At 47.5% G+C, this 141,636-nt stretch overlaps 1 protein-coding gene across 5 annotated transcripts; it reads left to right on the top strand.

Annotated features, from left to right (window-relative positions):
* Positions 1–53,363: 53,363 nt before the first annotated feature.
* Positions 53,364–119,121, top strand: PCGF5 (polycomb group ring finger 5). Of its 5 annotated transcripts, XM_063163526.1 has the most exons (12): positions 53,364–53,439; positions 63,249–63,347; positions 68,311–68,382; positions 85,349–85,658; positions 95,420–95,516; positions 99,940–99,995; positions 100,115–100,174; positions 103,298–103,446; positions 104,556–104,654; positions 105,687–105,776; positions 107,603–107,662; positions 109,813–119,121. In XM_063163526.1, the coding sequence occupies exons 4-12, from the start codon at positions 85,547–85,549 to the stop codon at positions 109,858–109,860; spliced, it is 771 nt and encodes a 256-aa protein (XP_063019596.1). In that variant the 5' UTR covers positions 53,364–53,439; positions 63,249–63,347; positions 68,311–68,382; positions 85,349–85,546; the 3' UTR covers positions 109,861–119,121. The 5 variants fall into 5 exon arrangements, with proteins under 5 accessions (XP_063019596.1, XP_063019599.1, XP_063019601.1 ...); XM_063163529.1 differs by lacking the exon at positions 68,311–68,382; XM_063163531.1 differs by lacking the exon at positions 107,603–107,662.
* Positions 119,122–141,636: the final 22,515 nt, after the last annotated feature.

Here is a 141,636-nt window from a genome sequence, read left to right as displayed (position 1 = left end):
CTGCTTCGGGCTGGCGCCACGTGGCTGGCGGCCTCGGAGAGGAGGCTCCCGGGGCTCTGCAGACGGCTGTGTTGCCGTGCTGCGCTGCGGCCGGGCTCCGGCCTGTCCCTGAGTGGGGCGCAGGCCAGAGCCTGTGCTCCGTATGCTTGCTGGGGGGTGCCGGGCAGCAGGGGGCGGCCCCGTAAGTGGGGTTGGGTGCGTCCCCTGGCCTCGGCGGGCGGTTGGAGGGACCCCCTGTAATCAGGCGGGTGTCCCTGGCCCCGGTCTTTCAGAGGCGTGGGGCCAGGAGTCATGGGGCCGGGCGTGTGCCCTCCCTGTCCTCGGGGCTGGGCTGGTGGCCCCTCGGCTTTAGGCCGTGAGCTCGACTGCCTGACTCTAGAGTCAGGTTCCTGTTGCCTTGGGGGAAGGCCGAGCTCTGTGGCTCCCTGGGTGTGGACCGGCCTGTAAGCAGGCTGCGGGTCTGGGAGCCTTTGTGCTCCCTTCAGCTGGCAGCCTGTGTGGGGCGCCCGCCCCGTTAGCGGGGAGCGCCCCGGAACTGGAGAGAAGGAGCCTCCAGAGGCCTTGGGGACCAGAGCCGCCCTGTAAGCGGTGGCCAGTGCTCTGGAGTCCCGGGCACTTTTTAGTCCGGGCAGCGGCTTGAGCCCCCTGTAAGCAGGGGTGCAGCCTCTTGGCCGCTGCCTTGCGTGCCCGGCTTCATTTGCCCAGAGGGCCCGGCTCCCAGCACGGCGTGGGACTGCGCCGGACGTCGCGACGGTGAGTCAAGCTGAAGTTGGAGGTTTTTGGGCAGCTGCGGGGCTGCGTGGGTGGTGGCATGAGGATCTGGCTGTGGGGCTGTTGGGTGGCGGTTCCCTTTGGCAGCGGGAGCTCCTCAGGCCTCATTGTGTCCTCGTCGACGTTTGCAGAAGCCGTGGGACGGCGAGGCAAGAGCGAGCCGCAGGAGCGGCCCCTTCGGGCTCAAGAGTGGAACGGCGAGGCAAGAGCGAGCTTCAGCATCGGTGGCTTGGAGCCCAGGAGTGGAGCCGCAAGGTAAGAGCAGCAGCTTGGAGCTGATGTGTGAGGCTTTTGGGCAGCCAAAAGGATCTGTGGGTGGCTGGTTGGGGATGTCCCTGTGGGGCTGTTGGGTGGCGGTTCCCCGCAGGCACAGGGTCTGGAGCTTCTCAGGCCTGAGTGTTTCGTCGTGCGTTGGCAGAAGCCGTGGGACGACGAGGCCAGAGCGGCAGGGTCTTCGAGCTCAAGAGTGGAACGGCGAGGCAAGAGCAAGCTTGGAGCTGAAGAGGGACACGAGGGGCCCTCTGGGCAAAGGGCTTTTCCAGGCCAGGGCACCTTCAGGGTGCCGCGGCTGTCTTTGCGCTGGGCGACCTCCCTGTGTGCAGGGCTGGTCTTTGCTGTGGTTGGGCCTTTTGCCCTTGTGCTCCTTTGGCTGCCCGGAGAGAGGGGCAACCCTGTAAAGGAGGGTGAGAGCCCCTGTCTCCGCACCGCAGGGGGGAAACGGAGCTCTCCCGGCCCCCAGCCCAGCTACCCTGTAAGCAGGGCAGGGCTTTTCCCCAGCCCCGGCAGCTTTCTGCCTGCGGCTGACCCCTGGCCAGCGTGACCCCCTGTACTCGGGGTGTGTCACAGCCCGTGTCCCCGGTGCCAGTCCTGAAGGGCTTCAGCGCGTCGAGGCCCCTGTGGCCTCCTCTCAGTGCGCGGGCAGGTCTGATGCTTTCCTCTCCCGCTCAGCATTAGCAATGGCTCCCTAGGGTAGGCTGGCTGCACAGAACTTGCTCCCTCTTCTGGGACTGTCTCCCCCTCCCCTGCCTCCCCCTCCCCTGTCTTCCCCTTAGCTGGTGTGAGTGAGGAAGTGTGTTTGTACTTTAGAAACAGTGCAGTGTAGCTTAGACTTCCCAGGAGGGAAAGAGGAGCTCTGTGCAGCCGCAGGCGGGTGCCCAAAATGCACGGGTGGAGAAAGCATCCGGCCTTGCCCCTGCTTCCTGAGGACGGCGCAAAGCCGCTTAGCGGCAGCGTGGGCAGCATGACCCGCCTGTAGCCAGGGCCAGGGCGTGCACCTATGCTGCCGGTGGTGCTGGTGAGCTGCCAGCGTGCGGGCCCTGTACTCGGGGCACGTGTCAGGACTTTGGCGGCACCCTTTGTCCCCAGGAGCAGCCCCACCCAGGTCCCTGTAAGCAGGGCTGGGGAGGCTCCTTTAGCCAGGCAACAGGAACGAGCGCTCCCGGGCCCTTGCCAGGGGGCGGCTTGCAGACGTGCCGTGCCGCAGGGCACGCTCCCGCCTTTGGCCCTGCTTCGGGCTGGCGCCACGTGGCTGGCGGCCTCGGAGAGGAGGCTCCCGGGGCTCTGCAGACGGCTGTGTTGCCGTGCTGCGCTGCGGCCGGGCTCCGGCCTGTCCCTGAGTGGGGCGCAGGCCAGAGCCTGTGCTCCGTATGCTTGCTGGGGGGTGCCGGGCAGCAGGGGGCGGCCCCGTAAGTGGGGTTGGGTGCGTCCCCTGGCCTCGGCGGGCGGTTGGAGGGACCCCCTGTAATCAGGCGGGTGTCCCTGGCCCCGGTCTTTCAGAGGCGTGGGGCCAGGAGTCATGGGGCCGGGCGTGTGCCCTCCCTGTCCTCGGGGCTGGGCTGGTGGCCCCTCGGCTTTAGGCCGTGAGCTAGACTGCCTGACTGTAGAGTCAGGTTCCTGTTGCCTTGGGGGAAGGCCGAGCTCTGTGGCTCCCTGGGTGTGGACCGGCCTGTAAGCAGGCTGCGGGTCTGGGAGCCTTTGTGCTCCCTTCAGCTGGCAGCCTGTGTGGGGCGCCCGCCCCGTTAGCGGGGAGCACCCCGGAACTGGAGAGAAGGAGCCTCCAGAGGCCTTGGGGACCAGAGCCGCCCTGTAAGCGGTGGCCAGTGCTCTGGAGTCCCGGGCACTTTTTAGTCCGGGCAGCGGCTTGAGCCCCCTGTAAGCAGGGGTGCAGCCTCTTGGCCGCTGCCTTGCGTGCCCGGCTTCATTTGCCCAGAGGGCCCGGCTCCCAGCACGGCGTGGGACTGCGCCGGACGTCGCGACGGTGAGTCAAGCTGAAGTTGGAGGTTTTTGGGCAGCTGCGGGGCTGCGTGGGTGGTGGCACGAGGATCTGGCTGTGGGGCTGTTGGGTGGCGGTTCCCTTTGGCAGCGGGAGCTCCTCAGGCCTCATTGTGTCCTCGTCGACGTTTGCAGAAGCCGTGGGACGGCGAGGCAAGAGCGAGCCGCAGGAGCGGCCCCTTCGGGCTCAAGAGTGGAACGGCGAGGCAAGAGCGAGCTTCAGCATCGGTGGCTTGGAGCCCAGGAGTGGAGCCGCAAGGTAAGAGCAGCAGCTTGGAGCTGATGTGTGAGGCTTTTGGGCAGCCAAAAGGATCTGTGGGTGGCTGGTTGGGGATGTCCCTGTGGGGCTGTTGGGTGGCGGTTCCCCGCAGGCACAGGGTCTGGAGCTTCTCAGGCCTGAGTGTTTCGTCGTGCGTTGGCAGAAGCCGTGGGACGACGAGGCCAGAGCGGCAGGGTCTTCGAGCTCAAGAGTGGAACGGCGAGGCAAGAGCAAGCTTGGAGCTGAAGAGGGACACGAGGGGCCCTCTGGGCAAAGGGCTTTTCCAGGCCAGGGCACCTTCAGGGTGCCGCGGCTGTCTTTGCGCTGGGCGACCTCCCTGTGTGCAGGGCTGGTCTTTGCTGTGGTTGGGCCTTTTGCCCTTGTGCTCCTTTGGCTGCCCGGAGAGAGGGGCAACCCTGTAAAGGAGGGTGAGAGCCCCTGTCTCCGCACCGCAGGGGGGAAACGGAGCTCTCCCGGCCCCCAGCCCAGCTACCCTGTAAGCAGGGCAGGGCTTTTCCCCAGCCCCGGCAGCTTTCTGCCTGCGGCTGACCCCTGGCCAGCGTGACCCCCTGTACTCGGGGTGTGTCACAGCCCGTGTCCCCGGTGCCAGTCCTGAAGGGCTTCAGCGCGTCGAGGCCCCTGTGGCCTCCTCTCAGTGCGCGGGCAGGTCTGATGCTTTCCTCTCCCGCTCAGCATTAGCAATGGCTCCCTAGGGTAGGCTGGCTGCACAGAACTTGCTCCCTCTTCTGGGACTGTCTCCCCCTCCCCTGCCTCCCCCTCCCCTGTCTTCCCCTTAGCTGGTGTGAGTGAGGAAGTGTGTTTGTACTTTAGAAACAGTGCAGTGTAGCTTAGACTTCCCAGGAGGGAAAGAGGAGCTCTGTGCAGCCGCAGGCGGGTGCCCAAAATGCACGGGTGGAGAAAGCATCCGGCCTTGCCCCTGCTTCCTGAGGACGGCGCAAAGCCGCTTAGCGGCAGCGTGGGCAGCATGACCCGCCTGTAGCCAGGGCCAGGGCGTGCACCTATGCTGCCGGTGGTGCTGGTGAGCTGCCAGCGTGCGGGCCCTGTACTCGGGGCACGTGTCAGGACTTTGGCGGCACCCTTTGTCCCCAGGAGCAGCCCCACCCAGGTCCCTGTAAGCAGGGCTGGGGAGGCTCCTTTAGCCAGGCAACAGGAACGAGCGCTCCCGGGCCCTTGCCAGGGGGCGGCTTGCAGACGTGCCGTGCCGCAGGGCACGCTCCCGCCTTTGGCCCTGCTTCGGGCTGGCGCCACGTGGCTGGCGGCCTCGGAGAGGAGGCTCCCGGGGCTCTGCAGACGGCTGTGTTGCCGTGCTGCGCTGCGGCCGGGCTCCGGCCTGTCCCTGAGTGGGGCGCAGGCCAGAGCCTGTGCTCCGTATGCTTGCTGGGGGGTGCCGGGCAGCAGGGGGCGGCCCCGTAAGTGGGGTTGGGTGCGTCCCCTGGCCTCGGCGGGCGGTTGGAGGGACCCCCTGTAATCAGGCGGGTGTCCCTGGCCCCGGTCTTTCAGAGGCGTGGGGCCAGGAGTCATGGGGCCGGGCGTGTGCCCTCCCTGTCCTCGGGGCTGGGCTGGTGGCCCCTCGGCTTTAGGCCGTGAGCTCGACTGCCTGACTCTAGAGTCAGGTTCCTGTTGCCTTGGGGGAAGGCCGAGCTCTGTGGCTCCCTGGGTGTGGACCGGCCTGTAAGCAGGCTGCGGGTCTGGGAGCCTTTGTGCTCCCTTCAGCTGGCAGCCTGTGTGGGGCGCCCGCCCCGTTAGCGGGGAGCGCCCCGGAACTGGAGAGAAGGAGCCTCCAGAGGCCTTGGGGACCAGAGCCGCCCTGTAAGCGGTGGCCAGTGCTCTGGAGTCCCGGGCACTTTTTAGTCCGGGCAGCGGCTTGAGCCCCCTGTAAGCAGGGGTGCAGCCTCTTGGCCGCTGCCTTGCGTGCCCGGCTTCATTTGCCCAGAGGGCCCGGCTCCCAGCACGGCGTGGGACTGCGCCGGACGTCGCGACGGTGAGTCAAGCTGAAGTTGGAGGTTTTTGGGCAGCTGCGGGGCTGCGTGGGTGGTGGCATGAGGATCTGGCTGTGGGGCTGTTGGGTGGCGGTTCCCTTTGGCAGCGGGAGCTCCTCAGGCCTCATTGTGTCCTCGTCGACGTTTGCAGAAGCCGTGGGACGGCGAGGCAAGAGCGAGCCGCAGGAGCGGCCCCTTCGGGCTCAAGAGTGGAACGGCGAGGCAAGAGCGAGCTTCAGCATCGGTGGCTTGGAGCCCAGGAGTGGAGCCGCAAGGTAAGAGCAGCAGCTTGGAGCTGATGTGTGAGGCTTTTGGGCAGCCAAAAGGATCTGTGGGTGGCTGGTTGGGGATGTCCCTGTGGGGCTGTTGGGTGGCGGTTCCCCGCAGGCACAGGGTCTGGAGCTTCTCAGGCCTGAGTGTTTCGTCGTGCGTTGGCAGAAGCCGTGGGACGACGAGGCCAGAGCGGCAGGGTCTTCGAGCTCAAGAGTGGAACGGCGAGGCAAGAGCAAGCTTGGAGCTGAAGAGGGACACGAGGGGCCCTCTGGGCAAAGGGCTTTTCCAGGCCAGGGCACCTTCAGGGTGCCGCGGCTGTCTTTGCGCTGGGCGACCTCCCTGTGTGCAGGGCTGGTCTTTGCTGTGGTTGGGCCTTTTGCCCTTGTGCTCCTTTGGCTGCCCGGAGAGAGGGGCAACCCTGTAAAGGAGGGTGAGAGCCCCTGTCTCCGCACCGCAGGGGGGAAACGGAGCTCTCCCGGCCCCCAGCCCAGCTACCCTGTAAGCAGGGCAGGGCTTTTCCCCAGCCCCGGCAGCTTTCTGCCTGCGGCTGACCCCTGGCCAGCGTGACCCCCTGTACTCGGGGTGTGTCACAGCCCGTGTCCCCGGTGCCAGTCCTGAAGGGCTTCAGCGCGTCGAGGCCCCTGTGGCCTCCTCTCAGTGCGCGGGCAGGTCTGATGCTTTCCTCTCCCGCTCAGCATTAGCAATGGCTCCCTAGGGTAGGCTGGCTGCACAGAACTTGCTCCCTCTTCTGGGACTGTCTCCCCCTCCCCTGCCTCCCCCTCCCCTGTCTTCCCCTTAGCTGGTGTGAGTGAGGAAGTGTGTTTGTACTTTAGAAACAGTGCAGTGTAGCTTAGACTTCCCAGGAGGGAAAGAGGAGCTCTGTGCAGCCGCAGGCGGGTGCCCAAAATGCACGGGTGGAGAAAGCATCCGGCCTTGCCCCTGCTTCCTGAGGACGGCGCAAAGCCGCTTAGCGGCAGCGTGGGCAGCATGACCCGCCTGTAGCCAGGGCCAGGGCGTGCACCTATGCTGCCGGTGGTGCTGGTGAGCTGCCAGCGTGCGGGCCCTGTACTCGGGGCACGTGTCAGGACTTTGGCGGCACCCTTTGTCCCCAGGAGCAGCCCCACCCAGGTCCCTGTAAGCAGGGCTGGGGAGGCTCCTTTAGCCAGGCAACAGGAACGAGCGCTCCCGGGCCCTTGCCAGGGGGCGGCTTGCAGACGTGCCGTGCCGCAGGGCACGCTCCCGCCTTTGGCCCTGCTTCGGGCTGGCGCCACGTGGCTGGCGGCCTCGGAGAGGAGGCTCCCGGGGCTCTGCAGACGGCTGTGTTGCCGTGCTGCGCTGCGGCCGGGCTCCGGCCTGTCCCTGAGTGGGGCGCAGGCCAGAGCCTGTGCTCCGTATGCTTGCTGGGGGGTGCCGGGCAGCAGGGGGCGGCCCCGTAAGTGGGGTTGGGTGCGTCCCCTGGCCTCGGCGGGCGGTTGGAGGGACCCCCTGTAATCAGGCGGGTGTCCCTGGCCCCGGTCTTTCAGAGGCGTGGGGCCAGGAGTCATGGGGCCGGGCGTGTGCCCTCCCTGTCCTCGGGGCTGGGCTGGTGGCCCCTCGGCTTTAGGCCGTGAGCTCGACTGCCTGACTCTAGAGTCAGGTTCCTGTTGCCTTGGGGGAAGGCCGAGCTCTGTGGCTCCCTGGGTGTGGACCGGCCTGTAAGCAGGCTGCGGGTCTGGGAGCCTTTGTGCTCCCTTCAGCTGGCAGCCTGTGTGGGGCGCCCGCCCCGTTAGCGGGGAGCGCCCCGGAACTGGAGAGAAGGAGCCTCCAGAGGCCTTGGGGACCAGAGCCGCCCTGTAAGCGGTGGCCAGTGCTCTGGAGTCCCGGGCACTTTTTAGTCCGGGCAGCGGCTTGAGCCCCCTGTAAGCAGGGGTGCAGCCTCTTGGCCGCTGCCTCGCGTGCCCGGCTTCATTTGCCCAGAGGGCCCGGCTCCCAGCACGGCGTGGGACTGCGCCGGACGTCGCGACGGTGAGTCAAGCTGAAGTTGGAGGTTTTTGGGCAGCTGCGGGGCTGCGTGGGTGGTGGCACGAGGATCTGGCTGTGGGGCTGTTGGGTGGCGGTTCCCTTTGGCAGCGGGAGCTCCTCAGGCCTCATTGTGTCCTCGTCGACGTTTGCAGAAGCCGTGGGACGGCGAGGCAAGAGCGAGCCGCAGGAGCGGCCCCTTCGGGCTCAAGAGTGGAACGGCGAGGCAAGAGCGAGCTTCAGCATCGGTGGCTTGGAGCCCAGGAGTGGAGCCGCAAGGTAAGAGCAGCAGCTTGGAGCTGATGTGTGAGGCTTTTGGGCAGCCAAAAGGATCTGTGGGTGGCTGGTTGGGGATGTCCCTGTGGGGCTGTTGGGTGGCGGTTCCCCGCAGGCACAGGGTCTGGAGCTTCTCAGGCCTGAGTGTTTCGTCGTGCGTTGGCAGAAGCCGTGGGACGACGAGGCCAGAGCGGCAGGGTCTTCGAGCTCAAGAGTGGAACGGCGAGGCAAGAGCAAGCTTGGAGCTGAAGAGGGACACGAGGGGCCCTCTGGGCAAAGGGCTTTTCCAGGCCAGGGCACCTTCAGGGTGCCGCGGCTGTCTTTGCGCTGGGCGACCTCCCTGTGTGCAGGGCTGGTCTTTGCTGTGGTTGGGCCTTTTGCCCTTGTGCTCCTTTGGCTGCCCGGAGAGAGGGGCAACCCTGTAAAGGAGGGTGAGAGCCCCTGTCTCCGCACCGCAGGGGGGAAACGGAGCTCTCCCGGCCCCCAGCCCAGCTACCCTGTAAGCAGGGCAGGGCTTTTCCCCAGCCCCGGCAGCTTTCTGCCTGCGGCTGACCCCTGGCCAGCGTGACCCCCTGTACTCGGGGTGTGTCACAGCCCGTGTCCCCGGTGCCAGTCCTGAAGGGCTTCAGCGCGTCGAGGCCCCTGTGGCCTCCTCTCAGTGCGCGGGCAGGTCTGATGCTTTCCTCTCCCGCTCAGCATTAGCAATGGCTCCCTAGGGTAGGCTGGCTGCACAGAACTTGCTCCCTCTTCTGGGACTGTCTCCCCCTCCCCTGCCTCCCCCTCCCCTGTCTTCCCCTTAGCTGGTGTGAGTGAGGAAGTGTGTTTGTACTTTAGAAACAGTGCAGTGTAGCTTAGACTTCCCAGGAGGGAAAGAGGAGCTCTGTGCAGCCGCAGGCGGGTGCCCAAAATGCACGGGTGGAGAAAGCATCCGGCCTTGCCCCTGCTTCCTGAGGACGGCGCAAAGCCGCTTAGCGGCAGCGTGGGCAGCATGACCCGCCTGTAGCCAGGGCCAGGGCGTGCACCTATGCTGCCGGTGGTGCTGGTGAGCTGCCAGCGTGCGGGCCCTGTACTCGGGGCACGTGTCAGGACTTTGGCGGCACCCTTTGTCCCCAGGAGCAGCCCCACCCAGGTCCCTGTAAGCAGGGCTGGGGAGGCTCCTTTAGCCAGGCAACAGGAACGAGCGCTCCCGGGCCCTTGCCAGGGGGCGGCTTGCAGACGTGCCGTGCCGCAGGGCACGCTCCCGCCTTTGGCCCTGCTTCGGGCTGGCGCCACGTGGCTGGCGGCCTCGGAGAGGAGGCTCCCGGGGCTCTGCAGACGGCTGTGTTGCCGTGCTGCGCTGCGGCCGGGCTCCGGCCTGTCCCTGAGTGGGGCGCAGGCCAGAGCCTGTGCTCCGTATGCTTGCTGGGGGGTGCCGGGCAGCAGGGGGCGGCCCCGTAAGTGGGGTTGGGTGCGTCCCCTGGCCTCGGCGGGCGGTTGGAGGGACCCCCTGTAATCAGGCGGGTGTCCCTGGCCCCGGTCTTTCAGAGGCGTGGGGCCAGGAGTCATGGGGCCGGGCGTGTGCCCTCCCTGTCCTCGGGGCTGGGCTGGTGGCCCCTCGGCTTTAGGCCGTGAGCTCGACTGCCTGACTCTAGAGTCAGGTTCCTGTTGCCTTGGGGGAAGGCCGAGCTCTGTGGCTCCCTGGGTGTGGACCGGCCTGTAAGCAGGCTGCGGGTCTGGGAGCCTTTGTGCTCCCTTCAGCTGGCAGGCTGTGTGGGGCGCCCGCCCCGTTAGCGGGGAGCGCCCCGGAACTGGAGAGAAGGAGCCTCCAGAGGCCTTGGGGACCAGAGCCGCCCTGTAAGCGGTGGCCAGTGCTCTGGAGTCCCGGGCACTTTTTAGTCCGGGCAGCGGCTTGAGCCCCCTGTAAGCAGGGGTGCAGCCTCTTGGCCGCTGCCTTGCGTGCCCGGCTTCATTTGCCCAGAGGGCCCGGCTCCCAGCACGGCGTGGGACTGCGCCGGACGTCGCGACGGTGAGTCAAGCTGAAGTTGGAGGTTTTTGGGCAGCTGCGGGGCTGCGTGGGTGGTGGCACGAGGATCTGGCTGTGGGGCTGTTGGGTGGCGGTTCCCTTTGGCAGCGGGAGCTCCTCAGGCCTCATTGTGTCCTCGTCGACGTTTGCAGAAGCCGTGGGACGGCGAGGCAAGAGCGAGCCGCAGGAGCGGCCCCTTCGGGCTCAAGAGTGGAACGGCGAGGCAAGAGCGAGCTTCAGCATCGGTGGCTTGGAGCCCAGGAGTGGAGCCGCAAGGTAAGAGCAGCAGCTTGGAGCTGATGTGTGAGGCTTTTGGGCAGCCAAAAGGATCTGTGGGTGGCTGGTTGGGGATGTCCCTGTGGGGCTGTTGGGTGGCGGTTCCCCGCAGGCACAGGGTCTGGAGCTTCTCAGGCCTGAGTGTTTCGTCGTGCGTTGGCAGAAGCCGTGGGACGACGAGGCCAGAGCGGCAGGGTCTTCGAGCTCAAGAGTGGAACGGCGAGGCAAGAGCAAGCTTGGAGCTGAAGAGGGACACGAGGGGCCCTCTGGGCAAAGGGCTTTTCCAGGCCAGGGCACCTTCAGGGTGCCGCGGCTGTCTTTGCGCTGGGCGACCTCCCTGTGTGCAGGGCTGGTCTTTGCTGTGGTTGGGCCTTTTGCCCTTGTGCTCCTTTGGCTGCCCGGAGAGAGGGGCAACCCTGTAAAGGAGGGTGAGAGCCCCTGTCTCCGCACCGCAGGGGGGAAACGGAGCTCTCCCGGCCCCCAGCCCAGCTACCCTGTAAGCAGGGCAGGGCTTTTCCCCAGCCCCGGCAGCTTTCTGCCTGCGGCTGACCCCTGGCCAGCGTGACCCCCTGTACTCGGGGTGTGTCACAGCCCGTGTCCCCGGTGCCAGTCCTGAAGGGCTTCAGCGCGTCGAGGCCCCTGTGGCCTCCTCTCAGTGCGCGGGCAGGTCTGATGCTTTCCTCTCCCGCTCAGCATTAGCAATGGCTCCCTAGGGTAGGCTGGCTGCACAGAACTTGCTCCCTCTTCTGGGACTGTCTCCCCCTCCCCTGCCTCCCCCTCCCCTGTCTTCCCCTTAGCTGGTGTGAGTGAGGAAGTGTGTTTGTACTTTAGAAACAGTGCAGTGTAGCTTAGACTTCCCAGGAGGGAAAGAGGAGCTCTGTGCAGCCGCAGGCGGGTGCCCAAAATGCACGGGTGGAGAAAGCATCCGGCCTTGCCCCTGCTTCCTGAGGACGGCGCAAAGCCGCTTAGCGGCAGCGTGGGCAGCATGACCCGCCTGTAGCCAGGGCCAGGGCGTGCACCTATGCTGCCGGTGGTGCTGGTGAGCTGCCAGCGTGCGGGCCCTGTACTCGGGGCACGTGTCAGGACTTTGGCGGCACCCTTTGTCCCCAGGAGCAGCCCCACCCAGGTCCCTGTAAGCAGGGCTGGGGAGGCTCCTTTAGCCAGGCAACAGGAACGAGCGCTCCCGGGCCCTTGCCAGGGGGCGGCTTGCAGACGTGCCGTGCCGCAGGGCACGCTCCCGCCTTTGGCCCTGCTTCGGGCTGGCGCCACGTGGCTGGCGGCCTCGGAGAGGAGGCTCCCGGGGCTCTGCAGACGGCTGTGTTGCCGTGCTGCGCTGCGGCCGGGCTCCGGCCTGTCCCTGAGTGGGGCGCAGGCCAGAGCCTGTGCTCCGTATGCTTGCTGGGGGGTGCCGGGCAGCAGGGGGCGGCCCCGTAAGTGGGGTTGGGTGCGTCCCCTGGCCTCGGCGGGCGGTTGGAGGGACCCCCTGTAATCAGGCGGGTGTCCCTGGCCCCGGTCTTTCAGAGGCGTGGGGCCAGGAGTCATGGGGCCGGGCGTGTGCCCTCCCTGTCCTCGGGGCTGGGCTGGTGGCCCCTCGGCTTTAGGCCGTGAGCTCGACTGCCTGACTGTAGAGTCAGGTTCCTGTTGCCTTGGGGGAAGGCCGAGCTCTGTGGCTCCCTGGGTGTGGACCGGCCTGTAAGCAGGCTGCGGGTCTGGGAGCCTTTGTGCTCCCTTCAGCTGGCAGCCTGTGTGGGGCGCCCGCCCCGTTAGCGGGGAGCGCCCCGGAACTGGAGAGAAGGAGCCTCCAGAGGCCTTGGGGACCAGAGCCGCCCTGTAAGCGGTGGCCAGTGCTCTGGAGTCCCGGGCACTTTTTAGTCCGGGCAGCGGCTTGAGCCCCCTGTAAGCAGGGGTGCAGCCTCTTGGCCGCTGCCTTGCGTGCCCGGCTTCATTTGCCCAGAGGGCCCGGCTCCCAGCACGGCGTGGGACTGCGCCGGACGTCGCGACGGTGAGTCAAGCTGAAGTTGGAGGTTTTTGGGCAGCTGCGGGGCTGCGTGGGTGGTGGCATGAGGATCTGGCTGTGGGGCTGTTGGGTGGCGGTTCCCTTTGGCAGCGGGAGCTCCTCAGGCCTCATTGTGTCCTCGTCGACGTTTGCAGAAGCCGTGGGACGGCGAGGCAAGAGCGAGCCGCAGGAGCGGCCCCTTCGGGCTCAAGAGTGGAACGGCGAGGCAAGAGCGAGCTTCAGCATCGGTGGCTTGGAGCCCAGGAGTGGAGCCGCAAGGTAAGAGCAGCAGCTTGGAGCTGATGTGTGAGGCTTTTGGGCAGCCAAAAGGATCTGTGGGTGGCTGGTTGGGGATGTCCCTGTGGGGCTGTTGGGTGGCGGTTCCCCGCAGGCACAGGGTCTGGAGCTTCTCAGGCCTGAGTGTTTCGTCGTGCGTTGGCAGAAGCCGTGGGACGACGAGGCCAGAGCGGCAGGGTCTTCGAGCTCAAGAGTGGAACGGCGAGGCAAGAGCAAGCTTGGAGCTGAAGAGGGACACGAGGGGCCCTCTGGGCAAAGGGCTTTTCCAGGCCAGGGCACCTTCAGGGTGCCGCGGCTGTCTTTGCGCTGGGCGACCTCCCTGTGTGCAGGGCTGGTCTTTGCTGTGGTTGGGCCTTTTGCCCTTGTGCTCCTTTGGCTGCCCGGAGAGAGGGGCAACCCTGTAAAGGAGGGTGAGAGCCCCTGTCTCCGCACCGCAGGGGGGAAACGGAGCTCTCCCGGCCCCCAGCCCAGCTACCCTGTAAGCAGGGCAGGGCTTTTCCCCAGCCCCGGCAGCTTTCTGCCTGCGGCTGACCCCTGGCCAGCGTGACCCCCTGTACTCGGGGTGTGTCACAGCCCGTGTCCCCGGTGCCAGTCCTGAAGGGCTTCAGCGCGTCGAGGCCCCTGTGGCCTCCTCTCAGTGCGCGGGCAGGTCTGATGCTTTCCTCTCCCGCTCAGCATTAGCAATGGCTCCCTAGGGTAGGCTGGCTGCACAGAACTTGCTCCCTCTTCTGGGACTGTCTCCCCCTCCCCTGCCTCCCCCTCCCCTGTCTTCCCCTTAGCTGGTGTGAGTGAGGAAGTGTGTTTGTACTTTAGAAACAGTGCAGTGTAGCTTAGACTTCCCAGGAGGGAAAGAGGAGCTCTGTGCAGCCGCAGGCGGGTGCCCAAAATGCACGGGTGGAGAAAGCATCCGGCCTTGCCCCTGCTTCCTGAGGACGGCGCAAAGCCGCTTAGCGGCAGCGTGGGCAGCATGACCCGCCTGTAGCCAGGGCCAGGGCGTGCACCTATGCTGCCGGTGGTGCTGGTGAGCTGCCAGCGTGCGGGCCCTGTACTCGGGGCACGTGTCAGGACTTTGGCGGCACCCTTTGTCCCCAGGAGCAGCCCCACCCAGGTCCCTGTAAGCAGGGCTGGGGAGGCTCCTTTAGCCAGGCAACAGGAACGAGCGCTCCCGGGCCCTTGCCAGGGGGCGGCTTGCAGACGTGCCGTGCCGCAGGGCACGCTCCCGCCTTTGGCCCTGCTTCGGGCTGGCGCCACGTGGCTGGCGGCCTCGGAGAGGAGGCTCCCGGGGCTCTGCAGACGGCTGTGTTGCCGTGCTGCGCTGCGGCCGGGCTCCGGCCTGTCCCTGAGTGGGGCGCAGGCCAGAGCCTGTGCTCCGTATGCTTGCTGGGGGGTGCCGGGCAGCAGGGGGCGGCCCCGTAAGTGGGGTTGGGTGCGTCCCCTGGCCTCGGCGGGCGGTTGGAGGGACCCCCTGTAATCAGGCGGGTGTCCCTGGCCCCGGTCTTTCAGAGGCGTGGGGCCAGGAGTCATGGGGCCGGGCGTGTGCCCTCCCTGTCCTCGGGGCTGGGCTGGTGGCCCCTCGGCTTTAGGCCGTGAGCTCGACTGCCTGACTGTAGAGTCAGGTTCCTGTTGCCTTGGGGGAAGGCCGAGCTCTGTGGCTCCCTGGGTGTGGACCGGCCTGTAAGCAGGCTGCGGGTCTGGGAGCCTTTGTGCTCCCTTCAGCTGGCAGCCTGTGTGGGGCGCCCGCCCCGTTAGCGGGGAGCGCCCCGGAACTGGAGAGAAGGAGCCTCCAGAGGCCTTGGGGACCAGAGCCGCCCTGTAAGCGGTGGCCAGTGCTCTGGAGTCCCGGGCACTTTTTAGTCCGGGCAGCGGCTTGAGCCCCCTGTAAGCAGGGGTGCAGCCTCTTGGCCGCTGCCTTGCGTGCCCGGCTTCATTTGCCCAGAGGGCCCGGCTCCCAGCACGGCGTGGGACTGCGCCGGACGTCGCGACGGTGAGTCAAGCTGAAGTTGGAGGTTTTTGGGCAGCTGCGGGGCTGCGTGGGTGGTGGCATGAGGATCTGGCTGTGGGGCTGTTGGGTGGCGGTTCCCTTTGGCAGCGGGAGCTCCTCAGGCCTCATTGTGTCCTCGTCGACGTTTGCAGAAGCCGTGGGACGGCGAGGCGAGAGCGAGCCGCAGGAGCGGCCCCTTCGGGCTCAAGAGTGGAACGGCGAGGCAAGAGCGAGCTTCAGCATCGGTGGCTTGGAGCCCAGGAGTGGAGCCGCAAGGTAAGAGCAGCAGCTTGGAGCTGATGTGTGAGGCTTTTGGGCAGCCAAAAGGATCTGTGGGTGGCTGGTTGGGGATGTCCCTGTGGGGCTGTTGGGTGGCGGTTCCCCGCAGGCACAGGGTCTGGAGCTTCTCAGGCCTGAGTGTTTCGTCGTGCGTTGGCAGAAGCCGTGGGACGACGAGGCCAGAGCGGCAGGGTCTTCGAGCTCAAGAGTGGAACGGCGAGGCAAGAGCAAGCTTGGAGCTGAAGAGGGACACGAGGGGCCCTCTGGGCAAAGGGCTTTTCCAGGCCAGGGCACCTTCAGGGTGCCGCGGCTGTCTTTGCGCTGGGCGACCTCCCTGTGTGCAGGGCTGGTCTTTGCTGTGGTTGGGCCTTTTGCCCTTGTGCTCCTTTGGCTGCCCGGAGAGAGGGGCAACCCTGTAAAGGAGGGTGAGAGCCCCTGTCTCCGCACCGCAGGGGGGAAACGGAGCTCTCCCGGCCCCCAGCCCAGCTACCCTGTAAGCAGGGCAGGGCTTTTCCCCAGCCCCGGCAGCTTTCTGCCTGCGGCTGACCCCTGGCCAGCGTGACCCCCTGTACTCGGGGTGTGTCACAGCCCGTGTCCCCGGTGCCAGTCCTGAAGGGCTTCAGCGCGTCGAGGCCCCTGTGGCCTCCTCTCAGTGCGCGGGCAGGTCTGATGCTTTCCTCTCCCGCTCAGCATTAGCAATGGCTCCCTAGGGTAGGCTGGCTGCACAGAACTTGCTCCCTCTTCTGGGACTGTCTCCCCCTCCCCTGCCTCCCCCTCCCCTGTCTTCCCCTTAGCTGGTGTGAGTGAGGAAGTGTGTTTGTACTTTAGAAACAGTGCAGTGTAGCTTAGACTTCCCAGGAGGGAAAGAGGAGCTCTGTGCAGCCGCAGGCGGGTGCCCAAAATGCACGGGTGGAGAAAGCATCCGGCCTTGCCCCTGCTTCCTGAGGACGGCGCAAAGCCGCTTAGCGGCAGCGTGGGCAGCATGACCCGCCTGTAGCCAGGGCCAGGGCGTGCACCTATGCTGCCGGTGGTGCTGGTGAGCTGCCAGCGTGCGGGCCCTGTACTCGGGGCACGTGTCAGGACTTTGGCGGCACCCTTTGTCCCCAGGAGCAGCCCCACCCAGGTCCCTGTAAGCAGGGCTGGGGAGGCTCCTTTAGCCAGGCAACAGGAACGAGCGCTCCCGGGCCCTTGCCAGGGGGCGGCTTGCAGACGTGCCGTGCCGCAGGGCACGCTCCCGCCTTTGGCCCTGCTTCGGGCTGGCGCCACGTGGCTGGCGGCCTCGGAGAGGAGGCTCCCGGGGCTCTGCAGACGGCTGTGTTGCCGTGCTGCGCTGCGGCCGGGCTCCGGCCTGTCCCTGAGTGGGGCGCAGGCCAGAGCCTGTGCTCCGTATGCTTGCTGGGGGGTGCCGGGCAGCAGGGGGCGGCCCCGTAAGTGGGGTTGGGTGCGTCCCCTGGCCTCGGCGGGCGGTTGGAGGGACCCCCTGTAATCAGGCGGGTGTCCCTGGCCCCGGTCTTTCAGAGGCGTGGGGCCAGGAGTCATGGGGCCGGGCGTGTGCCCTCCCTGTCCTCGGGGCTGGGCTGGTGGCCCCTCGGCTTTAGGCCGTGAGCTCGACTGCCTGACTCTAGAGTCAGGTTCCTGTTGCCTTGGGGGAAGGCCGAGCTCTGTGGCTCCCTGGGTGTGGACCGGCCTGTAAGCAGGCTGCGGGTCTGGGAGCCTTTGTGCTCCCTTCAGCTGGCAGGCTGTGTGGGGCGCCCGCCCCGTTAGCGGGGAGCGCCCCGGAACTGGAGAGAAGGAGCCTCCAGAGGCCTTGGGGACCAGAGCCGCCCTGTAAGCGGTGGCCAGTGCTCTGGAGTCCCGGGCACTTTTTAGTCCGGGCAGCGGCTTGAGCCCCCTGTAAGCAGGGGTGCAGCCTCTTGGCCGCTGCCTTGCGTGCCCGGCTTCATTTGCCCAGAGGGCCCGGCTCCCAGCACGGCGTGGGACTGCGCCGGACGTCGCGACGGTGAGTCAAGCTGAAGTTGGAGGTTTTTGGGCAGCTGCGGGGCTGCGTGGGTGGTGGCACGAGGATCTGGCTGTGGGGCTGTTGGGTGGCGGTTCCCTTTGGCAGCGGGAGCTCCTCAGGCCTCATTGTGTCCTCGTCGACGTTTGCAGAAGCCGTGGGACGGCGAGGCGAGAGCGAGCCGCAGGAGCGGCCCCTTCGGGCTCAAGAGTGGAACGGCGAGGCAAGAGCGAGCTTCAGCATCGGTGGCTTGGAGCCCAGGAGTGGAGCCGCAAGGTAAGAGCAGCAGCTTGGAGCTGATGTGTGAGGCTTTTGGGCAGCCAAAAGGATCTGTGGGTGGCTGGTTGGGGATGTCCCTGTGGGGCTGTTGGGTGGCGGTTCCCCGCAGGCACAGGGTCTGGAGCTTCTCAGGCCTGAGTGTTTCGTCGTGCGTTGGCAGAAGCCGTGAGACGACGAGGCCAGAGCGGCAGGGTCTTCGAGCTCAAGAGTGGAACGGCGAGGCAAGAGCAAGCTTGGAGCTGAAGAGGGACACAAGGGGCCCTCTGGGCAAAGGGCTTTTCCAGGCCAGGGCACCTTCAGGGTGCCGCGGCTGTCTTTGCGCTGGGCGACCTCCCTGTGTGCAGGGCTGGTCTTTGCTGTGGTTGGGCCTTTTGCCCTTGTGCTCCTTTGGCTGCCCGGAGAGAGGGGCAACCCTGTAAAGGAGGGTGAGAGCCCCTGTCTCTGCACCGCAGGGGGGAAACGGAGCTCTCCCGGCCCCCAGCCCAGCTACCCTGTAAGCAGGGCAGGGCTTTTCCCCAGCCCCGGCAGCTTTCTGCCTGCGGCTGACCCCTGGCCAGCGTGACCCCCTGTACTCGGGGTGTGTCACAGCCCGTGTCCCCGGTGCCAGTCCTGAAGGGCTTCAGCGCGTCGAGGCCCCTGTGGCCTCCTCTCAGTGCGCGGGCAGGTCTGATGCTTTCCTCTCCCGCTCAGCATTAGCAATGGCTCCCTAGGGTAGGCTGGCTGCACAGAACTTGCTCCCTCTTCTGGGACTGTCTCCCCCTCCCCTGCCTCCCCCTCCCCTGTCTTCCCCTTAGCTGGTGTGAGTGAGGAAGTGTGTTTGTACTTTAGAAACAGTGCAGTGTAGCTTAGACTTCCCAGGAGGGAAAGAGGAGCTCTGTGCAGCCGCAGGCGGGTGCCCAAAATGCACGGGTGGAGAAAGCATCCGGCCTTGCCCCTGCTTCCTGAGGACGGCGCAAAGCCGCTTAGCGGCAGCGTGGGCAGCATGACCCGCCTGTAGCCAGGGCCAGGGCGTGCACCTATGCTGCCGGTGGTGCTGGTGAGCTGCCAGCGTGCGGGCCCTGTACTCGGGGCACGTGTCAGGACTTTGGCGGCACCCTTTGTCCCCAGGAGCAGCCCCACCCAGGTCCCTGTAAGCAGGGCTGGGGAGGCTCCTTTAGCCAGGCAACAGGAACGAGCGCTCCCGGGCCCTTGCCAGGGGGCGGCTTGCAGACGTGCCGTGCCGCAGGGCACGCTCCCGCCTTTGGCCCTGCTTCGGGCTGGCGCCACGTGGCTGGCGGCCTCGGAGAGGAGGCTCCCGGGGCTCTGCAGACGGCTGTGTTGCCGTGCTGCGCTGCGGCCGGGCTCCGGCCTGTCCCTGAGTGGGGCGCAGGCCAGAGCCTGTGCTCCGTATGCTTGCTGGGGGGTGCCGGGCAGCAGGGGGCGGCCCCGTAAGTGGGGTTGGGTGCGTCCCCTGGCCTCGGCGGGCGGTTGGAGGGACCCCCTGTAATCAGGCGGGTGTCCCTGGCCCCGGTCTTTCAGAGGCGTGGGGCCAGGAGTCATGGGGCCGGGCGTGTGCCCTCCCTGTCCTCGGGGCTGGGCTGGTGGCCTCTCGGCTTTAGGCCGTGAGCTCGACTGCCTGGCTGTAGAGTCAGGTTCCTGTTGCCTTGGGGGAAGGCCGAGCTCTGTGGCTCCCTGGGTGTGGACCGGCCTGTAAGCAGGCTGCGGGTCTGGGAGCCTTTGTGCTCCCTTCAGCTGGCAGCCTGTGTGGGGCGCCCGCCCCGTTAGCGGGGAGCGCCCCGGAACTGGAGAGAAGGAGCCTCCAGAGGCCTTGGGGACCAGAGCCGCCCTGTAAGCGGTGGCCAGTGCTCTGGAGTCCCGGGCACTTTTTAGTCCGGGCAGCGGCTTGAGCCCCCTGTAAGCAGGGGTGCAGCCTCTTGGCCGCTGCCTTGCGTGCCCGGCTTCATTTGCCCAGAGGGCCCGGCTCCCAGCACGGCGTGGGACTGCGCCGGACGTCGCGACGGTGAGTCAAGCTGAAGTTGGAGGTTTTTGGGCAGCTGCGGGGCTGCGTGGGTGGTGGCACGAGGATCTGGCTGTGGGGCTGTTGGGTGGCGGTTCCCTTTGGCAGCGGGAGCTCCTCAGGCCTCATTGTGTCCTCGTCGACGTTTGCAGAAGCCGTGGGACGGCGAGGCGAGAGCGAGCCGCAGGAGCGGCCCCTTCGGGCTCAAGAGTGGAACGGCGAGGCAAGAGCGAGCTTCAGCATCGGTGGCTTGGAGCCCAGGAGTGGAGCCGCAAGGTAAGAGCAGCAGCTTGGAGCTGATGTGTGAGGCTTTTGGGCAGCCAAAAGGATCTGTGGGTGGCTGGTTGGGGATGTCCCTGTGGGGCTGTTGGGTGGCGGTTCCCCGCAGGCACAGGGTCTGGAGCTTCTCAGGCCTGAGTGTTTCGTCGTGCGTTGGCAGAAGCCGTGGGACGACGAGGCCAGAGCGGCAGGGTCTTCGAGCTCAAGAGTGGAACGGCGAGGCAAGAGCAAGCTTGGAGCTGAAGAGGGACATGAGGGGCCCTCTGGGCAAAGGGCTTTTCCAGGCCAGGGCACCTTCAGGGTGCCGCGGCTGTCTTTGCGCTGGGCGACCTCCCTGTGTGCAGGGCTGGTCTTTGCTGTGGTTGGGCCTTTTGCCCTTGTGCTCCTTTGGCTGCCCGGAGAGAGGGGCAACCCTGTAAAGGAGGGTGAGAGCCCCTGTCTCCGCACCGCAGGGGGGAAACGGAGCTCTCCCGGCCCCCAGCCCAGCTACCCTGTAAGCAGGGCAGGGCTTTTCCCCAGCCCCGGCAGCTTTCTGCCTGCGGCTGACCCCTGGCCAGCGTGACCCCCTGTACTCGGGGTGTGTCACAGCCCGTGTCCCCGGTGCCAGTCCTGAAGGGCTTCAGCGCGTCGAGGCCCCTGTGGCCTCCTCTCAGTGCGCGGGCAGGTCTGATGCTTTCCTCTCCCGCTCAGCATTAGCAATGGCTCCCTAGGGTAGGCTGGCTGCACAGAACTTGCTCCCTCTTCTGGGACTGTCTCCCCCTCCCCTGCCTCCCCCTCCCCTGTCTTCCCCTTAGCTGGTGTGAGTGAGGAAGTGTGTTTGTACTTTAGAAACAGTGCAGTGTAGCTTAGACTTCCCAGGAGGGAAAGAGGAGCTCTGTGCAGCCGCAGGCGGGTGCCCAAAATGCACGGGTGGAGAAAGCATCCGGCCTTGCCCCTGCTTCCTGAGGACGGCGCAAAGCCGCTTAGCGGCAGCGTGGGCAGCATGACCCGCCTGTAGCCAGGGCCAGGGCGTGCACCTATGCTGCCGGTGGTGCTGGTGAGCTGCCAGCGTGCGGGCCCTGTACTCGGGGCACGTGTCAGGACTTTGGCGGCACCCTTTGTCCCCAGGAGCAGCCCCACCCAGGTCCCTGTAAGCAGGGCTGGGGAGGCTCCTTTAGCCAGGCAACAGGAACGAGCGCTCCCGGGCCCTTGCCAGGGGGCGGCTTGCAGACGTGCCGTGCCGCAGGGCACGCTCCCGCCTTTGGCCCTGCTTCGGGCTGGCGCCACGTGGCTGGCGGCCTCGGAGAGGAGGCTCCCGGGGCTCTGCAGACGGCTGTGTTGCCGTGCTGCGCTGCGGCCGGGCTCCGGCCTGTCCCTGAGTGGGGCGCAGGCCAGAGCCTGTGCTCCGTATGCTTGCTGGGGGGTGCCGGGCAGCAGGGGGCGGCCCCGTAAGTGGGGTTGGGTGCGTCCCCTGGCCTCGGCGGGCGGTTGGAGGGACCCCCTGTAATCAGGCGGGTGTCCCTGGCCCCGGTCTTTCAGAGGCGTGGGGCCAGGAGTCATGGGGCCGGGCGTGTGCCCTCCCTGTCCTCGGGGCTGGGCTGGTGGCCCCTCGGCTTTAGGCCGTGAGCTCGACTGCCTGACTCTAGAGTCAGGTTCCTGTTGCCTTGGGGGAAGGCCGAGCTCTGTGGCTCCCTGGGTGTGGACCGGCCTGTAAGCAGGCTGCGGGTCTGGGAGCCTTTGTGCTCCCTTCAGCTGGCAGGCTGTGTGGGGCGCCCGCCCCGTTAGCGGGGAGCGCCCCGGAACTGGAGAGAAGGAGCCTCCAGAGGCCTTGGGGACCAGAGCCGCCCTGTAAGCGGTGGCCAGTGCTCTGGAGTCCCGGGCACTTTTTAGTCCGGGCAGCGGCTTGAGCCCCCTGTAAGCAGGGGTGCAGCCTCTTGGCCGCTGCCTTGCGTGCCCGGCTTCATTTGCCCAGAGGGCCCGGCTCCCAGCACGGCGTGGGACTGCGCCGGACGTCGCGACGGTGAGTCAAGCTGAAGTTGGAGGTTTTTGGGCAGCTGCGGGGCTGCGTGGGTGGTGGCATGAGGATCTGGCTGTGGGGCTGTTGGGTGGCGGTTCCCTTTGGCAGCGGGAGCTCCTCAGGCCTCATTGTGTCCTCGTCGACGTTTGCAGAAGCCGTGGGACGGCGAGGCGAGAGCGAGCCGCAGGAGCGGCCCCTTCGGGTTCAAGAGTGGAACGGCGAGGCAAGAGCGAGCTTCAGCATCGGTGGCTTGGAGCCCAGGAGTGGAGCCGCAAGGTAAGAGCAGCAGCTTGGAGCTGATGTGTGAGGCTTTTGGGCAGCCAAAAGGATCTGTGGGTGGCTGGTTGGGGATGTCCCTGTGGGGCTGTTGGGTGGCGGTTCCCCGCAGGCACAGGGTCTGGAGCTTCTCAGGCCTGAGTGTTTCGTCGTGCGTTGGCAGAAGCCGTGGGACGACGAGGCCAGAGCGGCAGGGTCTTCGAGCTCAAGAGTGGAACGGCGAGGCAAGAGCAAGCTTGGAGCTGAAGAGGGACACGAGGGGCCCTCTGGGCAAAGGGCTTTTCCAGGCCAGGGCACCTTCAGGGTGCCGCGGCTGTCTTTGCGCTGGGCGACCTCCCTGTGTGCAGGGCTGGTCTTTGCTGTGGTTGGGCCTTTTGCCCTTGTGCTCCTTTGGCTGCCCGGAGAGAGGGGCAACCCTGTAAAGGAGGGTGAGAGCCCCTGTCTCCGCACCGCAGGGGGGAAACGGAGCTCTCCCGGCCCCCAGCCCAGCTACCCTGTAAGCAGGGCAGGGCTTTTCCCCAGCCCCGGCAGCTTTCTGCCTGCGGCTGACCCCTGGCCAGCGTGACCCCCTGTACTCGGGGTGTGTCACAGCCCGTGTCCCCGGTGCCAGTCCTGAAGGGCTTCAGCGCGTCGAGGCCCCTGTGGCCTCCTCTCAGTGCGCGGGCAGGTCTGATGCTTTCCTCTCCCGCTCAGCATTAGCAATGGCTCCCTAGGGTAGGCTGGCTGCACAGAACTTGCTCCCTCTTCTGGGACTGTCTCCCCCTCCCCTGCCTCCCCCTCCCCTGTCTTCCCCTTAGCTGGTGTGAGTGAGGAAGTGTGTTTGTACTTTAGAAACAGTGCAGTGTAGCTTAGACTTCCCAGGAGGGAAAGAGGAGCTCTGTGCAGCCGCAGGCGGGTGCCCAAAATGCACGGGTGGAGAAAGCATCCGGCCTTGCCCCTGCTTCCTGAGGACGGCGCAAAGCCGCTTAGCGGCAGCGTGGGCAGCATGACCCGCCTGTAGCCAGGGCCAGGGCGTGCACCTATGCTGCCGGTGGTGCTGGTGAGCTGCCAGCGTGCGGGCCCTGTACTCGGGGCACGTGTCAGGACTTTGGCGGCACCCTTTGTCCCCAGGAGCAGCCCCACCCAGGTCCCTGTAAGCAGGGCTGGGGAGGCTCCTTTAGCCAGGCAACAGGAACGAGCGCTCCCGGGCCCTTGCCAGGGGGCGGCTTGCAGACGTGCCGTGCCGCAGGGCACGCTCCCGCCTTTGGCCCTGCTTCGGGCTGGCGCCACGTGGCTGGCGGCCTCGGAGAGGAGGCTCCCGGGGCTCTGCAGACGGCTGTGTTGCCGTGCTGCGCTGCGGCCGGGCTCCGGCCTGTCCCTGAGTGGGGCGCAGGCCAGAGCCTGTGCTCCGTATGCTTGCTGGGGGGTGCCGGGCAGCAGGGGGCGGCCCCGTAAGTGGGGTTGGGTGCGTCCCCTGGCCTCGGCGGGCGGTTGGAGGGACCCCCTGTAATCAGGCGGGTGTCCCTGGCCCCGGTCTTTCAGAGGCGTGGGGCCAGGAGTCATGGGGCCGGGCGTGTGCCCTCCCTGTCCTCGGGGCTGGGCTGGTGGCCCCTCGGCTTTAGGCCGTGAGCTCGACTGCCTGACTCTAGAGTCAGGTTCCTGTTGCCTTGGGGGAAGGCCGAGCTCTGTGGCTCCCTGGGTGTGGACCGGCCTGTAAGCAGGCTGCGGGTCTGGGAGCCTTTGTGCTCCCTTCAGCTGGCAGGCTGTGTGGGGCGCCCGCCCCGTTAGCGGGGAGCGCCCCGGAACTGGAGAGAAGGAGCCTCCAGAGGCCTTGGGGACCAGAGCCGCCCTGTAAGCGGTGGCCAGTGCTCTGGAGTCCCGGGCACTTTTTAGTCCGGGCAGCGGCTTGAGCCCCCTGTAAGCAGGGGTGCAGCCTCTTGGCCGCTGCCTTGCGTGCCCGGCTTCATTTGCCCAGAGGGCCCGGCTCCCAGCACGGCGTGGGACTGCGCCGGACGTCGCGACGGTGAGTCAAGCTGAAGTTGGAGGTTTTTGGGCAGCTGCGGGGCTGCGTGGGTGGTGGCATGAGGATCTGGCTGTGGGGCTGTTGGGTGGCGGTTCCCTTTGGCAGCGGGAGCTCCTCAGGCCTCATTGTGTCCTCGTCGACGTTTGCAGAAGCCGTGGGACGGCGAGGCGAGAGCGAGCCGCAGGAGCGGCCCCTTCGGGTTCAAGAGTGGAACGGCGAGGCAAGAGCGAGCTTCAGCATCGGTGGCTTGGAGCCCAGGAGTGGAGCCGCAAGGTAAGAGCAGCAGCTTGGAGCTGATGTGTGAGGCTTTTGGGCAGCCAAAAGGATCTGTGGGTGGCTGGTTGGGGATGTCCCTGTGGGGCTGTTGGGTGGCGGTTCCCCGCAGGCACAGGGTCTGGAGCTTCTCAGGCCTGAGTGTTTCGTCGTGCGTTGGCAGAAGCCGTGGGACGACGAGGCCAGAGCGGCAGGGTCTTCGAGCTCAAGAGTGGAACGGCGAGGCAAGAGCAAGCTTGGAGCTGAAGAGGGACACGAGGGGCCCTCTGGGCAAAGGGCTTTTCCAGGCCAGGGCACCTTCAGGGTGCCGCGGCTGTCTTTGCGCTGGGCGACCTCCCTGTGTGCAGGGCTGGTCTTTGCTGTGGTTGGGCCTTTTGCCCTTGTGCTCCTTTGGCTGCCCGGAGAGAGGGGCAACCCTGTAAAGGAGGGTGAGAGCCCCTGTCTCCGCACCGCAGGGGGGAAACGGAGCTCTCCCGGCCCCCAGCCCAGCTACCCTGTAAGCAGGGCAGGGCTTTTCCCCAGCCCCGGCAGCTTTCTGCCTGCGGCTGACCCCTGGCCAGCGTGACCCCCTGTACTCGGGGTGTGTCACAGCCCGTGTCCCCGGTGCCAGTCCTGAAGGGCTTCAGCGCGTCGAGGCCCCTGTGGCCTCCTCTCAGTGCGCGGGCAGGTCTGATGCTTTCCTCTCCCGCTCAGCATTAGCAATGGCTCCCTAGGGTAGGCTGGCTGCACAGAACTTGCTCCCTCTTCTGGGACTGTCTCCCCCTCCCCTGCCTCCCCCTCCCCTGTCTTCCCCTTAGCTGGTGTGAGTGAGGAAGTGTGTTTGTACTTTAGAAACAGTGCAGTGTAGCTTAGACTTCCCAGGAGGGAAAGAGGAGCTCTGTGCAGCCGCAGGCGGGTGCCCAAAATGCACGGGTGGAGAAAGCATCCGGCCTTGCCCCTGCTTCCTGAGGACGGCGCAAAGCCGCTTAGCGGCAGCGTGGGCAGCATGACCCGCCTGTAGCCAGGGCCAGGGCGTGCACCTATGCTGCCGGTGGTGCTGGTGAGCTGCCAGCGTGCGGGCCCTGTACTCGGGGCACGTGTCAGGACTTTGGCGGCACCCTTTGTCCCCAGGAGCAGCCCCACCCAGGTCCCTGTAAGCAGGGCTGGGGAGGCTCCTTTAGCCAGGCAACAGGAACGAGCGCTCCCGGGCCCTTGCCAGGGGGCGGCTTGCAGACGTGCCGTGCCGCAGGGCACGCTCCCGCCTTTGGCCCTGCTTCGGGCTGGCGCCACGTGGCTGGCGGCCTCGGAGAGGAGGCTCCCGGGGCTCTGCAGACGGCTGTGTTGCCGTGCTGCGCTGCGGCCGGGCTCCGGCCTGTCCCTGAGTGGGGCGCAGGCCAGAGCCTGTGCTCCGTATGCTTGCTGGGGGGTGCCGGGCAGCAGGGGGCGGCCCCGTAAGTGGGGTTGGGTGCGTCCCCTGGCCTCGGCGGGCGGTTGGAGGGACCCCCTGTAATCAGGCGGGTGTCCCTGGCCCCGGTCTTTCAGAGGCGTGGGGCCAGGAGTCATGGGGCCGGGCGTGTGCCCTCCCTGTCCTCGGGGCTGGGCTGGTGGCCCCTCGGCTTTAGGCCGTGAGCTCGACTGCCTGACTCTAGAGTCAGGTTCCTGTTGCCTTGGGGGAAGGCCGAGCTCTGTGGCTCCCTGGGTGTGGACCGGCCTGTAAGCAGGCTGCGGGTCTGGGAGCCTTTGTGCTCCCTTCAGCTGGCAGGCTGTGTGGGGCGCCCGCCCCGTTAGCGGGGAGCGCCCCGGAACTGGAGAGAAGGAGCCTCCAGAGGCCTTGGGGACCAGAGCCGCCCTGTAAGCGGTGGCCAGTGCTCTGGAGTCCCGGGCACTTTTTAGTCCGGGCAGCGGCTTGAGCCCCCTGTAAGCAGGGGTGCAGCCTCTTGGCCGCTGCCTTGCGTGCCCGGCTTCATTTGCCCAGAGGGCCCGGCTCCCAGCACGGCGTGGGACTGCGCCGGACGTCGCGACGGTGAGTCAAGCTGAAGTTGGAGGTTTTTGGGCAGCTGCGGGGCTGCGTGGGTGGTGGCATGAGGATCTGGCTGTGGGGCTGTTGGGTGGCGGTTCCCTTTGGCAGCGGGAGCTCCTCAGGCCTCATTGTGTCCTCGTCGACGTTTGCAGAAGCCGTGGGACGGCGAGGCGAGAGCGAGCCGCAGGAGCGGCCCCTTCGGGCTCAAGAGTGGAACGGCGAGGCAAGAGCGAGCTTCAGCATCGGTGGCTTGGAGCCCAGGAGTGGAGCCGCAAGGTAAGAGCAGCAGCTTGGAGCTGATGTGTGAGGCTTTTGGGCAGCCAAAAGGATCTGTGGGTGGCTGGTTGGGGATGTCCCTGTGGGGCTGTTGGGTGGCGGTTCCCCGCAGGCACAGGGTCTGGAGCTTCTCAGGCCTGAGTGTTTCGTCGTGCGTTGGCAGAAGCCGTGGGACGACGAGGCCAGAGCGGCAGGGTCTTCGAGCTCAAGAGTGGAATGGCGAGGCAAGAGCAAGCTTGGAGCTGAAGAGGGACACGAGGGGCCCTCTGGGCAAAGGGCTTTTCCAGGCCAGGGCACCTTCAGGGTGCCGCGGCTGTCTTTGCGCTGGGCGACCTCCCTGTGTGCAGGGCTGGTCTTTGCTGTGGTTGGGCCTTTTGCCCTTGTGCTCCTTTGGCTGCCCGGAGAGAGGGGCAACCCTGTAAAGGAGGGTGAGAGCCCCTGTCTCCGCACCGCAGGGGGGAAACGGAGCTCTCCCGGCCCCCAGCCCAGCTACCCTGTAAGCAGGGCAGGGCTTTTCCCCAGCCCCGGCAGCTTTCTGCCTGCGGCTGACCCCTGGCCAGCGTGACCCCCTGTACTCGGGGTGTGTCACAGCCCGTGTCCCCGGTGCCAGTCCTGAAGGGCTTCAGCGCGTCGAGGCCCCTGTGGCCTCCTCTCAGTGCGCGGGCAGGTCTGATGCTTTCCTCTCCCGCTCAGCATTAGCAATGGCTCCCTAGGGTAGGCTGGCTGCACAGAACTTGCTCCCTCTTCTGGGACTGTCTCCCCCTCCCCTGCCTCCCCCTCCCCTGTCTTCCCCTTAGCTGGTGTGAGTGAGGAAGTGTGTTTGTACTTTAGAAACAGTGCAGTGTAGCTTAGACTTCCCAGGAGGGAAAGAGGAGCTCTGTGCAGCCGCAGGCGGGTGCCCAAAATGCACGGGTGGAGAAAGCATCCGGCCTTGCCCCTGCTTCCTGAGGACGGCGCAAAGCCGCTTAGCGGCAGCGTGGGCAGCATGACCCGCCTGTAGCCAGGGCCAGGGCGTGCACCTATGCTGCCGGTGGTGCTGGTGAGCTGCCAGCGTGCGGGCCCTGTACTCGGGGCACGTGTCAGGACTTTGGCGGCACCCTTTGTCCCCAGGAGCAGCCCCACCCAGGTCCCTGTAAGCAGGGCTGGGGAGGCTCCTTTAGCCAGGCAACAGGAACGAGCGCTCCCGGGCCCTTGCCAGGGGGCGGCTTGCAGACGTGCCGTGCCGCAGGGCACGCTCCCGCCTTTGGCCCTGCTTCGGGCTGGCGCCACGTGGCTGGCGGCCTCGGAGAGGAGGCTCCCGGGGCTCTGCAGACGGCTGTTGCCGTGCAGACGGTCTGTTGCCGTGCTGCGCTGCGGCCGGGCTCCGGCCTGTCCCTGAGTGGGGCGCAGGCCAGAGCCTGTGCTCCGTATGCTTGCTGGGGGGTGCCGGGCAGCAGGGGGCGGCCCCGTAAGTGGGGTTGGGTGCGTCCCCTGGCCTCGGCGGGCGGTTGGAGGGACCCCCTGTAATCAGGCGGGTGTCCCTGGCCCCGGTCTTTCAGAGGCGTGGGGCCAGGAGTCATGGGGCCGGGCGTGTGCCCTCCCTGTCCTCGGGGCTGGGCTGGTGGCCCCTCGGCTTTAGGCCGTGAGCTCGACTGCCTGACTCTAGAGTCAGGTTCCTGTTGCCTTGGGGGAAGGCCGAGCTCTGTGGCTCCCTGGGTGTGGACCGGCCTGTAAGCAGGCTGCGGGTCTGGGAGCCTTTGTGCTCCCTTCAGCTGGCAGCCTGTGTGGGGCGCCCGCCCCGTTAGCGGGGAGCGCCCCGGAACTGGAGAGAAGGAGCCTCCAGAGGCCTTGGGGACCAGAGCCGCCCTGTAAGCGGTGGCCAGTGCTCTGGAGTCCCGGGCACTTTTTAGTCCGGGCAGCGGCTTGAGCCCCCTGTAAGCAGGAGTGCAGCCTCTTGGCTGCTGCCTTGCGTGCCCGGCTTCATTTGCCCAGAGGGCCCGGCTCCCAGCACGGCGTGGGACTGCGCCGGACGTCGCGACGGTGAGTCAAGCTGAAGTTGGAGGTTTTTGGGCAGCTGCGGGGCTGCGTGGGTGGTGGCATGAGGATCTGGCTGTGGGGCTGTTGGGTGGCGGTTCCCTTTGGCAGCGGGAGCTCCTCAGGCCTCATTGTGTCCTCGTCGACGTTTGCAGAAGCCGTGGGACGGCGAGGCGAGAGCGAGCCGCAGGAGCGGCCCCTTCGGGCTCAAGAGTGGAACGGCGAGGCAAGAGCGAGCTTCAGCATCGGTGGCTTGGAGCCCAGGAGTGGAGCCGCAAGGTAAGAGCAGCAGCTTGGAGCTGATGTGTGAGGCTTTTGGGCAGCCAAAAGGATCTGTGGGTGGCTGGTTGGGGATGTCCCTATGGGGCTGTTGGGTGGCGGTTCCCCGCAGGCACAGGGTCTGGAGCTTCTCAGGCCTGAGTGTTTCGTCGTGCGTTGGCAGAAGCCGTGGGACGACGAGGCCAGAGCGGCAGGGTCTTCGAGCTCAAGAGTGGAACGGCGAGGCAAGAGCAAGCTTGGAGCTGAAGAGGGACACGAGGGGCCCTCTGGGCAAAGGGCTTTTCCAGGCCAGGGCACCTTCAGGGTGCCGCGGCTGTCTTTGCGCTGGGCGACCTCCCTGTGTGCAGGGCTGGTCTTTGCTGTGGTTGGGCCTTTTGCCCTTGTGCTCCTTTGGCTGCCCGGAGAGAGGGGCAACCCTGTAAAGGAGGGTGAGAGCCCCTGTCTCCACACCGCAGGGGGGAAACGGAGCTCTCCCGGCCCCCAGCCCAGCTACCCTGTAAGCAGGGCAGGGCTTTTCCCCAGCCCTGGCAGCTTTCTGCCTGCGGCTGACCCCTGGCCAGCGTGACCCCCTGTACTCGGGGTGTGTCACAGCCCGTGTCCCCGGTGCCAGTCCTGAAGGGCTTCAGCGCGTCGAGGCCCCTGTGGCCTCCTCTCAGTGCGCGGGCAGGTCTGATGCTTTCCTCTCCCGCTCAGCATTAGCAATGGCTCCCTAGGGTAGGCTGGCTGCACAGAACTTGCTCCCTCTTCTGGGACTGTCTCCCCCTCCCCTGCCTCCCCCTCCCCTGTCTTCCCCTTAGCTGGTGTGAGTGAGGAAGTGTGTTTGTACTTTAGAAACAGTGCAGTGTAGCTTAGACTTCCCAGGAGGGAAAGAGGAGCTCTGTGCAGCCGCAGGCGGGTGCCCAAAATGCACGGGTGGAGAAAGCATCCGGCCTTGCCCCTGCTTCCTGAGGACGGCGCAAAGCCGCTTAGCGGCAGCGTGGGCAGCATGACCCGCCTGTAGCCAGGGCCAGGGCGTGCACCTATGCTGCCGGTGGTGCTGGTGAGCTGCCAGCGTGCGGGCCCTGTACTCGGGGCACGTGTCAGGACTTTGGCGGCACCCTTTGTCCCCAGGAGCAGCCCCACCCAGGTCCCTGTAAGCAGGGCTGGGGAGGCTCCTTTAGCCAGGCAACAGGAACGAGCGCTCCCGGGCCCTTGCCAGGGGGCGGCTTGCAGACGTGCCGTGCCGCAGGGCACGCTCCCGCCTTTGGCCCTGCTTCGGGCTGGCGCCACGTGGCTGGCGGCCTCGGAGAGGAGGCTCCCGGGGCTCTGCAGACGGCTGTTGCCGTGCAGACGGTCTGTTGCCGTGCTGCGCTGCGGCCGGGCTCCGGCCTGTCCCTGAGTGGGGCGCAGGCCAGAGCCTGTGCTCCGTATGCTTGCTGGGGGGTGCCGGGCAGCAGGGGGCGGCCCCGTAAGTGGGGTTGGGTGCGTCCCCTGGCCTCGGCGGGCGGTTGGAGGGACCCCCTGTAATCAGGCGGGTGTCCCTGGCCCCGGTCTTTCAGAGGCGTGGGGCCAGGAGTCATGGGGCCGGGCGTGTGCCCTCCCTGTCCTCGGGGCTGGGCTGGTGGCCCCTCGGCTTTAGGCCGTGAGCTCGACTGCCTGACTCTAGAGTCAGGTTCCTGTTGCCTTGGGGGAAGGCCGAGCTCTGTGGCTCCCTGGGTGTGGACCGGCCTGTAAGCAGGCTGCGGGTCTGGGAGCCTTTGTGCTCCCTTCAGCTGGCAGCCTGTGTGGGGCGCCCGCCCCGTTAGCGGGGAGCGCCCCGGAACTGGAGAGAAGGAGCCTCCAGAGGCCTTGGGGACCAGAGCCGCCCTGTAAGCGGTGGCCAGTGCTCTGGAGTCCCGGGCACTTTTTAGTCCGGGCAGCGGCTTGAGCCCCCTGTAGGCAGGAGTGCAGCCTCTTGGCTGCTGCCTTGCGTGCCCGGCTTCATTTGCCCAGAGGGCCCGGCTCCCAGCACGGCGTGGGACTGCGCCGGACGTCGCGACGGTGAGTCAAGCTGAAGTTGGAGGTTTTTGGGCAGCTGTGGGGCTGCGTGGGTGGTGGCATGAGGATCTGGCTGTGGGGCTGTTGGGTGGCGGTTCCCTTTGGCAGCGGGAGCTCCTCAGGCCTCATTGTGTCCTCGTCGACGTTTGCAGAAGCCGTGGGACGGCGAGGCGAGAGCGAGCCGCAGGAGCGGCCCCTTCGGGCTCAAGAGTGGAACGGCGAGGCAAGAGCGAGCTTCAGCATCGGTGGCTTGGAGCCCAGGAGTGGAGCCGCAAGGTAAGAGCAGCAGCTTGGAGCTGATGTGTGAGGCTTTTGGGCAGCCAAAAGGATCTGTGGGTGGCTGGTTGGGGATGTCCCTATGGGGCTGTTGGGTGGCGGTTCCCCGCAGGCACAGGGTCTGGAGCTTCTCAGGCCTGAGTGTTTCGTCGTGCGTTGGCAGAAGCCGTGGGACGACGAGGCCAGAGCGGCAGGGTCTTCGAGCTCAAGAGTGGAACGGCGAGGCAAGAGCAAGCTTGGAGCTGAAGAGGGACACGAGGGGCCCTCTGGGCAAAGGGCTTTTCCAGGCCAGGGCACCTTCAGGGTGCCGCGGCTGTCTTTGCGCTGGGCGACCTCCCTGTGTGCAGGGCTGGTCTTTGCTGTGGTTGGGCCTTTTGCCCTTGTGCTCCTTTGGCTGCCCGGAGAGAGGGGCAACCCTGTAAAGGAGGGTGAGAGCCCCTGTCTCCGCACCGCAGGGGGGAAACGGAGCTCTCCCGGCCCCCAGCCCAGCTACCCTGTAAGCAGGGCAGGGCTTTTCCCCAGCCCCGGCAGCTTTCTGCCTGCGGCTGACCCCTGGCCAGCGTGACCCCCTGTACTCGGGGTGTGTCACAGCCCGTGTCCCCGGTGCCAGTCCTGAAGGGCTTCAGCGCGTCGAGGCCCCTGTGGCCTCCTCTCAGTGCGCGGGCAGGTCTGATGCTTTCCTCTCCCGCTCAGCATTAGCAATGGCTTCCTAGGGTAGGCTGGCTGCACAGAACTTGCTCCCTCTTCTGGGACTGTCTCCCCCTCCCCTGCCTCCCCCTCCCCTGTCTTCCCCTTAGCTGGTGTGAGTGAGGAAGTGTGTTTGTACTTTAGAAACAGTGCAGTGTAGCTTAGACTTCCCAGGAGGGAAAGAGGAGCTCTGTGCAGCCGCAGGCGGGTGCCCAAAATGCACGGGTGGAGAAAGCATCCGGCCTTGCCCCTGCTTCCTGAGGACGGCGCAAAGCCGCTTAGCGGCAGCGTGGGCAGCATGACCCGCCTGTAGCCAGGGCCAGGGCGTGCACCTATGCTGCCGGTGGTGCTGGTGAGCTGCCAGCGTGCGGGCCCTGTACTCGGGGCACGTGTCAGGACTTTGGCGGCACCCTTTGTCCCCAGGAGCAGCCCCACCCAGGTCCCTGTAAGCAGGGCTGGGGAGGCTCCTTTAGCCAGGCAACAGGAACGAGCGCTCCCGGGCCCTTGCCAGGGGGCGGCTTGCAGACGTGCCGTGCCGCAGGGCACGCTCCCGCCTTTGGCCCTGCTTCGGGCTGGCGCCACGTGGCTGGCGGCCTCGGAGAGGAGGCTCCCGGGGCTCTGCAGATGGCTGTGTTGCCGTGCTGCGCTGCGGCCGGGCTCCGGCCTGTCCCTGAGTGGGGCGCAGGCCAGAGCCTGTGCTCCGTATGCTTGCTGGGGGGTGCCGGGCAGCAGGGGGCGGCCCCGTAAGTGGGGTTGGGTGCGTCCCCTGGCCTCGGCGGGCGGTTGGAGGGACCCCCTGTAATCAGGCGGGTGTCCCTGGCCCCGGTCTTTCAGAGGCGTGGGGCCAGGAGTCATGGGGCCGGGCGTGTGCCCTCCCTGTCCTCGGGGCTGGGCTGGTGGCCCCTCGGCTTTAGGCCGTGAGCTCGACTGCCTGACTCTAGAGTCAGGTTCCTGTTGCCTTGGGGGAAGGCCGAGCTCTGTGGCTCCCTGGGTGTGGACCGGCCTGTAAGCAGGCTGCGGGTCTGGGAGCCTTTGTGCTCCCTTCAGCTGGCAGCCTGTGTGGGGCGCCCGCCCCGTTAGCGGGGAGCGCCCCGGAACTGGAGAGAAGGAGCCTCCAGAGGCCTTGGGGACCAGAGCCGCCCTGTAAGCGGTGGCCAGTGCTCTGGAGTCCCGGGCACTTTTTAGTCCGGGCAGCGGCTTGAGCCCCCTGTAAGCAGGGGTGCAGCCTCTTGGCCGCTGCCTTGCGTGCCCGGCTTCATTTGCCCAGAGGGCCCGGCTCCCAGCACGGCGTGGGACTGCGCCGGACGTCGCGACGGTGAGTCAAGCTGAAGTTGGAGGTTTTTGGGCAGCTGCGGGGCTGCGTGGGTGGTGGCATGAGGATCTGGCTGTGGGGCTGTTGGGTGGCGGTTCCCTTTGGCAGCGGGAGCTCCTCAGGCCTCATTGTGTCCTCGTCGACGTTTGCAGAAGCCGTGGGACGGCGAGGCGAGAGCGAGCCGCAGGAGCGGCCCCTTCGGGCTCAAGAGTGGAACGGCGAGGCAAGAGCGAGCTTCAGCATCGGTGGCTTGGAGCCCAGGAGTGGAGCCGCAAGGTAAGAGCAGCAGCTTGGAGCTGATGTGTGAGGCTTTTGGGCAGCCAAAAGGATCTGTGGGTGGCTGGTTGGGGATGTCCCTGTGGGGCTGTTGGGTGGCGGTTCCCCGCAGGCACAGGGTCTGGAGCTTCTCAGGCCTGAGTGTTTCGTCGTGCGTTGGCAGAAGCCGTGGGACGACGAGGCCAGAGCGGCAGGGTCTTCGAGCTCAAGAGTGGAACGGCGAGGCAAGAGCAAGCTTGGAGCTGAAGAGGGACACGAGGGGCCCTCTGGGCAAAGGGCTTTTCCAGGCCAGGGCACCTTCAGGGTGCCGCGGCTGTCTTTGCGCTGGGCGACCTCCCTGTGTGCAGGGCTGGTCTTTGCTGTGGTTGGGCCTTTTGCCCTTGTGCTCCTTTGGCTGCCCGGAGAGAGGGGCAACCCTGTAAAGGAGGGTGAGAGCCCCTGTCTCCGCACCGCAGGGGGGAAACGGAGCTCTCCCGGCCCCCAGCCCAGCTACCCTGTAAGCAGGGCAGGGCTTTTCCCCAGCCCCGGCAGCTTTCTGCCTGCGGCTGACCCCTGGCCAGCGTGACCCCCTGTACTCGGGGTGTGTCACAGCCCGTGTCCCCGGTGCCAGTCCTGAAGGGCTTCAGCGCGTCGAGGCCCCTGTGGCCTCCTCTCAGTGCGCGGGCAGGTCTGATGCTTTCCTCTCCCGCTCAGCATTAGCAATGGCTCCCTAGGGTAGGCTGGCTGCACAGAACTTGCTCCCTCTTCTGGGACTGTCTCCCCCTCCCCTGCCTCCCCCTCCCCTGTCTTCCCCTTAGCTGGTGTGAGTGAGGAAGTGTGTTTGTACTTTAGAAACAGTGCAGTGTAGCTTAGACTTCCCAGGAGGGAAAGAGGAGCTCTGTGCAGCCGCAGGCGGGTGCCCAAAATGCACAGGTGGAGAAAGCATCCGGCCTTGCCCCTGCTTCCTGAGGACGGCGCAAAGCCGCTTAGCGGCAGCGTGGGCAGCATGACCCGCCTGTAGCCAGGGCCAGGGCGTGCACCTATGCTGCCGGTGGTGCTGGTGAGCTGCCAGCGTGCGGGCCCTGTACTCGGGGCACGTGTCAGGACTTTGGCGGCACCCTTTGTCCCCAGGAGCAGCCCCACCCAGGTCCCTGTAAGCAGGGCTGGGGAGGCTCCTTTAGCCAGGCAACAGGAACGAGCGCTCCCGGGCCCTTGCCAGGGGGCGGCTTGCAGACGTGCCGTGCCGCAGGGCACGCTCCCGCCTTTGGCCCTGCTTCGGGCTGGCGCCACGTGGCTGGCGGCCTCGGAGAGGAGGCTCCCGGGGCTCTGCAGACGGCTGTGTTGCCGTGCTGCGCTGCGGCCGGGCTCCGGCCTGTCCCTGAGTGGGGCGCAGGCCAGAGCCTGTGCTCCGTATGCTTGCTGGGGGGTGCCGGGCAGCAGGGGGCGGCCCCGTAAGTGGGGTTGGGTGCGTCCCCTGGCCTCGGCGGGCGGTTGGAGGGACCCCCTGTAATCAGGCGGGTGTCCCTGGCCCCGGTCTTTCAGAGGCGTGGGGCCAGGAGTCATGGGGCCGGGCGTGTGCCCTCCCTGTCCTCGGGGCTGGGCTGGTGGCCCCTCGGCTTTAGGCCGTGAGCTCGACTGCCTGACTCTAGAGTCAGGTTCCTGTTGCCTTGGGGGAAGGCCGAGCTCTGTGGCTCCCTGGGTGTGGACCGGCCTGTAAGCAGGCTGCGGGTCTGGGAGCCTTTGTGCTCCCTTCAGCTGGCAGCCTGTGTGGGGCGCCCGCCCCGTTAGCGGGGAGCGCCCCGGAACTGGAGAGAAGGAGCCTCCAGAGGCCTTGGGGACCAGAGCCGCCCTGTAAGCGGTGGCCAGTGCTCTGGAGTCCCGGGCACTTTTTAGTCCGGGCAGCGGCTTGAGCCCCCTGTAAGCAGGGGTGCAGCCTCTTGGCCGCTGCCTTGCGTGCCCGGCTTCATTTGCCCAGAGGGCCCGGCTCCCAGCACGGCGTGGGACTGGGCCGGACGTCGCGACGGTGAGTCAAGCTGAAGTTGGAGGTTTTTGGGCAGCTGCGGGGCTGCGTGGGTGGTGGCATGAGGATCTGGCTGAGGATCTGGCTGTGGGGCTGTTGGGTGGCGGTTCCCTTTGGCAGCGGGAGCTCCTCAGGCCTCATTGTGTCCCCGTCGACGTTTGCAGAAGCCGTGGGACGGCGAGGCAAGAGCGAGCCGCAGGAGCGGCCCCTTCGGGCTCAAGAGTGGAACGGCGAGGCAAGAGCGAGCTTCAGCATCGGTGGCTTGGAGCCCAGGAGTGGAGCCGCAAGGTAAGAGCAGCAGCTTGGAGCTGATGTGTGAGGCTTTTGGGCAGCCAAAAGGATCTGTGGGTGGCTGGTTGGGGATGTCCCTGTGGGGCTGTTGGGTGGCGGTTCCCTGCAGGCACAGGGTCTGGAGCTTCTCAGGCCTGAGTGTTTCGTCGTGCGTTGGCAGAAGCCGTGGGACGACGAGGCCAGAGCGGCAGGGTCTTCGAGCTCAAGAGTGGAACGGCGAGGCAAGAGCAAGCTTGGAGCTGAAGAGGGACACGAGGGGCCCTCTGGGCAAAGGGCTTTTCCAGGCCAGGGCACCTTCAGGGTGCCGCGGCTGTCTTTGCGCTGGGCGACCTCCCTGTGTGCAGGGCTGGTCTTTGCTGTGGTTGGGCCTTTTGCCCTTGTGCTCCTTTGGCTGCCCGGAGAGAGGGGCAACCCTGTAAAGGAGGGTGAGAGCCCCTGTCTCCGCACCGCAGGGGGGAAACGGAGCTCTCCCGGCCCCCAGCCCAGCTACCCTGTAAGCAGGGCAGGGCTTTTCCCCAGCCCCAGCAGCTTTCTGCCTGCGGCTGACCCCTGGCCAGCGTGACCCCCTGTACTCGGGGTGTGTCACAGCCCGTGTCCCCGGTGCCAGTCCTGAAGGGCTTCAGCGCGTCGAGGCCCCTGTGGCCTCCTCTCAGTGCGCGGGCAGGTCTGATGCTTTCCTCTCCCGCTCAGCATTAGCAATGGCTTCCTAGGGTAGGCTGGCTGCACAGAACTTGCTCCCTCTTCTGGGACTGTCTCCCCCTCCCCTGCCTCCCCCTCCCCTGTCTTCCCCTTAGCTGGTGTGAGTGAGGAAGTGTGTTTGTACTTTAGAAACAGTGCAGTGTAGCTTAGACTTCCCAGGAGGGAAAGAGGAGCTCTGTGCAGCCGCAGGCGGGTGCCCAAAATGCACGGGTGGAGAAAGCATCCGGCCTTGCCCCTGCTTCCTGAGGACGGCGCAAAGCCGCTTAGCGGCAGCGTGGGCAGCATGACCCGCCTGTAGCCAGGGCCAGGGCGTGCACCTATGCTGCCGGTGGTGCTGGTGAGCTGCCAGCGTGCGGGCCCTGTACTCGGGGCACGTGTCAGGACTTTGGCGGCACCCTTTGTCCCCAGGAGCAGCCCCACCCAGGTCCCTGTAAGCAGGGCTGGGGAGGCTCCTTTAGCCAGGCAACAGGAACGAGCGCTCCCGGGCCCTTGCCAGGGGGCGGCTTGCAGACGTGCTGTGCCGCAGGGCACGCTCCCGCCTTTGGCCCTGCTTCGGGCTGGCGCCACGTGGCTGGCGGCCTCGGAGAGGAGGCTCCCGGGGCTCTGCAGACGGCTGTGTTGCCGTGCTGCGCTGCGGCCGGGCTCCGGCCTGTCCCTGAGTGGGGCGCAGGCCAGAGCCTGTGCTCCGTATGCTTGCTGGGGGGTGCCGGGCAGCAGGGGGCGGCCCCGTAAGTGGGGTTGGGTGCGTCCCCTGGCCTCGGCGGGCGGTTGGAGGGACCCCCTGTAATCAGGCGGGTGTCCCTGGCCCCGGTCTTTCAGAGGCGTGGGGCCAGGAGTCATGGGGCCGGGCGTGTGCCCTCCCTGTCCTCGGGGCTGGGCTGGTGGCCCCTCGGCTTTAGGCCGTGAGCTCGACTGCCTGACTCTAGAGTCAGGTTCCTGTTGCCTTGGGGGAAGGCCGAGCTCTGTGGCTCCCTGGGTGTGGACCGGCCTGTAAGCAGGCTGCGGGTCTGGGAGCCTTTGTGCTCCCTTCAGCTGGCAGCCTGTGTGGGGCGCCCGCCCCGTTAGCGGGGAGCGCCCCGGAACTGGAGAGAAGGAGCCTCCAGAGGCCTTGGGGACCAGAGCCGCCCTGTAAGCGGTGGCCAGTGCTCTGGAGTCCCGGGCACTTTTTAGTCCGGGCAGCGGCTTGAGCCCCCTGTAAGCAGGAGTGCAGCCTCTTGGCTGCTGCCTTGCGTGCCCGGCTTCATTTGCCCAGAGGGCCCGGCTCCCAGCACGGCGTGGGACTGCGCCGGACGTCGCGACGGTGAGTCAAGCTGAAGTTGGAGGTTTTTGGGCAGCTGCGGGGCTGCGTGGGTGGTGGCATGAGGATCTGGCTGAGGATCTGGCTGTGGGGCTGTTGGGTGGCGGTTCCCTTTGGCAGTGGGAGCTCCTCAGGCCTCATTGTGTCCTCGTCGACGTTTGCAGAAGCCGTGGGACGGCGAGGCAAGAGCGAGCCGCAGGAGCGGCCCCTTCGGGCTCAAGAGTGGAACGGCGAGGCAAGAGCGAGCTTCAGCATCGGTGGCTTGGAGCCCAGGAGTGGAGCCGCAAGGTAAGAGCAGCAGCTTGGAGCTGATGTGTGAGGCTTTTGGGCAGCCAAAAGGATCTGTGGGTGGCTGGTTGGGGATGTCCCTGTGGGGCTGTTGGGTGGCGGTTCCCCGCAGGCACAGGGTCTGGAGCTTCTCAGGCCTGAGTGTTTCGTTGTGCGTTGGCAGAAGCCGTGGGACGACGAGGCCAGAGCGGCAGGGTCTTCGAGCTCAAGAGTGGAACGGCGAGGCAAGAGCAAGCTTGGAGCTGAAGAGGGACACGAGGGGCCCTCTGAGCAAAGGGCTTTTCCAGGCCAGGGCACCTTCAGGGTGCCGCGGCTGTCTTTGCGCTGGGCGACCTCCCTGTGTGCAGGGCTGGTCTTTGCTGTGGTTGGGCCTTTTGCCCTTGTGCTCCTTTGGCTGCCCGGAGAGAGGGGCAACCCTGTAAAGGAGGGTGAGAGCCCCTGTCTCCGCACCGCAGGGGGGAAACGGAGCTCTCCCGGCCCCCAGCCCAGCTACCCTGTAAGCAGGGCAGGGCTTTTCCCCAGCCCCGGCATCTTTCTGCCTGCGGCTGACCCCAGGCCAGCGTGACCCCCTGTACTCGGGGTGTGTCACAGCCCGTGTCCCCGGTGCCAGTCCTGAAGGGCTTCAGCGCGTCGAGGCCCCTGTGGCCTCCTCTTAGTGCGCGGGCAGGTCTGATGCTTTCCTCTCCCGCTCAGCATTAGCGATGGCTTCCTAGGGTGGGCTGGCTGCACAGAACTTGCTCCCTCTTCTGGGACTGTCTCCCCCTCCCCTGCCTCCCCCTCCCCTGTCTTCCCCTTAGCTGGTGTGAGTGAGGAAGTGTGTTTGTACTTTAGAAACAGTGCAGTGTAGCTTAGACTTCCCAGGAGGGAAAGAGGAGCTCTGTGCAGCCGCAGGCGGGTGCCCAAAATGCACGGGTGGAGAAAGCATCCGGCCTTGCCCCTGCTTCCTGAGGACGGCGCAAAGCCGCTTAGCGGCAGCGTGGGCAGCATGACCCGCCTGTAGCCAGGGCCAGGGCGTGCACCTATGCTGCCGGTGGTGCTGGTGAGCTGCCAGCGTGCGGGCCCTGTACTCGGGGCACGTGTCAGGACTTTGGCGGCACCCTTTGTCCCCAGGAGCAGCCCCACCCAGGTCCCTGTAAGCAGGGCTGGGGAGGCTCCTTTAGCCAGGCAACAGGAACGAGCGCTCCCGGGCCCTTGCCAGGGGGCGGCTTGCAGACGTGCCGTGCCGCAGGGCACGCTCCCGCCTTTGGCCCTGCTTCGGGCTGGCGCCACGTGGCTGGCGGCCTCGGAGAGGAGGCTCCCAGGGCTCTGCAGACGGCTGTGTTGCCGTGCTGCGCTGCGGCCGGGCTCCGGCCTGTCCCTGAGTGGGGCGCAGGCCAGAGCCTGTGCTCCGTATGCTTGCTGGGGGGTGCCGGGCAGCAGGGGGCGGCCCCGTAAGTGGGGTTGGGTGCGTCCCCTGGCCTCGGCGGGCGGTTGGAGGGACCCCCTGTAATCAGGCGGGTGTCCCTGGCCCCGGTCTTTCAGAGGCGTGGGGCCAGGAGTCATGGGGCCGGGCGTGTGCCCTCCCTGTCCTCGGGGCTGGGCTGGTGGCCCCTCGGCTTTAGGCCGTGAGCTCGACTGCCTGACTCTAGAGTCAGGTTCCTGTTGCCTTGGGGGAAGGCCGAGCTCTGTGGCTCCCTGGGTGTGGACCGGCCTGTAAGCAGGCTGCGGGTCTGGGAGCCTATGTGCTCCCTTCAGCTGGCAGCCTGTGTGGGGCGCCCGCCCCGTTAGCGGGGAGCGCCCCGGAACTGGAGAGAAGGAGCCTCCAGAGGCCTTGGGGACCAGAGCCGCCCTGTAAGCGGTGGCCAGTGCTCTGGAGTCCCGGGCACTTTTTAGTCCGGGCAGCGGCTTGAGCCCCCTGTAAGCAGGGGTGCAGCCTCTTGGCCGCTGCCTTGCGTGCCCGGCTTCATTTGCCCAGAGGGCCCGGCTCCCAGCACGGTGTGGGACTGCGCCGGACGTCGCGACGGTGAGTCAAGCTGAAGTTGGAGGTTTTTGGGCAGCTGCGGGGCTGCGTGGGTGGTGGCATGAGGATCTGGCTGAGGATCTGGCTGTGGGGCTGTTGGGTGGCGGTTCCCTTTGGCAGCGGGAGCTCCTCAGGCCTCATTGTGTCCTCGTCGACGTTTGCAGAAGCCGTGGGACGGCGAGGCAAGAGCGAGCCGCAGGAGCGGCCCCTTCGGGCTCAAGAGTGGAACGGCGAGGCAAGAGCGAGCTTCAGCATCGGTGGCTTGGAGCCCAGGAGTGGAGCCGCAAGGTAAGAGCAGCAGCTTGGAGCTGATGTGTGAGGCTTTTGGGCAGCCAAAAGGATCTGTGGGTGGCTGGTTGGGGATGTCCCTGTGGGGCTGTTGGGTGGCGGTTCCCTGCAGGCACAGGGTCTGGAGCTTCTCAGGCCTGAGTGTTTCGTTGTGCGTTGGCAGAAGCCGTGGGACGACGAGGCCAGAGCGGCAGGGTCTTCGAGCTCAAGAGTGGAACGGCGAGGCAAGAGCAAGCTTGGAGCTGAAGAGGGACACGAGGGGCCCTCTGGGCAAAGGGCTTTTCCAGGCCAGGGCACCTTCAGGGTGCCGCGGCTGTCTTTGCGCTGGGCGACCTCCCTGTGTGCAGGGCTGGTCTTTGCTGTGGTTGGGCCTTTTGCCCTTGTGCTCCTTTGGCTGCCCGGAGAGAGGGGCAACCCTGTAAAGGAGGGTGAGAGCCCCTGTCTCCGCACCGCAGGGGGGAAACGGAGCTCTCCCGGCCCCCAGCCCAGCTACCCTGTAAGCAGGGCAGGGCTTTTCCCCAGCCCCGGCAGCTTTCTGCCTGCGGCTGACCCCTGGCCAGCGTGACCCCCTGTACTCGGGGTGTGTCACAGCCCGTGTCCCCGGTGCCAGTCCTGAAGGGCTTCAGCGCGTCGAGGCCCCTGTGGCCTCCTCTCAGTGCGCGGGCAGGTCTGATGCTTTCCTCTCCCGCTCAGCATTAGCAATGGCTCCCTAGGGTAGGCTGGCTGCACAGAACTTGCTCCCTCTTCTGGGACTGTCTCCCCCTCCCCTGCCTCCCCCTCCCCTGTCTTCCCCTTAGCTGGTGTGAGTGAGGAAGTGTGTTTGTACTTTAGAAACAGTGCAGTGTAGCTTAGACTTCCCAGGAGGGAAAGAGGAGCTCTGTGCAGCCGCAGGCGGGTGCCCAAAATGCACAGGTGGAGAAAGCATCCGGCCTTGCCCCTGCTTCCTGAGGACGGCGCAAAGCCGCTTAGCGGCAGCGTGGGCAGCATGACCCGCCTGTAGCCAGGGCCAGGGCGTGCACCTATGCTGCCGGTGGTGCTGGTGAGCTGCCAGCGTGCGGGCCCTGTACTCGGGGCACGTGTCAGGACTTTGGCGGCACCCTTTGTCCCCAGGAGCAGCCCCACCCAGGTCCCTGTAAGCAGGGCTGGGGAGGCTCCTTTAGCCAGGCAACAGGAACGAGCGCTCCCGGGCCCTTGCCAGGGGGCGGCTTGCAGACGTGCCGTGCCGCAGGGCACGCTCCCGCCTTTGGCCCTGCTTCGGGCTGGCGCCACGTGGCTGGCGGCCTCGGAGAGGAGGCTCCCGGGGCTCTGCAGACGGCTGTGTTGCCGTGCTGCGCTGCGGCCGGGCTCCGGCCTGTCCCTGAGTGGGGCGCAGGCCAGAGCCTGTGCTCCGTATGCTTGCTGGGGGGTGCCGGGCAGCAGGGGGCGGCCCCGTAAGTGGGGTTGGGTGCGTCCCCTGGCCTCGGCGGGCGGTTGGAGGGACCCCCTGTAATCAGGCGGGTGTCCCTGGCCCCGGTCTTTCAGAGGCGTGGGGCCAGGAGTCATGGGGCCGGGCGTGTGCCCTCCCTGTCCTCGGGGCTGGGCTGGTGGCCCCTCGGCTTTAGGCCGTGAGCTCGACTGCCTGACTGTAGAGTCAGGTTCCTGTTGCCTTGGGGGAAGGCCGAGCTCTGTGGCCCCCTGGGTGTGGACCGGCCTGTAAGCAGGCTGCGGGTCTGGGAGCCTTTGTGCTCCCTTCAGCTGGCAGCCTGTGTGGGGCGCCCGCCCCGTTAGCGGGGAGCGCCCCGGAACTGGAGAGAAGGAGCCTCCAGAGGCCTTGGGGACCAGAGCCACCCTGTAAGCGGTGGCCAGTGCTCTGGAGTCCCGGGCACTTTTTAGTCCGGGCAGCGGCTTGAGCCCCCTGTAAGCAGGGGTGCAGCCTCTTGGCCGCTGCCTTGCGTGCCCAGCTTCATTTGCCCAGAGGGCCCGGCTCCCAGCACGGCGTGGGACTGCGCCGGACGTCGCGACGGTGAGTCAAGCTGAAGTTGGAGGTTTTTGGGCAGCTGCGGGGCTGCGTGGGTGGTGGCATGAGGATCTGGCTGAGGATCTGGCTGTGGGGCTGTTGGGTGGCGGTTCCCTTTGGCAGCGGGAGCTCCTCAGGCCTCATTGTGTCCTCGTCGACGTTTGCAGAAGACGTGGGACGGCGAGGCAAGAGCGAGCCGCAGGAGCGGCCCCTTCGGGCTCAAGAGTGGAACGGCGAGGCAAGAGCGAGCTTCAGCATCGGTGGCTTGGAGCCCAGGAGTGGAGCCGCAAGGTAAGAGCAGCAGCTTGGAGCTGATGTGTGAGGCTTTTGGGCAGCCAAAAGGATCTGTGGGTGGCTGGTTGGGGATGTCCCTGTGGGGCTGTTGGGTGGCGGTTCCCTGCAGGCACAGGGTCTGGAGCTTCTCAGGCCTGAGTGTTTCGTTGTGCGTTGGCAGAAGCCGTGGGACGACGAGGCCAGAGCGGCAGGGTCTTCGAGCTCAAGAGTGGAACGGCGAGGCAAGAGCAAGCTTGGAGCTGAAGAGGGACACGAGGGGCCCTCTGGGCAAAGGGCTTTTCCAGGCCAGGGCACCTTCAGGGTGCCGCGGCTGTCTTTGCGCTGGGCGACCTCCCTGTGTGCAGGGCTGGTCTTTGCTGTGGTTGGGCCTTTTGCCCTTGTGCTCCTTTGGCTGCCCGGAGAGAGGGGCAACCCTGTAAAGGAGGGTGAGAGCCCCTGTCTCCGCACCGCAGGGGGGAAACGGAGCTCTCCCGGCCCCCAGCCCAGCTACCCTGTAAGCAGGGCAGGGCTTTTCCCCAGCCCCGGCAGCTTTCTGCCTGCGGCTGACCCCTGGCCAGCGTGACCTCTTGTACTTAAACAGCACTTAAGACTTTTCCATTAGGTAGAAACACATATTCAACAGAGAAACATATCATTATTGATTGAATTTGCTGTGATGCTTTTGGTATCTTCAAAAATTTCTTACTGATTTCTTGGAGAACACGGAACATGAAGTGCTCCTCTGAGGTTAGTGGGATATTTCCATTATTGACCCCTCCTCTCAAAATATCTGGAATATATGTTCATAGTAGTTTGTAAAGGATTCTACTCAAAATCCCAAAGTGTCTTAAAAATACATCAGTACTACTTTACATAAAGCCACACATCTCTGGAAATCTAGCTGCAGAGTGAACCATCACATTAGTACAAAGCCAAATAGCTTTAAATACAAAATGCTGAATTTCCAAAAGCTGCTCGCAGTAGCCTCTCTGTTTTATGCGCTATTAAGCTGGTGTGCAACAGGCTGTCACTGAACATTTGTTCCACATTCTGCTGAATGAAGAATGAATGCAAGGCAGCTGAGGTACCTTCCCTGCAGAGAGCAAAGATGAACAAATCGGAAGCTGCTGCAGGGGTGGAAAAGGAGAGGTGTGGGCTACCAGCAGTGATTCCTATTCAGAGATTGTGAGAGAAGGAAGATGCTGCAGTTTACCAAAATTGCTGGAGCTATTATATAAGCCATTAAAACAAAAAAGGGAAAAAACACCCACAACCAAAAAAAAGCCCTGAAAAACACAACGCAAAAAAAACCCCAAACCACCAACCCTCGAAAAACAACTCTAAGCTATATGGCATTTTACAGCTAAATGAAAAAAAAGTCCTTATTTGGTGCCTCACAACTGGAAAATCTTTGGCAGTGGATAAATGTTCTCAGCAGACAAATCTGTAACAACTACTAGGAGTTACTACTGGCCTCAAGTCTGGCTAAGCATTATGAACACGTGAACTGCATTACCTAATTCTGAAGCTGAGTAATTTAACTTTAATAATTTAACCTTTAATCTAGGGCTTGCATAAAATCTATTGGGTAAAGGAATGTGACCTCTTGCTAACAATTCCTCACCCTTCACACCCTTAGGAACCCTGTGGTAAAAGTTCTTGGGAAAAGATGGGTGAAATTTTCTGAAAAGAAAGATGGCATTAAAGTAGGCATGCTGTCAGCAGGATTAAACTTGGGCTGATGAAATGTGTCTAGAATCTGTTCTGAAGACAGAAGTTTTCTATCTATCAGGCAGGTTTAGCACAGCTAATGCCAGTGTAAGTGGCTCCTGTCCCACCAGCGTGCTTCTTCCTCCAGCTCAGTGAGTGAGGCACATCTGATAATGCACAGGGACACTCCAGCTCCACTTGGCCCTCTTCAGTGGCTTTGCTGTCCAGCCAACCTCCTGAGTCCAAGTGATGATAAACAGAAGTCAGCACTTGTTTTTTATAAAGGAGAAGGTCTATTTTGCATTGAAAGTCTCCCAGGTTCTCCCAGCCCCTCTTGTGGCGGGGCTGGGGCCACACTGGAGGTGTCTGTGTATCATTGAGGGGCTCATCCATGCTGAGAGAAGAGAGACTCCATCTGATGGTTTAGGAACTCTTGTTCCAAATGAAATAAGTAACAGGGGTCTTGGGCTAGCCTTACTCAGGTTTCTGAGGCTTAAGGGACATTGAAACACTGAAGATTATCACTGCCAGGGTGTGCTGTCATTTAGACAGATAATATTTCACTATTTGTTTCACTGTCTCACAAATACTGTGACTCATTTTTGAGCCTGGTACTTGACAACTGAAAGAATTAATCTCCAACAGAAACTAAAATTTACCTGCATCACACAGGATTTTCATTTAGAATGCCCAGCTAGTTATATCTGGTCTTTTAAGACCCAAAGTTCAAAGTCCTGCAGTCACAGCAAAATTAAATATAATCAGCTCTGTCTGTCAAAGTGTGTCTTAAAATATTTGTAAAACTATGTGAAAGTGAAAATAGTTCACTATTTAATAGAAACACTCAAATATCCATGTTTTGACATTTATTTTTAAAAAGATGGGGGGTTTTATTGTTTTTATTTTTGCATTTGCACAGATGGAGTTGATAAAGCTTTTATTGTGCGTCAGTTACTAAAGTAGGTCTGACCAGCTTATTTTGTGTGGTGGAACAGGATTATTAAAATTATTTCATTCCAAGTAGGAAATAAATTCCGTCAGGAACCAGACACTTATCTTAGACCTAATGTGTGAGGACTTTTAAAATAAGTTTCAAGGGTATTTACTAACTTCTCTTTGATTTTAAGAAAATACCTAGATGTAACATAGTGTTTTAAAGAAGGAATGCCTTTTGTGAATTATGATTTATACTTGACTGGTGCCACTGGTGCCCTTCCTTCTTGCCTTTCCTAAATGCATCCTTGAATCACAGCATCACAACAGTGATATGAGATTGTAAATGAGGACATCATCCCAGGTAGACAAAATCCATCCATATTTGTGTGATTCACCAGCTGGTTGTGCATCCATGTTTTTATTTGCTCTTCCACTATAATATCTATATCTAAGCAATTGTGGAATCTTGTCTTCCCCTTTGGTTGGCCTACACAAGTCTCTAATGCATTTACTTAGTACATTTAAAATTAGTGACTTCTATCAGTAGCTAAGGATATGTGGGGCTGAGCAGGTTGTAGCTGAGAAAATATAAGCTGAACACTGAGGGAGGAAGAACAAAATTGCAGTGGTTTCAGCCATCCAGCCTGGTAAGCCATTAACATCATTGGCATATTTCAGTCACCTGATCCTGTGGGCAATGAGATGGGAAAAAGTGGCATTGCCTCTTTACTTCCCCTGCAGATTGTGTGAATGAAAACCCCAATGGGGGTGCAAAAGCCTGACACTGCTATGGTCCCTGCAGTTAACCCTCTGGTGGGCAGAGCAGCTTACACAGACACCTGAGTGAAACCTCTTTCTGTGGCTTTTATTTTTCCAGTCTGTTTCCTCATGTTCTGCTGTTCTTCCTCATTTCATCTCTTCAACTATAAATCAGTCTTTATCAAATATGCTATATGCCAGTAAAGAAGTAACACCTTAAATTCAAAATTCAAATTAACTCTATAGCAGTGCATATGGATCCTGAATTTGGCAGGAATTTAGATGAGATATTGGAAGTTTCATTACATAAAATTTGAGGGCGTAAATTTTTTTTAGTATCACCAATTCATCGTGTAGATTTTTCCTATTTACAGCTTTAACTGTGTGAAAACAGATTAAATGTTAAGCTTAGATGTCCACCTGCTTCTACTTATTTGTCACTAAGGATGTCTGTAAATTTGGTTGCTTAAAGCTCTTTCTCACAACCTTGACTTTCAACTATATCCACCACTATGTTTACCATCAGCTTACCGAAAACATAGTTTGGACTTTTAACCAGTGTTATAGGAAACTAATTAGTATTAAGTTTCTGAAGTCCAGATCTAACATGAGTTCAGCTGGGTTTTGGAAGGAAGGATAATCCATAGTCCTACAGTTTGTCCATCTTGTGGCTTCCCTTCCCTAATAATGCTCAGCTTACCGACAAGTCCCAGCTGGATTTTAAGAGAGATACTTGGAGCTCCTGGAAGAGTACAGTGTAATTTACAGTGAGGCATTAAACCTGCCTGTTCTATCTGTGGGTGCTGGGTATTTTTAATCAGGATCAGGGGTGGTAGATGCTTCAAAGCAAATCCTCATGTGTGCAGGTTTGGGTAAAACGCATCTTCCACATGGGGTCGTTTTAGGGCTGTATTAGGACCTCAAAATATCTGTCCACACACTTGGTACAAAGCCATGTGTCACAAGCTTCCGTTTGTACCCTAGAAGGTGAATTGTTTGTGTTTTGGTCTTTGTTTACTACCAGCCCTTCTGGGACATAAGCAAATGGATTTCTGCTTTCTGTTTCATCCTTCTTTGTGTTCGGTGCAAGGGTTTGTCCCACTAGAGTTCTACTGCCTGAAGAATTGGAACATCATGCAGGATCATTGTGTTATCATCTGTTATTCTTCCTGGCCTTAGTCATGGCTGCACATACCTAAGATAAAATCCAGAGTCAGTGTGTTTTCCTCTAAGATTTGGACACCATAAAAATTGAGGAGAGAGGGGATTTTCAGTGATTTGCTCATTAACAAATGGGCAATCTGAAGAGAGGGAGGAGCCAGAAAGGAATAATCAGGCCCTGTGACCTGAATCAGTGGGAGCATGGTTGGCACATGGACAGACACAGGAAGGGGTCACAGGCAGTATTGGCATACCCATGCATAAAATTAGCACTATGAAAAATCAAATTATAAAAGCACTATATTTCTTCTGCATGGATTTGCAGCTATAGACTTTTGATGTTTTATTAAAAAATTCTCACATTGTTAGAGAATTTTCATGCATTGGATAAACAAAAATATCTTGGTAACTGTTCTGATTAGAAGTATAAAGAACAGTCTGTCAAATTCTCTGTTCTTATCCCTTGGTTCAAAATCTTTTCTATGTTTGCCAAGAAAATATACTACTACACAAACACCTGATAAGTAAATCATTCACTGGCTCAATTTCAAAATAAATATCTATGTATATGTATTGCCTGATGATAATTTAAGGTCTCAATAGCCATTCAGACTGCTCACGTGTGCTTTTACAGTAGTTTTACAAATAATCCAGCATTAAAAACTGCTAGATCACTGCTGTCTGCAAGGAAGTTTATAAGGAGGATTACTGTGTTCTCAGGGATGGTACCATCAGGTACAGGCAGAGGGGATAAAAAATGTATAAAACATGTTAATGCTATGGGGCAGGAAAAAACCCTGAATTTATACTGTGCATTTTACGAAGTGCTAAAAATAGAATTTTTGTAAATACATGTATGCTGTGTCATCCTAAGTATTTGGTAGTGGACAGGCTGATCTTTGAAGACTAGAAAAGCTCCCTCTTACATAGGAACACTTCAATCCATCAGTGCTCTATTGTGTCTTGTCTGCTTCTTTTTAAAGAAATTCAAGGAAGATCTCTGAACTGTGAAATGGATTTGCCACACAAATCTTTCTCTTCCCTCTTCTCTGTGTACTGTTGCATCCCATTGTAAAGAAAAATATCCAGTATCCATAGCTCTATTATCTACATCCAGACCTCAGCCACGTTGCCCCAAATGTATAAACCCCTTAAAAATTTTCTTTTCAACAACCAGAGACTAGACTGAAAAGAAATACTGTGTAAGAGGAACTTTTTTTCCTTTCCACCTTTTGAAAATCTTTACTTGTATGTTCTAGTTGACATGCAAATAAAAACCTAGAAAAAACTTTAAAACACCTTTAAGTACAAAGGTGTTCAGGTGGCCCAGCAAGGACTATGACAAAGTACCAGATGAAACCCTTGTCACCTAAAGGACTCTGAATTCTAATTTAGAAATTGGTGTAATACAAGAACTCGACTGGGTTATAATTATTCTATTTGTTCAAGTTGCGAGGAAGAACTACTGCAGGTGTTTTAGTTGAAACACTAGAAACTTGTAAAACCCCTGATTTCTAGGGATCTTTTAAAAAAGAGGTGTCATTCTACTTTCTTTCACTTCAACAGTGGCTCAAATCAACATTAACAAAAGGAAATAGATTCAATTCAGGAAATATTTTCCTTTAGGATGATCTAAAAATGCTTACATGGCAGGGTATACATAGAATCTAAATTTAGATATCTAGGTTCACCTCCTCCTCATGAGCAGCTACTTCTCTCAATTGCCTAGTGAGCTGTTTTGCACAGGCAGGGGCAGTGCAGAAGACTAGTCATGTCCTCATCTATAAACAAAGAGCAAAAGTCTCCCTGGAGACTTTGCTATTCCATCCTGCTTTCCTGCATTCATTCCATTTGGCAGTGTAAAAGTGATTGTCTAGTGTGTTCTTTGGGCTGTGAAAGGACACCATTCAGTAATTATGCTCTCAATTCCTTGGTAAGGGATTGTTTCCTCACTGGCAGGAGGGAGACTTTCTCAGAAAGAGCTGCTGTGATTACTGAGCCCAGGTATCAGCCTTGTCCTGCCATCCCTCTCAAATGGTGTTAATGGTTAGTCTGTTAAAATGGACTTGCAATTCTCTATGAGCAGAACTCCCCAATGTGAAATAGAGCTCATTGCTATGAGACCACCTCTCTGTGCCCTTCTCCATTTTGGAGGAAAACTCCCCATAGTCATTGACAGATATTTTAGCCTGCCTGTGAAATGATATCTTGTAATGGTTTCTTATGTAGTGTAATTATACCTTCGTTCATATTCCATAAAAGGATGAAAATCAAACTGGGAAACACCTTTCTCTGATATAACCAAAATGCTTCACAATAATACTGCAATATAGAGTGTGGTTGAGTTAAAAAGTAGTGAAATGGAAGGAAGTAGAGAAATTTTCTGGAATAGCACAAGTGGAGATGAGGTATGACCTACCTTAAAGCATGGGAGCAGATCTGTGGAGACTCCTGATGCCTTTGCAGGAGTAGAGAATTCCCTGCTGAGGGTCTAACCGTGATGTTGCTGTAGCTGTGCTCCAACATAGAAGTTATTTTTCTTTTATGTGCATATTTATAATGCACCAATAAAGGATTAAATGTGCTGTTTACCCAAGGAGCTCAACAGCCTCTGTCGTGAGGAGAAAGTAAACTCTTAAATTTTCTTGTGGTAGTCTCCATACCAAATTTGTAAATTGATAAATTTACTGGAATAGCTTTGTAAAACTATTGCAGCTGACAGTAGATATTTGACAATTCTTACTCCTGCTGGAGCTGAAGCCAGGCTGAGCAGGTGTTTTACAGCTCTTCCCCTCTGCAACTGAAAGAAAATTCCCAGTCCAGTCCAAAGGCAAGAGAGCACTCTCTTCTGCTTCGTAATTCATATGTCAGGGTGTTTCAGTATTTATAGAACAGACATAAAACAATGCTCAAGTTGAAAATACCTACCAAAAAGCAGAATTCAGAATTTAGTCTCACTGTTGGTATGAGATACTCTGTAATTATAGCAATACTAAGCTGTGCTCAGTAAAACCCAAGAGTGTTTTGCTGACCAGTAAACAACTGATAACCTTGCTTGGAGACCAAGTTAATTAGTAACACAAACAGAATGAAAAATCATAATGTAAAATAGGGTTTAAAATAGCATCATGATTATAAATAGGGATTTAGGAGTGATTTTTCTATACCCTCTTTTCAAATGGAAGTAGTTTTAGAGTGCCCTAGTACTCTGCTAAAGTAGTCAAATTCTGGATGAAAGGGAGAGAGGAATTTATCACTCACTGGCAAGAAGTAATAAGAAAGCTGCATAATTTATGCTAGACATTTTAAAGCCATAATTTTCAATTTCTATGTAATCTTTGGAAAAGGAAAATTGTACCTTGGCAATATTTCTGAGAAGGTAGGGAGGGCACCCACTGAGACTTATTAGGTCAGAAATCAAGAGCCAGGGATCCTAAAGATCCCTGATATACCAAAAGGTTGTGGCTTGCCCTTCACTGGAAATTTTGTGAGCTTATTTGACAGGCAAATTCTACTAATGAATTGAAAGTTAACCCACAACCTACATGTGGCAACTACTGAAAACCAATTAAACAAATATAATTTTGCTTATTTTTAGTTTTAGAAAATATTTCTCAACCACATATTTTACACTCGGGTACAATTTTCATGCCAGTTCTCCAAAGATGCATTAGCAGAAGAGGAATTCCAGATGTGGCTGTTGCTCTAATCACAATTAACTGACAGCTTATAAAAGCCATCATCTTAAGGGAACATGCACATTTTACAAAGCTTGGGATCAAGGAGGAAGCCCCAGGGAGCAGTTTAAGGCTTCTCACTCTACTAGAAATAAAATCAGCAGAGGAAGTGAAAGAAAGATAATTAGAGAACTGAGTCTTGAACCAGGCAAACCATTTTCTCCTGTATGCAAAATCTACCATGAAACTGCAAAATCTGTTTACACTAAAAATTCAGTATTGTGTAAGATATAAAATAAAATAGAATCTATAGTTCAGGTTTTGCTACACACAAAATGAGTAGTGCCAACTCTTGTGCTTCAATTATTAGTCTGTTGCTATTTGGTGTCAAGAAAACAAGTGAGAAGTTGATAAACTTTCATCCAAAGTTACAGTTACATATTTATGTACTTATATTTAAATAGATGGCCCTCTTGGCTGTGAAGAAACCCTTGAAAAGGGAAATCTGTATCTATAATTTAGGTAGACTCAGAGCATTTGGTGAGAGTACTGTCAGTACTGAAGTATGTTTTGCATTGGGGGCTTTATGTGCCTTCTTGCTCTCTTAGTAAACAAAGTTAATCTGCTCTGAGCTCTGTCCTGCCATGTCTAGACCATCACTGGTAGCTGCATTTCCACCTGGTAATAATACCTTGAATAATTTTATCTTCTGGTATGTTTTTTTCTGTGACTTTAGTGTCAGCATCAATTGTTCCAGTAAAATCAATGAGTGCTCAAGTACTTTGATGTGCAGGAAGGAATTTGTGCGCTTTCTGACCTTTCTTTTCAGATAAAGAACTACTGTCTCTCTCTGAAACTGTTCTTTCATGATTCAGAATTTCTCTTCTTTTTCAGTTTTTTTGTTTGTTTGTTTGGTTGGTTTTTTTTGGTTTTTTTTTACAAATAAAAATTTATAATTGAACCGCCCAAAACAAAACCCTAAAAAGTCCCCAAAACTTTTAATGATAGGACCCAGGTCTCAGTTTTCAGTGAGCTTGATATGATTGTCTGAAGTATAGGCAGTCTAGTTTCTTTTCAGTGAAGATTCTTTTAATCTCTAAAAATACTCTACATTGTGTGACACCCATTGACTATAAACTCTATGGAGTTAAATGCATTGCTCTGATAAAACCAATCTAGCTTATTATCAAAAATACAATTATAATCAACAGCTGACATGACAGTCAAGATCGACACTAGTCTGATCAGGAAAGTCTCAGAATATATACTTACTGACAGGGTTCACTACTGTCTAAATGAATGTGGTAACGTGACCTGATTCAGATTATGTTAAAGCATCTTTAATTCAGATCTCCTGGTAATTTGTCCCAGGAAGCGACTAAAAGGGAGAAGTTCTAAATAACCAGGCACAAGAGAACTCTTCTCTAGATTTTTATTTTTTTAATGCAATACTGCTTGGAAAGCATCATGGATATATTAAAATTAGTCTTTTGAAACTGCACTCCTACTTTTCATCTAAGAATGAAAGTTGAAGTCAGGAAAGCTGCTAACTTGCAGGTTTAGCGCTAAGTTAGTAGCAGCAGCCCTGACTGCTTGCTGACCGCTCTAGTGCTTGCAAGGAAATGGTTCTAGCCAGGGCCCTTATCCCAAACTTTGTGCAAGAGGCAACACAGAACAGGTTACAGGGACTATTGATTCTGTTCTCAGGATGAGGAAGTTGAAAACTTTACCATGAAATGCCAGGAAAACTTGATTGAAAAGCTTACTCATCTGAAAATGAGTCAGGGAAGTTCCCGTGGTGTGTACTGAGATGCATAGTGGGGATTCCTATTGCAAAGAGCTCTCATGGCTTATATTTTCCTATTACATTTATTGTCATTTGCTGACTGTGGGATGGGAGTAGAAGGAGCATTAAGGAGCTGCTTATTTATAGATAAGGAGTATATGAGTAATGTCGTACAATTGTGTTATGTTCTGATTATTTCCTTGGTTTAAAACTGTTTATTTCAATGGAATTTACCAAGGATATGACTCGTGCCCACCCCAGCAGAAATAAATCACGGAGAAAATACCCATTGCTGGGTGGCCTTTTGCCTACACCGAGGGAAGAGCGCGGTGTTTCTGAGCAGCGCTGCCCACACACAGCAGCTCTCGCTGCCTGCGGCTCTTCGCTCCGCACCGACGCGCGGACACCGCGTACTGCCCAAACTTTGAAGTTTTCGGGATGGGATGCGCTAAGAGCGGGCGAAGGAGAAGGGTCTGACTGTAGATTTGCTCTTGCTTGTCCCCCCGCCCCGGGATGGGGCCGCACCTGTCCGGGGAAGAGGCAGAAAAGGACAGCGGCCGCTGCCGCTACTCGGCTGGGCCCGTCCCTGGGGCGGAGGGAGCACATCCAGCTCCCCGCTCGGGAAACGCAGCCACGGGAGCACCGAGCGGCAGCCCCTCCTCCCGAGGCGCTGCCGCTGACAGGGGCGGTGGCGCGGGGTCGCCAGAGACAGCCCCCGGTTACATAACCAGCGCCTGCGGGGGCGGCTCCGCCGGTCCCGCCACCGCCCCGCCGAGGACAACGCGAAGCGCCCCGGCCGTGCTCCCGCTGGCACCGGCCGGGCAGCGGCTCCGCGCCGGCCCCTCCGCCTCAGCGGGCACGCGCAGGACGCATGCGCGTCCCGGGCCCGCCGGCGCGCCGGGCATGCGCGGGGGCGGCGGCCGGGCAGCGTCCGAGGGCGGGCGGCGGGAGCCGGCGGAGCCCGCGGGGCACTGGCGGCTCCGAGCCCCGCAGCCCGGCGGGGGCTCCACCGGCGGGCGAGCGGCGCCGGGGGCCCCCGGGGCGGCAGCGCCCGAGCCGGGCTGTGCCCCAGTTTGTGTCCAATCAGAGAGTGCAGCGCCTGCACCGGGCGGGCGGCAATGCGTAAACAAGCCCCGGGAACTCCTCCGCCCCCCGCGCTCCCCTCCGCGCCGCTCCCCGCGCCGCCCCGCAGCCGCCCCCGCCCGCTGACAAGTCCGGCGAGGCGCGTTCCCGCCGCTCCGCCGCCTTCCCCTCCCCCGCCCGCCCGCCCCGCCGGCGCCGCCCGCGCTGCCCAGCCGGCGCCGCCCGCGCTGCCACACGCACCCACTCCCGCACACGCCCGCGGGTGCCCGTGGCCTCTACAGGGGAAGGTAAGGGGCCCGCCGGGGGCCGCCGGGCAGGCGGCGGCGAGGTGCGGATGCGAGCGGGGGGGGATCATGTGTCATAACAAGTTGTTGAACGTGACATTGCTCTTGAACTGCGGCGGCGGCGGACGCCGGGCCGCCGCCGAGTAACTTTCTCCTCCAATTCGGCGCTGAGGAGGGAGCCGGCGGCGGCCGGGCAGGGCGACGGGGCTGGAGCCGGCGGGGCTGGGAGCGCTCGGCAGGGGCTGATGCCGCTCGCGGTGCTGGCGGCTTCCTGGGGAGACGGCGCGCGGCGCGGCGGGGGACGAGCGAGGGCTCCGCGTCTGGCGCCTGCTGCGGGAGCCGCTGCCGCCCCGGCGAGGATTTTTCTAGCAAGGCGCCGGGGCGGGCGGTGAGCGAGGAGCGGGTGCCCGTCCGAGCATCTCCTCTCGCGGGTAGCTATCCCCGCTGATGCTCCGTGGCGGTTTGGCTCGCTTCCGGCGTGATTAGCTCGGCTTATTATGTAAGATGTCACCGGAGGAGGAGAGGCACAAGCCGTCGGTGTGGCGGAGGGGGGAACGCACCGGTCCGCCGCGCCTTGCCCGCTCCAGGTACCGGAGCAGAGCGAGCAGCCCCAGCCCGAAGGGGACGGGAGCTCCCCTCCGCTCGCAGTCCGCCGCTGGAATACGGCTGCTCGCTTTACACGTGGGTTGGGTGTGTTCCCCAAACCTTGCCTTTGAGCAGAAACGTAACCTGTCCTGCTTCGTCTCCCATGTTTAATTGCCTCTATTCTCTCTCAAAGAAAAAAATAAACATGCGAGCATAAAAAAAGTTTAAGAACTTGATTTTTGCTTCCTTTATGTGCATATTTAGTAGATTAATATGATCTGGAGACGATTGAATGAATCATCAGTTCCCTGAAATAAAAGCAAGTGAATCATCTCGCATACACAACTGAGGGAGCATGGTTGGTACCGTAGATAGTGAAAGGTTGGTGTCAGTTTCTGTCGCTCGATGGGATGTCAGAAGTAGACAATGCTCAGAAACCCAGCAGTTTCCTGCGGCTGGTTTGTGAACTGTGAAAGTTTTGCACCATTCAAATGCAGTTTTTCTGGCTCAGTGGTTAAATGGTAACCTTTTTCTGTTAGCAACTTGTTATCCATAATTTTAGCCAATAGTTAAAAGGGGGGTGTAAATGGTAAGAAGTAAGTTACTGTGTTATTCAAAGTGTATTAATTTAAAATAAAATTTAAACAATAATACCTAAAAGTAGCATCACAGTATGTCTATACCCTGAAGCCAGAGACAGATCCCAGATGCTTTTAATCTGGGTTTTGTTTTCCTTAGGTCTTTTTTTAAGCAAAAATAGTCTCTGTTGAAGTAAAAAAACACATAAATATGTATTTTTAAAAGCTAAGCCAGTTGATTTAATAAACATGTTGGAGTTGTACCTAGATAGACTTGTGTTCCTGGTCCTCTTGCCTGTTGGTGTTTAAAATGGGATAGAGTCTGGATCCTATATATAGTTGTCCTTTCAACTGCAGCTTGCTTCCGAAGTGGATTTTTCATCCTCTAGTTTTGGGACACATTCTTCTCTTCTTGTACAGAGGCAGAACTATGAATTTTACAAGATTAATTTTTCTTTTTTACTGAGCATACCTGCCACTGTGAAGAAGCAAAGTCACTGTTTCTGGTGGGGAGGTAGTGCTTCACACATCCAACCACCTGGATTTACAGTATAACTGTGTGAAAGTCTTTGTATGTCCTGCTAGTGAACGATTCTGTTTCCTGTGGCATCAGGTGTCCCTTATCACACTGCCTGTGTTTTGTACCTCCTGCCATTCTCCACGTGGGAACAGAAAGGATTGCTTTGGTGTTTGTCACTGCTGGGGCAAAAGGACATGTTATCATTTTTGTTTCTCTAGAACTATGCACTGGCACCTCATAGTATTAATTAGAGGATTAGAGCAGTAAAGTGTGGGAAAATTGTATTACTTCAGGGTTCATTGTGTGGATTTTAACATCTCCCTATCAGAAATTCCAAAGTGTTAACCAAGTTAAGACTGCACATGACAGTGAAAGCACTGTAATAGCGAATCTCGTAGGTATGCTGGGTGGTCAAGTTAACAAACAGGAAAAATACTGCTTTAGTTGTGCATTTCATTCAATGATTGAATAGCATTCATCTTTATTTATTCAATTTTCCTTAAAAAGAAGATAAAAACATACAATGTGTGGGGCATTCTATGTGCCCAGACCTCAGTTGAAAGCAGTAAAGGAGATAATACTGAAAGTGGACTTAACACTCTGCTCAGCTGGTTTTCCTTGCTCTATGGACACTCTAGGATTTAAAGTGGAAATGAAAAACTCTAGGTTTCACTTGTAAGTCTGCAGAATATGCAAAATAAAGTGAGATAAAATGTATTGGTTTAAAGTTGCTCCTGTGCAGCTCCATTTTTAGGACTGATAAGCAAGTTACTGTGGGATGCACAGAAGGGAAAAGTGGAGGGCAGTGCAGATAAAAGTGAAGTGTCTGAACTTTGTATCTTGATTTTTGCCAAGTTGGCGATACATAGGAATTGTTCTTATCATGACCTTTTGAAAGAGTGGTGCCAACAGCATCTTTATATGTTCTTCCTGCTATCTGAATTAGAACATCCCAGTGAGAAAAAAAAAAACAACAACCCAAATGATTAGTTCCTTTTTGCAGTTTTGGCTGTCAAGACCCCTTTTAAACAAGTACAATAGTCCCAGGCAAAGTTTTGATCATTTTCTGTAGAAGGACATACTGCTGGTGTTGAAAAGGGGAATCCTTTCTTCAACTATTGGAAACTTTGCACCAAGTACGCCTTAGCTTGGGGTTGTTTAACAAATCCTCAGTTAAAAAACATTTGTTGCAGTTGTCTGGGAAAAAGTTTTATTTCTATTATTAGACTAAATATTTGAAAGATAAAGAAAACAAAGTTGATTCTGTATCAGTGTTGTAGCTATCTCTTTTGAGTGATGGTGGGTAATGCCTTTGAGTGATGGTGGGTAGTGCATTTCTTACAATGAAGCATATTTTCCTGATTATTGTGGTTTCATCTTTAAACTTTTCCAATAGATGTAGTGCCATGAAAAGTAACAGCTTGACAGTCTCAAAGCCTGAAGCCTGTAATGAGCAGAGCAGGTGTAGCACTGGCAGCCAGCTCCATCAGGCTGTGACAAGTCAGTGTCTGTCTCAATGTGTGTCCATGGGAAATAGAAGTGTTGCTGTCCTTATCAGGATTCCTGCTTATAAACCAGAAATTGCTCACTGTCAAGTGTGGGCCACTTCTGGAATGAAAGTGTTACTTAAGCACTATGGTCTCAATAGCTGTCACTATTAGTTCTTACTTGTGAAACAAGTAATTTTGACTGCTTACCTAAAACTGAAACCATTTATTAAATTATTAATAGTGAAATTCATGCATATGTCAGTAGCTTTCCTAACAGCTAACCAAACTCTTGATTTACTGCTGTGCATTGGTCATTTTTTTCCTGTAATAGATTAATTTTGTTTGCCATTGGTTTATGTATGTTTTGAGATTTGAAAGGAATTAAGAAAGTAGCCTGCTGATTTGCCATAATATTCCTATTTTCATGAAAGATCTAACCAGGAAAAGACAAATAAACTTACTTTCTCAGAAGAGGTCAAAGATGAGAATAACAGTTATTGGGAGGATCTTCACTTCCTTGAGATGCTGTTGTGTCAGTGACTGGTGCATCACAGAGAACTTTAAGTTGCTGCAGTCTGTAGTGGTTCAAGATTTGCCTTCCCACACCGAGTCTTCACTGGTACTTGAGTCGGTGCTCATTGTTTTAGAGAGGCACATGTGGAGATGGAGCAGAGTGCTGGAGAACAGGTATCCACCCTGCAAACAGGGGATGCCTTTCCTGGCTCCTTTGCTCAGCTTCAGCATAGCTTCTTCCACAAGGAGGAAAACCACTTTATGTTCCACAGCAATTCTTATCAGAAAGAACCCTTCCCACACACAGCATACCAGTGGAGATGTAGCAAGAATAGCAGTGAGACCTAAACGGTGAGCAGTGATATTTTCCTGATTCATGGCTGTGATTCTCATTACATGCATGATATTGATGCAAGTGTTACAGAATTACTGTCTGTCAGCTGAAGCTGTGAGTACAATCTGATAGCAGCAGGGAGAGCCCCAGTTTGTAATTGTGTAAAATCACTCACATCCGGTTTGTTATTCCCATCTTTCAAACTCTACCCTACACACTTGTTTTGCTCACCTGTTGTTGCAGCTTAGTTTTTGAAATACAAGCTCTTGGGGAACCCCTTGTAATTCAGTCTGACTTTTTGCATTGTGTTACATCTATTAAAGTCTTTGTGTACAAACAAAATACCCCTAAGTAAGGGAATCCACATTTTAAGTATTCTCTAGATAGATTTCAGTGCTGGTTACCACTAATCAGATCAGACAGAGAGAGAAATTCTCTCTGCCACAAAAAAAAGTAGTAGATCTTAAGATAAAAGTCTTGAATGATTCTTAGAGAAGTGTCACCACTGATTAAAGCAAATGTAATTATATTTATTTCCTTCCTTAAGAAGAAGAATGGAATATGTAAGAAACCAGACTCTTGATTAATTTCATAGTGAAAACACAGTTCTTCTTTCAGATGAAAGATCGTCTCTTAAATAGCCAATATGTGTATTGAATGAAGTTAACGATGTTTCTTTCTTTCATAGTTTTATAAAATTGTTGTTTACTTTTTTTAAGAATCATCAGTACTAGCGGCAGAGACAAAAGATCCTTTATATGATATAAATGATATTTTGAGTAAGTATTCTTGATTGATTCTGGCTGTAGAATTTCCCTGCATACAAAGTGATTTTGAAGAGCTGCTTAATCAAACCAATATTTTTCAGCTTTCTGTCTTAACTCCTTTGATAGATCATAGATAAAGTAAATTTTAATGCTTTCATCCCAAATACATATTTACTAAAAGTACAAGTGGGGTTTTTTTGTGTGGATAGTGATCAGAGAATGCTAATAGATTTACTTGTAATTATGTACTCAGTGATAGTTGGTGCCTTACACAGGCTAGTGTTTAAAATCTACTATGTAACTCTTATGTATTTATTGCTGAAAACTTAAAATGTAAATTTACATGGGATTAATCTCCAATTCAAAATTGCCATTAATTGCAGAGAAGCTCTTTCAGTTTATTTATTGTGAAGCTGGGTGAAACCAGTGAGATTTGTAACAGAGGAGCTTTACTTCAACATCTGGCTTCTCCAGGTGTAGCAGCTTTAGGTACATCCACTAGTACAATAGGGAAAAGCACAAAAACTGTTGGGCATGCAAACTCTTCTTTAGGTTTTGAGCAAAAGCAGCAAGCAATGAACCAGGGCTGCAGTTCCAGAAGACATCTACAGCCACTGCTCAGAACAAGGGAAGTGCTGCTGCTATGGCTTATGCTCTCTGAGCCCTGGCAGTCATTAAACCCCCAAATTAGACTTAACTAAACCACCAAGAAACTAGGGAGAAGTTTTCTGCTGCTCTAGAGTATTAAATGGACTTAGAGATGGATCAACAAGCTCCAGAGTGGTGCTTCCCTTCTTTTTGGTACAGCTGGTTAGTTAGATCAGCTCTGCTGTTCATCTAACCATAGGTTTAGGCCAAATTTGGAACAGTTGCTGTAAGTTTGTTTCAGTTATGGTAATGAAATAGCTCATTGGATGAAAAGTGTGGTTATCACCTATATAAAAATGGGGACATTAGTATGGTTAGAAATTCTGAGGTAGTGCTCTGTCCTGGGCAGAAAGAAAACTGATCATTCCCACCCAGAACACTGAAGCCTTAGCTGGAGTGTCACCACTCACTAAAGACAGTATCTCCATTTAAGTCTATTATTTTTGATATCCAGAAGATCTGTGAACCCTCATTTCCAAATTTGACTTGGTGACCAGAACTAAGAAGTGGGGGTTTCATTCTGGCCCTGGAAGTCTTTGCTAAAATGTGTGTAACATTGAGAGAGTAGCATAAATAGAACAGCATTCATGAGGAAAACAATTCTCTAATATTTACTGAGGGTGATCTCTTGTCTTCCTTTCTTGGATGCTTGCTAGGCTGCTGCACTGGCACTGTGTTTGGGTCACATGGACAAGAGCTGCTGGAGCAAGTTTGGTGTTCTGTGATTCTGGACTATGAGATACAAACTCTGCATCTGACTTCTTTCTTGGTAGAGGAGAACCCTCCCAACTCCTCCCATCCAGCTGTTTTACACCTAGATTTCTCAAGCGTGTCTGATAAATAAAGAACATTTGCAAACATCTGCCAAACATTGGACTTTTGGATTTATAGCTTCCATCTATTGGAGTGGGTGGGTAATATGAAAGAACACTAACAGGTAATATACTGATTGAAATTTCTTACAAGGGATGGTAGCTACTTACCATGTAATTTTTACTGGATGTTTTCAATGGAAGTGTCTCAACTCTCATGAATCAAAGGAGGAATCCATAAAAATACAAATAGTTTGAAACATTATCTTTAGCTGATGGAAACTGCTGTAACTCTAGCTTCAGTTTATCCACTTGACTTTATGCCAGTACTGAATATGCCTGTAGACAAAGTAACCACAAGTACTGCTTGTGCTTACTTTAGTTAAGTTACCATAGACCTTGCCTCAAATAGCTTATAAATTTGTCAGTTATTAAATAATTCCAAGAACAAGATTGGGGAGTAGTTGTCATTTTGCCAAGTGTAAAAATGGTTTTGGTAACCTTTTCATTAAGCCAGGACCTCAAATTTTATTTCATTATTGCCCTTGTATTATAAATGTATTTTTTCCTCTTCTTGTGAAAATAGAAGTGTTTGATCTAAGTATAAGCCTTTGAAAAAAATAATCTATGTTTATAAATGTTCTTAGGTGAGGTTGGTGGGAGTTTGCCCATGACATTCTCCAAAGACAGTATCTGCAGCCAAGTCCTTGAGTAGAACTTTCATGTTCTTTGTTCCTCCTTGAACAGCAGAGAGAACAAGCAAAGAACCTCTCTTCACTTCAGTGCTTTCTGGCTTGCTATTGATTCTGTTTATTCACAAAGGTGAAGTCTGTTTGACAGGTGCAGAAGTCAAACTGCTGGCAGCTTAGACTGCATGGAGCCATAGTAACTCAGCAGGAGAATTCCTGTATTTTAGGAATGATTAAGTATAAAAATTAAACTGTTCTAATATAGCTGAAGGGCCAAAATGTTAGGACATTTCTTACTTTAGTTTGTTGGTATGATTGTAATTTATCCATTGTAGTGCTTCTCACTTCTGTTCTTAAAAGGCTTTCTCCCCAGCATCCCCTTATCACCTGCAGGCAAATGTAGAATGGGCGCAAGAGGAATGTTGCAGGAAGACACAGGATAGGCAGCTCAGGGAAGTGAATACTGCCTTGGAGGACTAGTATCTGCCTGTCTTGGGTACTAAATTACTATTTTTTGCTAGGTAGGTAATATAGGTCAGGGGTTCACAGATGGCCTTTCATTTTTAACAGATGTGAGACGCATGCAGCCAAATTTGCCCTTGTTTCGACATCACCAGTACAATCAAAATTGTGTGAAACAGAGCTATTTACTCAGTCCTGAGTGTCCTGATAAGTTGAACCTTTGAACATCAGGTGTATGGAAATAAAGAGTACTTGAAACAGTTTGGACTTAGACTTCTCTGTCTCCCTTTTCTGTATCTGTAAATTATGGCTTACAGAGTTGTCTTGTTGAATAGATTGTGGAGAATATTCTTTTATTGCTATTTGGGGAGCACTACTGAAATACTGGAGGAATGAGTGAGTACAACTGTGTGTGATCTCAATCACCTGGGAGTACAATGCTAAAAAAGGGTGTAACTGTCTCTTATACCATTTTTTTTATACCATTTTTTTTGGTAGTAAATATAGTATTAGAACCAATGCTGCAGTTCACATATATGCAAAGGTGCAGATTTTTTTCTCTGCAATTCTTTTGAAGTCTGTAATTTTTACTGAAGTTATAATTATCTCAGCAGGGCCCATTTAGGTATGGAATTCTGTTGAGCTTGGCCTCATTGATATATATATGAGATTGGATTTGTCTAAAGGTTGAGTATTTAAACAAAGGAATATAATGGACAAATTGAGATCAAGGAGAGTCATTAGTCGTTCAGATATATTTTTCCATAACATGCTTGGGTGTGCTGCTTGGAAGTACAAAGGTGCTATTTTATTTCTTAAAGGAATTATGCATTGAGGTGCATCTGTGTAATTTTTAAATGTATGTAAGCTCCTGCTGCCCAAGCTTGAAGAAACTGAGAAGGTATCTGCTTATGTTTAGTGCAATATAAAGACAGAATGTATTAGCTGTGGCTCAGTGCCATGGTAACACCATTAGGTTTTACCCTGAGCAGAACCTGACTAGAATATGGTTTCTAGACAGCTTCCAACAGACATCTTGCTACTAGTAGAACCATCTTGCAACTTTTCTTGTCTTTAAAACAAAGAAGATTCATCAAAGATACTTTATTAAAGAAAGTGGTTTTTAGGAAGCTGTGGTAGTGATCCTGTGGATAAGTTCTGAATGGAATTTGCATGAAGAAAGGCAGAGTTTAGGGAAGAACTAGTGTAAGTTTAGGACAATAGAAAGAAGCCCACAATACTTGAACCTGGACAATGCAGAGCCTTCTCTTATGCATCAGTGGGTGTGATGTTATTGATTGTGCTTATTGGAGTAGGTGAAATTTATATTGTTCACAGCAATAAACCTTCACATTCCTCGAAAGTTGCAACTGACACTTAAGTGTTGATTCCTGTACTGTAAGAAAAGCATAAACATTGCTGAGCGTCCTGCATTGAGTGAAGCCTCAGAAGTTTTTTTTGCAGGAGCTCTTTGTAGATTAGAGTAGATCTGACAGCTCAGTGTGGTGTTGCTGTAAGAGTGGTAGAACATTGGCATTAATGATTGTGATCATTCATTCAGATACTGGACAGTGGTGTTGCATAAAGTGCTACTTTGCATCTCACAAGATAATTGAACTGCTAAACTACAATCACTTCTTTCTGACTACCTTTTTTTCTAAGTATTTTGTGAGCTGCAGAGGTTTTAAATAGTGATGAGAAAAACTGATGTTCCATTGTTGTTCATTTTATCATGGTACCATGAGCAACGAACCCTTGGAAGTCACCAGCTCTGCAAGCCTCAGTCTCTGGACCTACACCAAATACAAGGAAAGCAATGATTCCATTTAAGTTAAACAGGGCATGGAAATCCAACTGCTGACTGTGCAGTTGCTGCTCTTGTCCTATGTACCAAAATTAATCAGTGTAACATGACCAGGAACTCCAGAACTTTTTTGAGTGGTACTAACACAGGAAAAAACCTTTTAAAATAATCTCTTTTACAACTTGTGCTTTTATTTGCTCAGAACATGCATAGGTGCAGGAGGAGATGTTTAGGCTGTATTCCTTCTCTAGAGGAAAGGCAGGAGATCAGATCTTTGCAGTACCTTCATAGTTAGCATGTCCCTGCAGGAGTGGACTGCATTGCAATTACTTGCACCAGACATTACTGGACTTATTAAGCGTCTTCTTCAGAGTTGTATTCCTGTAAGCAAATAGGTGTAAACACTTTCATTTGAGGGGAGGAAAGGGGAGTGGGGGCTGGAGTTGCTGTCTCTGTAAGCATATGCGCACATTATTTGTTTTTTGGGTCTCATGCCTGTGCTTTTCTCTGCAACACTTCTGAGTTAGCAAGGCTTCCTGTTCAGAGGTGTGTTTTTTCATTGTCTTTTTTTCTTTTCTTTGCATGTTCCTTCTTGTTTCACAAACACAAGGAAGAAGTAGAAGATAAATTTTGGAATAAGAAGAAACCAGTGTATGCTGAAAAGAAATCACAGAAGGATTGTTGAGAAGAATCTAGAGTTCAAGTTCTGGTATGAAATTCTAAATATTTTCCTTGGAATTCAGGTCACTGTCTGCTCTGCAAGACAAACCTAGCTTAGCATAGATTATAGCATGTAAAATAGTTCATTGAGCTAGCAGAGATCACTTTTTACTAGAAAAGCTATGGATAAATGTGTTCTGACTAGCATAGCTCCTACTCTGTTGTACATGGTATCTACTAAGATATGTTTCATCCTTTAACCAAGTGAAGTATCTTATATGTAAGAAAACTTTTTTTATATGGAAACTAGCCAATTTTCAATGTTCAATGGTCAACTTTCTAGTGCTAGATTTTTTGCACTATTGAAAATGTTTTGAGTATGATTTTTTTTCTTCCTTAAGATGTAGAAAGGAAAACCATTTTAAAATACTACTTGAGATGCATTCTTCCATCTCCACAATATAAAACAAAAGACAGTTCATTTTTTAAAACTGAAAATGTTGAAATATTGCACACATTTAAAGAAAGCTGTATCATTATTCACCTAGAAAATACCTTGGTCTATTTCTGCCTCTGTTTTCACTGAAGGCACTAGCAAGCATTCCCGCTAATTTAAGGGCCCACAATTTTAATCTGTTATACTTATTGCAGAAGTGCTAAATTTTAATCTGTGAATTTGCACAAAGCAAGAAAAAGGGTTATTCATTTAAAATCAGATGGTTAAAACACAATACATTTTATTAAATTTAGAAAACCTTAATTGCTCTTTTTTTTCACCTTCACTAAAATGACATAATTTTTTTACTTTTAATTACTTCCAGAATTGTGCTGTGTAAAGACTCATCAGACTAAAAGTTTGAGTGAAATCAGTCACCTAATCCCAGAGAAATGGCTTGATTATTTTTAATCTTATGTAGATGAACTTTCTGGTACAATTTCAAAACCTTTGAAATTGCAAGACAGAAGACTGGAAGGTGTCTGTGTATGTTTTCCAGACCTATGTCCTAGGTGTACTTTCATAAAAACACCTGTTCAGTGTCCAATGCACTGCAATTCAAGCCATGATCTCACTGTTTCTAAGTGCCAACTTCAGCTGGTGTAAAGTGCTACTACCAGAAGTTTGTTTGTTCTGTTTTCAGTGCAGCCAGAAAATGAACAGGGAGCAGGGAGAGGAGAAACTCATGAAAAAATTGGTTTATGAACATGACACAGACCCTTGAGTAATGAGCAGTGCTTAGGTAAAAATGAAATGGAAACATATTGTGGCACTTTTCTTACAATAATATAATCATGATTTCTCTACAACAGACATTTGATTCAAATGTTAGAGTCAGCTTAATTATGAATCAAAAAAGCATCATCAAGGAGGTGGAAGCAAAACAATGAAAATGGGGAAGGCTAAGCTTTCATGTCCTTCCACACTTAAAACTGCAGAAATAAGTCTGCAGTGTTCAGTTGTTCATGAGGGAAACAGCAGAAAATATCACAAGGGAGTAATTCTAAAATTGATATATTCCATGTAAATGTAATTAAGCTCCCTGACATCAGATGAGTTCAATTAGAAGTCTGATACATTTCCATGTGCATATTCCAGAGCTAAGATCTAAGATAATAAAATAGAAGAATACGAAATATAGCAAAAGAGAAATCACTGTGTAGAAACTATTTGTAGGTTCTGTTTACAGAGTGCCTCATTCTTCCCTCACAAAACACAGACTTCTAGAGGCATTTTGAAGGGTCATGGTATAATCAGCTGCCTGTGTCAAGGAGGCACAAAAGAATGAAGGTAGTCTTAGATGAATGGGCAAGGAGAAAATCAAACAGTTGTTGAATTAAATTGATTCAGTGGTTTTTAATGCTGTGATCGTCACTCATTCTGAACTTGATTCTGGCAATTGCACATCAAGAAGGATGCAGAAATCTTGAAAGTTCTATAGAGAAAACCCAAAAGAAAGATAGAGTTCTTGGCACACATGATTTTTCATGGATGGCTGGGGGCACAGCTTAGTTAAATAAAGCTAAAGTGGCACTTCCAGACAGTAATCAAGCCATCTCTTGATATTATCTTTCATTAACTAAATGGAAAAATTTGAGATAAAGTAAGTAGTATTCAAAACCAGATTATTCAGTCTAGTTGATTAAAAGAAAATAAAATTGCTGTATATTAGCAAATTATGTAATAAAAACCAGAGTAATTCAGACTACTATTAAGTATTTTTAATTTTTTTTTAACATTTGAAACTAGTGATGATTTTTGTAGATCACTCTTTACAATAGAAAATTAAGAAGGATGCTTTAATCAAAATAATCTGTTGAACTACAGGAGAAAATATTTTTAGTGCAACTCAGATTAGATGATTGGCCTTTTTTTACTTGATATGTATTACAGTAAAGGTTCTGCAGTCTTTGCTGTAACTTTTGGAAGTTTAATTGCACGCAGTCCTGGCAGAGAGTTCTTTGCACAATTACCTGAAATTCTCCAGAATTCAGATTGCTATTTCAGAAAAAGCAGAACAGAGACATCTGTAACAAAAAGACAGCAGGATGACATTAATCAGGTGAGACATTTTCAAAGCACAACACATCTAGTGTGGTTTGTCAGCACTTCATAGAGGCATGATAGGGTCCCTTGTAAAATACCTGACTGCTTAAGTTTTAAATGGTCTTCTATGTTCTTTTTTGATGAGTAGTATTCAAAAAGTATGTGGAAAGTAAAGCAACAGCTGCTCTGCAAAAGATAGCCCTGGGATACAAGGGAGAGCTGTGTACTGTATTTGCATAACATGCTGGTCTCAAAGTAGGTTAGACATCTGCTTAGCCATGAAGTTTTCTGTAAAAATACTGTTCCTTGTTTGTTCTGTATTAAACCCTTCTCCATTTATATTTTTATGTTATTTAAAAATAAACCTAGAAAAGATGTGTTGTTTTAACCATTAATAAAAACAAACCAGCTAAGGTGCAGAATGGTCCAAGATCAGCATTCCAAAATTCTTTCAGAAAGAAGAAAATCAGACTCGATTGAATGGCTCATATTTATTTTTAAAATAAGGTTAGAGGAAATAAATATTGTGTGGAATTGTATGCCCAGCTTCCCTAAAGTAACACAGGGGTGTATGTTGTGTGAATAAAACTAGTATATGCTTAGGAGCCATAAGAAGTCAGGACTCCTATCTTTAAGGCTCCTGCTCTTCGTTTTGGCAATTTTTTTCAGACCACTGACACAAAATAAATATTTTGTTATGATCAATAAATATCCCTGTTACTAACCACATTCTTTAAGCCATCTTTTTACAATATTTCAGTGGTATGCAAGACAGAGCTTTACTTCAGATGTGCAGTAATCTTTAAGCCCCTTTAGGAGATTCTCTGTGTGCTCCAAGAAGTAGATTAAACTAGTTCTTCTCTATTCATAATATTTTTCATATGTGACAGTAAGGCAGTGTTTATTTTAAGAGTCAAAAGCCACAGGTCCAAATCCCCTTAAAGTCAGTAGGGAAAATGGCATGCAATGACTTCTGACTTAGACTCTACATTGGATTTCTATTTTACCCATAAAATTTATGTATGAAAATTTAATGCAAAGTGGTTTTTATTTTTGATGTAGTACAGCATTTTAGTGCTCAGTGAGAGGACATTAAGAATATTCAGTAATGCAAATGGTACCTTTCTATGAATTGCAGCAAAAGCAACAAGTATTTAGTGGGATGACACCCAAGAATACTATAACTTGTATCTAGTATATTCTCAGTCTTAAAAATATTTAATAACTTGATATCAATATCTGTCTGAGATTATGCCATAAATCTGTATGGCTTCTTGTAAAGCATTTATTACCACAGACATGAAACATCTTCCTGCAATGTAAACAATGTCCCTAACATCTGTCACAATCTTTTCACACCTCTTCCCTGGGTGAGAAACATGTGCAGTTCATGGCTATGTTTTGGTAGAATTTTTGTGTTTAGTTTGGGGCAAGTCCACTGACAGCATTTATGTTGATAACTCATAATCAATGTATAGCATTACACAAAATTATTCTCATTATGCTAATTGACCTATAGGTAAACTAGAAACTGAGCTGGATGCTGCCTAGGTAAGGACTTCATCTGGCACCCAGCCCACTCCTGCATTCTTTGCATCCCTCAGTGATGTTGGTCATGTCATACCATGCCCATCTGCATCTGGCCATGGAGAAATGGGACAGCCCATATCTTCTTGTAACACAAATACAGGCTTAGTCACAAGTGTGCATAAACACCCAGTTCCTACTCATACATCACTGGGCAGCACAACAGAAAGGTGGGAAATCATTCCTTTTGTTTATTATGTTGTTTTTGTGGATTAAGCTCAGTGGGCAGCTAAGCACCACAAATTGCTCACTCATTCACCCCAAGCCCCTGTGAGATGAGGGAAGAGAAAAACTAAGAAAAGTTTGGGATTGAGGTAAAAAAAAAGTTTTAAAGTTTATGAAGTGAAGGATAGATGAAAGATGAGAGGAAGGAAAGAAAGCAAGTGGGGCAAAAAGTTACTGTCCACATTCTGCAAGAGGACTGATGAACATTCAGTTCCAAGGAAATGACAGCTAACATCACTAAGGCCCCTGTTATTCCTTATCATGACTGAATGTGGTGTTACATAGCATGAAATATCTCCTTGCTTAGTTCAGATCATCTGGTTGTATCCTCTACCAGTGTATTGCACCTTCACTGTGGCAGGAATGAGAAAGAGAGAAGGGCTGTGTGCTGGCCAAGCACTGCTCAGGAATAGGCAGAACCTTAGTGTGCTGTCAGCTCTGTTTTGGGCAGGTAACTAAAAGACCATATGAGCTGCTGGGAAGAAAGTTAATTCTGTCCTAGCCAGGCCCAGTACAGTTATTTAGCAGGAGGACTTAGGAAGCATTTGAGACTTAAGCTATAAAAAGCCATAGAGAATGTCTGAATAACAAAACATTTTTCAGGAAGGAGGAACAGTATTTTATAGATAACTTTAGTGCTTTTGAACACATTTCATAGGTCACATGGTGCAGGAGATGAATATTTCTAACTCAGACTGAGAAGGAAATCTGCACATAAAAGATATTCAAGGTACGTATTTGTGTGTCCCATTGAAGTTACTCAAGAATTGAAAAATAAGAATTTATGTTTGTCTTGGACAAAAGTTGTATTAAGGTCAGTAGGTACTCTGTTTCATTCCTCTCACTGCAGAAAACAGACTACTTATACAGTTGTGTGCATTACATAATCCTCAACTTTCTCTACTAGAGTATCAATTTTCTTGTGCAGGAGCCTTTTGGATGTTTTGACTGAATATCTTATGTTTGTGCCTACTCCTGTCTAACACAATGCATTCCTTTTTTAGAGAAATGAGATATGAAAGATCATATTGAGCATTAGTCTGGTGGAACTGAATTTTTTGCTGGAATCTACCGAGTTTTGCAGGTTTACTCTGAGTGCTGTTTTGGGAATAGAGAGAAAAAAAGGTGCTGTTATTTTTGTTGACACAGAGTCCATAGGGATGTAAGCAGTCTAATGTGCCTCATGTGAGTAGTTTTCTTTACATAACAATGTTTGAATATTGTGTGAAAACTTTATTCTTTATTCTTTCTTGACCTCTGCTCTCGTGCTAGTGAAGTGAGTCCCTGACTCCATTGTGAAGTACAGAGTTTGCTTGAGAGCTTATGAAGTATTCGAAGTACTTTAGACAGAATAGAAGATACTTAGTGTCTAACCATCGGGATTTGGGAGGTCTGAGGAAGGGACTAGAAAAAGAACACAAATTTGGCAGTCTCAAATGAGCAATTTCTGCTTGTGCAGTGATCACAACCTAAGCAAACATAACAAAACACCCTTGGGACTATAATGGCATCATTTTGGTTTTAGGACTGAGAAGTGCAGTAGAGCAGTGGACCAGAGGACCACTTTGATTCTGAATAGTCCATGGGCTTCCAGCACACTTGTGTTAGATAATGCACTGGAATTTTCTCACATAAGAATGACAGGAATTAGGAGTGACACTTTGTTCTCCCAGTTATCAATGCACTGAGGGCACTGGTGGTATCCTTTATTTGATGTCTTCAGCCCTGGTTATTGGGAGACTGTGGTACTTGTGCGTGTGTGGAATGAGAGTAGTTTACAAGCACACTTCTAACCACACTGCAAACAGGGCAATGATGGACATATTATATTTAAACTTCACTGTAGAATGAATCTGTAACAGTGAGGAATCTGTAACAGTGAATCTGTAAAAGTAACAGAAATTCTTCTATTTCCAACCAAAAATACTTTCAGTTAATTACAAACATAAAACAGTATTTCTGTTTCAGTGATTATTAATATTAACTGCTGCTTTGTAACTGAGCATAACTGTGCATTTTTATTTCCTTTTTAGTAAGTCATGTATAGCTGTAAAACACTATATCAGCTCTAGATGTGTATTAACAATCAATCTCTTCATCACAGCAGAGGTAAAAGTACATTTAAATAAATCATAGAGACATAAAAATAACTTGTTTCAGGAAGTCATGATGGTATTGTGTGGGATTAGGCTGTGTAAACAGCAATATTCATGTTCATGAGATGTTTCTTAATATGAAAAAGATGAGTTGATGGGTCTGAATCTTAACCATCTTAAGTGATCATTTGCTCTTGCTTAAAACCAAATTCAAAAATGCAATTAAAACAAAAAGTTCTGTTTCAGTCGCAAACGTTTAAAATTTTGTATCTATAAATATACAGACACACACTATATAAAGGCATGAATTTCTGAAGAATCCAGCTTTTTATCTTCAAATATTGCATCTTGCAAAATGTTTTACTTGCCTCCATATGCTGAGAATTTGAGACTTAACTTAATTTTTTACCAATCCTGTTCTAAAACTATCTGCCAATATCTTGACTATTTTCAGGAGCTGGTATCAAAAGCAGTATGAGCCAAAATGTAGGCTAAATGTTCAGTATGGCTATTTTTTTAAAATAAAATATATCACCTCAGAGATTAGCTGTCTGGTTTAAATGCATGTCAAATTAACATTCAGATGAAGACTAATGTTGTGATTAACACATTGTATTGGAATTTGAGAGTTGGAGGTTTAATTCCTAGGCAGTCATGTCTTCCTATGTTGCTGACATCAAAAATTATTAGGAAACAGCTAGAAATATTTTAGTCTTTATGTAAAACAGGCTCAGTAATGCATCCTTTTCTTAACACAGTTTATATTGTAGACTTTTTAGAGCAGATGGACTCTCAAAAGGGTATATTTCCACTGCAGCTGAAGGTATTAGCTAAATGGATATATTTGGATATATTTGCCCTAAATGTAATCTAGCCAGTTTTGTTAAATACCAATAAAATACTGTCAGGTGTTTCAGTAAATGGGACCCAGCTTGCCCTGGAGCTTGTGTGACTAGATTATGCTGATATATCTGCTCACTTCTCCTATTAATGGGGTTAGCTAGTTCAAAGAGTGGATCTGCTTTTCCCTTTCAAAAAACAAATTGTTTTCTTTTTAACAGCTTTTGTTTTACTCCTTTACTAAATACTGCAGTCAACCTTTAGATTTTCTTCTGATTTATTTTCTTGTAGAGGCAGCAATTTTCCATCCTCTCTCTTCCCTTGGCCCTCTCTGCCCCAAAATACACAGGCTGTTCCTTTGTGCACAGAAGACCAAAAGGCACACACCTCTGTGGCTGTTTTGCTCAACAGAGCCCTTTTACTGGGCAGTGCTAGTTGCCCCAGAATTCCCAAGGTGTATGATTTCCTTGGTGCTTTCAGAAAAGCAGAAAACAGACCTAATTAAAGTTTGAGTCCATGGAGTTGTGCCCAGATCTCCCTAGAGCTAGATTGTGATAATATACATAGCCTGGACCCTAAATTTGGCTACCCTCATTCTCATCCTGAACCATGCCCAACAGAGAGCCCATTTCCAGCCTGAATTATCCACTTCTGGAATGGCAATCCCCTCTAGGACAGTTGGGTTGTAGGTGTTCTAAAGTCAGGCAGTGACCTGAATATAAAACTTAGTTGATTGAGTAGAATTCTGTACTGTGAAAGGACATCATCTGCAATTTGAGATTATTGAGTTTTCCTCTTTGAGAATAATTCAGACTCCTGTTACATAAATAATATGGAATAACATCTCTACCCCAAAGCTATACTACTTTGAAAACACAATTATTTCTCAGGAAGCTACATTTGTTCATCAGATTTTGAGTTAAAATTTAGTGCCTCTAAGAAGTGGTGCAGGGGGATGCAGAAGGGACATAAGAAATAGAATAAAATTGAATGAAGGGAGAAAAAGGGGAAGTTGGGCCATGCAAAGCAGCCATTAACCCTGTTTAACAGGACTGTGTATTTTGCTGTTATGCACTATTCCAGGAAGCTTACTATAATGGTAGTTTTGTCCTTAAATTAGTAGCTTTTTCGTCATTTAAATTTTTAGACATGTTATGGAGCAAATGGGAATGGACACAAAGCTGCAGTGCAATCTGATACCAATCTCTACTGATCTTTAGGAGAAGCCAGTGGATTTCTTTAGCTGACATTATGGTGCTCAGCACAGTGGATGCCAATGGGTAATGCAGACAAGGAGGTGGCAGAGGCAGTGCAGGCTTGGGTGTGTCCCAGGTAGCCACTGGTCTCAGGAGAGACCAAAGTCGTGGTGTGAGAGCAGAGCCCAGCACTCACCGTGGCATTCACCTCTGATACAGCTCAGACCCAGCTGGGGTGACCAACACCTTATACACCTGCTGTTTGCAGGCAGCCTAAAACTGCATGAAATGAACATATTCCTGACCTGTTGAGTAATTCTGGTTGGTATTTCACAGCATCCCTGAATCACTGAGGTTGGAAAGGATCTCATCTATTCCATGTCCCCTTCTGAAAGTGGAATCAACAGATGAGATTACTCATGACCTTATCCAGTTTGGTTTTGAAAGTTTCCAGTGATGGAGGCTCCACTTACTTTTACTATTTCCCACAGTTACGAGTTTATTGTTCTTTGGCCACTAAGTGCCATTTAAATTGATTGGCTCCTGTGTACATCAGTGACAGTGGTTTGGAAAATAACACCATTGAGACGTCATGTTCATAGCAAGGATGTTTGCTTTAACAAGCATAGTAAAATTGACTTTTTACTGAGTAAAAATTGTATGTAAAGATTTGGTCAGGTGTTCCTAAAATCCAGACAAACTATGGAGTTACTTTTTCCTTCTTTAAAAAAGTGACTGGATGCAATCTATCTTCAACAAACCAGTGCACTTTCCATTTCTCTTTGTTATGGCTGCCTTTGTTAGGTGGTTTTGTTAGCACCATATTAATTGCACTAAAAGCATTACTTCTCAGGAGTATTTTTGAGTCTCTACTGAAATTCATTTGCATTTCCTTATTGACTGAGGGACATTAACAAAAAATAGGATTATAAGAAACCAGTTTCAGTAGCTCATCTTATGTTTTCAACTGTTCTTGAGTTTTTTATACTATTACCTGATATATAAAGAAAAAGGCAGGGTAAAGGTATTGCTTCACTGGTACAAATGTTAAGAAAAACAGATGCAATGAAGAAAATTGTACAATAGATTTTTAAATATATCAGGTGAAACTGTGAATTGCTATTTATTATTGAAATTATCTGTTTTAGACATATTTTGTAACAATGGTTTCTGTCAGGAATTGGATAAGTTGATGCATAATGGAAGACACAGCCCCCAAATACATATTTTAGTTCCTGACTGATAAAGGGTTATGTTGGCACCAGTGTTTCTGACAAGTTTAAAAGACACAGGATAAAACATTAGACAGAATTCCATATTTCTCAGCAGGAAAAATGTAAATCTCCTTAATTTTATTCCTACTGAGCTGAGGCAACTGAGGTCTTGTATTTAACTGTGAATTATTAAATAGACAGCATGATGATGATAGGAGCAGACTGTGTGTTACATGTATCAACAAGTTCTCATAAGCCAAATTCCTTGTCAAAATTTCATATTCCCATCTATGCATTTGTGATAAAGGGAAATAATTTTAAGAGTATTATGCCTTTTACTCTTAAAAGCTTCCCAAGGATATTAGATTATGGAATGGAGTGAGATTAGCCATATAAATTGATAGGTAATACCTTCTAGCTTCATGCCTCTAGAACCTAAAGTTATTACAGCACTGAAGAAAATAGTCACATCTAAAAAAACTCAGTAAAATGCACACAGATTGCAGTAATGTAGAAAGGTCAGAAATTGGATATCTTTACCATAGTTTGTCATTTGCTTTGGAAAACCATTCTTGAAATGTATTTAACATTTATGGGAGCTCAGTTCATTACAAAATGTGAAAAATTTTGCAAGTAAAAATGTTTGGGGTATGTTTGTGCTTTTTCAAGTGTGTTGATACAGTGAAAAGTCAGCTGGAAATCTGAAGATGAGCTGTTATATCTGTGATAAATCTCATCTCATAGAATCTCTTAGTGTTTGACAGTCGCTATAGAATTTTGAACTCTTGCAACACAGCTTAGAAATAGCAGTGAGGTATGAAACAAAAGTAAAGAATGATGCATTCTCTCTACTGACTTACACACCTTTTTACTATATAAGGAGGTGACTGTTACATATATCTGTACATTCCTGCATGAATTTCCAGATTAAAGCTTGATGAAAACTGATAGTCACAATTTTAATAAGCTCTGTAGGCTTGCATGAACTCTGGGCATGCATAGTGAAGCAAGATAGTAATGTTTGTACAATACAAGCCTAAAGATGTAACATAAATATAGTTAACCTGCCATGTAAGTATAGATATCCCTGCAGGGCAATTTAGTGATTTTAGTAAGACTGTGATTCCTTGTGAGGAGGAAATTAAGATCTGTTTCTCTGTATACAGAACAGGATTCTTAATACAATGATCCAATTTGTACATTTGTTAGATGTTTTCATTAAGTGCTATTATATATTTAAGGACCAAAAATGGTATTATTTTGTTGTATTCAAGTATCTTGATTTCTAGAAGGGCTTTGCCTGTACTGGTATGCATTTTAGACTCAAAAGCATGCAATTTCCTGAAGTATTAGCTACATTTCTCACCAACGTTTTTTTCCTTCAGAATTTTGTAGCCAAGTAGTCCACAATCATGTCTAGTTGATGAGACTGGACAAGTTCAAAATGTGAGAATGAGCTTCAGCAGGCAGTACAATTTTGTAAAAGTAGGATCATATATATTCATTGTATTCTGAGAAAGACTCAGTTCTGCTCTGTCGAGAACCCTAAAAACAGGGAGTCCAAACTGCCACAGCCTAGTCAGCTAAAAGCCACATGATCTCATTAGCACTGCACTAAATCCAGACTTCCAAGTACTACAAGAGGAAGTTCAAGATGCAGGGATGGTAAACATGGTCTCTTAGTTTCTCATTGATTTTGTTTTCATTCAGTTAAATGCACATAAACCAAGAATATGCTGCTTACATGCAGGCAGAGTCTGAAGGCCAGGATTCTATAATTGCAAAAACAATATCAAGCTTATTTTGCATACTCGAGAATTGTTTTATACATCTTTTCTTTAGAAAACTCCATTATGATAATGTCACATGCTGACACCATTTATACAAACTTCTTTGGTTGCACGCAGTCATGGAACTAAGGCTGGGCAAACCAGCAGTCAACTTCCTAAGCTAATGTCACTGCAGAACTGGCAGATGATGCCAAGTTATGGGCTGATTGCTCACTTGAGAATAGGTTCTGGCTAGAATCCTGAGTTTGTCTCTCCTCAAAACTAGCACATTATTCACATGAAGAATCAACTAAATGTATCAGTTTTGCTTAATTGTTACCATTAGTATAGTGGATAAAAATCGTTAGAATTTCAAGATGATGCTTTCTGTGAAATATTACATGCAGTGACTCTCATTTATTAATGTGAACTGTTAAAAACATCTAAAATACCTAAAGGGCTTTTATTTTTCCTTTTTCTTATGGAAGGTTTTTTATCTAACTCAGTAGGCCAAATTCCACAGTGACTTTAGTCATATGATTAGATGGACAGGATCACATGGAACATGTTGCTGCACAGACCTCTATATACATATATATGTTAAATTGATGTCAAAAAAGATCATAGGGAGGATGTGAAGCTTGGTATCTTGGTATGCCCCCTATTTTCTCTTAGTTTATCCAGAAGAAGCATTCTCTGTTTTACAATTTGAATGCACAGGTGTCTGTGTTAAGTTTTCTCAGGCAAAGCTGACTGTTTCAATGGGCTGACAAAGTGGCAGTTCCCATGAATGAGTCCCATGCAGTTCAAATGAAATGGAGTCCACCAAACATTGTGTTACTAATTTAAAGGTTTTATTCTTGAGAGAGTTGCAAAGAGAACTCCTGTTGAAAATCGATTGAAATAGAGTAGTTAGCTCCCTAAGACATTGTGAATATTCTTTATTTGTCTTGTAAAAGATGAGGCAATTTGGTTGCTACTTTTCTATCTCCCTTCAAGCCTGTTTGTTTTCTGGTTCTGCCATCATAACAGTCATGAGTAGATTTTGTTGAGGATTGCTTTTGCTGAGCTTATTGATGTTTTAAATTTGTTTTGACTTAAGAGCTAGTAGCAAGTCTTGTTTTTAATTTGCAGTGCAAGTTGATTGCATAATTGTGAAGCTGTTTGACATGTGTGATACAATTTGATTTGCATTCCTGCCAGTTTTCAACTGTAAGAAACAAAATCTGTTGGTAACAGTTAGTAGGAGTCACTGGAGGCTTCTTACAGTTTGTTTTCATTGTTTTCATTTGTCTTTTAATTTCATGGAAATTGAGAAATGAAACTCTATAAAACTATTTGAAGACTTGAGGTTATTGTTTAGCTGAGCTGTATATGTTGATGTAAGTGGCTTTGATAATTTGAGGGGAAAAATATTATCTGTAGTTGGTATTTTTATATAATATATGTGTACAATGCAGTATAGAATGGAAGAAAATATATATTACTTACAGAAACAAGGATTTTTTAAAAAGTAATACAATTATAGCAAGTATCCATTAGGATGTCTTGTGAAAAAGCATAAACTATGTTGTGACTTCATTAGCAAACTTGAAACCTATGTTCATACTGTTATAGAAATACATTTCCCCTGGAAGGAGGCATACATCAAATTGGCAAAGTGTTTGCTCTGTGACCTACAGATCCTGGAAGTCTGTGGAGCAGACATAGTCTTGCCCATGCAGACAACAGCTGTATCAGGCTGCTCTGTGCATGAGTACACCACTGGATTTTTTCTGATAATGTAGCTCTGAGTATCACTGATTGGTTTATTTTTTTCCATTGTGGAGTAGCAGGGAGACTTGAAGTAGCATTAATTGCAGAGCAGATTTCCTCTGGAGAAGCCTCAGAATAAGCAGGTGATACTATTGCAGAGAGCAGTGTAAAAGGAAACTGAACTGGCAGAAGCATATAATCAGATAGCAACAGGTAAAGTAGTTATAATTGGAGATTATATAACAAAAATCTCACAAGTGAGATTTCCATTAATTCAGAGAGAGTCTAATAAACTCTTCATTAGAAGTGAAGTAAATGACTGGAAACCAAAAATGTAATTCTGATGATGCAAGATGTTCGTGGTGCAAGGAGAACACCTGATTAAGAACCAGGGTAATTATTTCAAATTATGTATCTTCTTTAAGATGTTACCAGAGCACACCACCATTACTTGCTCCAATTACACAGACTTGCTAGATTCTGTGCTTATACAGAACTGCTAGAAATTTATTTAAAGCACAGGACTGTAAAAGACTTCTTTGATCATGCCCTGTGAGTCTCCACAATCAGGCAACTCTGAAATAATGCCTGCTCCCTTGCAGCCTACAGAACATGCTAAGAACCACAAAATATTTGTTTCCAATACCCTGTGAAGGAGATGTAGCACAGCGGAGTGAAGTGCTTGGAAGTCAGCATGCCATGAGATAAATCCAGGAGAGGTTGAGAATACCACCAGTATTTCAGTTGCTCAGACATCCTAACTCCACCACAGATCACTGGTTTTTAACCAAGCACACAGACAAATGGAGGCATCTTGGTTTTTTATCTTGTAAACCACCTGAAACTGTATCACCCCTTGTGAGCAGTCTCTGATGCTTCAAAGGCTAGCCCCACTTCACCAAAAATCAATTACCTATGGGGAAAAAAACCAAACCAATGTACCACTTGTGTTGTGGCACAATACAAAGTTTATACTATAACAAAGAGGTTTTGCCTTTAAAGCCAAACTAATGTCAATTAGGTTATTTGCACATGAAGAATCAGCTTGGCTACATGGCCATCTATACTTTAAAAAACTGTGCTTTAAAAAACCCAAACAAACCAGAAACCAACATCTGATCACAGTTCACACATTGGACACTGGGGTAACTGAACAGATCATTTGGTCTGTAAAATTTTCTAAGTTTGTCTCACTCCCTCTGGGAAGCTTCTGAATATGTTTGTGTCTGAGGTATGTAATTATGCCTATTCCAAATATTCTTCAAAATAAAAATCCAGAACAGTGACAAAATAATCAAGGAAACAGAAGGAAAATAAATACCTTTTTAAAATATGCCCATCACACTTAAATCTACAGCTGCTTTTAGCTGAAAAGTTTGGATTCTGCTGAGATAGATTGTTGTTTTTATGCTTGCAATACCTCTGAAGCCTATAATCACAGTTCTTGAATTTGCTGTTTCCAGGGAGGTATGTCAAACTGGTCACAAGATCTTCCCTCAATATGTTTAATGGTTAGCTAATAATATGTTCTAAACCAGATATTTTTTCCCTTCAACCTCTGCATACAAGTGACTGAAGTTAAATTGTCTCCTTCATGCTTGTGACAATTTCTAGTCAATTTTTGTTTCAGAGGTTTTTTTCCCTTGCATGGCAATCTCCCTCTCCCACTGCTGTGACCTTGTTTCTTGTTTTCTGGTTCCCTAGCTGGGAAGAGACAGTGTGTGCTATGGCTGACCAGTGTTTCAGGGTGCTAAGGAAATGTTTAACAATACAGATCTGCTCATCTTTCCCTTGCTGGAGTCACTTGTTTGAGTCTCTCTTCTTTACTAGCAGCCAATTATTATAAAGTCTGTAGGAACTTACTTTATGATTTCTCTTACTTGTAAAAAGTTCCTGGAATTTAGTTCAACACAGTTGGAACACTGTGTGACACAATTTTACCTTTCACTTGAAGTACTTCTTGAATGCATTTTTCTTGTTTATGTATTTGTCAATGGCCTAATAATACAGATGTTGGCATTTTGCAACCTGCTTTGCTACTTTACTTTAGGCTATAAAAGAAGAGTAAGCATTAAGAAATGCTGTATATGTCCCAGAAGTGCTATTATGTGCTAATATATGGCTTCTTATAGAGAGCTTAGTGAGGAGGAAGAAAAACCCTATTGGTGGAAATGTAAAACCTCATTGCTGATCATTTTCATGAGTAACTGATGGAGTTAAGAGTAGCCTGATTCCTATTGTTTCCTATCAAATCAAAGGCAGTTTTCACTCTGAGCATACTACTATTTTTATATGATAAACAATGTTAGTACTCTTTGCCTAAAAAGCAAAGAAATATTTCACATCATCCCAAGATTATGGCAAAGACTTGGATAATGGCAGTAAGAGTTAAGTTTACTTGCTGCTAGTAAATTACTCATATATATGAGAAAGTATACAAGGTGGAGCAAGGAAAATTCCAACTGGACCCAAATAAATTAATTCACAATGAGGATAGTCAGGGGTTGAGACAAATTGCCTAGAGAGTTTGTATAATTGCCATCCTTACACATACTCAGACTTTCTTTGGATGAAGCTGTGAGCAGTCTGAATTAACTTTAACATTAGACCTGCTTTGAGCAAACGCATTAGGCCAGGTGATGTCCAAAGGTCCTGCCAACCCAGTTAGTGTTCTATTCTAGATAATGTTCTGCTTGATTGGGAATTCAACACTGGAAATGAGAGATCCCAGGTGGTTATATGTGAACTCTTCTTCCTACCTGAGTAAGTATGCAGTACTTTTATCTAGGTTGCCTGGAGTTTGAGGGAGGTTGATTTTCCTGTCTGTGGTGCAGCACTGATGAAATGACATGTGGATTGCTATGTCCAGTTCTTAGAACAAGAAGGACATGAAGCAAGTCTCAGAGCCCCACAGGGCCCCAAAGGTCTTTAAGGTATTAGAGCACTGTTCATATAAGGAGAGGTGGAGAGTTCGGGGACTGCTCAGCTGTGGAAAAAAAGTCTCAGTGGATCTTTTCAGCATGTATAATTCCTTGATGGGAGGAAATGAAGATAAAGAAATCAAACTGTTCTCAGTAGTGCCCACTGACAGGAAAAGAGGTAATAGGTAAAAGTTGAAACACATTAAATTCTATCTGATAACAAGAAAAATTTTTTTTTTCCGCTATCAAGTTGATCAAAACTGGGACAGATTGCCCAGAGAGTGTGTACAGCTCCATCTATGGACACAGTCAAAACCCAGCTGGAATCAGTCCTGGACAACCTGCTTTAGCTGGCCCTGTTTGAGCAGACAGGTTGGATTAGATAATCTCAAGAGATGTCTTCCAACCTAAGGAATTTTGTGGACATTTCAAGTTTTTTAAAGCTATAGAATGGCATCTATAGCTTTAAAATGACATCAGATGTCGAGAATCAGTATCCGGTGAAGGTGAATGCTGTGATTCTCTCTAAATGCCATTCAGATTGCCTCACAATTTCTATCAAGAAAACTAAGGATTTTTTTGTTTTATTAGTTTCCTAGTTCAGATGGATTTCAGTAATTCTTTCATCTACAAAATACAAGTAACTCTTAGGATAACTGGAGGGTAGTTGGAGACTTGGCTAGAAAGAGACTCTAGAGTAGCTTGATAAGGATGTAACATTGTACCAATATGGATCTTCTTGCAAAGTTAGTATTATTCACTCATTTAAAATTTTGCAGAGAATTTGGCTCTATTGATCAATGTTTATTTTGTCTCTCAAATTTACTTGGGAGCTGACAATGAGCATTGGTATATTTCAAAAAGTAATATAACTGCTTTAATGAAATGCTTGGAGTTCACAAGTTTTTGTTTGTCCTGGGTGTTCCTTTCAAAAGATACATTTTATTGATATTAAATGTAAGTAATTACTCTGTTTCACATCAGGATGATACAGTAGTTATTCAGGGATTTCAAGGATGGTAATGCTTAGAAAACAGCATTTCTATGTGTTAGGAAAGTCATATATGTGAAAAAGGACTTGGCTTTTTAAAAAAAGTAAGCACTGTGTTAGAGAACACTGAGGACTTCTGAGGGAAAGTCAGTTGATGAGAGAGTCAAAAGTTGAAGAAACAGAGAAATGAGAGCAGCTGTATTTTTACCCCTCATTTGAGGGCTGTAGTCACCAGCTCTGTCATACCATGTGTCCTAGGGTGACTTTATGATACTGTATTGTATCCCCCACCATCTGCTGGTGCTGGATGTTGAGTTCTGTGCCTTAACACTAGATCCAAGAGCCAAGGGAGGGAGAAGCAGTGGTGTGCAGTTTTGTCTGCAGAAGCTTCACTTCCTCCCCAGATTCCTTTCACTTCGTGTGCTGTCTGCAGCATGGATAGAGGCAGGGCAGCTTTCCTTTGCTTTTTAACCTGGTTTCTCATGTGTGACCTGAGTCAAGAAAGTTTTTCCTGGGACAGTGTCTTTTTTTTGGAACTGCTCAGCTTTTCCCTGGTCTGGAACACCAGGACAATTGCTCAGGCCCCCCCCACAAGTAGCACTGCAGCCTGGACAGGCCTGAGCTCTGGAGAGACTGAGTGAGAGCCAAGCCAAACCCACGGAGAACCCTCTGAACCACAGAAGAACTCTCTGAATTTGCTATCTTTTCAGAATAGTGAGATGTTTTATTGTTTAATATTATCCATTTTTCCAGGTTTGTGAATACTTTGCTTGTTAAAGAAACAGCTTTTTTCCATTTTCTTCAAGGAGATTTTCTCCTGAACTGGTTGGGGGAAGAGCTGCTGGAATCTGCCTTTTCAGAGGAGACACCTTTTGGGTGTTTTCTGCCAAATTTGTTTCAAACCAGAACAAATATTTTGGTACCCAATGTGGGGCTTGAGGAAGTAGAAAAAAAATTTGTTCTGATTGCATTTTGGTTTTACTTACCCTGTATTGGGATAAAGCAGTCAGTAGCCATGCTGCCTGAATTTATAACATCTCTCTGGCTTGAGGCACTGATGTCTTTCTGGTCCCTATACTTAGCCTTGTTTTCTTACCCACAGATAGCTCCAGTGCTGTCCCTAACATGTAGCTTTTACAGAAGAAGGCCACTGATTAGGATTGCTGTTTTGCTGGGTATGATGATTATGATTTATAGAGGGTTAACAAAGGTACTGGGGTTTGTTCAAAATGTGCATGGTCTGTTGTTTATTCATCTTAGCTTCAATAGCCTGTTTTGGGGATTTATTGGTAACTGCACCCAGTTTGTTAGAGGAGGAGTAGGGGATGGGGTTTCCCAGCCCTTCCTCTCCTTCTTCTTTAAATCTGTTATGTCACCTTTTGAGAATATTTTGTTTCCCCTGAATGTTAAAGAGACTACTTTCCTGGCATTTTATCTGGTAAGCTTCCTCTATACAGTCTGCATCTTGTCTAGAGTGAGGGCTGAGATGTCCAGCGGGGTTGAGGACGCACCTGACCCAGGCATGGAAAATCCTGAGTGCTGTGGGGAATGGGAGAAAATGGGCCAGACCCTGAAGGAATTTTCTGACCCAGTAGCCTGGGACTTCCTCTGTGAACAAATTCAGAACCCAGATGAGCTGAGGAAATATTTGCAAGAGAACCAGGACACCATGTTTCCTGTCACTAATGGCACTTATCTACTCTGATGTTCATTTCTTAATTCTGTTTCATTTCTTAATTCTGTTTCTTTCATAATATGAAATGAATGCCTTGTTTGATTCAAACACTATTCTTGTTACCTTTGAACTGCTATAAGTAGATCAAAATGCTCACATCACATATATGGACCTGTATGTTTAAATAAACCTGTTGCATGCAGTGCTAGGAGTTAACTATCTTTGAATTTATAATTAATTCATAGGCATTTATTAACATAATTTGCTTCCTGATCATATAAAGCAAAAGTACTTAAGGATCTACTTTCCTCTGATAATGAAATGAGAGCTTCTTCTGTGCTGCTTCACACTTGCTCTTTATGTTGTGGTCTGGAAAGGTGCTAAAAGCCTCAGCTTTCATCACCTTCAGTCAGCATCACCTTGGTACCAGCGGGACTGAGTTCCTGCACTGTGGAGAGATGAGGCAAGAATTTGTCATGTATGCTATCACTTACCTGGCATGGGACTGCTTGTCCTTAAAAGAGGGACTTCAGCCTGACTTACAGGGATCAATACCCCTTGTGTAGTCTGCAAGTATCCCAACTGCTGTGTGAGCATTACTGCATGGCCTACACAGTATAATGAATGACATAACTGAGTTTTTAATGTGCTTGAATAGAATACTGTGCATCCATTACCGTGTAAACATGAGCCCAGCTGAATTAATTCATTTAGAAAATGTTGGGTTCTTTATTTTCTCAAATGGGACACTTGATAAACTATGCTATGAAATCCCACTTAGAATATAATTTAGTTTAAAAAAAAGTCTTATCAGATGCAGTGGTTTGGAAACAGCCAGGAGAGCATCAGCAGCTGCCTGTTTTAAATGTATGTATATAAGTTTAATAATGCTGTATCAAACTACATTTGAGCAGGGCCACTCTTATGCACATTCTGAAATACGTCAAATTCTACTAAACCAACTGAATGTGACTAATGAAAATATTCCCATGATACGTATATAGTTTTTGTTGTCTCTTTCTCTATTTAGTGTTTAGCCTGTGACTTGTCAGTGTGTGCTTTGTGATGCAAAAAACAGGTAACAGTAGAAGGTTTAAACCATCAAAACACAACTCCGTTAAGCTATACTGAATCCTGGGGTGCATCAGGCACAGCATCCCCTGCCAGTCTGGGCAGGGGGCTGACCCCTTCTCCTCTGCTCTGGTGCAGCCTCGCCCTGAGTGCTGGGGCACTTTGGGCCCCCTCAATTAAGAAAGATCTAAAGCTGCTAGTGATTGTCCAGGGAGGGCTCTGAAGATGGTGGGGGGCCTAGAGGGGAAGCCTTGTGAGGAGCAGGTGGCTCAGGGGGAGACTTCATAGAGTCTGCAGCTTCCTCTTGAGGGGAGCAGGGGGGCAGACACTGATCTCTTCTCTGTGGTGGCCAGTGACAGGACCCAAGGAAATGGCCTGAAGCCAAGTCAGGGGAGGTTTAGGAAAAGGTTCTTCACCCAAGAGGGTGGTTGGGCACTGCAGCAGGGTCCCCAGGGAAGAGATCACAGCACCAAGCCTGAGTTGGTTAAGCAGTTAGACAATGCTTCCTGGCACGTGGTGTGACTCAGGGATGCTCCTGTGCAGGAAGGGAGCTGGACTTCAGTGATCCTTGTGGGTTCCTTCCAGCTCAGGATATTCTATGATTCTGTGCTGCTTCAAAAGATTTTTAGCTATATAAACTTTTGTTCATGTTGTGGAGAAATAACCTCATACAAGATGAACATTTTATCGGGAAAAATCATTCAGATTCTGTTGAATTGCTCTGTCTGGGTTATCATGCATTCATCATTGCACTGTAACTTTAATTGTAACAGTTTTTGATGCACCTGATTCAGACTAGTCATTGAAATTATGTTAATGGAGATCTATTGCCTGGTAAATATTTCAGCAGTAGGACTGGATGGCAGAAACAGGCCAAAGTTATTAAAGCCTTCAGCTGTTGCAGTACTTACACAAGGATGAAAGGGAAGAGTGCACTGGAGGGCCACTGCAAAATGAGCATTTATCTCAAAATGCAGAACAGAGGAGCAAAGATCTAAAACATTTGCAGGTAATGTGGTGGCATTGCAGCTGATATAGGAAATGTCTCCTTATGTTTATGTCATTACTGTTAAATGCAGTATTAAAGAAATTTTCTAGAAACAGCACAATTGGAAAATTAAGGCAGCATTAGTTTTATGGGTAATTACCTGGTAATATGATGGATTTCTGTGACTAGGAAGGGCAAAAGCAGATGTACTGAACCACGGGGACAGCTTTTACTCGTGCTAAGCCGTTGGCTAGTTGGTCCCGGTTCGAGGAAAGCGCACGTATTTTCACGGGATTCGGGCTAACTTAGTGTAGTGTTTAGTGTTTGCGTTTGCGGGCTGGAGAAAGGGGTTTAACTTCCACCCTTCCACGGGCAGAGGCTGAAGTTATTTTCAAGAAACGGCGCCGGTGCCCCGGCGGGTGTGCGCCGAGCGGAGGGCGCCGCCGCCGCGCTCACCTGGGGCGGGCAGCGCCGCCCGGAGCCCCGCTGCCGTCCGGCCGCCGTGCGCGGGCAGCCCGCGCTGCTCCGGCCGCCGCCGCCCCGAGCGGCGCTGCGGGCTGTGGCGCAGCGGGCTCGGCCGGGAGCAGCGCCTGCGCGCCCGTCCCGCCCGCCCCGGGACCGGCCGCGGCAGCCCGGCGGGGAGGAGGGAGCGCTCCGAGCGGGGGAGGCGCGCGGCGTTTCCCTTTCTCTTTCGCCGGGCGCCCGCCCGAGGCCGCGGGGCTGCGCCAGGTACGGCCGGGGCCGCGGCGGGGGCGGGAGGCGCCGCAGGTGCGGGAGGGGAGGGACGGGAGTCAGGCGAGCGGGGGCAGAGCCGGGCGGCCGCCGCCCTCTCCGGCCGCGGTCCCGCGGGGCCGGGGCGGCGGGGGGGCTGCTCCCCGCGGGCCCGGCGCGGCCTGCGGGCCCGGCCCGGCGGGGCGGGGCGGGACGGGCTGTGCCGTGCCCGGCGGGCTGTGGCCGCGGCCCCTGCACCTGTCACCGCGGGCCCCGGCCCGTCCCGGCGGCCGCCGGAGCCCGGCGGGGCGGGGGCACGGCCTCGGAGCGCGGCTGCCGGCGCACGGCGGCTGCTGTTATGTAAATTACAGCCCCGAACGCTGCCAAGTTCATGGCGACGTTGGCCCTCCGGGGCATCGCCGCTGGCCGGCCAGGTTCACAGAGCTCTCGTTTTCCACGTGTGTTACAGGTAGGAAAATGACTCGCCCGGCACAGGAGCAGGAGTTACGAGCCGTGTCTCACTGAGACCTGCGGAATTAGGATCAAATGCCTGGAGAAGTCCAGCTGCACAGTGCAGCGCCGCAGCTCTCGTGAACTGTGGACATCAGCGCCTCTCAGACTTGCTTCTCTGGCCCCAAGCACTCTGCCAGCGTTTCCTGCTCCACGAATGGCTACTCAGAGGAAGCACTTGGTGAAAGATTTCAATCCTCATATCACTTGCTATATCTGTAAAGGCTATCTCATCAAGCCAACTACAGTAACGGAGTGCCTCCATACCTGTAAGTAATACTTTGCAAAATAGTCCCTCCTTCATAAGTTTTTTTGTTTATTTCCGTTTTTAAGGGTTAATGTGTTTCATCTGGCCACTCTGCTTGTTTTGGTTTACTGAATTTTTATATTAAATATTTTTAATTAATCCAGTCTCTTCTGAAGTTTCCTAAACACTGGTCTGCAGTTTGGGTTATCTTGCACTGTGTGCAGTTCAGTGTTCTGCAGTACAAGAGAGATATGGAGCTCCTGGAGCAGGTCCAGCAGAGTAGTAAGTTGACTTGATCAAGGATCTGGAGTACCTTTCTTCCAAGGAAAGGCTGAGGGAGCTGGGCCTGTTCAGGCTCAGGAAGAGGTGGCTCAGAAGGGACCTCATTAAGGTGTGTAAATATCTAGGGTGGATGTCAAGAGGATGGAGCCAGGCTCTGCTTATTAGTACCAACAGTAGAACAAGAGGCAATGGGCAGAAAGTGATGCACAGGAAGTTCCACCTGAACATGAGGAAGAACTTCTTTATTATACAGTGGCCAAGCACTGGAACAGATTGCCCAGAGAGGGTGTGGAGGCTCCCTCATTAGAGATATTCAAGAGTAGTGTGGATGCAATTCCATGCCATGTGCTCTGGGATGACCCTGCTTGAGCAGAGAGGTTGGACCAGAGGACCCAGTGTGCTCCCTTCCAACCTGACCCATTCTGTGAGGGTATGTCAGCTCTGCTGGACTTGGCAGAGTACAGAGACCCTTTTGTTTGCCCTAGGCTAGTGGTGATAGTGCTGGCTCTAACACCTAACATATCACTGTGGCCTGTCTGTCTCAGGTGAGATCATTAGGTCAGGTGTGCTCTTTTGATGATATAACCATGCTTGAAGCTTAAACTGATGTATCTGTTGGCAGTATGTGTGATGGATACACTAGTCTGGTCAATAGTGGCCCACATCTCTCTAATGTGTTCCATGGCACACTGCAGAGAAGTATTTGAAGGTGGCAAAATATTTAATTAGGAAATAGATCTCTTTCAATGAAACTGTCTCAGGAAAAGTTGTTTAGGTTGTCTTCTGCTCCTACTACATCATCATACATTGTCATGTATGAAGTATATTAAACATATGAAGGGTCCTGTCAAACTCTCTCATCTTAATTTCACAAGTTTATTTACATGCTTGTTTTTTTTACATTTTTTTCTGACTAGCCGGTAGTTTCACTGGACCTCCTTTAGAATTTGATATCTTTCCAAATAACATTTGAAGTCTTCTAAAAGAAGAGTAAGAGGAAGCGTATGTCTTTTGGTAGATTTCCCATTTTTAAACCTTTAATAAATATCAGTTAAAATCCTTGCCTTGGCATTTCCTGTAGTTGCTATACAGTGTTGTTCTTGCAGTTGTTAATGTCTTCACTGTTAATTTTTACAATTTGGTGTTGCATCCCTACTACATGAAACACACAGAGAATTAAAACAATGGAAGCCACAGTGCAGCAGGAAAATTACAGCACAGTGGCCATCACAGAAACTGGCAGGATAACTCACACAATTGGAAGGATGCAGTGGATGGCTATAAAACTCTCCAGAAGGGAGAGGCAAGGAAGGAGACCTGGTAGGGTAGCACCAGGGAGTGTGTTAGGGAGTGTTTTGAGTGTCTAGAATTCAGTGATGGTGATGATGGAGTAGAATGTTCATGGGTAAGAACTGGGGGAATGGCCAACAAGGCAGGTACCACGGTGGAGTCTGTTAGGAATGACCTAACCAGAATGAAGAAGTAGATGAAACATTTGAGAAGCAGCTGAGGGAAGTCTCGCAGTCACTAGCACTTGTTCAGTTTAACAGATGCCTACTGGAAATAGCAGAGAGAAGACAGTCTAGGAGGTTCCTGGAGTGGGTGGAGGATAACTTCTTGACATAGTTGGTGAGGGAGGCCCTGCTGGACCTGCTGTTTGTGAACAGAGACGGACTGGTGGGTGCTGTGAAAGTTGGAGGATGTCTTTGGGCACAGCAATCACAAAAAGATAGTTTTCAATTCTTGGAAAAGTAGGGAGGGCATTTAGCAGAACCACTTCCCTGAACTTCCGGAGGGCAGATTTTGTAGCCTGGTTGATGGGGTCCCTTGGGAGGCAGTCCTGAAGGGCAGAAGTGTCCAGGAAGGCTGTATGTGCTTTGAGAAGGAAATCCTAAAGGCACCAGGAGCAGGTTGTCCCCATGTGCAGAAAGATGAGCTGGCAGGGAAGGTGACCAGCCTGGCTGTACAGAAAGCCTCTCTGGATCTTAGTAAGAAAACTAGAGTTTCTGAGTTTAGAAGAAGGGGCAGTCAACCCAGAAGGACTGCAGGGACACCGTGAAGTTATGAAGAGAGAAAATTAAAAGGACCAAAGCCCAACCAGAACTTAATCTGGCTACTGCCATAAAAGACAATTAAAATGTTTATATAAATACATTATCAAGAAAAGGAGTGCTAAGGAAGATTTTCATCCTTTATTGGATAGAGGGGGAAAATAGTGACAAAGAATCAGGAAAAGACTGAGGTACTTAACAGAGGTAAATTTATTAGAGACAGATAAATATATTATTAAATTCTCTCTCTCTTTTAAGAAACTGGGAAAATTCCCGTATTAGCTATATTTTTATGGTTGAAGTTTAATGAACATTGACAACTTTTAAAAGTTGGGGTTAGGGGAAAATAGTTACATCGGAAATCAGATTTAAGAAAAAAGTGTTTTTATTGTGGTATCTTTTTGTTTATATATATATTTTTTTTTACTTTTGGTCCTATTATAAAACATTAATGGCATAAGGAGCATTCTCTTCTCAGCAGCATCTGCTTCTTTTGTTGTTTTGTGGTTTGTGAGCTCTTCACTGAGTCAGCTCTGTCACTGCCTAGTTCCCAGGTCAGAGCACATGAATTTTACTGAGCTGCCATATAGTTACACAGGTCTTCTCACCAAAAATCTGTCACATATTTGGGTCCTTAAGTAGAAATGCAGGAAAGATGGTGGTGTTTCTATAAAGCAAAGTCTAGTTTCAGTTACCAAGATACAAAGATTACAGTGATGGAAAGGAAAATTTAAAACTTGAAAACAGTAGTGTTATGCAAATCTTATGTCTGCAAAGGAGAAGGTGATGGAAGAATTTAGGGAGGTACTCTGCTAAGTTATCTTGTAGAAAATATTTTTTATTTTTTATTTTTTTTCAAATGCAGCTATGGTATCATACAGGTATGATTCTTCAGTATTGCCCAAATAGATACACAGTATACAATGATTTTAACTGTCCTTTGGTATTTTTTTTGTACTTACTAATTGCCATGACTGAAAGCAGTATTGTACAAATGACCAAAATCTGCAGGTATTAATGGTTGAAGAAGCAGTGTAAATTCATTAGATACTGGGAGTGCAATGTATGACTTTGGACAAGTTGAAAAGCATGTATTGACATAGATGTTCTCCAGTGGTCATAGGGGAACTAATGTGATCAGTGGTAACCACTGCAGGGAATTAGCAGTTGATTTGCATATTCTGTATTTCTGGAAAATATTAAGTCCTGCTCTGAAAAATTAGTGTCTTTTCAAAAAGAGATGTTTCTGCTGGGGCTTCTGAAAATGTTGGGCAGAAAACTCCACTATTCCCTGGGTGAATAATACCTAAGTGCAACTTGGGTACCAGAACTGCAAACTTTCCTATCTCTGTTGGAAAGGAAACAGTTGTGCTAGTGCAGAATTACTTATTCTGCAAATTCAGTACTTCAATTCTTTTTTGCTACTTTCAACAGAATGGTTTTGTCTTATGGACTGAAATCTTTTTTTCTGGTCTGTTACACAGTTGTCAAGGATGTTTTAAGAACCACTGATGGAAGCAGTCTGGATGTGAGCTAAAGGGCATGTCCCATCATCTGTCTCCTGAGTCACTCCATTGTTTAGTACAGTGTGCACTTACAACATTTGCAAAATAAACTTTCCTCAAGAACATTCTTTAGTATCTTAAAAAATAACAGACTGTTTACACTACTGTAGAAATGTTGGTTGAAAGCATCAGCAAACATCTGGAGGTTGTCTAGGCTAACTTCATGCAGGAGGCAGGTTAGTTGCCACTACTCTACCAGGTCAAGCCATGTCTCTGTGTAGCTGACATTTGAATTTCTAGGCATGGAGTCTCCACAGCTTCTCTTAATAATCATTTCCAGTGCTACAGTCTTTATCTAGTTTTTCTGAATGTCCTGCCAAATGTCAACTTGTGACCATTGCTCCTTGTGATACTGTTTGCCACTCCCCAGAAGATGGGCTCTGTCACTCCTGTAACTGCTGTTCAAATGGTACAAGCTATTATTACATCACCTGCCAGCCTATAGCATGATTTGCTTTTGGCAAATTGCTGTTTCAACTTTCTGATTACATTTTTGTCCCTCACATAGCTGGAAATTGACTCCAAGGGACATGATGTAATCTGCCGTCTTCCCAGTGAGCTAGAGGAGGCTGTTTAGCTGTACTTCCCTGGGCCATCCTTCCTCTCTTTATTACAGGTGGCCATAACACACCACTCTTATCTAGTCATCAGGTACCCCTCATAATCACCCTGATCATGGTGATAAGATTTCATCTTAGTGAATCCTACCTGGCCTGTAGATTTAAGTACATCCAGTCTTTCTCAGTAGGCTTTAACCTGCTGCTCCTTGGCTATTGATCATCCCCCTCCTTCCCAAATCAAGCTAGTATGCAGGGAGGATCAAGCACTGCCTGTGAAGACCAAGGCAAAAAGATACTGAGGACTTCAAACCTCTCTGTATAAGCTATTCCTGAGTTGTTTCCCTCATTCATTAACAGGCATATTTTGTCTAAGCTTCCTTCAGCTACTAGCATACTTACACAATTCCCTTATGTCTCTCATCATTTTTAGCTATGGCTGAGCCTTGGCTTTCCTACCTTTGTCTTTAAGTGCCAGAGTAGTGATTTTATATCCTTTTGTTTCCCATTCTTGTTTCCACTTCTAATATGATCTACTTTTGCATGTTAATTAGGAACCGTGTGCACTAAGCAATTCTTGTGCACTAAGCAGTTCTTCTGACATAATTCCCTATACAGTGGACTGTATAGCTCAGCCAGCTCTCTTAAGTCTCTTTCCAAGGATAGTCTCCTTGGGAAATCTGATGAGCTTAAACAAGCTAAAGTCCTATCTCCTGAAGTTCAGGGTCCTAACTGTGCTTTAAGTGCGTACCCTTTCTCAAGATCCTCAGCTCACCTCAAGGCAAGCTGCTCTCTGTGGCTGTATTCATCACCAACTTTGCCCTGTTGGTGAACGGGAGATCAAAAGGTGCATTACTCCTAGTTGGTCTCTAATATTTGTGTTAAGAAGTTGGCAACCAAGGCAGACTAGGAACTTTCAGAAATATCCTTCCCTGCAGGAAATTTACCAGAGAAATAATTTTCAATATCAAATAATCTTTCAACCAGAGTGGTTTTCAGATTTTGCTAAAAACCTATGCTGTCAACACAAGATCCCAAAAAAACTTCACTGCAGCAAAATTTCTCACCCTCAGACAAGCGAGCTGAGCTGCCTTCAGACTCCTTCTCCTGCAAAAACTTTAGTCAGTGCCATGTAGCAGGGCCTAAATGTTATTTTTAAATAGTTTTCAACACAAAAAGTCTTTCTTGGTAATCACATGCTGAAATTCTCTCTCCCTTTTAACAAAAGAAAATCTAGTGTGACAGTCTCTGGTAGAAGTAATTAAGAGAGGAGTAGTCCCACTTGTATAGTTTCTGAAAAGAATGGTTAAGTGAAGTTTTCTGTCCTGTTTTTAAGCAAACACTTTCCCTAAAAGTAAGTGTTTTTAAAGCAGGCTTAAGGTAGATAATTAAATACTTCAGTAAATACACCAAATGCCTTGTTGCACCTCTGTGCCGTCAGTGAGATGGGTTTGATGTTCCACTAGATGGGTTTGATGTTCCACTAGCTGTGCATATCCTGTGCCCTTCCTTTGCTCACTGAATCAGAGTGATTAACTTTGAGAGAGGAAATCTTTGGAAGAATTCAAAGGATGAGTTCTGACAAAGAATTTGTACCACAATTACCTAATTAAACGTTATCTTGTAGAATACTTTATTTTAAAAATGCAATATGAAGTTTTATTTAGGTCCCTCATTAATCAACATTTAAACAGTAACCTGGATGGATACATATGTATGTAGATATTCACAAGAGATGTCCTTTTTTTGTTTGTTTGTGACATACAGCACAGTCTTGGCACTTGTATCTATGTTTTTCATCTGATTATGAAGATCTGAAAGAATGTGTGAACCAGATATCTGTGTATTGGAAAACAGCATTGTTATGCAGCCAGCCAATTAGCATATGTCACACAAGTACTTTTATCAGCCATAGAAAGTCATCTTACATGAGTTTAACTTTTATTGTGTCTCATCTGAAATGTCATTGAACGACAATGACATTCAGGTTCTTATTTCACTGGCATGTGTAGCATATACCTCAAAATTCTGCAGACTGTGCATTTAGGTTAAGCAGTTTTCTTTTGCCTGTTTGCTGCCCTACCATGACCTACAGCAAAGCTAATGAAACCATGTTATTTTGTTAATCTGTACTGGAAGCATTGAGGGGTTTTGATTTGGAGTTTGGTTTTTTCCCTAACGTGGTGAATTAATGATATTTATAATTTAATTGTGTTTAAGGATTCCCTTTTTGCCTACCTTTTTCACCCAATGTTTAGATTTCATCCTGTTTTCTGAAACTGCAAAGAGATAGGCTTTGAAAAATGTTCAGTGTTTTACATTGAGAGTAACAGAGGACGATTATACCTATCATATAGGAAAATATTTGGTTGATGATCCCACTAGGAGTATCATGTATCAGTTTGTTATTCTTCCATGCTAGAATTTATATGTATTTTTACCCTTATATTCTTGTTGGTAAATCACATTTAGTTGTGGTCAGCAAATCCTCACAGCACCATAACTCTACACAAGAAAAAGCAAAAGTTGGTTGGATTACTTCAATATTGATTTACAGTTTCAAGGGGGTTTTATGGTATTGAGCTGGTTGTACCAGCACATGATCCAGATCTGTGTGTTTATTGGCTTAGAGAAACATCTATATAGGACTGGAATAAGGTTCCTTATGATGTCTTCTCATCATATGTTATGTTCTACTCAAAGACCTTTCCTATGCTGGAAATGAAGCTCTTCGTTAATTATTAGGTCCTTTCTTGGACCATGCATGCCTTCCAACAGTATTGTCTCCTCTGAGAAACAAAAGGTATAAAGAGAGCACAAAAATGTATTCAGACTGAGGAATTTAGTTCCTTTCCATAAATTAGTTTCTATTATAAAAATTTCTTCCATTTACATTATTGTTCATATTAGCATGCTTTATGTTTAGCAGTGTTTAATGTTTGGGAGATTTTATAGAGTCAATTATCTGACTTAAATAAGTGTATTAGTTATTGATCCCATGGCATGGAGTTCTTCTGAATAGGGATAATTTCAGATTTCTTCTGGATGTAAATGAAAGCTATAGCTCAGATAGGGCCTATTTGTCTTTAGTTTGGAAAACAAACAAAAAACCTAGGAAGCTCAAATGTAAAATATCTTTACAAGACAACTCAATGCAGTAAGAACAGTGTCATCTCATCACAGACTTCAAGAACTTCTCTGACATGAGTGGAGCAGAAATCCTGGGAACAAGTGAAGGGAATTAAATTCTCTTAAGAATTTCAGAAAGTTTTTCTAGAATGCAAGGAAATCCTTTCAGAAGGAGGCTAATTCTATTGCTTACAGAAAAGAAACCGAATCACTCTGGTATTGAAACAAAGCCCGTTCTCCTTTTGAAGAATTTTTGTGCTAATTCTCTGAGTCTCTGTTGCAAAAAAAAATGCATAGAATGGTTTGGGCTGGAACAGACCCTTAATTAGTTCTGACCCTCCTCTCATGGGCAAGGAGACCCTCCACTAGTTCAAGTTGCTCATTGCCTCTTCCAGCCTGGACATTTTCCAAACAAAAGAAGCTTAGGGGTTGTGTTTATCAATTCTGAAATTAATATTGAACAGTTGTACAAATTTTCCCACTTTGTTTATTCTTGATCATTTTAACTCAGGCTAGAAAGACTCCATAGAGATGCTGCTGTTTATACCAGACAGAAGGTTTACCAAAAACATAAAGACTAACTCCTTCCTTTGTTACAGGAGTTAGCAGATGAAACTCCATTGAAAAAGAGTTATCTTTAAGCTCAGCTTCTATGAAGTCAAGTTAGAAGAGCTCTAGAGTAAGCCAAACTCTTCTGTTGCTTCCCTCAGTGACTTTTACGTGAATTTCCAGATGACAGTAATTTACATCTGCTAGACTCCATGATTTCATCATCATACTTGCTCCTTAGCCCTTTTCTCCCCCACACTCTTTGAACTGAGGTTTCCAACTAATGGCACTTCTGAGACAGCCTGTAACTCTCAACTTGGTGGTTCATTGGTGTTGTCCTCACCACCACTAACCCATGCACCTTCTCCTGACAGAAGCAGTGAATTCAGGTAGATATAGACACTGGGATTAGGAGCTATCAGGTGCTGCAGCTGAAATGCTTAACTGACAGAAGAGTTATTTTACAGTTCCTTGACAATCTTGGGCTGTAAAGTTAATGTCTTTAAGTTAGTGATTTAAAGCAGATGGAAGAGACACCTACATGGAGGTTTAATATGTGTGCGTTATCAGCATCAGCTGATTTGATATAACCCTTCTGAGCAAATATAAGCTTTGTTTGTTAAAGGAAGTTCAAGATTCCTAGAGTCTTATAATTAGGATTTACCAACTTGTTTAGAGATGTTCATACTTCTTTAAGTAATTGATGAAAAAATTTAGTGTTTCAGCAGAAAGCATATTGCAGTCACAGCAGTCCATTTATTTTTTCAGTCCATTTACTGATGAATTTGCAGTTCTTATTTCAGTGTAGGTGAATTAATAAGAAGAAGAGGGTAGAGTTTATCTCCATCCAGAACATTGTTGTGCAGTAATATTAGCAGGCATATTTGTTCTCATCAGCTTGGCTTCCATAATTAATAACATTAAAATCTACAGTCTGTAATTGATCATTTGGAAGCAACAGTAGTGTAGCACCTTGTTTAGTTTACTTTCAGTTGATTGGTTTTTAAACTGACATTGTTGTTGGTTTGGGTGTATTGATACTTACCATGGTCCTGATCCTGATTTTTCATTATGAGGTTCAAATATTAAATGTTGAGTGTACATTCTGTCATTGCTTTGGAAAGCACCATGTCAAAAAGGAAACACTTTGAACCTGTGTGCAATTTCTGTGACCTTTTTTCTTACATTAAGTATTTAAACCAGTATTTTCAGCTGCAAGCAACACCATTGAACTGATGTAAGTTATTTCAGATCAGCTGAGGTGATGGTGGAAGTTCCCCAGCGCCCACCTGAGAACCTGCCCTTTAAGGTGGGACAGGCTTTAAGGTGTTCTTTAACCTGCTCTTTAAGGTGGTGGGCTTCATGTGTTGTGATGCTGGGAGAATTCTAAGTAGCTGAAATATCTCGTAATTTAAAGTGCTTGTCCAGCCTGTGCTGCTGAGCTTGGTGTCCCAGTGGAGCAGAACTAACGATGGTTTTGGGGAACAAGAAAGGGATAAGATACATTGTAATTATTTACTTTACAATAATACTCTTTTATTTCTGATGTATGAGGTAGCTACCATGTATCATTAGGTCATACTCAAGCAATATTATTTGGTTATTGTCTAAGGGGTTTTTTTCTTTATATTTTCTCCTTCTCTGTCTTAGTTTGTAAGACTTGTATTGTTCAACACTTTGAAGACAGCAATGACTGTCCCAGGTGTGGCAACCAAGTGCATGAGACCAATCCACTAGAAATGTTAAGGTAAGAATCTATTTCACAGCATTTGCTGAAATGCAAGAACAACAACAAAAAAAATCTTAATGTTTTTATCCTAAAAGGGCAATAATTGTTTTGCTTATTTTTGTAATGCATATATGAACTCTTCTAAGCCATATAGGTTGTCATTTTCTCAGCTCCCACTACAGTCTAAATTGAATTTTTCAGATATAATACAAGGAGGAGACATAAGGGAAAGAGACAGAAATAGTGCTTCTATTGTACAAGTTAAAAAAAATAATATCACTATTAAACAAATAAATGAACCAGATACCTTTTATTCTTTATGTGAAATTAAATTCTAGAGGGTTGTTTTTTGAAATTATTTAGGGCATTCCAAACCTCATGGCAAATTTTTATTTTTAGAGCAGCATATAGAAAATGAGTCATGTTAAAAGCTATGTTTTTCAAGGCATAAGTCCACCAATCTGAATTGAAATCTGCTGTAAGATTAATGAAAAGACACTCATGAAAATAAGTTTTTACATTAAAAATACCCTTTTTTGAGTTTTTAATATTGTATTAACACACCTTTTAAAATTTTTTTAAATTAAATTCTGGATTCACTTTTAGTGGTGCTATGTTGAAACAAAGATGATAGACATCCAATAAGATAGAAAAGTTTGCAAATGTAATCATAACTGGAAGAACTTCATGTTTTCTTGGAGTGATGAAGGCTCTCTGTGCCTTCTCTTCCAACGCTACCTCCACCCCATTCCCCAGTATTATGGTTTTGTAATACTGTTGTGAACTTAGAAGGACTTATTCTTACATTAATGTAAAAATATAAATTTCCATCTGGAATTTACTAGGCTTGGTATAATTTTCTGATGTCATTGGTTTTGTTACAATTTGTCATATATTGCATTGATTTTTGCTGATCCATGTGTGCACATCCATTCCCAATTATGTACCAAGAGCATAACTGAAAGAGATTCAATTCAGCAACTGTAAAGAGTGTTATTGGCCTAAGACTTTGTCATCTGAATATTTTTGGAAGGGTGGGGCTGAGCAGGTTCATGTAGATTATTTTTCTGATTCCTGTCAGTTTCTGAGGTGCTGTGTGAGTCATAACAGAATATGCTGTAGGCTAATAATAAGCTGAAAACAAAAGCATTTAGAAATATTTCTTTTTATTCTCATAGGACCACTTCATATGAGATGAAAAATGCATTTTCTGAAACATAAAATAGTTGTTTAGTAAACAAATATTGTCCTTTGAGCAGGAAATTATAGATGAGTGAGGAAAGTTGAGAGCACAAGCCAGAAATGTGAGAAGAGCTATTTTCTCTGCAATTATTTCCTGCAATTCCTTTTAGAGTCATTTGGTCTCTTTGCCAAGAAACTGCATATAGTTAGTAGTTTCCTGGTTGTATTTTATGAACCAGCTTTAAACATTTGCTAAACTAATAATCAGAAGAGCACATGAGCCATGCAATGGAATTATCTTTCCTGGATGCTGCCTGCATAACTTAATACAAGAGTTACACTCTGACCATGGAGATCAGCCCCATCATTGCTAAAGAATGCAGTCATTTTCTGAGAAATTGTGTTGAATACCACTTAGGAGTTTTAACTAAGATCTCTCAGATAAGCTTTATAAACTTCTTCTAAACTCAGTTCTGAGTAACTTCATAACTATGTGGGCTTTTTAGATGTATCTCTTAGTTGGCAGCACTTAGGGTCTCTTGTAACTAGAAGACTAAGTCTGAAATTCAACATTGAGCTCTAAAATGAAAATGTAAAATGTAGGAAGAGTGTTAAATTTTAAGAATTCCTTTTACTAATTTAGCAGAATTCTGCATCATCAGTACTCAATAGGGTCTGTGTTGATAATGCCATAAGGGCAGACTTCTTTTTTCTCTTGCTAGCATACCCCTGTGCATGCAAGGTTTCCTGAGCAATAGTCTTAGTTTGGTTCACATTTGCTGGTAATTATCAGAGAGTGTTGATCTTGTAACTCATTCAGTATTATAGAAGGGTTGGAAAAATGAGCTATACTAAGCTGGCAGAAATGCTTGATTCTTTTTTCTATATGGTCTGGTTTTGAGACTTGGAAGATGGTTGGAAGATGTGGGAATGGAAAGAGGTATCTCTGAAATATCAATGTTCATTTTTCAGCATTAACAGGAAGTATCATAGTAAATGACTGAGACCACCTTTTTCAAGTAGTTTCATTTTGGAATGAGTTTGATGTGAGACACAAAAATACAAATATTTATGTCAGACTGCTTACATGTGTGGATTATGGGAACACTGAAAGATGCATCTGAAACTGAGAATCTTGTAATAATTTCATGTTTCCCTGCATTTAAAGATCAGATTGGACTTTTTTTTTCCTGCTCCCTGTCAGAGTATTTATTACTATTTATCCTCTGTAAAGAAAGTAGGTTTTTTTTTTGGTTTTTTTTGTTTAGTTTTTGGAGAAAAATTAGGTATTGACTAGAGTGGGAAGCCACTTCTTGTTTCTACCATGGTAAATTTGCAAAGTATACTGGATTTTTTTTTGCTATCTTAGCATTACCAGTGACTTTTGTTTTGAGCCATTGAAAGTAAATTAGAATGTGCTATATGGGAAATTTCAAAAATAAATGAAATAAAACCAGCATGTATTATACCATCCTCAAGAACAGAGGGATTTTTAATTAAGGTAGTAGTGTTCTCTTTTGAAGTCCTTATTTCATTTCATTTCTTTTAATGAGTAAATTATGAAGGTTGGAGCTTTCTTACAGTGTGAAATGAATTCCATTTCTAAGGCATGTTCCCAAGTTCCCAGTGCTCTGCTGTGGGAACCTCACAGAAAGCAGCACCATGTAGTTCCCTCAGATACTGACAGAGAAGGCTGCAAGTTACACCACCTGGGAAGGTTGACCTACCTTGTATCTATCAGAAAGCCAGCACTCAGACATCCTACAATTTTAATTTCCTTATCTGTGAGAAAGTGCTCTCTCTTTTTTATGGGAGGGATGTTTCACTTGCTGAATTTTTGTTGTTGTTGTCCCCTTAAGAAGAAGCAGTAAAAATGGGTTGTGTTTGTAGCTGTTTGTACCATTTCTATGGTATGACTGAATCTACTGATGGATGCCACAGGGATCTGGTCTCAGAACTTGATGGTTGGGTAATGGGTCTAGTTGTAAAGTGCAAGTACAAATTCTCTAAGGAGAACCTTGAATACTCATGTATTTATTTTAAGATGATTGTTATCAATTTATATTGATTGTAGACATTCCTCAACAATAAAAATATTCATTCTTACTCCTGCTTTGCAACTGTTGGTGAACAAATGACAGAACAGCTATGTTTTTTTAGCAGGCCTATAGTGCATTATTAATACCACGTACACACATGTATTTGCAAATATGTATATAAAGAAATATATTGTTATTGAGATGAAAAAATAAGGCAATTTAAAATATGCCAGATTCTGACTGAATGTCAAGATACTTAATTTCTCTGTATTACTTAGTATTTTATTTTGTCATGACTTTTTGTTTAGGCTGTGGGCAATGGGAGTTTCTGTTGAGGAGAACATAAAGGGCAAAGGAGAGGAAGGAAAAGGAAACAGAGTGAAAGCCAGAGGAAACTGAAGGATGAGAGACCAGGAGAGGAAGTAGAACTAGAAAGCAGATGATAAACTAAATGGATAGAATAGTTGGTTAAATTAAGAGAAAAGGAAATAAAAGTATTTTAGCTTCAGCAACAAGAGTAACTGCAGTGTGTACACTGGAAGGGACTGTGATAACTAGTTTTGGCACTAATATCAGGGTATCAGAGGACATGCCTGTGCAGTGTACTCTCTTCTGGTGTACAACACATGGCAGATTTAAATAGTTCAAATTAACTGTGCTGGGTGCTGAGAACTATCAAGTCAGAGCAGCATGGGTGCTCTGTGGTCTTCTCTATCCTGCCAAAACTGCTTTGCGGTGGTATGGTAAGTAGGAAATAGTCTATTCAGGTTTTGTAACAGGCTTATTACCAAAGCACTTCAACACCTAATATGATAATGGAGTTTATCATTTTCATGCTTACTACTCATGAGCTGGACCTTAAAATTGAATGCTACTTTTCCAGTGTGTTCCTTCTAGTAACACTGCTGTTTGCGTGTAATACAAATTCAGAAATAAAAATTTTAGAGTATAATGTTTTTATCTTTTGCTTCATTCTTATCTTTATATGTTAAAAAAGTAATTCCTTCGTTATTTCTATGATAAATCCATTTAGGATATGGTTGAGATAAGCTTTAATGCATGTTGTCTCTCAAACTAAAATCAGTTGACTTTGACAGGACAGGATCATTATTTACTAGAAAAATGCAAGTTGTTACTCAAAAGCTTTTGTTATTTAAACACTAAAAAGACTTAAAATGCTAGTATCCATTAATGTCAAATGTATTTTTTCCCTCTGAAAGGCTGGATAACACCTTAGAGGAAATTATATTTAAGTTGGTGCCTGGACTTCGAGAACGTAAGTTTCTCATTTGGTTTTGGGAACTGTTTGGGTTGGTGGGGGGAATATAGCTCTTTCTAATTTCATACCTGGTATTGATTTGAAAATTCACATTACTGTTCTTTGATGTTAACTAGAGGAACTGCAGCGAGAGATTGAATTTTGGAAGAAAAACAAACCTCAAGAAAATGGACAAGGTGATGATTTTTTCCCTTTCATCTGTGTGTTAAGTAACACTGTTTATTAAGACCAGTTTCTTCACTGACACAAGTACATTTTGTTTTTCCTGAATTCGAAGATACTACAGAAACTTGTAGTGAATCTGTGCAGATAAATGGGCCTTCACATACTACTGCTTATCTATCAACCAGTATGTTAACAAACTGTAGCTGTTTTGCTATTATTTCATTTGCATTATCCTAGGCTCTGACTTGCAACACTCTCACAATTGTCCAGCTGAATTCTTAATTTTCTTAATAGAGCAAGGCAGGATTTTTTACAGAGTTTTTACAAATTACTTTCTGTTACCAAATTTCACCATCTGTTAAGTAGGAGGTTGTCAAGAATTAGTTATGACAAGCAGTAAAACAGTTTTCCACACATGCCAAATAATTGTTTTCTATAGATTCCATAATGCTTTTTTGGTTGGGCTTTTTGGTTTGTTTTTTTGCTTTGTTTCATTTTTTGTAGTTGACCCATGAACTTTGAAACTCAGTACTGAGGTGCTAAGCGAGGACTAGACCAGCTGGTTTTATGCCCCTTTAATTTGTCATCAAGTTTTTAATACCATAGCCTATTTGATTTGATTTTAAAGAACTTGTGAAAGATTCTGCTAAGTTAAAAAATAGCTATTTTCAGTAAAGGGTAACTGTCAAGTAAACATCTTATATTCTTCTGCATTCATTTCATTATAATATCTTCTTTTCAACTTTGTAACATTTAATTTTCTTTTTCACAAGTTTTGTTGATTTGGACTAGGCATCCATTGTGAGGGACAATGTTATTTTCTCTATTATATAAATAAATTATGAATTGCAGAACAGTTTAGATGAAATTATATTAGTTTACTACAGTATACTATGTAGTTTATACCTGTTCAGTTTTAAAAAATACTCAGAAAATATTTTTGTGAGATAGAGACATATCTTGACTGTTTAGAAAATGATCTGCTATATACGTAGAAAGAACCAACAGATAATTTGCAAATTTGTATAATGTGACTTAGTTTTGATCTATTTACTCTTCTGGTTCTTACCTTCCTCTACTAATTTAATGATAAATCCAATAGAGATGAGTTAGTAAGTGTAGTGAGAGCTTGGATTGTTTTTGTGGATGAGAGGAAAGCACTAACTCACAGATTATAGTTCTGAGTAGCTACAGATGTATCCAACTCCGTTAGAGACTGTAGCCTGGGGCTACCGAACTTTGTGTCTGCAAAGTATTTGGAAGTCATTACAACGCATTGATACAAATTATGAGCACTTAAGCTATTTTCTGCCACAAACAAGCATTTAGAATCTTGCCTGGGAAGAAATTATTTGCTGAGGATAATTTCATTTAGAAGAGACTGTTTCAGTTGTCAATATCATGCCCTGCAATCAGATTGTCACTGTAGTTTGAGTCTGTCAGTTATGTCCTGTGCCACAGGTTGCAGCACAGTTCCTAACCTAAGAATCTAAGAGCTGTTAAAAAATCCCAGGACTTAAAGTTTTCACATATCAGAAGGAAAAAACCCCAAACAATAAAGCAGATCTCAGCCATTGGTGACTCCTGTAGGAGAGTGGTTGCCAGAAAGAATTGATGAATGACAAAATGCTATGGTACAGAGAGAAAATATTCAGTGGTACTGTCCAGCCTGAGGTAAACAAATGCTTGTGACAGGTAGACTGCACCTGCTCAATTGATAAAGTTTGCTTCCTGGACTTTCAGAAAAAAAGAAAAAATATCTGCAGTTTGATACTATAAATTCTGCTCGTGGAAGATGATAGGAATAAAATGTGTATATGATACACATTCAACTAAATGTGTCAATAGCTAATAGGAACTTGGGGATAAATCCTGCATAATTAGTGAAAGCTTAAAAATTCTAAGAGAGAAAAGTAATGAATACAGCTTAAAACTCATCTTGAATATGGAAATTGAACAAAGGCAACTAATTACTCTGTCAATAAATTTGGTCATGGCTTGGTGTTTATTAAAGTTTACATTCCATTTTCTCATCTGAACTCTTCTAAATTCCTTTAGAATCTGGTAAGTGTAGGAAACTAGTAGAACTTGATCTGAAAGGTTTTTTAAAAAACATGAAAGCAGCTTATTCAAGTTAATTGTGATAATGTTTTATTCCAATAGAGAGCAGCCTTTGTTTTAAATCAAAATAAGTAAGTTGGGGATACAGAAAAGAAAGCTAAATGTGTACAATAAGATTATTATATACTGTACACTAAATCTGTAAACCTGACTCCATGTTATGGTTGTTATTTACATACATTGCAGCCTTATCTAAATGTACTTCCCAGTCTTAGTGTTTGAGTGCTCAACTTTGCTAAACCTTTCTAAACCATACAAGATGGTACTTTTCCAAAGAGTTAGAATTTTAACCAGGAACCAATAGAACATGTTAACAGCAGAGTGAAAGGGGATAACATTTTCTATGTGATTATGTAGTTTGTATAAGCTCTGCTAAAAAATACACAGACCTTTCCTCTTTTCTTATATTTTTTCTTTTTAAAAGGGAGTAAGTAAATATATGGCTATTTAGTTGTAAAATCCTTCTGGAGTTCTTACAGTGACCTATTTAAATCTGGTCAAAAGTGGATGAAGTCTAAGGTTTAGTTTGCCTTGTGATTGCATTACAGGCATTTGTCTTCACTGGATTATTGTGACAGTTAATATGAGTTGATTGGCTGTGTTACTTTGATATATGTGTTGGTATTAGTCATTCTGTTTTTTATTTAAAAACATTTTTGTCACTAAACTGCTACACTATACATTAGGTTTACATGTCTGAGTGATTGTGATGCATGCAGAGTTGCAGGGTTTTAATTATTGAACATATCAGAAGTAGACAGCCATACCCAATATAGTCCATCAACTAATTATTTTCTGTTCCATAGAAATCTGTTTGCATATTGCATTAAAATTTCAGCCGTGAAAATTTGTTTCCAGAGATGTTTAAGTTGGTCAGTTTAAGAATGCACTGAGTTAAAACTGTGTGAAGTTAATGTGAAGAAAAATTATGGCTCATAAAAATGCCTTACTTCCTTATATATATGATTCTTAATTACTTTATACTTAAATAATACGATCTTCATATTTTACAGATGAAAGTCCAAAAGCTGATAAACCCAAAGTAGATGAGGAGTGTGATGAGAATGAAGAAGACAAAGACTATCACAGGAGTGACCCACAGATTGCAATCTGTCTCGACTGTTTGCGCAACAATGGGCAGTCAGGAGATAATGTTGTCAAAGTGAGTAGCAAACAAGCTGTGCTGTACTTATTGATGACAGAATAGCATCTTACAGGAACCAAATCATTTTATAACCATTAAAAATAAACCTGATTGTAGTGACCTGTTCCCACTTCACGCTTATTTAGTCCTTTCCTTTGAGGCGTTTCAGTGCATCTTTGGAATTTTATGAGAAATACAGTTCTATACAGAAAGCCATCTGTGACAGTGGAATTTTTGTTTGTGTGTGGATTATAGTTTTGTAGCCTACAGCCTTTATGGTATACAACTGCACTACACAACAGATTACAGCACACCACAGAGGTATTTATAAAGCTAGCTGAAGGTGAGCTGCCTTGTACCTTGAGGATTACTGTTTTAACATGCCAGAATGAACCTGCTTATCAAATATGTGGTGCCCTGAATGACTGTGATCCAGATCTTCTGAGCTGTAAACCTGATTCTAACCCTGATGTGTTGTCTGTGGCCATGGGGAGATCACTTCAGTCTGCAAAATGTGTGGAGTAATACCTGCCAATTGGTGTTTTAAGAATTAGGGATATTTGGTTTCTATTCCTGAGGGGGATTACCTAGCATACTTAGTCTACAAGAAAGTTTTTAGGAATCACCTTAGGTTTTTACAATGTTTTATTAAATTACAAATAGAAGGATAAAATGAAAAATATATTTAAGAACTTTTCTAATAAAGCTACTTGTATTTTTTAAGTGTTATGTTACATGTATAACTTTGGAGGTTCTTAACACTTCTAAGAAATGCAACATTTCTTTGACCCTCAGTGTTACTAACACAAACACACTGATTATTTAAGTTCTTATGGGGGTTTTGATGGGTTTGGTGGTAGCTGGGCTTTGGTTTTTTTCTTTCCTCCCTTCTGTATCTTTTAGAAATATCTCAAGAACCAGGGTCAAATGAAGTTGTTTGTCATCTTTTAAATTTTGAAAACAAGTGAACAAAAATGAACCTATGGTGTCATTAGCAATTAGAAGAGAATTGTTACTGATTGAAAAGACTATCAGTTATAGGTGCTCCTGCACTAAATATTGCTCACATGTTTTTTAAATTTTTAAATTTCTAACATGTTTTTCCTGATTTGTTGCTGTTGCTTTAGGGCTTAATGAAGAAATTTATCCGCTGTTCTACTCGAGTGACCGTGGGAACTATCAAAAAATTTCTCAGCTTAAAATTAAAACTTCCAAGTTCCTATGAGGTACATTTGAAAGAAAGACGTTTTTATTTTTATTTCCCTGCAACATAATATATTTCTGTGAAATTTAATCATGTTTGAACCTGCTTTCCCTCTTTCCAGGGATACAGGAATTTAGACTGAAGCACAGACTATTTCTTCAGCCTGTTCTTGTACAGGAGCCAAAGGCTCCATGCAGGGCAGGCTGTCTTTAGCACCAGCAGCAGCCTCCCAGCTTTGGTCAGGAGTAGGGCAGAGTTAGGTTTGGTGCACAGGTTATAACGATGCAGAGGAGTTTGTCACGGTGTCATGACATGCTGATCAGCCTTTTTGGTGTCATTTGGTTTTTAATCTGTCCTTAATGCCTTGTGTTACAAAGATTCTGCTTACTTTGAAATTTTGCCTTTTTTTTTTTTCTGAAACACAGAAAATATTATAGGTCTAGTAATGAAAATACTGTCAAACATTTGCAGTGGCAGGCAGCAGTAAGATGCTATAATACAGTTTAATGTAGGCATTTTTCATGCTGAGATCATTGCTTTTCTCTGTATTTTGCTTTCAGTTAAGGAATGTCTGTGTACTTTGAAGCGCATTTTCCTTGTAATTTCTTAGTTATTTTTAAACTAATTTTTTAAAGTTTCTTTACAATCTATTTTTTAAATGAAAATTACTATACTTCTGGTTTATATCTTTGGGTTTGAAAGAGTACTGGCATAGCAAGGTAGCCTTCAAAATACTGCACAAGGCTTTCTCTTCAAATGGATACTGTGTAGTGTAGCTAAATATAGGGAATGTTTGTCTACTGGTGATTTCATACCTTGGTAGCAGACTTCCTTCTGTCCACACTTCAAATAAAAACACAAAAGTGAATACCAGGGTACAAAAAACCATATTGTCAGCATGCTGTCTTCATCCAGCTCTGATATACATGTCTGATGGTATCATTATATAATGATAGGAGTGGAAGGATTAACTCTGGAGATTCACTTAGCAGTTCCTTTAGACATTAAATTTCTGCATCCCTTTGTCTTACTGTTTGTTCTGTTGTATTTTAAGCTGGATGTACTATGCAACGGAGAAATCATGGGGAAGGATCACACTATGGAATTCATCTATATGACAAGATGGAGACTAAGAGGCGAAAATGTAAATGCTGTTACATTATTGATAAATGATATTTTGGTGTATTTATTATAGACACTATACATGCTTTCACATCTTAGGCCCAAATATAATCTATGACCCTTCAAAAAACCCCTATTTAAAATGCCTTCTACATGTTTTCTGAATTTCTTATGTAAAAGCCTATGGGTGAAACCCTTCAGCACATATATTGTGTAGATTCTGAAAGTTCAGAATAGTGGATGTATGATGTGTACATGCAAGTTCTGCTCAGAGTTTTAAGTCAAGTAAGTGGAAACCCAAGCCCTTGTTCTTCACCAAATTTGTTTTTGGTGACCTTTTGAGTTATAATAGTTGGGGAATCTGCATCCAACAGTTCTTCAGTAAGAACCTGTTTTGTTCAGTCAATAAACTGAAAGTGACACTGAAAAAATTACTGGTGAAATCTAATTGTTTTATTAATGTTTCTGTTAATACTGCATCTATTCTTTTTGGATATGCTGTATAACAATAACATTCAGATAACAGCCAGATGGGTTTTCCTTGCTGCATGTGTATAAATTAGAATTGCAGTATTTAACTTTTTAAAAAGACTTTTTTTTTCAGAGATTATATTCAGTTTGGTTTTGTATTGCCTTGTATATTATTTTATTAGAAGTCATATACCCTTTTCTTCTCTTTCTTTTATGCATTTGTTTGTGTGTGCCTGTTGATTGGTCTTTGTAGCACATGCAAGTTTGTCTGTCATTACTAGTGGAGGCTAAATTGGAGTGCAGCTGAGGTTAAGCATTTAATATACCTTAATGTACTGATCTGGAGAAAATTCCAAACTTCTTCTATTCTTTTTTTTTGTTTAAAGCTTCCTAGTGCTTAGAATAATAAGTGCTGGGACACGGACAGAAAACACGGAGAATTAACACATTGTAAAGTTAACAATTCACGAGTCTCCTAAAGTTTTACCTTAATCTGAAGCTGGAGGGGGAAGGATAGATTTTGATAGGAATTAGGGAGATCATTGTATATAGGCAAGTATTTGATAAATTTGAAAGTAATATTGCATTGAAATTTGGTGATTGCTGAAACCCCCAAGAGAGCTTTAACTAGAGTTTTTTCCAATACTGCCTTGAAACCAGTGGATGTCTGTTTGGTTTGCCATGTTGTATTTCTGTTAGCATTGGCTGTCCTATTAGGAAGTGTTGAGGCAACAATTTCAGTGATAATGGAATTTTTTCATGGCATTTCATCCTGCAGCCCTTGCCTACTGCATGAAATTAGAGGCAACAGTAACTATAATCTTGCTAAAAAAAATTTGCACTAAAAATTTTCAAAAATCTCAGAACTATAGTTTTTAACATTTAGTGAATGCAAGAGTTCACAACTCCTGCTTAAGCTTGTAAGCGTATTTATATACATACAGCATAGCCAGGTATGTGTTCATCTTCTCTTTCATGTAGCTTTAAATCACTCCCCTGAAGTCAAAGATGATTAACACCTCTAAAAAATTTAATTTTGCTCGTAATAAATCCAGTAATATCTATGCTTCTATGATTTTGTTCTCCTCAATGAAGTTGCAATGGTAATTAATTAACAATATCCTTCTGAATGAAGATCGAGTGAATCCATTGTCTTCATCTCTGAGGTTTTACTGCATAGCTGTGGACCTTACATGAGATAGACAAGAAAAGGGAAAAATATCCATTTATTCATTAAACAATTCCTTCCTGTTTTAAAATGAGTAAATTGATTGTAACCTTTACATTTAAACTTTTTTTAAAAAATCAATAAATGGTAAATGTGTATGTCCAGCTGTGGATGCCTCTTATCTGATCAGAAAATCATCTCCTCCGCAGTTTCGGTGTCAGAACTGCTCATCTTCGCAAGTCTGCTCACAGGATGGCACTTTCTATCAGGTAAGAGGCACTCACAACTGTGCATACTGCAGTCACTAAGGTCCTGTCAGCACTCCATTGTAGTTCAGCTTGTGGAGCTTTAATAATTCCTCACTATAAAGTGCTAAAACTCTGTGAGCAAGGTCTGAGCATTTTTATTCCTGCAGCACAAACTTCATTCAAAGGATTTAGGAATTTGTCTTCTGTGCCATAGGCCAGTTTTTGTTTGTGGTTTTTTTTGAAAGATACTGTTCTATAGGTTGATATGCCTATCGGCCTCAAACGATTATCTACCTCTTGCTATCTCATTACTCTAACTAAGCAGTATTGGGCAGTCACTGGCAAGGGATCAAAAATTAAGAGTGTGAATTAAGAGACTACGCTGGTTTCATCTCTTTGTGGGAATTCATATGTCCTTTTTGATGGAGTAAAAAAATGTTAGATTTCTCTAAACTCCTTTTCATATTTTTAAAATTAGAAACTGAATAATCTCTAGAAGCAAAACCTCCAGAACCTGCAAACTGAAGCTGATTTCTAAATTTCAGTGACCAATCTGCTTCCTTGAAACAGTATTTCAGTTTCCTTATTGAGAATTTTGATTTTAACTTATTTCTAAAAGTTACTTTGCAACTTTGGGATACTATTTTTGTCTTGAGGAAAAATTAGAGCTAGTGATAGAGGGTCACTTCTCACTAGTGGTGGAAGTGAACTACTGCACTCATGCCTCCTTCAATAATTAGAATTGTCCCAGCATAGTGCATTTGATTTGTACAGTTTTGTGATTTTGTTTGCTAAAACACTGAGCCTCACTGGTTTACTTGGCAATTTCAGTGTGGTGATTGCTCTGTCTCTGCCTGTGTTCACTTCCAATTAGATCTGCACATGTTTAGAGACAATTTATATACTCAAAGTCAAAATGTGAAACAGTATTTAAATGAAATGGTATTCATGTCCTGTGCAAAAAAAAATTAATCAGAGACCAAGTAATTTGTGATACCACAGATACATTTTTGTTAATTGCACATGCAGATTACATGTGGTGCTTTCTGTCTTCTCTCCTAAATACTTCTGGTACTGTTAATACCTCTGGGTTTACCTTGTGATTTCTCTGAACTCCAGTTTGTAAATCTCCTGCAAGTGTTATCACATTTAGTTCTGGTGATATTTATTGGCATGATATTTATTGGATATCTATCATGGCATGGAAAATTTATTAACCCTGTAGGTCTCTGGGGCTATATCTTTGTTTCTTCATCTCTGTTGCATTTGAAGAATGAAGCAAAATGTTTCTGGTTTTAATGATAGCTTCTGTAATAATTCTTTGTATTTCCAAATTTGGAATTTAGAAAAACTTATATTAGCTTTGCCTCTGTTGTATGGTGGGGAGGTATTTAAGGCCATACAGCTGCTGAGACAATGAGATTTGCCAGGGTTTTATGCTATAGAAAATACCCAGTATGCTAATGAAGAAGAAGACTTGAGACAAATGAAATGCTGACAGACGGAAAAATAAGAGGTTTGAGCAACAAGTGCCCAGATATTCTACAGCCCTTTTGGGAAACCCATCCATTCTTCCCTGCCATTCCACAAGTTCTGTCCAATTTAGGGACCCAAGAGGTTGATTTGCCTTTTTTTTTTGTTTGCTTTGTTGTTTTGTTTTTTTTTTTTCAGTAGGAATCAATAAAAACTTATCACTAGATGTGAGGTTAAGGAGTTTGGATCTGGGGAGAAGGTCATCTCTCAGAAAAACAGCTGACAGCAATTTGACCTTTTTTTATAGTCTAGCTATGGAACCTCTGTATATATAAATTTCCAAGTACATCACCTGTAAATATACTTTGGTTTAGAAAGTATAAAATGTCAAGATTGCTTTTTATCAAACACAGCAACACAGAAAACAGACTTGTTTGAGCACTCCCAAGTATAAATATAATAAAACATAAATATTGAAATATATAAAAGCAGATACAGAAACTGTATATCAGTGACAAATAGCTAATAGATTTGAAGTACAGGGATGAATTTAACATTGTCATATACATCTGTCTTAGAGATAAGATTTGGCTATTCTTAAGGTAGCCTTTATTGCATTTTCTTTGTATTGTTTATGAATCATGTCTTCATGCTTTCTTGTCTGTTTTTGTTGTTGTTTTTCCCTTGCTTGTTTTCAGTCTTACCCTATGGTACTTCAGTATCGACCTAGAATTGACTTCGGTTAGACCAAAGGGCCAGATCCCACTGAGATGAATCCTGCACTATTTGTTTACCCATCGACAGATTGCACAATGAATGGATGTGCCTGGATTGGGGGGACACAGCCAGAATTTCAGCATGCAAATAAGGACATTGTCTTTCTTAAAATTGTCAGTTGCATCTCTGTTGTTTCTATTAGAGCAAGCCAAGTGCCATTCTGCTACTGAAATGTGCATAAGATATTTGTGTATCTTAAGAGTGTGCTGCAAATCATAGCCAAAATCATGAAGTGTACAGTCAAGATCAAAACCTATGGAATATTTTTGCTTGCGTGTTAGAAAACTTTTCTGGTCCTACTATTAATTACACTAGCAAAATGGCAGAGTGCTCATTCATGTGGTGTTGCAGTTTCACACACTTGCTACTTTACTGAATATTGTTGTTTAAATCATAGAGTACTGTAAAATAACTAAGGATTATACCTTGACAATATTTTGTACAGAAAATATATTTAGAAAAGTGGTGATTAGGCCACTACCTTTTCCTTGATAAGGTTCTCATGGGTCCAGGTATAGCTCACTCATGAGTGTGCAACAGTCCTTTTGCAGTGAATGAAGATTAATTACACTGAACAAGAGGTGTAGAACATGGTAATTCAAAATACTAATTTTAAATCTTAAAATTGCTAATATTGCTTGAAAGCATTGTAGCCTTTGTGATTGCACTTTCCATGGTTTCCCTGAAGTTTGGAATTTGGGATACTAGCTATTTTTGGAAAAATGGCTTCTGGTCAGATTACATTTCTTCTAATAAAACCTCCATAAAATGAAGGTAAAATAATACAAATGTCTATGGAACAACTAAATTCCTCTACAAAATTATGGCCAAGGCAAAATTTTTCATAATTACTACTTTTCATAATAAATATTTTCTTTTAAGATTGAATAGAGGTCTATAATATACTAAGACAAAAAATATATAGCTTTAATGACATTACTGTATCTCTTGTGACTATCTGGAGTTTAGAATTCATTACAGAAATTTTCATTAGTTAAGTCACATCATAAAACTATTTCCATAAAATTAGAGGTAATGCAATACTGAAGATTAGCAGTCTGACCAAAATAATTCTTCAGGTCATCTTTTTTTCCTAAGACCTGGTTGTGCTGGATAAAAAGTGATTGTTGCCTTAGGTATTACAAGCATATTGGTTCTAGTATGGGATGTTCCTTGGGGTTTTTGGTAATGTTGCAGGGAGCGTAGCAATGTTTATGTTTTCTGTCTTCTGTTGTCTTTGCTTAAAAGTCAGTTGAGTTTTTCTGATCAGATTCTCTGGAGATACTTATAGTTCAGTCATGTTATGTAACTTCTACTTAGTACATGCCTGCTAGTGTTGTAGATAGCTATTTACTTTCCTTATGCCTTTTGCATACAGCAAAAAGGAACCAAATCAATTTTTCACAAGCTACTGTAGAGTGAACTGATCATTCTTAGATAGACAAAGTGAAAAATCTTTCTTGGGATCAAATACAAAAGATAGATGTAAGGCTTTGTAAGTTTATGTTCATGTTCAGTAGTATGTTCTGTAGGAGAAATAAGCAGATTGTGGATTAGGTCTGTCCCCTTTCATGTTGTTAAGCATTCTAACATTGGTGACTTGAGGAATCCCATGAAGTTGGGTTGAATCCTACCACTGCACTCCAAAGCCCATATGACATGCAGAAATCAAGATGCTGTCAATAGCAGTCTGCTAAGGAACCCTGCCATTACAGGTCAAGGTTGCACATATTGTGGAATGCCAGTGGAACTGGGGAAGGAAGATGTTTAGCAAGAAGCTGCTGCCCCTTTCTGCAGTGTGCTGGCCAGCACAGGCCCTGCTTTGCCCAGAAACAGGCAGGGGGGACGTGCTGGCTGCAGGGAGCAGACATCCTGCTGCCCACCCAGCCTGTGATGCACTACCTGACAGAAAGAAGATGCTCCTTGTAGGGAGGGCCCTTCTCTGCAGAGTCTCTCGGGAAAAATAGATTCTTCTTGTATAAAGAAGTCCACCTCATGGAGCAGCTTGGAAGAGCAGAGCATGCTTTCTGATTGAAAATCATTCTTCTCTTTATTATATACAGTTGTTTTGTACAGTAGAAATAGGATATGATTTGTAAATATTTACATGCACATACCAATTACACCTTAAAATTTTTATGTATTTCATGTGTTTTTATACCAGAATTTTCACTGTAAATTTGCTTGACATAAAACACCTGTTTCAGTTTCCCAAAACTAATGCTAGGATGCTTAAGCATAATTTCTGCTTGGTTCACAGCACAATTTTTTCTCAACAATTGTGTTTGCTGTTTTGAAAAAATTTGAACAGACTTGTTGTAAAAAGACGGGAACACACAAGTTTTAATCCATCCACCTAACAGGACCCTTGGAATTAGCACTATTTTACCTTGGCGGTGGAATGGCAACTAATAGAAGCTTTTTTGACTGTTTGATAACTTCCTATATTCATAATTCAGAGAATCATGAGTTTTCTCAATCAGAGATGGACATTGGTTTTGATTCCTGGTATTTTCTTGATGCAAGTTAAAGCTAGATTACAGAAGGCAAATCTTCATTTTGAGCATGGAAAATACTGACAGATCTGAACCGACGTTCCCAGCTGCGAATGGCGGCATTAAATGCATGAACTAACCACCTACACTTTCTGCATTTCTGATTTGATGGCATGGTGCCTGAGTGCTGCTATAGTTTAATCATTTTTTTAAAAGTAAAGTGCCAGTGAAATACATATCTTAAGTGGGCAGCTTGTTCAACACAGGCACTGCCTTCTTTACAGCAAATTTTCACTCATATAGTACATATGTGCCATGCCTCTGCAGATACACAGATTTATTTATTTGTGCCAATTAAGAGTATCTGAGCACTATAGGAATATGAGAATGCATGTGCAGATTCCTGTGTGCCAAAGATGGGGTAAATTGAAATGAGTACCTAGGCATTCCCTTCAGACTGCACCATATGCCATGCTAGAACTGATGCCTGGATAAAGTCACACATTCTGAGCATTTCCATGACAAGGTGTCACCACTGCATCCTTGTAAAACATAGGAATATAAAATAAGTGTTGCTGCCACTGTGTTTCTATGACTTTTCCATATTAGCAGTATCTAACTGCAGAGGGACCTAAAAAATTCTGCACTACTACCTAACCTTGCTGTCCCTTATTTAGCACATTTGGTGCTGCTTGGATTTTTTTCCCCTAGAAGTGAAAAGCTCATTAATGAAAATCATAAACAACTTTTTTTTGAGCATAGCTGGTTGCTGCATTTATCAAGTAACAAGCCATCAGCTAGAATTTAGAAACAAGATCTGTAATATCTCAAACAATATGGAATTAGATGATTAATCAGTAAATATATCTTCCATGATGCATTACTACATTCCTGGTAGCTAAGGACCTAGTCCTGTGAAGGAATTTTTTCATGAAATACCAGATAAGATTGCTGCAATAACTGAAGTGACTCATCTCTATAGTTGGTATTGTTCACATGAAAGCTTTGGGGATTTGGGTCCTAGGAGTGTGCAGTGCAAGAAGAATATTGTGCATACTCAGCCAGCTTGCAGTTATGCAAAAAAAAGTTACACAAGTATTATCTTGACTTTACTGAAAATGTTACACAAAGTGAAGTGCCTGATTATTAATATAGAATACCTTTTAAGCCCATTATTTTCATTTGACAGGGTAATATTTGCTTCTCAATTTTATCTATGGTCTTAATATTTTCAGCAAGAATATATCATAAGCATACTGTATTGAGAAGCTTTCATGGGAAAAGAGGATAAAAATAAATGTGTTCTTTTAGATAGTTTAAATTAAAACCAGCCTTTCTCAATAGAAATTATATTAAAATAAGTACTTTTATGTTGAAAATATTTCATTTTCTGCATGAGGAACCCTTTAATTCTGGATCTTCGTCTTTTTGTCTCCATAGGTTCCAACAACTTGACTTTTCTGCTCTTATCACAAACAGTTCTAGTGTGTCTGCAGGAGAAAAGAGACTGATCCTATCTCATTCCATTTAGATATAAGCTAGGCTCTTACTGCAGACAAAATAATGGTCCAGAGTTCCATCTCATCTCTCCCATGAATAACTGGTGTACATGACTTAGTGAGAGAAGTAAACAATTTTTCTTCCCTGCTGTTTAAAAAAAAATAGGCCATGGCTTAGTCCTTTAATTGAACTAATCACTGAGTTGAATTCTTTGTTGGTTTTTTACTTTTTCAAATAACTGCAGACAAGAGGTATTTATTCACTGACCAGAAAAAAATTATTCTTGATTCACTGATCAAACTCATTTTTGTTCTGGAAAAGTGCAAAGGCAATTAAGGCTTACATCCTTATCCAAGAGTTTGGTCCAGTTACTTCTCTTAATCTGGCAGATTGAAAGCATCTCTTAGCTTCCTCTAAAAATGCATATATCATGCTGCATATTCCTTTCTCGTTTTACTTTAGGCTCTGTTGACTTCTTATTTTTCTCAGTTAAAATGTCTAAACAAGCACCCTCTCTCCAGTAATTAATTCTACGTTCTTAGACATCTTTTGACCATTCCCATACTGCATCCCATTTCCTGCCCAAAAGTCAGAACATTAAGGACTTATAAAGGTGAAATTGCGCGTGAGGTGTCAGTCAGGTTGCATTTATCAGACAGTTCTCATGGATTTCAGCAGTTTTCACAGCTCTGCATTTTCAATCCTTCACAGTCAATTTGAGCAAGGTTATGCTTCTATACAGGTTTCAGCTAAAAACACTTCTTTGAGGAGGGATTGTAGCCTACTGGAGTGTGTTCCAGGATGAGTTCCAAAACATGAGGGAATTGATTCACCTGAAGGAAATGTGAAAACTTCCAACTGCACATTTACCTCTAATTTTGTCACATAGGGGTTGTCTGACCTTCAGACCTGAGCTGAAACATCCCTTGCAGGAATGTCCTTCAAAAGATGATCCTGCAATATTTAAATTTTTTTTTCATAAGGAGATGTACCTACTGATCTTTTCTACCTTCTGTCTGCACTGTCTGTAGGTCAGATTAAAACCTTAGGTTGCAGAATAGGAAATTATTTAATTAATTAATTCCCAAAAGATCCTTCTATCCAAGGTATGTGCCATAAATCTTTTGCATTTGGGTAGCTTTTTTTTAACTTAGGTCTCTGTGGTCCTGGAGGGCAGTGAAGCAGAGGAGCTCTTTACGTGGGTAGAAATGTCCAGGCTATCTTTTGTATTTGCAGAAGGAGACAAAGTTTGGTAAGATCAGGATGGAGGAGAAATTCTGGAATGAGAGATGTCTGTAGAGCAGTAGATTTTGCTGTTACATTCATTTTAACCAAAGATAGGCATTGGTTTGACTTTGCTTGCTTTTCTGAACCATTAGGTCCTCTTCTTTGAAGTAACTTCTACATGTATTTTTAGGACATGCTTCTAACACGGCTGACAGTTGACAGGATGAGGTGAACAGAAGTAGCTACTGTGCATTTTCCTTTTTCCTTATGACAGTGTAAAGCAAAGAGTTGAGAGAAGGTTACTCTACAATATACAAAATAGCTGCACAGTAAAATGGTTTTGCTGCTAGTTAACATACTGAGGGTTTTATTACAAATGAAGTTGTAATGAAGATGGTTATTGTCAAAGTGCAAGGCACATATTTTATAATGGTATTCTACTCTTAAAATTCAGTTTTGTATTATATTGAGTGTGGTAGATATTGTTCTTGTTGCCTCCTGAATTTTGTTGTGGTAAAATGAAACATGCTCCATTTTTACTGAAAAAATATCACACACTTAGTGATTTAAAATTAGTCTTTGTTGTCAGATGCTTAGTTTGTTCTTAAAAACTAGGGGTTTTTAAAAATAAACTATTTTTATGGATAATCTGATTGCCTGATAGTTTTAAGGGACCTATTTAATACCAAAGGTAATGCCACCCAGAAGTGAACTTGGAATATGACATTGACACTTTCCTGGAGTGCCTAAAATGTCAAGAGGTACCTGGAGTCAGTCAAGCAGAGCTGAACCAGTGGTAATTGTCTGTGTCACCAAGCTGAAGGGTTAGGCACACCTAGCAGTTTCCAAAACAAATTAGAAATGAAAGAAACAACAGGAATAGCATTGAGGTTTAGTCAACAGACATAGAGTAGCTCTGAGTCCCAGCTCATGCTCCTGAGGAAAAGCACAAAGGCTTGCATTTACTGATGTGTCTGCTATACCTGGCCTGTGAACTAACAAAAAACTCAGTGTGCTGTCAATCCTGTAAACCTTCCAAAGCACAAAATAGTCACCAAGCTACTTTTGGGGTTTCTAGTTGTAGTTCAGTGATATTTTGGAGGGTGGAAAGGACTGATTTGGAGGATAATGAGAAGATATTAAGTATGTTTTACAGATTTTTATAGCTATTTTTTTAGCAAATGGCATTGCTGTCCTTGATGTGAGACCATTGATTAGTAAGAAGTGATTATTTTACTTGTGAAGTATAAAACAGAGAGAATAAAAAAATCCAAATTATCTTGATTTCCCTTTCCAGGATAGTGGGTAACTAAACTGGAAAGTAATAGGTCAATATAATTATTTAGCTGACTGAAAGATTTCATTCTAATACTTACTGATCATATTTTTTTCTCAAATAGAAGCTTCTTAGACAAACATGAAGCAATGCATCATTTTTTCCCTTATTGCAGACTTAACTATCAAAAGGAAAATATTTTGCATTTTTTTAAATTAATGCAAAGCCTGAATTGTTGGATGTTCCAGGCTACTGAATAGATGATATAGAGTTACTCTCAATGGATTTTTTGGGGTTGGGGGCCTAAGTGTCCTTATATAAGCTGTGATCCAAGTAAAAAGAAAGGAGCCTATGGTGAGCAGTAATAATGTTCTAATGCTTCCTTGCATTTGATCAGTAGTTACCAGTTTTTAATAAAGCAGCCCTCACAGTACTTAGGAGCTCATAGAACATATTGTGATCTTACGTTGCTAATTTGTTTTAAAATATGAAATGTTTTAAGCTTTTTGTCAAAAGTGATAACATCCTATTACAAATAAACCTTTTTGTGGTTGTAAAATTTAGCTTATAAATCATTCAAATTGAAGTGAAAAAAACACAGGTCATTGTTAATGACAGTCTATCCTACTCTTACGAATATATGTATTTTTGTAAAGGAAAAGCACTTGTAGATATTTAATCAGTCCAATATCTATCTATGTTAATGTTTTGGAAAAAAAAGAAGAAAACAAAATGCTGCTTAGAGAATCACTTACTTATTTTTTATTTTTTGTGCTCAAATGCAATTTCTTTTGATTTATGGAATGTTTATTCTGTGTGAAGCTGTATAGTTAGTACAGCTGGGCTAAATGCATTTCTCACATTAATCAGTTGTATCTGACTATGATAATACATTGTGTCCAACCAGAAAGAAATTGCAAAACACAGGCTTGTGGTGCTGTTTTTTCATCTTTGATATTAGCTTCATCCTGCCTTATAACTTTTCTACTTCATAATAAGTATAAAAAATGCTAATCATTTTTTGTGCTGCATGTGTTTCAATGGACATTTCAGGGTATATCTGGCTGTTTAGTTGAATCTTACTATGTTACTAACATTTTTTATAAGATGACAGAATTTTACATACAGTGTTTCATGAAGAGTCCCCTCGATGAAAAAGTGTGCAAGATTAGTCAAGTTTAATACTCACCTTCCTTCAAAGGAAACTGCTGCTGGGTACGTGCATGGAATGTGAGGGCATCACTAAAGATGCTGAGAATTTGGGCTAATACTATTTTTTAAAATTCAGAATAATTCACTTCTGATAATATTTTGCAGCTATTTGAAACCTTACTTTCAACTGTGTTTTGATTCATCATAATGCATTAACACAGTTTCAGGGAAGAAAAAATACGTAAAGAATTCTATTAAAGTATAGTAAAGAGTGACAACCATATTTGTTTGTGTACATATTAGTGTACAATCCAAAATCTCTTTACTTATTTCAGTGGGATTCTACAGAGATATACTTCATGGGCCTGATGTTCAGTTAAGTTCTCCAGCTTGACCTCAGTGGAGTGACTTTCTATAATTATCCTTGTAGCTGAGACTTGAAATGAGCCAGGCTTCCCACTTCCTCACTTAATTTCCTTTCTTGGGTGACTAATATTGCTTAAATTTACTCTTATTATATTAACCTTCTCATGAGTAAGTTTTGCAATAATGTGTACACTAGCAGTAGAATTCATTGGTAGGAACTCAACTGAGTAAATACTTGTGTCTTTGACAAACTGGGGGAGAATTTGACTCAGATTATAAACATTTGGAATGGCATTCTCTCATTTATATTCATGCTTTGCAAAGATCTGCAGTTGATCAGGATTTGATATGTTTTATTACATGAACATTGCCCATTTTTATAATTTTTGTTAAGAGCTGATTTCTGTAGTAATTCATTAGGGTGAACATCTCAGGGTCCACAAAGTAGCAGTTTAAAATCCATGTGATCTGAGTGCAGTACCAGTGCTGCATGCTTGTATCTTTTGAAGAACCAAATATGTTGTGTTTTGAAGTACTTTTAAAAAGCACTGTAAATTTCACCCAGTTCTACCAAAGGAATGTGAGGAGTTTTTTCATCTGGAATCTGAGTGTGGCCCTAGAAAAAGTGAGACACTTATAACTGAGTCAGCCCTAGTGATCAATTTTCCATTTAGGGACAGCAAGTGCTGTACTTGGGGTTTTTTGGCAAAACCTCGTGGTCGTGTCTCTTGATGTAGAGTGAAGCCTGTTCAAATCTGCATCCACATTTGTAAGCAAGATTTATTTTGAAACAACAGCTCATGCAAAGCCTGTGAGTGGGCCTCTAGGACTTGTGTATAAATGTATCAGATATGTAATGATGTTTCTAACAGTGAACTACCTGTATGGCTCAGTACTGGTGATGCTAAATTGGTGTTCCATGCTAATGTCAAGAGGGTTTACAGCACCTTTATAATGGATGATAACAAACAACAATTTGGCCTGACCTGTATGCTGCAAGATGCCTCTAGCCCAGCTGGATTAATTTTATGAAAAATCTAGATGAGCAAGAAGTATAACTAATCTGCTTACAAGCACTGAATTGCTCCTTTCTCAAAGCAATAAATATATTCATGTTGTAACATCTGTTGTGCAGCCTACAATACGAGTTGTTTTGTTGCATTGTTTCTATATAATTTATTTTGTGCAATAAAAAAATCTCTGGTTTTATCTGACTTCTTTGTCATTTGTAATAATATTTGAATTAAAACATTTGCTAGCTTTATATCTTAATCATGCAAGCATACTGTCATCTCACAGAAGTGTGAGTAGAAAACAGAATGCAGTAATATTATTCATTATAGAAAAAACAGAAGCTTTTTCATGGCCTGATTTTATTCTAGTTAATGTCATAGAGGGCTACTGTTCATTTTCACAGGTGCAGAGTTCTGCCTAACATTAAAGTTGTCTGGAATTGGGACCCCATTTGTAAAATATAACCAGGTAAGTTACAGTGTGACTGTGTGCTTGAGGCTTTTTTAAAAAAAGAAAAGAAAAAAAGAAAGAGCAATCTCATAGAGATTCTGCAACTTTTTTTAAACCTAATTTCAGTGCTTTTTCTTCTCTCCCTTTTTGATGTTTTTCTGAGTTAATATGGTTTCAGTAGTATTTATTATTCTGTGCACTTAGCTTTATTATGTTGTTGAGTTGTTTTAACTCTAAGGTAGTGTAAAATAAATGTGCATGCAAATTGGAAGATAGAGGATATCCTTACAAGTGAGCCCTTGGTATGAAGTAGCATTATTCACACTATATACGGAATTACTGCAAAGAAAAACAATGTAGGGAACCCTGTTTTCAAGACAACTGGGACCTTTTGTCTGCAACACCACCTCTGAGTTGTGAGATGTGGCTCAGATTTGGAAATAATAGAAAGGAATGCTGATTGGAGTAAAATGATCTGGGACAAAGTACATCCTGTATCTTCTTGTAAAATCCTTCTACATGTTAGCAGGAAAAAAACAATTGCTCATGAGCACAAAATGTGAAATGCAGCACATTGCAATACATGCGTATGATTAAATAGGATTTGTTAGTTGCAATTTTTTAATTGTCTGTTAACAGGCTGAGAGCAGCTGTGGCGCCACTGGCTGCTCAGTACCCTGTGCAGGTGAAGCAGTGCAGCCTCAGTAGCTTTCTTTGGACCTTTTTCACATGGGATATTTGACCTCCAGATTTGTCAAAGGTCATAAATTAATACTTTCCCTTCTTCTAAAAGTGTTCCTGAGATTTAAGGTCACTCAGTGAAAAGAAAAAGCCAAACTCTACATAATGCTTCTACATAATGTCATATCATTATTTATTAAACAGAAATTGAATTGCATAGAAGTGCAAAATTCTACTCCTAAATAGCAAACTTTTCCTCAAGGAAGATTTCCATTTAAAATGCAGTGATTAAATTATTCTAAATAATTACTTTGTTTCAGGTAGCTAAAAAGAGAACCATTGTGTGGGGGGGGGGGGGGGGGGGGAACCTCATGCATAAGAATAGTAACAAATGCCTGATAAGTCATAAGGCTGTATTATGTTTTATAGAAGGAGGAAGTTAGGTGAAATACAAACAGCTGTTTACATCAAGAGTGAAGCACATGAATATCCCTGTTGGAACTATGATTCACACTGCTTTCTACCCTAATTATTTTTCCCTCTCTTATTCTGGAGGAGGATATGCAATGCAATGTCATTATAGGTAAGAGTAATGTTTTTCAGAAGAAAAGTGATTTCATAATTTAGGTTTCATTAGAGCAACAGAAATGTGCTGGCAGTATGTAATATGAGCACCTTGTTCCAGTGGCACACTTCCAACATCTTCATTTGGGAAGAATGAATTTGCTGCATCCACAATTCATAAAAGGTTGAGGTTTTTTCAATTGCATTTCATTTGATCCTATCTCCTTTCCAGAGTGTTTGTAAGCCTTTTTTTTCAAATTCTCAAGATTCCTTTTCCCTTCCCGAAAGGAAAAGAAATTTCCTTTTGGGAAGGGAAAAGGAATCTTGTGATTTCAAAGGGAACCAATAGAGGAATCTTTGGTGCTTGTCCCTGCCCTGGATGGCATGCCATGCCTTTGCATGGCTTTGACTTAGGGAAAGATTTTTTTCTTTTTTTTTTTTTTTTTTTTTTTTGAGCACCCATGCCATGTCCCTCATATCTTGCCCTCCAAGTTTTTTCTTCCTCCTTGACTTTTTCCCCTGCTTTTTCCCCTCGAACAAGAGAAGAAAATGGCATGGGTCTGTACTGCTGAATAGTTCTGTAACTTTCAGCAGTCAGCCTACCCCTGTTTCTGTGTTCTGCTGATTGCCAGAATTTTTCTTCTTAGACTGAAAGATTTTCCCAGAGTACCATATAAATAAGCAAAAAAAATACTGCAGGGCTTGAGGTAAGCAATATGCAACTTGGTTTTAAATTATTTGGAAAAATTACTATAAAAGAGCTCTCTGGCTAATACTTTGAGTGGATGAATGCATGTTCAAAGCATAGCCCATGTAATTTAACTTTTTTAAAAAAAATTTATTCAGAGACATAAAAAATCATAAATGTTTGCTAATCAAAATTTTTGTTCATATAAAAATAAATACATAAATTACGCTAGTATAGCTTATTTAAAGAAGTGATACTATGAAGGAAAAAAATCTGCTCTGTTGATTTTGACCTAGGGGTGTTATAGTTTAATTTTCTGTACTTGCTATAAAAACAAGGTGTTGTGTCACATCATAATGACAGCATGAAACCAAACATGTGTTATGTAGATTCCTGATCCTATAAAGGCTTGTGCTGAAAGAATACTCACATGTGTAACATGCAAGACACGTCCATAGGTTTGTGGTGTTGTGAAAATACAAACTGGCCTGCTGGTTGCATTTGTTTTACAGGTTGTATTTAAAACAAGAAAATCACTTGGAAAATAGATGCCTAGCCTTTCAAAGCAACCCAAAGGGCTTTGTAGGTTATGTATTTAAAACATACACATGTGGAGTGACTGTGCTATGGCAACGCGGCCATAGGTAAAAGTAGAATAGAGCAGCTCGTCCCAATAAAGTAATTTAAGTGCAAGAGAAGTGTTCAAGGTAACAGCAATGTGAAATCAGAATTCACACCTAAATCTATTCAGGTCCGTTCCCTGACTTTGGAGAAAAGTGCCATTAAACCTTTCAGTGACTGCACAGTGAGCTGCCCACCATCTACATTCAGCCTCAAAACACTGATTTCTGCCTGCAGCTCCTTCTCTATGGCAAGACTATTCTATGGCAAACAAATTCTCAGGTAAAACAATTAGAGTAAAATGCTTTATGAGCCTTAATATAGTCTCAATTCCCATCATGGGGAAACAACAATAATCACTGCTTAAAGAAGCCAACAAAAAGCTAAATTGTTCTGAGTTCCTTCTAATATCTTCTAGATTTTGAGAAAGAGGTGGATGTGATAGGAGAACCTACTTGTCTTCCTAAGGGAGAGGGCTGTACACTAATTTTCATCCTGATGTCATCTGCTGCTAGTCACGAGAGGAGGCTGGCTAAAACCAGATTTGAATAGCCCTAAGAAATTCAGTCTTCAGCTCCAGTAATTCTTATCTCTCCCAATTGCACAACAGAAGGTGATGACAAGAACTGCCAGGGCTGTAACATCCCAGAGAGCACCATGTGGAGGAAATTGCCCAGCACACCAACACAAGGGTGTGCCAGGCAGCTGGACACGAGCTCCACAGCTGCAGTGGTGCAGGACTGTCTGAGCTATGTGCAGCTCTGTGCAAGGAAACTGGCAGCACAGAGGCAGTGGCTGTGGGCTTTGGATCCTTGTAGAGCTCAAGGCACTGCCAGCAAGGCTGCCCTCAGTTCACTGTAGACAAGGTGTCTGTCCATGGGTTATATGGAATATACTGTAGGGGACCTTTCACCAATAAACATTTGTAATACCACCCAGATTCTTAACTGCTGCCAGGTTAAAGTACACAGCCAGCAGATAAACTGTGTTTTCTAAACGTCCTCACATTTTGCTACTCGGAAGTGTAGACTTAGCTTCAGCTACTGTTTGCAGTCTAACATTAAGAGCTGGAAATCAGTAGAAGAGCACCCCTGAGCCTTCCTATAGGACTGCAGGCAGAAATTCTGATAGAAAACAGGCTTGTTGGTCTTGTGGCCATCAGCTTGAGACTGAGGCTTTGGATTCAGAGATTTCTTGTTGCTAAACTCTTTGGGAACACAGGTCATGGGGAAGGAAAACCACCTATGGTGCAGCAGCTGTATCATCTGCTCTGCTTTTGTTTGCCCACAAGGAACCACTGGAATAAGAATAGTGGTAAGGAGTGCACATTTGTGAATGTAAATCAAATGTTTCTGCAGGAAAGTAAGCACTAGACAGTGCTTCATATTAATAGCTTCTAAGAAAAGATAGAATGTCCCAAAAGCAAAAGCATCATCATGGGTTGTCACCTGCTTCTCAGAGAACTCATCCAAATGTAGTCCTCAGAGATGATTATTTCCATTGACTCTGTAAGTCAAATGTGTTTTCTTCCACTTCAGCACGGGATCAATTATAATCATCTCTAAAAGCCTATAGATACAAGCCCCTCTAGTGCAGCAGACCACAAGGCACATAAACATTTTTAATTTGATGACCCAAAGCTGAACTGAATCCCTCTCTCCTCATGCATCAGTAAAATTTAGAATGCTGCATTAAGAATGCTTAAAATGTCACTGATCCCTTCCAAGCGACAATTTCGGAGGCTCCACTTGTGTCTCTGCAAAACTTACAAAGGGAGGTGGTTATATTTTTCTGACTTCCATAAACACCTGAGCAAGACAGCAACACCCAGGTGCTGAAGCAATTCTGAATAAGAATGGGGAGCAGCAGCCCAGCACACAGCTGGTTGCCCTCAGCAAAGCCCTGTGGATGTATGCCAGACCCAGGTTTCAGGTGGGACACAAAGCCCTGACAGGTGTCTGTCCCAAGGAGTGGGAGGAAAAGTTCCTCAGGTGTTCTTCAGAATCAGATGGATCAAGGCTTGTTTAGCTTTCACCCACACCCTGATCTTTCATCAAGGGTGGAATCCATGTAGAGTTTGTGCTTTGCATTCAAAGAAAAAGTACCTTTTGACAATTTTCCAAAAGCCCCATTAGGCGTTTTATTTTTCTAAATTTAATGATTAAAGCCCAGTTCTGGAAGACCAAAAGGCAAAGCTTCCCCCTTACACTGGGAGAACTTCAGTGGCGTGGAGAGACTACAAATATGACAAATACAACTACAGCAAAAGAAAGAGGGTTCTGTGAATGGAAAATGTCTTATTAAATAGAAAAAAATTACTTTTTTTTTAATAGCTGAAGTATATAAAAGTAAAAGCCAAGGAAAAAAGGGAAAAAACCAAAAGCTTGTTAATGTTTTTATAAAAGCTCTCCATGTTCATTAGTATTTAGCATTTTTCCTGTTGAGCCCTAAGCAGTTGGCATCTAATATACTGCTGTTAATTATCAGTGCAGAGCAGCCTTTCCCTGGGCTCAGTTGTGTCCAAGTCAAGATTTTGAATTGTAAAGGTAACCACCTTTACAGGGTTGGTTGAAAACTGAGCTTAAATGCATGAGACAGCTGCTGCAGATCAGATGTGATTGCTGGGGAGGAGGTGCAGAGAGTTATCTGAAGGTCTGGAAACTCCATCTGTGTGCAGTCTGTCATCAGCCCTGATCTTCAGGAGCTTGGTGTTAGTAAAACAGAGAGTCCATGCCCAGGCAGGATGACACACCAAACACTGCTCTGCAGCTGTAGTCTCTTATGTGCTAAATATTTCTAGCAATATACTTAATCTTTGTTCTTTTCAATATGTGACACAGCTGGAGCTGGACTCTTCTGATTTTTATATATATAGCATTTATAATGTGCTAATTTTATGGCATTTATAGCAGGTAGATATGTAGAAAAACAAAGGTAAATTGACCTGGTGCTTTGCTGCCCAGCAATAAGCAGAAGAGTTACTCATATTCTTGAGCTGTAGGTATGAATGTGCTGGACCTCTGCATTTTAAGTTCATGGTATATGATACATGTCACAGATATCTGTTTAAATCACAGAAAGATTCTGACCACCATCTTTTATTATCAATTCAGTTGAAGCAGCCCATGGGTTGCTGAAGGCAGAAGCTTTTGCCATTGACTTCCCAGCAGCAGTGAGTGCTGTGCTTGCTCTCCACAAAAGTCCCATGTAAGAAGCCAGCTGCATTGTGTTAAACTGCTTCCATCCTTCCAGCTTGGATCTCCCATCAAATCAGGTACTGACTTATAAGATTTTCTTAGAGAAGATTTCCCTCTGTTTGTCATTAACCTGCCTTTGTCCTTTTAACAGCAACAGCTCTTCTTGAAATTACAGTGGTTCATTTCTTTGCAAGCAGCTCTCCCAGTGCCCATTGTGCCAGCAGGATAGAAATTGCTGCCAAACCAGCAGCCACAGATACGAATGCAAAGTCCTCTTAGTACTCAACCCCTTCCTTATTAACACAACATCAAAGCATGGGACATCGTCCCCCAGTAGCCCATACTCTGGGAAATCCCCATCCCACCTGCTTGCGGTGCCACAAACTCACAGGAAGGTTCCTGGGACATCTGCAGCATCCCTACCCAGCCCTACGCTGGATCATGGGGCAAGTCGATTTGCCGGCCCCTCAAGGATTCCTGAGAGATAAATTCTGGGAAATGGGCTCATTTTGTCTCTCAACTTGTGCCACCTGTAACATAAACAGGCCATGCTGGGCCCGTGGTGGTGAGAGCCGGGATGCTGCAGAGACAGGAGGATTGTTCTGGGTATATGAGCAGAGCTGTTCTGTAAGTGCCCTCAGTGGCAGTACTCAGTTAAGAATGCATTATATTAATCTAAAATCCTGCTAAACAGTAGGTAATTAAATCAGTTTCTCCTTTCATTCGCTCTCCAATTTACAGTGTTTCTCTCAGTTTTAGTTCACATCATAGACTTAGACTTGATGGTCCCAGTTCCTTTCCACCTTTCATCCATTACAATCTGCATACTGCAAGGAGAAATGCTCCACATTATTATTGCATTTCTGACTAATTTCTGATGCATGTTTCTCCTATGAAATCCTCTTCTCCTTAACTGGGTGCTTTTGTTTTCTTTGCCTCCCTGTGCCTTCTGCCTCTATGGAGATTTGCTTAAGCTGTTACCAAATTGTCTTGATATTGTTCCTGAGAACACCTGCATTTTTTGGTTTTTTCTTAAACATTAAGTTGAAGCCTTAATTTTTCTATTTTCTTCCAAACTTTATGTAAGACCAGCTAATGCACTCGCTAAATCTATGCCCCTTCTACCCAAGTGTGATTCACACAGAAATTTAAACTGGGGCCAATTTCTGCACTGCCTTTGCCAACATGTTCAAATCAGGGAGATTGCACATCCTTGTGTACAAGCACCTAATTCTGAACTTTCTCAGTTGAATTCTACACTTTCTCTGTGAACATCAAGTTAATGTAAATCAGAGTAGATTAGATGCCAAGGTCCCCTTTTTAGTATATACAGTGCTGACTTTAATTTCTCTTATCCAAAACAGAAGAGGAGAGCAGGTGTTTTGTGAATTTCATTCCTGTCATCAATGCTATTATTACTTCTCACAGGTTTGCAAAAACAGACCCCACTCAAGTGGCTTTGAGGGTCTCCCCAGGAATATCCATAGGCTGCAGGGTCTCCCCAAGCTCTCCAGGTGAGTCTCTTTGTTTCCAGTGCAGAATTCCTCCTGGGATGAAAGCAGGCATGGGACTGGTTCCTTCTGTCCCGCTGAGGCAGTTTTAGAATGGTGGTGATCTTTGCTGTGCACATCATTGGGCTTTATCATTAACTGAACTTTATGTCAACTTTGCATTTGTTTCAACATGAAAACAGTATTTATCATGGAAGTGGGTTGGGTCTAAACACAGTGAGAATGGACCAGAGCTCATCACTGCTCTTTATCAATCTTTCAGCCAGCTAATTAAAGAAGCAGAACACGTTCTTTCCTTGCAGTGCTTCCTAGTGTAGACAAAGTATTAATTTCAGCCTTAGCTGCAGGAGGATATTGGCAAGAGATGTTTGGATCCGAGTAGGTTTCCAGTTTTGTTTTAGTCTGTTTCTTAACATCTGCTGGGGTGGGTGGCTGCTTCAGGGGGGAGGGAAAATTAACTTCATTGATTGAGTAATTTCCTTTATGAAGGCTCTGAAGGGGATAGCTGCCTGCAGAAATAATATTTGTTAAATGGCCATATTTGGAAAATGAGTCAGTGAGAAAATAGCATGCAAATCCACCAGCTTTTCTCCAGCAGGGAAAGAACAGAAATGTGCTAAGAAAGGAAGATAGATGCTGACTTGGAGATGACAAGATAAAATGACCCTAATAGAAATTCTTTTTGTTATTAACTAAAAAAATACATTAAGAAAGAGTGGGAACTGGCCATTCCAAATGCTAAAACATTTTAAATGAGAAAATTTGCACAGAAATAATTACCCACCTGCAAAATATTTTAAGTTCACATTAATGCTGCATGTGCAGGGTTTTGCTGCTCTATCCTTTACCTACCTTCACCTGTTTTTTCTAAAAAAAAAACCTGAAAGAGGACACAATGATGTATTCAAGACATTAACAATAAAAGAAAGGGAAACATCTTTTTGTTGTATGAACTACTTCAGCTTACTAAGGAAGGATGACAAGACCCTGAAAAGTTAAAATACCTTCCAGACAAATCCTTAGGTGTCAGAGACCCAGACAGCAGCCCATCTAACTAGCTACAGTTACTGTCTCTTTAGCAGCTTTGTCACTGCTGACCTCTCTCATTTACTGTGAGTCTTTATGAGAGAACATTTTCCACAGCCTTTTGTCCTGGCAGCTTACTCTTTAAACCCAGGAGCAGGCTGAAATAGTTTCTACACTCTACCAGTTCGTGGGTGTCTTGGGTCTCATTTCCTCTTGAGTTCCTGAAGAGATGCCATGGCCTCACTTGGCCTTTATGATGCTGTGGGCTTGGAGCGCCTGCTGGGGAAATGGTAATGCTTGTTATTTGGAAATCTTGGGGAAGGGGAAAGGGGACCAGCAGCAAATTGATGTAAAGTAAAATTATTGCTTTTGTCCTTAGCCTTGAGACTGGGGTGGGAAGCGGTAGATGAAACAACATGAAATCTGATATTTGCTAAGTAAGCTTTTGAAACTCACACATTAGCCTGGGAGGCTGCCTGTGGAACAGAATAACTCTGCACTGATGCAACTGAAACGCTCCGAGCCAGAGCTGAGCCCAAAGCAGCCCAGCCCCAGAGGGGAGTGCAGGGAAACGCTGGGGCTGAGCAGCCCTGGGGGAGCCACTGGGCTCAGGGTGGCACGGCCCTGCAGCCCCCAGGGCCCCCCTGCAGCCCCCAGGGCCCCCCTGCAGCTGGGAAATGCTCTGGGGCCTGGTTGGAAGGTATAAAAGGTTCACAGCAGTGGGACTTGCTCTCACTGCAAATCCCTCCCCAGCGCTTCTGTAACCTGGGTAGTGAAGCGTGCAGCAAGGAAAGCCAGCACTGGGAGTGTCTGGGGCTTTGCAAAGCAGATCCACAGCCCCAGCAGGGACTGACTGCAGGGTCTGGCAGTGCCTGGTGGCAGCACCTGCCCTGCCCTTCCCTCTTGGTAGGCACTGCCTCGTGCCTGGGCTCCTTTCCATGAAATTCCCAAGTCTCATCAGTGACGATGAGTGTTTCCTAGCCCACCTGAAAACTCTTCTCTCTGGAATGGTTTTGCTGTATGGTTTTTCAGAGACATAAGGTCCTGTACTCGGCACTGGTGACTCTGCACCTCGAATCCTGTATTCAGTTTTGGGCCCCTCACTGCAAGAAAGGCTTTGAGGTGCTAGAGTGTGTCCAAAGAAGTGCAACAAAGCTGGTGAAGGGTCTGAAAAGCAGCTGAGAGAGCTGGGCTTGTTTAGCCTGGAGAAAAGGAGGCTCAGAGGAAACCTTACTGCTCTCTACAGCTGCTTGAAAGGAGATTATGGCAAGGTATGGATCAGCCTCTTCTCCCAGGCAGCTGGTGATAGGATTCAAGTTACCCCAGGGGATGCTTAGATTGGATATAAGGAAACTTTTCTCCATGGAAAGCGTTGGCAGGCATTGGAACAGACTGACCAGGGAAGCATTTGAGTCACTGTCCCTGGAGGTATTTGAGAAGTGTAGATGTGGCACTTGGGGACATAGTTTAGTGGTAGACTTGGCAGTGATAGGATAACTCTGGATTTGATGCTCTTAAAGATCTTTCCCAACCAAAACAATTCCATTATTCTGATTCCAAATGTTCTTAGAGGGAATTAGTTCATCAGAGCAGTACTGAAATACAGTGCTGTAAATACAACCAACAAATGGAAGAGTACTAGGTGTGAAACAGGCACAGAATGAGGGGTGTGATGGCCCTTCCTAAGGTTATCACAAAGACAAAACACTTTAAAGAAATACAATTTCCTACAAGTCAGAAGGCACCAATTCTGGCCAATGAACATTTCAGCAATTCTTTAAAAGATAATCCTTCTAAGAATAATATTTAAACCCACTGTTTACAGTGAGAGTTGTTTTCCTGCCCTGGATTGCAGAGTGGTTTTATCCTTATTCTGTTTGCTTTAATAAAGATGGATGCATCATTCTCATGTCCCAGAGAAATATGGATTAGGTTATTTCCCTCTAACTGAAGTGTCCTCTATATCTTAATTGGATGTACTCTAATTTGCCCTGTGAGACTGGGGAAGTGGAACATTCTATGCAGAAAATCCTGCCCATTTCAGGTGATACAGGAGGTCTAATGAATGGGCTGCTGAGGTTGTTCCATCAGCTCCCTCTATCTGCCCCAAAGCCTCCATCAGCTTGCAGAAGAGAAAATTATTAAGCATTGCAATAAAAGTTCTCATAGTATTTCCAGGCAGATGAGGTTCTGCTCTACTGAATGTAGTGTAACTCAGTTGTTTAAATGGGGCAAAGCTCCTAGTCTTGCACTGACTTTTTCCCAGAGGCAGTACATTCAGAAAGAAGTGTTGTTAATGCCCCTTTTCATGCCAGCCACGTTACCTTGAGCTGCACCTTTTCCATAGACTCCAGTTGTATGTCAGGAAGCTCTTCCACTGGGAGTGTGTCAGGGAAGCCCAACAAGTGTCAGTTCTGCTCTCCACACCAAAATGGCAAACACTGATCTGCTTTGTGCTGGATTTGGTGTGAAGGATGGGGTCAGCTATCCCTGTTTGGGGTACAACATAAACACTGCTGGAATGGCTGCATTTTCTATAGGATTTACTCAGCTCTGTCTGGTCTTCAAAAGGGGCACAAATGACCCTTGTAGAGTGGACCACAACTGATTCCATAGGTGAGAAGCAAAATCCCATCTTGAAAAAAACACAAGGCTTTAATGTCTTTCATCTGCATTCTGGTGTATTTGGGCTTACTCCCAGTAGGAAGACTATTAATATATATTTCTTCTTAATCAAGTGCTGTTATTGAACACTATATTAATTCAATGTCAATCGATTAAAATGGGGGTCTGAGCATATGACAGAGGGTGGGTGTGTTTGTGGGTGTGTTTGTCCTGAGACAGAAGGGATTGGGATGGACCAGCTGCATTCTTCTCCTATCAAAAGGGATGTTAGAGAATTAAAAGGTAATTTAAGTAAACAGAAACTTTGTTAAATAGTAAAATGCTTTGTAGGCAGAAGAACAGGGACTGGCCCTGAGGTTACACAGTACTGAGAATTAGGATATAGCTCTGTACTGGTAATACCTGTTCACTGCTAGAAGCAAGCCAGATTAAGCAATGTTCCTCATATATTCACTTCTCAGAATTTAGGGGGATTTAAATGTTTTTGTGATTTCTGAACATGCACTGTGCCCTTGGAGCTGCTGTCCTGACAGTGGTGGGGAGAAATAAAAAGCCTCAAGTTAGAAGCCTGAGTTTCATGGGAATTGTAAATGTCTCAATGAATTTCAGTGGTTCTTTAAGCAAGCAAAATGAGAGACTGCTCCAATGCCTCTGTGTAATCAATTTCAACATTTATGACTCAGACTATGAAACATGCAGTGCTGAATTATTCACTTTGGGCCAAGAAGAAAAATAAGACATCTCTTACTACACTGTGAAATATTATTACAGGACAGCGGTGGTATGTTGAACTCCTAAAAATCCTCTTAGTGTAAACTAACTGAAAGTAGCAAAACATAACAGTCTTGGCTTTTGGATATATACAGTTTAATTTCATAGTCTTTTGGTGTTTGCTTTTAAAACTGCACTTTTCTCGAAGCACAGGAAAAGCTGAAGTGAAAAGACACACATTTGTTTATTGGAACAGCACCATGTAACATGATAGTTGTTATTTCTGTTGCCTTTGATCCTGGGCACATGAGACAGTATGGCTTAAAGGTTGGGCAGGGTCACAGTCTCTCTGGCTCCTGGGCCTTTGCTGTGGATGCCTCAAGTGGTCTTCATTCGACGCCTTCACAGCAGCCTATAAACTCAGCAAGTCATCTGTGTCCAGCTTGTGAATCTCCTGGCATTTTCTCAGAGAGATCATCCCCTGAGACAACCTTTTTGCACTTTGACTAGCTGAAAGCAACCCAGACCTAATGTTAACGTTGCTTGAAAAGCTATGGGGGAAAGAACTTTTCAGGAAAAAAACCAAAAAACAACAAACCAACTAAATCAGATATGAGATCATTTTACTTGTACTTATACCTACTGGCTGAACCCAGAAAGCCTCATTATTACCATACCAATTTTTAGGCAAAATCACTGGGTTTTTTCTTTCCTCCATGACATATTATATCAGCAGTCAGAAAGCTTGAGGAAAGAATCATGCTCAAGCTCAGCAAGAAGTTGCTTGGATGATTGCATGAGTAAAATGCTCTACTACAGCTTCAGGGAAAAGCTTTCCTGCAGGGGCCTGGTCCTGGCTCTGCCCTGAGGACACTTCCATGGTCCATTTCTGCATCTTGCTGTAAGTCTCAGGTGTGCACCTTTCCCATGGCAGTGGGTGGGCAGGCAAAGCAGGGGCTTTACATTTGGTTCTCTTCTCTGCTAAAGAGAATTCAAATCCACATGTCCTATTTCCAAGGCAACCACTTATCCAGGAAGAAAACCCTTCTCTCCTGTTGAGTGTCCTCTTCCAAACCACAAATAATTAAATTGAGAGAAAGCATGGATACAAAGAAATAAAAAAGCTGTGGGCTACTGCTTAGGGCACTCCTGAGGAAGAGGAGGGTTCTGAGCCGTGGTTGCTGCCCCCCAGGATGAGCTGTGTTTGGCCCTTGAGCAGCAATGCCAGAGAGAAACCAGAGCCCCCATTGCATGGTGAGCCTCCCTGAGCAGCACCGTGCCTGCAGCCGGCGACACGAGCAGTGTTGGCTCACGGAGGATGAAGGTGTCACCAATGGCAGAGGCATCCTGCTCAGAATCATGGCTTTCTTGCCCACAGGCAGAAGCAGGCAAGCATCAGATTAAGTCACTGAGAGCACCCCAGCTCGTTCTCTGTTCTGCAGGAAGCCAGGAGGTGCCATGACATCCACCTGCGCCTCTGAGACTTGGGAACCCACTGCCCAATGGCTGTGTTTGCTGGCCCTGGGCTGAACTAGAGCCCTGCTTCTGGATGTGGAGAGGGTTAAAGCAGAGCAGGATGCTGAGCATCTTTGCTAACCCTCAGGTGAGGCACTTCTGGCCATATAAAGTGGTGCAGCTCAGGGCACCTGGATGGGGAAGTGCAAACAGGAGATATAAGTTAAATTGAGTTTTCTCTAGTGCTAGGAGGCAATCAGGCAAAGAGAGTCTGGAATGGGATATTTTGGGATATTTGAGTCCTGCACAACTCTTTTTTGATGGCCTTGTATGTCTTTTTTTATCTCACTCCTTCTCTCTCTCATTTTTGGTTGTCTTTTTTTTTTTTTTTCTTTGATTTTGAGTTTTTTTAAATTATTCCAGGTCTCTTGGTCTGATTTCCCTAATTTCAAGAACCCTAACAGATCTCTGAAAGGGTAAGAATTTAAAGGGATTAGGTACTTCTATTTCAACTAAACCTAAGAAGCGTCCTCTAGTACATGGAAAAGACAGTCTAAAACCTGCTTCCAGCTCCTCCATTTAATCTAAGGGTTGTCTGTTCAAGAAGCTTGTGAGGAGTCCTGTTCATACTAGTACTTAGTGCTATAAAGCAATACTGCTTTTGGGTATGTGCGAATTTGGCTGCAATGATGTTTTAGCCAGGACATGTTAGAGGAAGGGGGATCAGCACTGGCTCCCTCCTGCTGCCCTGGCAGGAATTCCCTGTCACTGATGGCTCTGTGCTGCTGGGGCCAGGGAGAGGAGGCTGAAAGGAGAGTTAGGATAGGCAAGGAAAGAGTGACATGTAAAATCATGAATCTCAGCATTCTAATCACAACCATGGTTATAATTAGGGAAATGGTAAAGATAAAATATGCAACATGCCTGAGGGATCTATATATCTGCTGCTCCTGGATTGCTATCTGACAAGCTTATTAACCACAGCAATGTTGAAATACACACTCAGAATGGTTGCTTGGGACTGGGCTGACTATTCTTTCATTATAACAACATGGAGAGAGCAAAGTGAAACGTAAGAGTTAAGGAAGTAGTGAAATGAAGGATCTATTTTCTCAATCAGAATGAAGGAGTTCAGGCTAGCAAACCTGCATTAAAACTGATGTGGGAGATGAGTGATCTCCCTCCCTTGGAGAGACTGCTTTTCTTGTGCTTACATTATGGAGTGTCTTCCATTTTCTTTTGCCCAAGTGTGGGCACTTCTGAGCCACCAGGCTTTCTGTGGATGCAGAACAAGAGCACATGCAGTGTGCTGGATGTCGATGTTGGAGCATTTCTTCAGGGTAGGCAGAATGAGGCTCCAAATTTGGCATACTAAATGAACAGCTTTCTCAGCTGTAGGTGCTTGGTGCATAGTGCTGAGTAACTACACTTAAATACGTCACTATTGTTTGGTGTGTGCTGACAGGTTCTGGTGCAGAGGGAAGAAATCCTTTATCTAAAGGAGAAAAATGCAGAGGTGGTCATAAACTACAATTTCTCTCTCCTGTGCAGTGCTGATGTGTCAGTATGTGTTCTTGTCCTGCCTGCTTGGGACAGAGAGGTGAGATAATGAACATTTTTTGGTTTTGACCTGTAGAAGAAGTCAGTCTTGTGGAATGTGTTCTCTGTAAAATTTCAGATGTGTTTCTGTACTGACAACACCTACAATGGCTTGGCAGGGCACCCTGACAATGCTTTTGTGGCACTGCCTCACACTTGCTCACACTTCTGGTCTCTTATCTGGGTGTACTTCAATCCCCTTCTCTGCTGCCCCAACAGAATGGACTGGTCGAAGGTCTGTGAATTCAATCACTTGTTCTGTCCACTTAGTCAAATGTGGCAATTTGAAGTGGAAGCCATAGCTCACACAGGGGAGTTGCACACTGTTGAAACCCATATGTCTAGAAACTTGGAACTATTAAAGAATTGCAAGTGAAATAGGAACCTTGTGAGTGAATTGCAGCTCTGAGACTCAGTTTCACTCCTGCCCCTGACAGGGCAGAGAACAGAGGTGTCTGTAGAGATGCAGGTCACAGGAGTCTGTCACTGTTTTCATTGGTGATGTGTATGTACATGAGTTAGAAGGGCTTTGGGGAGTGCCTTTCAAACTTTCAACTTCTTTTCTGCATTATTAGTAGAAAATGATAGAAGTGTATTTATGCTTGGTCTGATGCACCCGTTGAGTACCTTATGCTTTTGCAGAAACTGACAATTAAAGGAGCTGCTTACAGTGACTGGGAGGTTTGTGGTGGAAGCACATTCCCCTCTCTGTATGGGAATGTAAGGGTTACCTTTATCTCCTGAGTAATTGATGAGCAAGGAGAGCACCTCCCCCAAACTGAAAATTAATTGTAGTTGAAGTTTAGGGAGCCTCAATGATGATTAAACAAACCCAAACTACCTCATAAATTGAGAGTTGAATAAGTTCATACTTTGTTCTGCTCAAACATCTGTGTTTAAACAAAATTTGTTCAATTCACCGTTTATTCACCCAAGAGCACCTCAGCCCATTCTCTGTCCCTCACCACAATTTCTCACTCTCTTTTTAGCCACTAATACCCCATTGTACTACAAAGCTGGAAGGAGGATGTGGAGGGGGATTAAGAGGCCAGTAGAGCCATACTTGATTATTGTGGGTGGTAAGGAAAGATCGCCACTTGCTTTAATTTTCCTGCTTTGCAAAAGTATGAAATGCCAACATGCCACCATATTTTGGGTCAATATTTAAAATTATTGAAAGAAAAGAATAAGATGTAATAGTGGCAGCTCAGTGTTGATTTTCATTTTAATGCATTGGATATTTATGACTGAATGACAAAGGTCAACAATGCCACTAGACCAAAAGGAGATTTGGCCCCAAAGGCACACCTTGCAGTACTTAATCAAGCAAATACCCTAAAAATTCAGATGGAAATCTTGCTGCAGGATAATTTTTTGGCTATGAAGTACAAGAACGGCAACTACATTAATAATTTTCAACACGATATACTTACTCTCTTCTTTGGAAATGACTTGTTTCATATTTGTGCTTATAATGCTAAATCTCCTTCTTCCTGCACAACCACAGAGCTTGCTTTAAAGTACAGAAATTGTTATTGGCCTGTTTTCAGCTGATTCTCTTGACATCAGTAGGGAGATCTGCCTCTCCCTGGAATGCATTAGTGAATATGAATGTTATAAATACATCACGAAAAAAAGACGTTTCTTCAAAATAAGTGAGCAGCAGCTCCTACCTCAGCAAACACCTTGCCATCTCCACTCAGCAACAGGCAGAAACATGGCTGTTTGCAAAGATGCCCATCTTCTGAGCTGTTGCCTTCCATTTTAAATCCATTATTTCTAAAGGATTCAGTCATATTAAATCTAAACAAAGAAAGGTCTTGACAAGTCAAGCAATGAAGCAGTATCATTTTACTACAGAGTCAAAAAAAAAAAAAAGATACTTGCTATAATTTTATATCCCCTGGGCAGAAAAAAATGCTTGCTAGTCAGTCATGATGACTGTTTTCTTTTCCCTGGGCTTTCATGTTGGAGGAGGTGCAGAGGGTAACCTGGGACATTAGTAAGTGGCTTTTCTTGTAATACCAGATTTTCCTGCAGCACACAAGCGAGCCCAGCATCTGTGTGCAACTCAGCACAAGTCATCCTGCAGAGGTGATCACACTCAGCTATTGATGGAAGGGTGACAGGGCCCCTGAGCCATGCAGAAGTGGCTCCTCCATGGCTTGCACTAGTTCATAGAGAAGGCATCCAGACTATGTCACTGCCAGACAGCTCTGCCTTATTAGGATGAGGCAGCTTTCTTGTGAGCCTGCGCCTCCTGCCTTGCTCAGAGCTGATGAATGGGTGGGTACCAATCTGACTCTCACATTTTTCATGCCAAGCTGGTTATCCTGTTTTAACATAAACTAGAGCCCTTCTCTTTAAGCTGTATGTTGGCATTTCTTTTAGCCTAAATCTGTGATCTTCTATCTTGGGAAGGCACAGACTGTATTCATTGCTGTCTGTGGGTGAAAGCTAAATTCCTCACATGTTTAGGTTCACAGCAAATCCTGTAGTGCTGGTGCAGAAGGGAGAATTTCTACCTGAACCTCTTCCCTTCTCAATCTGTCAGCAGTGTTTTTTTCATGTGGGAGCTTCCTGAGGAACTACTTTAGTATTAACAAGCAATCATTATTAAGATTACTTGGACCAGGGCTTGCATGGTGCTGTGGAGTAAACACAGAAATAAAACATGGGCACTGGCATTTGGCATTATTTGGCAATTAAGAGCATGGCTGGCTTTTTACACCGATAAATTCTTTACCTTAAAAAGCTGCTGCAGCAGAAAAAAATTAGTTTCAAGGAGGTTAATTCTATTCACCCATTTCCCTAAAGAATCACAGCAGGCTAAACATGCATTTTTTCAACACTGAGCAGAGCCTGTGCATTCTGTAAGTGAAGGCATTGGTCTCCATTTGCAGACACTGAAGCTACAATTTAACATGTGTATCTGCAGGCCAGCTGGGCACCTGTGCAGGTCTGTGGCTGAAAGTGCTGCAGTCTGGCAGTGGGACAGCTCAGCAAGGAGTCAGTTTGTTACTGGGAATGGGCAAGATACCATTGCTGAACTTGACTCTGATTTCCACCATTTGATGTAGTCTGGGCCAAAATGTTCAGGCAACAAGGTATCCTGATACTTGCCTCCAGCTTCAAATAGATGGTTTTGCTGAAGCTGACAACTTACTCTTGTTTGTTCTCTGCTCTAATTTTGAAAGCAAAACAGGACTTTCTGAATACTCAGAAAACAACTGACAGTATTGTTCCAGAATAGACTTAATGAGGGTAACTTCTGCTTTTAGGAATCTCATGACTCCTTCAAACATTTTCTGAGATACTATTAGTCAGTAATGGCTTTTTCCAATATTAAGTGTAGGCTTCTACAGCACCACCACCTCAGAGCAGCTCTGAGCTCAGTGGTGAAGAGGACAAGATTTGGAGTCCCACTGCATTGAGTCCCACTTATTTTGTATGAATCACAAAATGTTAACAAGTTCCCCAAGTGGTTTGGAATCTTTTACTGTTGTCTAAATTCCTGTTACAGCCATAACTAACAAAATAGCAGAATAAAAAAAGAAAATTCCTCTCATTTCTTCTCCAAGTGAGAAGTCCCAGTGACCACTCTGGGGTAATGTCTTTTTGCTATAGCATTTCATTCATTTTTCTGCAATAAACTGTGAATTGCAGGAGGAAGATACTACTCTTCTAGACTCTGAGTCCAACAGGAGATTGATTTGTCCTGAGGATTTCTATCAGTTCTCTTATCTAAGTTTCCCAGTTACTTTAGAGCTGTTGTTCCTGTAAGTTTTGCCATGGCCATCCCAGAACACTTCCTGCTCTAGACTTTCACCAAAGCCAAAGAGCGCAGCAGCTACACCCATAACTTCCTTAGACAGATTCCTGAGAGAATGCATCATCTCTCCTTTCTTGGCTTGCTGTAACATGCTTAACTTTTATAGGTACTAGACCTTTTAACACTTTCTAAATTTATGCTAGCAAAGGCATGAGCGGTGTAGAACCCTGAACTGCATCCATCACATTGCTTTGTGTTAAATATACCTGAGAGTGCAATGCCTCTGGCCTCTCAGAGATTCTACTTTGTATCAAAGACACATTGTCTTAATTAAAAAAGCTGAAAGAAGGCCTCAAGCAGAGGTGTTCTGTAAATCATTAAATTCTCAGGTCTCAATCTGCAGAAAAAAAGCAACGTGTTTAGACTATTACACTTGTGCAGAGCGTGATTGCCTCCTCTTCAAGGATTATCAGTTTTGGTGAAGAAGAAGTATGCAGGGGGTATGAAAAAAAGGAAATCAGAAGTGAAATATAATGCTGACCATTTCTTTAAATATATATTAATTCTTATTAGCCACAAAAAGCTTATTTCTCCATTGTAAAATATTTGCAGTAGCTGCTTTACTACTCTAACAGAATTCTGCTTCTAGTTACACTTGTAACACCAACAAAAGCTCTTTGTGGCTGCTTTTACAATGATACCTGCTTAGGATAAGCTTGAAAACTCTAATATTTCATCCTTCTTACGGACCATTCCTTGGCTATTCGTTATACTTGCTTCCCCATTACTGTTTTCTTGGAAATTCTGTATAAAATCAGCATATTGGTTTCCAGTAACTTGTGAGCTTTCCCTTAACTCTGTAGGGGAGAAAGGGCTTTGAGGTTTTTTTAATCCTTTTCGATGTTGATTAAAAAAACATTTTGACTTCAGAATTCTCATGCTTGCTCTGTAAAGAACAGACTATAGTCAGAGAACAAGAAGATCTCTCAAACAGCTGCTGAAGTTTGAATGACTTAGAGCAGATCCACTATGTAGTGTCTTCCATCTGATACTTGCCTTCTTTGGCCTCACAGAGGAATTAATATACTCCTCTGTGGTTCCCATAGAGGTGGGCATGAGCTGCATCAGAGGAAGTACTTTATAAGTTACAAGTTCTGAGGTTTGTTTGGGTTAGTTGGCTTTGCTGTAAATGGGTTTGCATCTAATTTTGTTTCCATTGGGTTTATTCAAAGTAATGGCTGTTAGCTGATCGAATTTCAGTAGTATAATTCCTGCCAGAATGGAAGTCAATCATTAGAAAATATAAAAATTAAAATCTAAGGGTCCCTGAATAATACAGAGAGGCATGTAGCATAAGATAGATTTATGATCCTATCTGTTCATTTTTGTACTAAGTATCCAAACTCTAAATTTTATTTTAGGCAACCTTATTGTCACCTGAAAACTTTGCTGTTTTCCCTAAACAATCACTTTACAATTTGGAAGCACATCCAAGATGGCAATTAAAAACAGTTTTGGTGGTGTTCATCCCTGATGTGATTTCCACATTATCAGACACCTGGCTTCACAGCTTTGCAGATTTTATGTCTTAGAGAAAGGGACAGATTTGCTGGTGATAATAACTTTCTTACTGCATGAAGCACAGACTAAATACCACCTAGGTAGTGAGATAAATGTTTCTGTCCTTCCATTGCTGCAGCTCTTGGCATGGGCATTGCTATGAAGGAGGGTCTGCCTCAGGAGCAGCTCCCCAGGTCTCCATCACTGACTTGTAACACTGGTTACTGTCTGGTCCCATCTCGACTGTGCAGTACATGGGGGCTGGATCCAGCTGCCAAAGCCCCTCTAGGTGCCCTGTGGCTGCACAGTGACAGATGGCTGCTCTGCAAGGCCTGGGTGTGCAAATGCTGATCTCTGATCCCTGCTGGGGCCGTGTGACACCGCGCTTCAGCTGCCACGTGCCAGAGCCACTGCCTGGGCTCGCCATGAAACCTTAGTCCAGGGCTGTCCACCTAATCCTCTGCAGGTGGCTGGTAAAGCCCTGAGCTGGCTTGTGCCTTATCTTGGCATGCAGCAAAGATGGGAACAGGAAAGCAAAGACAGCCAGGTCAGCCCTTTGGGGCTGCAGGGGTACGAGCTGCAAGGCTGATGGATCTCTGCTGCAGCACAGTCCTGGGCAGGAATAAAGGCATGGCAGCAACAGTGCAACTGCAGGAATAAAGGCATGGCAGCGACAGTGCAACTGTAGGAATAAAGGCATGGCAGCAATAGTGCTCCTGCAGGAATAAAGGCATGGCAGCAGTAGTGCTTCTGCAGGAATAAAGGCATGGCAGCAACAGTGCAACTGCAGGAATAAAGGCATGGCAGCGACAGTGCAACTGTAGGAATAAAGGCATGGCAGCAATAGTGCTCCTGCAGGAATAAAGGCATGGCAGCAGTAGTGCTTCTGCAGGAATAAAGGCATGGCAGCAACAGTGCAACTGCAGGAATAAAGGCATGGCAGCAATAGTGCTAGTGCAGGAATAAAGGCATGGCAGCAATAGTGCTTCTGCAGGAATAAAGGCATGGCAGCAATAGTGCAACTGCAGGAATAAAGGCATGGCAGCAATAGTGCTTCTGCAGGAATAAAGGCATGGCAGCAATAGTGCTTCTGCTGGCTGCCAGCACCAGGAACCCACTGACTGAGGCTCTGCTCATCTCCGACTGCCTCCAACACAGGAGCTGGGCTGGGAATGGAAGAAAAATTACAAGGCAGTAATTTCAGTTAAAAAAAATAAAAGAGAAACTGTTGAAAGGATTTATCTGAAATTTTCTGCTTCTCTGAACAGGTATCTCGTATAAAAAGATCAATACTGTCTAACAAAACAGAGCAGGGCTGGCTTTCATTTTATAATTTCAAGAAAACAAGCCTTGTAGAATGAAATGAAACACTGAGAGAGACGGGGATGCCAGCTTTGCTGAGTCCTTTTCCCCATGCATTCTGATCCCTCCTTAACCAATTGTTTTGCTATTTATTGTGGTGATTTTGGTGTGGGTAGAACTAGAGGAGTAATTGGATGGTATCTTTCTCCCGCTACTGCATTTTTAAGACCCTTTGGAGAGTTTTCAGAAACTGAAAATACTTTCAGTTCTATACTTTCATTTCATGTAATTCAAACAGATTTTTTTCCTAATGAGATTTATGAAGTTCTTGGTTTTAACTACCTTTTTTCATGGTTTTTAAAAGTGACATTAGAATCAGCACCAAACCCAAAAATAATCTGAGGTTTTCTGTAAGATAGGATAGGGATAAAAGGTTTCCCATGTTACTGGCCTTCTCAAGGCAGCTGAAGATTTGTGTGACATTCTGATATAATCTTATCCCAGGCTTTGTTTGCAAAATGAGACCTTGCAACACTCTCAATGAAGCCTGAAGTGCAGCACATGAAGTTAACCCATCACCTGGCCTTCTTTTTCTCTGATGTGCTGGAAGGAGGGACAGGACTGACATTGCTCCTTCACTGGGGGAATCCTTCATACTGTAAAGGTGCAAAGTTTTGGTTGAAGTAAATAAAGTTCGAACTGAGCCACTTCTGTACCTGGAGAGTTGCTGTCTGAGAATCTCAGCCGAGGCCAGGGTTCCTTTGTCTTCTACACTTGACATTTCAAGTTCACATCTTTCTAAGTCGTATTACTGTGAGCTACCAATACTAGAGTCAATTAGATAAGGAGATTACTTTGTGCTGTTGTTCATATCTATTACAATACTTCATTGGTTTTCTAGGCTGCAAGACAGGAAGGAGAGGTTAGGTCTGTCTTTTTCAGGCTTGTGTGTT

The sequence above is a fragment of the Melospiza melodia genome, chromosome 9, assembly GCF_035770615.1.
Source record: "Melospiza melodia melodia isolate bMelMel2 chromosome 9, bMelMel2.pri, whole genome shotgun sequence".
Taxonomy (NCBI): domain Eukaryota; kingdom Metazoa; phylum Chordata; class Aves; order Passeriformes; family Passerellidae; genus Melospiza; species Melospiza melodia.
Note: the sequence above shows the minus strand (reverse complement) of the source record. Positions and strands in the feature narration are given on the sequence as shown.

Bases quoted from the DNA above. Each gene is read 5' to 3' on its own strand.
- PCGF5 (XM_063163529.1), top strand. From the start codon at position 85,547: ATGGCTACTCAGAGGAAGCACTTGGTGAAAGATTTCAATCCTCATATC. The intron at 95,517-99,939 runs GTAAGAATCTAT...TCCCTCTGAAAG, and splicing joins AATCCACTAGAAATGTTAAG to GCTGGATAACACCTTAGAGG. The intron at 103,447-104,555 runs GTGAGTAGCAAA...CTGTTGCTTTAG, and splicing joins CAGGAGATAATGTTGTCAAA to GGCTTAATGAAGAAATTTAT.